Source organism: Triturus cristatus, chromosome 3_1 (genome assembly GCF_964204655.1).
Source record: "Triturus cristatus chromosome 3_1, aTriCri1.1, whole genome shotgun sequence".
NCBI lineage: Eukaryota > Metazoa > Chordata > Amphibia > Caudata > Salamandridae > Triturus > Triturus cristatus.
The window spans coordinates 1,026,454,390-1,026,598,568 of record NC_140583.1 but is presented as its reverse complement, the minus strand read 5'-3'; positions in this window follow the sequence as shown (position 1 = coordinate 1,026,598,568).

Genomic DNA, 144,179 nt, shown 5'->3' with positions numbered 1-144,179 from the left:
CGGCTTCTCCCCCCCAGCGTGTCGCTCCTGTTCCTGCCTCTGCCTCCCAGCTGATTGCCCTCCCCCGACCCCTATTTAATGGTGGCTGCTGTGCGACAAGAAGAGCAAGACCTCTGACTTTCCTGGTCAGTGTCACTGCTCTCCCCATACAGCTCCACCATTAAGGGTGTGCCCTTGAGCCCGAGCTCCTTACCATGTAGGTGTTTGAGGCCCTACTCAACACGCAGGCTCCTGCCTTCGCCTCTTTCCTGGTGGTCTAGTGGAAGAGCACCTGCTATTCGGCTCTGTTCTGCGTTCTCTTTTGCCTCCTTTCTCATTTGCCTCTTTTCTCTTTTGCCTCTTTTTAATTTTCCTTTCCCCTTTCCTCTTTTGCCTCTTTTCTCTTTCTTTTGCCTCTTTTCTTTTTCTTTTGCCTCTTTTCTCTTTCTTTTGCCTCTTTCTCTTTACCCTTTTTTCTTCTGCTTCGCACCCTCTTCCTGCACTCCCCGCCGCTGCTGCTCCCGCGACCCCTCCCCCACAGCATGTCGCTCCTGCTTCTCAGCCGATCAGCTTTCCCCCGACCCATACTTAATGGCGGGCACTGTGCGGCCGCAGCGTTGGTGCACCGAAGGCGCACCAAAGGCAAGCCCGACTGCGCCTGTCCGCGACCTGACCACGACCAGCGCCAGGGACCCTGGACCCCCAGCCCTCTGCCCTTTCAACCCCAGCACCCTCCATACTCTCAACCCCAGACACAGCAACATCTGCCAGCTCTCGACACCGAGCAACACCCAAGGCCCGTTCTCCTGCTGACACTGACTCCGCACCTTCACCAACCATGGGATCCCAGCAGTAACCCCTAGCCCAGCGGACGCTAACGTGCACAAACTACTGAACTGCATTTTTCTCAATGTACGCTCCCTGCACAGACAAGCCATATAAATCTGGGACTTCCTCAACACTCACATGCCCAACATCACCTTCCGAACAGAGACCTGGACCGATACCAGCTCCGCGCCCGACTTCGCAACTGTCAGCCCTGACGAATACAAGATCCGGAGAAACATCATACACAAAAGCTCCCTCCAACTCGGACGATGCCTCACCTCCCATGAAACACATCCACTTCCAGATCCAGACCAAACCCAGAATGACGCTCTGTGGAACACTTGTCTACAGACTGACTGGCCCCCACACTCTGTTCACCAATGTCATCGCCGACCTCATCGCACCCCACCCCCCCAGCTCCACGCTACATACTACTCGGAGACCTAAACTTCCATCTGAACAACCACAACGACCCCAAAACCACCGCCCTCCTAGAGAACCTCACCAACATAGAACTGAAGCAACTTGTCTCTGCCCCCACTCACTCAGCTGGACACACACGTGACCTCGTTTTCACAGGAGGTAACAGCATCCCCACGGAACTGCTTTAGACTGACCACCCCTGCATCCATTTCTCCTTTAGTAAACCCAACACACACAAGCACGCGCGCCACCTCCCATGCAGAATCTGGAACAAAGTCTTCAAAGAACACCTCATCTCCGCCCTCACCTGCACAACCAAGACAGACACCAACACTGCAGCAAGCAACCTCCACCAATGGATCACCAACTGCACCAACACACTCACCCCCCTCCAGAACACTACTAGATGGCACAACAAGAAAGCAAGTTGGTTCACCACGGCACTCCAAGAATCCAAACGCTCCTGCCGACAACTGGAAAAGACGTGAAGAAACAGCAAAACTCCAGAAACAACAAACACAAAGAAGAAGAACTTCCTCCAAGACAGAATCCTCTTCAATGCCCACAACTCAAAGGGACTGTTCTCCATCATACAGGAATTTACCAAACCCAACAGCGAAACAACTGACGTCCCTCCCTCCCAAGACCTCTACAATAAACTTTTCTCCTTCTTTCACCTCAAGATCAAGATGCTCTACGATGGCTTGGACGACCAAGACCTCTGCACCACCCAACCCACAGCGATGCCATCCAACAGCCCCTACTTAACTGGAACCCACTCATTACAGAACACACGCTAAAGACTATGAAGAGCATCCACTCCGGAGCACCTTCAGACCCCTGCCCGCTGCACATTTTCTACAGGGTCGCCACAGCCATCGCATTTGAGCTACATCACACCATCAACTGCTCCCTCGAGATTGCTACATTCCCAGACAACTGGAAGTGCATCGAAGTCAACCCCCTTCTAAAGAAACCTTCTGCAGACCCAATAGACCTCAGGCCCATCTGACTGCTTCCCTTCACTGCCAAGGTCATCAAAAAGGCTGTCAGCAGCCAGCTATCATACTTCATCGAAGCCAACAACATCCTAGACACCTCTCAATCTAGATTCCGCAGCAACCACAGAACCAAGACTGCCCTCCTGGTCGCCACAGACAGCATACGCGTCCTCCTCGACCAAGACTAAATGGCAGACCTCATCCTCCTGGACCTGTCAGCAGCCTTTGACACTGTCTCCCAATGCACACTAGCCACCAGACACCAGGGCGCAGGCATCCAAGGAAGGGCCTTAGACTGGATACACTCATTCCTCAAGGGCAGAACACAGAGAATAAGGCTCCCGCCCTTTCTCTCACAACCGTCAGAGATCGGATGCAGAGTACCCCAAGGGTCCTTCCTCAAACCCACCCTCTTCAACGTATACATGCCCCCCTCGCAACCATCATCAGAAACCACGGGCTCAACATCATCTTCTACTCCTACGCCGATGATACCCAGCTCATCCTCTTCCTCACCAGGGAACCCAACATCACCAGGCACAACTTCCAAGAAGAGATGACAGCTGTTGCAACATGGATGAAGAACAGCTGACTAATACTCAACTCAGAGAAACAGAAGTCCACATCCTCGGCTCCACCCCCTCCACATGGGACGACACCTGGTGGCCCCCTGCCCTTAGAAACCTGCCCACCCCGACAGACCATACACGTCACTATGAATCACCAGATCAACGCCGTCTCCTCCGCATGCTTCAACACCCTCCGCATACTATGCAAAACATTCAAGTGGATACCCTCCAACTCCAGGAAAACTGTCACTCACGCCCTCATCACCAGAAGACTGGACTGTGCCAGAATCAACAAAAAAGTCAACTCCTCCGCAAACTCCCGACTGTCCAGAATGCCGCAGCCAAACTTATCCTCGATATCCCATGGCACAACCGCATCACCCAACACCTCCACGACCTCCACCAGCTCCCCGTTGAAAGAAGAATAACTTTAAAGCTGCTCATGCGCACCTACAAGGCCCTCCACAACATCGGACCTCAATACCTCAACAACCGCCTCTCCTTCCATGCCCCCAAGAGAAACCTCCGCTCAGCTGACCTCTCCCTTGCTACCGTCCCACTCTTCTACAGGACCAGAGCAGGTGGAAGGTCCTTCTCCTACCTCATAGTCAAGACCTGGAACGATCTCCCCCTTCACCTCTAGCGAAGCTTGCCACTGCACCAATTCAGGAAAGACCTGGCTCTCGAATGACCCCCACGGATCTGCTCACACCCACCACCCAGGGCCTCGAGACTTTAACGGGTGAGTAGTGCACCCAACAACCCCTTGATTGATTGATTGATTGACTCTACTCTGAGTTCCTGGGCCCAGCTATGTCCCATCTCTTCAGCCACATTAACAACTGCCTCTGGTGGCGCCACAACTTTTGTCAGAGTTTTGGTATTATTGGAAAACAGAGGATAATGTCTCTTATCAGTGCCCAGGACACTCTAAACGTGCAGTCAATCTTGAGTATGACCAAATGTTTGTGACTGGGGCAGGAAAGCTCTTCCCTCCTTCCCAATGGCCTGTGCTCCTATGTTTGTAACTGTCGTTGAGAGAGGAGAACTAGCTGCTGCCTGCCCCCAATTCAATGCCTTACTCCCTTGATTGTCCTCTGTAGCTACTGTTACATTAGCCAGACAATTGCCATCACTTCCTATCTGCATTGCTAAGCCCATCAGTGATGATGTTGTAGCCATTATCGCTGCCTGGCTATTGCTTATTATCTTACCCTTGCACAGTGCAGGCGGACATGTTAACTTCCTTTTGCCCTTTAACTGTGGGGAGAGTTGGAAGTTACAGTGCTGGAGCCTCTACCATGCAGTTGTGTCATATTCCACCAATTATCACTTGCAGGGGAAGGCATTATTGGAAGATATTTAAATGACCTCTGCCACGCTGGCTGCAATATAGCCAGCTTGTAACTTGAGCAAACTTCAACTCAAGGAGCTCAATAAAATAAGAAGGAGCCCAACCAGCTACCATCAACTGCAAGCAAGAACCCGTGCTATGCTAACATAGCAAATCGCTAACTTACTGCGGTGAGGATCCTGGAGGCCCCTTCATGCACTTGAATCTTTCGGCTGATGATGATGCCTCAATAAAGCATTGTGTTAGTCACATTCACCATTCATTTCTGGAAAAGGCAGCAATGAATGAAGCACTGGGCCATGTAGATGCCACTTTCCTTGCAACCTCTCCTCACCACCTAGCCTGATCCAGAAGCACTCCATGCTAACTCAACACGTCTGGAGGGATAGTTCCTAGAGAGTGCTTACAAGTGGATCATGTGGGATCCGTCTGCCTTCCTGAATGCCAACAATTTGATATCCCCTAGATTTTTATATTTTCAGGCTATCTCCAAGCCTAAAAGGTTCGTTTGAATTAGTTGACAGGTCCAGTTGGCACATAAAGCATTAAATAAGTCCAATAGTTTTTCAAGACATTTGTGAGCTGGCCAACAGGACTGCATCATATGCATAAAGCAGCATGGAGACTGGTCTTTTGCCAACTTGGGGGATGTCATTACCTTGCAATAGCAGGAAGTCCTCTAATTGATTTATATATAATGTGAAGAGTAACGGTGCCAAAACACACCCTTGGAGTACATCCCAATTTATTTTAAATGAATTTATGAGCTTCTCCGTATGACTATAATGCACCCTTGCAGATAAGACCCTCTGCATTTCTCTCAATAGGCTGAGCTGCGGCTCCTTTACTCCTGTTAGAAATAGGGTCTCTAGTTGGCAGAGGTATGCACCCCCTCCAAGTGGGGACACACACTCTGGTCAGGGTAAGTGTAGTACACAACTAAAGTTCACCTTTGCTCACCCTCTGGTAGCTTGACACAGAGCAGTTAGGCTAAACTAAAAATGCAATGTGTAAAGTATTTGTGCACACAGACACACACACAGTAACACGGTTAAAGCACCACAAAAGAACTCAATATCAGTTTAGAAAAATACCCAATATTTATCTGAGTTAAAGAAGAATAAAATGACAAAACTCCAACATACACAAGCCAAAATATGAATTTGTAAAGCTCAAATCAAAAATGCAGTACTTTGAAGTATATAGCTCCAACTGGTGCTATTTGGTCATGCTTCAGTCTCTTGGTGGTGTCGAACAACAAAGATACGGGATCGAAAATCAAAAACATGGCGTCCAAAAAGAAGACGAGTCACACAGTGCAGATGAGGTGTCACGGTTGCAGGTGAGGCATTGGTTCCTTAAGGCGGTGCAGGGTCATAGAAGCTTTTCCCACTCTGGTACACTGCATTGCACAGAGGAGGTGATGCATCGGATGTGGCTGAGAGACCTCAGTTCCAGAAGGCGATGTGAAGTCGCAGCAACGTCGATGTTGGTAGCGCGGAGCATCGGTTCCTTGGCATTGATGTCAAACCGCTAGGCCCAAGGTGATGTGTCAATCGAGAGTCAAGCAGGGCAGGGGATGCGGCGGAGTCAGGACAGGGCGCCATGGACGTCAGTGGTTCAGTGTCAAGGCTCACACTGCTGCGGTTCTTGAGAGGCTGCAGCAAATTTGGGCTGTGTTGAAGTCAAGATCGTGGCATTCCACACTCGGTGAGCAGTGTTCAAGGCTTCAGTGCAGGCAGCGGCCTTGCGCTCATTTCACCAAATGGCACCGGTTCTGATTGATTCTCATCGTTGAGGCATCGATTTTCTTGGTTTACAGCACAAAATTCACCTCCAAAGGCCCAAGCCTGGGTGTGGCACCTCTTTGCAGGTCAGGACTCACAGCAGAGGAGCCCAGGTGCTGATTTCAAGATGCAGGTGAAGTCTTTGATGTTTCTGAGACTTCAGCAACAGGAGGCAAGCTCAGTCAAGCTCTTGGAGAGCCTTTAGAGAGCAGGATGCAGAGTAAAGTCAAATCCTCTCACTCCCAGGCAAGAGGCAGCAGGCCAACACATCAAAGCAAGCAGCAAAGTGGCAGTACCTCCTGGCAGGACATCAGCTCTTCTACCTGGCCGAACCTCCTCAGCCCAGAAGTGTTCTGAGTATATTGAGTCAGATGTCCAGTACTTATACCCATTTTGGCCTTTGAAGTAGGGAGACTTCAAAGAAAGGTCTTTGTAGTGTGCAGGACCCTGCCCTTCCTGGCCCTAGCTCCAGACACACTACAGGGGGTATGCAGCTCTTTGGGTGGGGTCAGAGACAGCCCTATTCTGGGGCATTTGTCAATTGCTCCTACCCCTCTAGCTCAGAAAGACACATGAGCCTAGTATTGGGTCATCAGGATATGCAGGGCACACCTCACCTCCCTTTGTGTGACTGTCTAGAGTGTATTCACAAAGCCCAGCTGTCCCCCAACCCAGACGTGTATTCCAGGGACAGACAGAGGCACAGAATAGTTCAAGTAAGAAAATGCCAACTTTCTAAAAGTAAGGGGTGGGGCATCCTTATTGCCCCTACCAGATGCACAGCTAAATGCACCATCAAGGCGATCATGTGGTTAGTCCATTGTTAAAAATTATGATCACTGTACTCATTTTAAACCAATGTTTTTGACATCCTTTTAAATTGCATTTGTTTTTTCAAGCCACACACGGAATGGTTTGCCATTTCCCAAGTTTCTTGTGTTCCAACCGTGCCCATCCGGACCTCCTGAAAGAACTTGACCAATGCAAAAATTAATCCAAGACAGTGTTTTATTAAATAAAACCCAATGCATTTCGGGCAGTCAAGTGCCCTTTGTCAGGGGTCACTGTAAATGACAAAAAAAACAACAAATATGACCATTACCATTTATGTGAAACACAATAATATATCATGCGTTCAACTAACATTCACAAGTTCATTTTTCAAAATACGCTTTACAAAATGCCGTATTTGCACTTCAACCTCCTCTTAGTGTTAAGCACCCACCATTCGCCTTAGTCAGTCCCTTTCTTAACTAATACATTCCCCACTTTTTTCTGTGATTATTTAAAACCAGCTCAACAATCTTCTTTCCCATGTTTGCCCCGGCTTCCCTTCAACTACCATCCTCAAACTCTCCACACCAACCTACACCCTCCTCCTTGTCCTACTTTTCCTTCCCACATAAGCCTGATCAAGTACTCTCCCCGTCACGACTGGATCCTAGCACTTTGTCTCTCATTATTATGTCAGTTTCCTTTATTCGAAAACAGCTATCCCTTAGGGACTTAGGGACTGACTAAGGTGAACGGTGGGTGCTTAACACAACTGTCTGAGGCAGGTAGAGTCGGGTAATCAGAGGAGGTTGAAGTGCAAATACGGCATTTTGTAAAGCGTATTTTGAAAAATGAACTTGTGAATGTTAGTTGAGCGCATGATATGTTATTGTGTTTCACATAAATGGTAATGGTTATATTTGTTGTTTTTATTGCCATTTACAGTGACCCCGACGAAGGGCACTTGACTGCCCGAAATGCATTTCCTTTTTCTATGTGTGCTGCATTCTGCAACACGCATAGGAAGAGGAAATCACCTGAAATTATTGATTTTGTACAGGAAGGTGTCCCTTCCTGCACGATTTCAATCAGCCCCCCAACACAGACACTCTTGCACCATGGTGCAAGGATGCCTGCATTGGCGCACGCACGGAAGCCCATTGTGCGCCGGAGCTGGGGAAAAGGACAGGAACGCACCATATCATATAGTTACGGGGAATTCCTGCCCTTTTGTTTTGACGTAGGGCAGAACAGCAAGATTCTTTAGGGCGCTACCCTAGGCCAAAACCTCATAACTGAGGCACATAGGACTTGCTCATTTGTGTCCACCTCATTCTAGAATCCATACTGTACATCCAATAGTAGACTACTCTTCTCAGCCCTCGTCTCTAGTGTATCAGCACTCACCCTTGGCGTACGCCAAGATTTTCTCCAAGTTTTTTCCCGTGGAATCAAGGAGAGAGCTCGGTCTATAACAAGTTGAATCACTCCTGAAGCCCTTCTTAAAAATTAAAATTATAGTTACCTTATGCCATCTGTGGATTATTACTATTACAGTGTGGTAAAAGCTGTAGACATTTACTTTCTAACATGGATTCACAGAGATTACCTTAGGAGGCAAGTGTGTTCATTACCCCCATGACAAACCAATTTTTGTGATAAATTTTCTTTACGCCTCGCTTGATGGTTTATTCTATCTTTGAGAGCTTAGCTGATCACCAGAAAGAGAGCTGTGAGAGATAGTGCTAAGAAAGGAGAGGTGGCGCCATTCATATGTTGAACTTCTTTAGAAGCATATCATTGGAAAAAACAGATGTCTTAATCCACGTGAAAAGTTGTTATGTTACTTACATCTGAAGGGGACTTTGTTATTGTAGACCCCAGATCAATTACAGAAGAGGCTTTGTGTGGTGAGAAGGGGGCTTTGTTACCGAGTAACCAACACAGTAGGAAGGGTTTCGCATTCAGAACTCTGACGAATACAGTGGAAATGGGTTTTACATTGTATTTCCCTTATCAAACAGGATAGACATGGGCTTAACATTGTGAACCCTCTTGAAAATGCAATAGGAAGGGGTCTGACGTTCTGAACTCTCTGATGAATGCAACAACAAGGGGTTTTAAAGTGTGAACACTCTTTCAAATACAATACAAGGTGTTTTAAAACGTGAATACCAGAATAAAAACCATATGAAGGAGCTTTACAGTTTGAACTATTTGAAAAATGCCATGGGAATGGGTTTAACATTGTAAACTCTGAGACAAATGGAATAGGAAGAGGTATAATACAGAGATCCTTTTTAAATCTTGTAAAAGTAAATGCTTTGCATCTTTGGAGCAGGACCGATTATTTAAGTCCAGTCATATGTTTTGAGACTCCATGTTCACTGGGTCTATCTAGGCAGAAACCACATGATAATGTTTTTGTGAATAGTCTTGCCAATAGCCTTACATTACTTTTTAAATGTTTTGACAATGGCAGTAGGTCTCTTATTTTAGATTGTGAATGACTTAACAAAGCCTGTAGGCCTAGCCTGGTCGATTGTCAAAAGCTTTATGTGTTGCAATAAGACCATTTAATAGCATTGCTAGTTTTCAGGGTTGCGGCCTATTGGTGTGCAATTTGTCATAAAGATAATGTGAACAGGGGAGTTATTATGGGATAGTTACCCCCCTGTGATTTTTGGGGAACAGGATTTGCACCCAGTTATGTGATTCTACAATGCAATGTCAAGTTTCAAATTCTACTGAAATCTTGTAAATGTTTGTAATTTTCTGTCCGGAATATAGTTGTGTCTTCAATAGAGTATGTTTCTTTTTTAAAGAATCAGTGACCTAAATGTAAACGTACACTTTTGTGTAAGGTTACTACTTTTTAGTATTCACAAACTACGTGCAGAGTTTTATGATTTCGCAATCCCTATACCTTTGAGTGCAGAGTTCTACCCCCCAGAACTGCGGAGTTTCTAGGTGCAGAGAACTCTTCACTAATAAGTATAGGGAATGAAAGTCTTTAAAACCTGCATGTAGTTTGTGAATACCACAAAGTAGTAAACTTACACAGAGGTTTATGCTTACCTTTGAAAATCAGGCCCTCATTTCTGAGTTCCTAGCCTCAACACCTCAATAATTCAGCAGTGAGCTGCACTTCCTTAATACTCTGAGAGTCTGCTTTTACATTGAAACCTCGTTGATACATACATGCACTAGGAAAATGGTTTACATTTTGAACAACCGAAAAATGTTTTTACTTTGAGAACTATCTGACAACTACAATAGTGAGAACTTTCCATGCTGTACCCTTAATGAACCACATAGGTCCGTCTGCACATTGTTTAACACTCATAGACCTACTGACACTAATCTCTAGCTCAGATGGTTCTAGAGAGGTCTCATTTGCTTTGTGTACATTTACGTTTAGTTGTCTGTGAATTTATACACTCGCTCTTATTAAAAGTAAAATCAGGGCACATTGAATTATTAATCATAGTTATGCACTTTTGTGTGAGTTATTTAACATATTTTTATCCCCTTTAGTTGCTATATTTCATTTTTTTGTTTTGCATTTATGTTTTTTTAAACTACCATCATGCAGTTCCTACCAACCCGTCGGAAATGCGCATTGTTTGGACCACATCAATTAAGGGCCTGTTGTCAAGACTGATTCCGGACTTCCCCACAGTATACGTTGGCCTTTAGAACAGCTAGCTCGCTGAGCCAGCGTAAGCCCCCCTAACCTACCGGGGAGCAAATAGTTTCTGGCAACCACTGAACATGACAATTCTGACCCCTAAGGGATCATGGAAACAGTACAGAACCTTCTCGCTCAGTCACTCGTGCTCATTTATTCTCAGAGAAATATACAGAGAATGCACAGTGAGATGTTTTCAATAATATTTATTGAACCAATGTTATTCTTTGCGTAAAATACGTGTGCTGCAATGATTAGTAGATAGAAGCAGATAAACGTGATCACAAGCATCAAAAGTGTAAAGAGTAGATATAGTTCTACCATGGTGCTAAACAATTGTATATATGCAGGCATATAAAGAAGGCAGTAATATGCGAACCCTACTCTATGTGTACATAGAGTGTGTGTAGGTGTAGAGCAAAGAATCCTCCAAAGGGATGATCCAACCCCATAACCTGATGGGATAGACTAAAGAATCCCGTCTTGGTCACAAACTGGACACCCCTCACAAGATGTCAGACTGCTGCGTGGTTATCTCTGAGCATGCAAGGACCCTAAGTGTCAGCGGAAGTACCTCCTCTACTAATCTATCGGGATGTTCATCTTTCATAATAGAAAGCAGCCTTACGATATACGCATAGATTAGTGATGTTGTGGATATGTAGATAGCACTGTCGCCCCGTCAATGAAGAAAGTGTTGACATGTACGTAGTACAAAATGAGACTTTGTACATGATGTTCAAGGCATTGTGCTAATGTGCAAAGCTAGATGTAAAAGAAATTTTGTTTCAGAAAAACGAATTCAACATTGTTATGCGGGCAAATGTGTGCAAAAGGTCACAGCTGGAAATTTTATTTGTGAGGACAATGTAAGAAATAAGCTGCTTCGTTACATGGGAATAACTCTGGAATATAACAGTTAGTTAATTCCCGGAACCAGAATGTAGGAGTAACTGACTTTCTGCTTTAACTTCTGAATGTTTTACTTCAGCCACACGTTTGAGTACCAATATCCTCTGAATTTGTATGCAGATAAAACAGAGGTACTCGTTCTAAGGAATAATACTTTGATCTGGACCTCTGGTTGGTAGTCGCAGGCTCTTGGCTCATGCTCAGCCACTGCTTTCATGACCAAAAATGTTAGAGTTCTTCTGCCCACATGTCTTTAAGTCCACTGGTGCATATAACTTAATTTTGAAGAATTTGAGGAAAATTCTTTCTGGCCTCTGAATTGTAGGGTAATGGTTGGTAAGCCAGGAAGCTATTTTATCCTGTTTGGGTTATAGGACTTAAGTTTTCCTTGCCTTACCTAAATATCTTATCTTATGCCTTCAGATTCAGCAAAATGTAGCTGCCACATGTTACCTAATTTACCTCTGTGAGCTTCTGTTAAATTCCAGGTGGACTTCTTCCACAGGTTACCAGTGAATAAATTGATCTTATTTAAGACGCGTTCCATGGTGCATGAGGCTCTAGCTTGCATTTCTTATGAGTATCTCAGCTCTCAGCTCCAACCCTACATGCCTTCTCATATGATTAGCTCCTCTTCGCATGCACTGTTTGTTATGCCCATGATTCATTGCACCAGAGGAGACAGACGTTCTTTCTTGGTTTTAGCTCCTGTTTCCAGAGGTAAAGGAGTATTCCCTTTTGAGGGCGTGGTTACCAGTCTGCCTGTGAGAGTGCTGGATGCAGGACATTAGAGCCAGATCTATTGGCATTGCTAATGCTTGTTTAAGAAATGGCATGCTAGCAACAAACAATATCATCTGATGTTTTCTGCATTTTGCTCTTTCAAACTGTACATTTTCCCTCCCAGAGTTGTTGTTTCTTTGCACTCTCATCTGTAAATTCCAAGAGCCGAGCCAAACAGTATATTTTTGTTTGTGCTATTAAGTGCCTTAACATGAATTTGGGGGGCACTCAGGGCCTTTACTCCCAACTAGATGTGTACTGTGGACCTGTGAGACCTTGTCAGCGCATTAAGTTCTATATGAACGCAACAATACATAGAATACATGCATGTGTCTCTATGGGGAAAGGAACACTGTTAGATCAGTTATCCTTAGAGTGATCTCCCCCCAAACATTTCGGCTTGCTTTCCCCCACTTTTTGCGTTATCTTTTTGTTGGTGTTAGGACTCTGAGCAATTTAGCACTGCAAACCAGTGCTATAGTGCATGTGCTTCTCCCCTAAATATAGTTACATTAGTGTAAACATCATTGGCATATTTAGTTAACTTATAAGTCCCTTGTAAAGTGGTATACAATATACTCAGGGCCGGAATTCTAAATGCTAATAGTGGCCCTGCAGCACTGGTTTTGCCAACCACAAAAGTAGCCTCTCAAGCCTGCCTCGGGCTTGCCATTGCAGGGCCTGGGAGAGCAGTTTATTGCCACTTCAACTTGGCATTTAAAACTACTTGCCAAGCCTTAACCTCCTCTTTTATTATACATAAGTCACCTCTAAGAAAGGTGTAGGAAGGTAGGATCCTTCTGCATTGTTACCCCCACTTTTTACCTGATGCTATGTTGGTTTTTGACTAGTCCGACTGGGATCCTACTAATCAGGACCCCAGTCTATCTGCTTCCTCCCTAAACTGTTATGTTATGTAATTAGGTACACTCCATATTGGATACCGGGATACCCTTGTCAGTCCCTAGTATATGATACACATGTACCCAGGGCATACGTACCCAAGAGACCTCCCAAAGGCTGAAGCATGTATTATGCCACCCATGAGAGGCCATGCAAAATGAAACTACAGGCCTGCCATTGCAGCCTGTGTAAGTTGGTGCATGCACCACTTACTCACGATATAGGTTGTTGCAAAGTCACCCTTTGCCCTGGGCAGCCCCCAACGTGTTGCTGACTGATACTGGTGGTAACTGACTCTAACTGACCATGGGCTCTGCCTAACCAGGCCCAAGGCTAGTGCTAAGCTGAAAGAAACACATTAGAATACAGTTAAAACACCTATATACACTAGGGTACACAATGGTATGGTGGGGTACCCCTGTAATTGGCATTACCTACCCTATAAGCCCCTAGTATATAATAGGGCAGGGGGATTGAAACTACCTAGAAGTTCCTAGTACCCTAGGGCATGGCAGTTTAGAGGCCAGCAGCTCTTTTTGCACTTGCAGTTGTGCACTGCTGAAGCCTGAAGTGCCAGGACTGCTTTTAAAACGTAAATTGTGCCCAAACTTAAAAATGGATAACCTACAATGTTTTGGCATATTAGGCACCCCCAAAGTCGCCCCTAGGTATCCCAGGGGTGGGGGTCAGATATGTATAAGGTACACCCTTATAAAATTAGTTTTTACATGCCGGGGTAAAGTGAAATTTCACATTTCACTCCCCACATTGTGGTAAATTGCTGCTCAAATTCGACTTTGATGCTAGGAGCACTGTGGAGGGAGGATGTGCAATATTTCTACAGATTCAGAACCCCTAAAGTCTCCCCTAGTTGCACATGGGGTGGGGTTCCTGTAGATATAAGACAAGTACTTATAAAATATGTTTTTGTAAGTCCTGGTGCTGGAAAAATGGCCCAAGTCATTTTTCCCATTGCAAATCCCCTGTTACATAGGTTTACATGGTAGGACGTTATTGATGAATAACTCTTGATAGGAGAGGGCTAGAAGGGCCATTCAAAGACTTCCCAGAATGGTATTAAGGAATCCAACAATATCATATTGTTGAATTTCTCTTAAGGTGTACATACAAGAAGTTATAAGACTTTCTTGTCTGTAAGTCCAAATTCAGCCTTCCAGTGGTCTGCCCTGATTCGTCAGAGGTAAGTGGATTCGCCAGGCTGCCTTGTAGAGGTAATAAAGAGCCCCTGGGGTTAACCAGCTCTGCTGGCAGGGCAGTGTGCTGTTCCATAGGAATGCCAGGCCAGGGGGAGGGGTCTTAAACCATGGCCTTCAAAGAGGAGAGCAGAAACCAGTGTCATTTACAACTCTGAACTTACCACCTCAGGCCGATGGTAGGTTTTTAAATGCTTTACATACCTGTCTTTGAAGTTAAGCCTGTCTGCTCGCAGCCCCGTTACCAAGGGTTGAGCATAGGAATTATTTTCTAAGACCTATGCTGAGTCCTATTATGTGTTAGTGGCTTTATTGCCAGTGGCAGACCTACATTTGCCCCTACCAATAACCCACTTTCCAACATAGGTTTACTATATCTAAGGGTCACTGCACTTAAAACCTATAAGTCACCCCATGGCAGGCCTTTATGATCCTGAAAGCAGGGTGCTTGGTTCTAAGTGAGAGGGTGTCACTGCATGAGCAGAACACCCCTGCAGCCTACGGAGTCCATTCTGCCGGGTTGTCAGTGAAGCAGCCATATAAAGTGGCATTATGCGACCGTGTGATGACCAACTCTAAAATGGCTGAAACGAAACCCTATCGTGATTGGTGTCAAACATGTCGGAATCATACCCCCACACTGGTAACTGGTATGGGAGGTATGATTCCACCCCTCAGAAGTGAGCTTCGGGTGTATCTGGTGTTCACAGTACCAGCCTTCTAGTCCTGGACAGCCCAAATTGGTTGCTTCCGACCAGAGACACATTTCTGCCCTCCTGCTGCCGAGCCAAGCTCGAGCAGGGGAAGGCAGAACAATAGGCATCCTGCCACAGGGAGGTACCTCCCAGACAGGATTTACTGTTTATCAGCGACTGAAAGTCAGCATGAGGGGCACATTTGGTGTCTCTTTGCATAGTCCAGTTCAAACCAGTCCTGAGAGCCGTTGGCTCCCGCTCTGGCGCAAAATTGGACAAAGGACATGGGAGTAACCTGCCCCCTCATCCAGACCCTCCACTGGGAGGGTCCCCTGAATCTTTCCAATCCTCTCTTGTAGGTACATAATGGCTTACCTGGCTGCAGGTCCTTAGATTACACATGGACAATATGCTGAACAAGAAACCACTGCACTTCGACTGTCTGGACACTCTGGAATCCGCTGGACTTCTTTTGGGCCCGACTTTGTCTCCCTCTCAGTCTGTAGCATTGTCTGTGCCCATGTACCATACAGGCTCCATGTAGGACCTGTGGACCATCAAGGTCAACCGATGATAATCTCCCTTGGAGTGAAGAAGTCACTCCCCTACATTCACAGGCACCTCAACACTGTTGACCGGTCTGTTGATCCCGAGCTCCTACAGACTCCAAAGGGTCCAGCAACACAGGAGATGGGTTTCTATGTCCCTCAAGGCCTGAGGTGCCCTCGTACCAAGTTTGAGGGCAGTGTCCCTTGTGGGGGCGGCAATACTTGAACCCCTGTGTGTATTTACTAGTGCATGCGCTTGTTGGCAATTCCTGGACAAGTGCATTGGGTTCTGAGTAGTCCCAAGCTCTGGCAACATTTCCTACCAAGAACTTTGACCTCTTTACTCTGAGTGGTCGGTGGGATGTTGTTTGGTGAAATCACTCGAGGTCCTCTTGCAGCTCCTGTGCCTCCGGCCTGTGGATCCAATTGAGGGTCAACTTTGCTTCTCTTGGGCTCCCCTAGTTGCTCCAGACTCGCCCTGACTCCCCTGTGTGTGGTGAGTCTCCTGGGCCTTGCTGGTCCGAATCGTACACTGCCTTGATCTTCTGTGCGGGTTGCCGTTGCCAAGGCTTGTTGGAGCTTCCGCCAGACACCGACCCCTCAGCACTCGACATCTTTCATGGAACAGCTCGTTTCCGGCTCCTGGTCATCCTTGACGTCTCCTGGTCCCCGCAGCTGCAGAGTCAAGGACTCCATCAACCAGCCTGAAGCACCTGACAACGGTGGGCATTCGTCTACCGGGCCCCTGGTCACTCCCAAGTGACCCAGACTCTGCCCCTCTGCTTTCAGGTACTCCTTGATAAGAATCCACCTTTGGATTCCAGCGAACACTTTTCTCCCTTCCAGCAGTGGCGCCTCTTTGAAGTCCTCCATTGGGTTCGACAATGTTTCCGACGCCACTTCAGACCGATGCACCTGGCTTCCCTGGGATAGGTAACTTGGGTACCTCAGTATCCATTTGTGGGGTGGCTCTCCAACCTTCTTTCTTCCACGGGGTTTCTTCGAAGTACACTGGGAAGGGTCCTTTAATTCTTAAACTTCAACTGTGACCTTCCCACAGACTTATAAGGAGTACGTGGTCGTGTTCCCACACTGCACACACACTTCATGTGGTCCCTATCAACTCACTTTGGGTGGTTCTTTGGGGTTCCAGCTCGACACTGTCTTGACTCGAGTCATGGTTCTTATACCACTAATTTAGTATGTGGTTTGGTCACCCCCCGGGGCCTACTGTGTATTAGTGTTATTTACTGTCATTCCTTAGCTAAAGTATTGTGTGCTTTGTGATTATCTCTGTGTAGGAGATACTGTGTCATACTAGCTAGTGTTATATTATTAAATACATATACTTATAAGTGCTGTGTGGTTCTCTTTTCATTTATCCAATACTATAAGATTGCATTCTGGTCAAACAAGCTGTTTAACACTCCTTCAAGACTAAGCCTGAAGGCTGCTCTCCACAGGTGCCTCTTCGATAGCTTTCTAAGGTTATCTTTGACCTCTTAAATCACCATAAGGGTTGTTTGGACTGGTGAAAGGTGCCACTTTAATTAGTAGACAGCATATACCAGGCCAACTTCTCACAGTAGGCTCAATGCTGCCCTAAGTGCTGAGTAACTAAAACATAGGCCATGTACTTTTATGTTTTACATGTCCTGGTAGTGACAAACAGCTAAATTTGTTTTTCACTACTGTGAGGCTTACTCCTCTCATATGCTAAGATTGGGAATTCTTTAAAACACTTTTAAGATGTAATTACTGGTTAGAAAGGAGTAGATAAATCATGTTTCATAAGCTGCGGTCTGTGCAGGTAACAGCGGTGTGGCTGCGTTGGGGGGGGATTTCGAGGTAAAATGCAGAGGAAAAATTAATCTTTTATTTTCCCTCAGCATCGTCTCTCAAAATCCCCCCCAACCAGCCCCACCGCTGTTACCTGCACGGACCGCAACTGGTTTAATATCTTTGGAATGGTAATGATTATTCCTCTTTTGTGGTAAAATTGGATTTAACGTTACTGTTTTAGGAATCCCACTTTTAGAAAGTGGGACTTTTCCTTCTCTTACTGCTCTGTGTACCTTGCAGCCTGTCTCCAATACACATCTGTCGTGGGTGACAGCTACCCTTTGTACATTCCCTGTAGACAGCCACAAACACAGTAAGGGTGGGTGGGTGTGACAGAGAATTCATCTACATTCATCTACAATCTGATAGCTTTTCCTAGGCAGGAATAGGGAGAAGGAGCTGACACTTACATCTTAATAGGCAGTGTCCTGTGTCCAACACAAACGGCTGATTACCCCCCATAGATTGCCTGGCAGACAGGGCTGAGATGAAAAGGTATGTGTGCACTTCAAGGGCTGGCTTTGAAGTCAGCCCCACTTTAAATGCACATTTAGGTATAAGTACTGTGGCTCTTACCTTACAAGACAGTACACTACTGGACCTGTGAAGAACTCTGCCAGGAGTAAAGACTGCGATGCTACAAGGATTGTCACTTTACTTGACTGACAGTTCTGAAGGAACAGCTTCTCTTCTTTTCTCAGCCGCCTGGCTGCCTGCTGATCTCTGCCCTGCTGAGGACATGGACTTGACCCATCTCACTTGAATTTAGAGTGACTCCAAGGCCTTGCTGGCTTGCCTCCTGTTTCTGAAGTCTCAGGGCCATCAGAGACTTTCTGCAACCATGCTGCTGGACTCTGCCACCTGTGAGTCCTCCCTTGTCTGAGGTGCCAATCCAATCCTGGGCCTCAGATGGGGTTCTGCAGCTGTTTTGCACCAAAATCGAAGCAGTGACGGCTTTGCACCGATCAGAACTGACGCAGTGCCCTTTGATGCCAACGCAGTGCCGATCCCAAGACATCCCTGCACGGCTTGATGACGATGTTGGATCTGACTGCAGGGTTCGATGACAATGCAGCTCCTGCATCATAAAGGGTGTGACACTGACGCGGGACCTAACTGCGAGGCTCGACATCGACGCATCCACATCGATTCTTCGATGCCGACACTTGCTCCATCGAAGGTACTTTCTCTGCTGGACCTGCATAAAAACTGTAGCCATCCTGCTCTCCAAAGCGGACAGCCTGAAATTTGGATTGGTCCAGGTCCAGTAGACCCTCAGCACTATTGACTTCTAAGCACTACATTTTGATTTATTCTTTAAAATTTCATGACTTTGGTTCTACTAATTGGATTTTTGTTCCTTGCTATATCCATAAAATGATTCTTAATATTTCTAAACCTGTGTGGAGTATTTGGTTGGTTTTCATTATGTTAATGTGTGTGTGTGTGCATGTGTGTGTGTTGCACAAAAACTTTACACATTGCCTCTTTAGATAACCTTGACTGCTCTGTGTCAAGCTATCAGATGTTGCGCACAGGTTATCTTTTGCGGTGTATCTAGGTTATCCTGATTTGGATTGTGGTCCCTACTCAGACAGGGGGCATATTTCTGCCAATTAGAGTCCCAAATTTCGAACAAACACACATTCACCATAGTTTACTAATTTCAGTGGAAGTTCAGACTTAAGCAATAAACTTATCTTAAGCCTATTCCTTGCTCACAGATTTACCATTTAGGAACCATAAAGGTTCGGGTATCGCTGTGAGAGGGATACACCCTTGCATCAAGGAGGGCAAACAACCTTTACAACGTGTTCGTCACACTGCGATACATTTATATTGCGGTCATTACAACAGAAGTCGTTACAACGACTTGCGCTGGATGGCGCTCTACACTAAGGAATAGTATGATTTACTATTCTAACACCTTCCCTACTGTTACACGCACTGGAGTTGGAATAGTAAATCATACTTTTCCTAAGTCCAGCGCCTCTAGCGCAAGTTGTTGTAACGACTTGCGTTGTAATAACTGCGATGTAATGTCCCGCGATCTAAATTATCTCGTTGTAACCTCACATATTCATCAAGGAGTGTTGGCTACTTTGCATTAGGTCAATCTGAACAAATAAATATTGCAGTGCAGCCTAAACTGACCTGCATCCTTATTTCTTAGGCAGATAGGGGATTTAAGGTGCAGTGCAGTCGTTTACCCAAGATCACAAATTTTGTTTCAGTTATGAACCCAAGATTCAAGCATGGGTATCCCTGATATATTAAAGCAGCTCTTCTTCCAGGCAAACTCCACGAGATCCCTTACCCCAATCCACACTCTTCCCCAGCCAGTGCTCTGCCGGGGAACCTTTAAAGAGAATTCGGAAAAACAATGGCTGCGAGGACGACCTTTGAATGTAGAGCCTTAAATGTGCTCCAGAGTATGTGTGTGTGGGGGGTGGGTGCATACATATTACTGACGTTTTTACACCTACGTCCTTGGATATTTTACTTCTTGTGTATTATTTTGGAGACACGCATTGTTTCTTTAGCAGGTTGTTTTTTGAAAATCAGGATAATTGCTTTTATTCAGGGAAGCGACATTCCAGGAAGAAGAAGAAGAAAAGACACTTAACTAAATTGTTGTTTAAATCGTTTAAATTGAATGTGAGTGAGCTGGTATTTCTCAGAAAGTGACACATATTGCCTTCATGATGAGAGAAGGACCAACCAAATGAGAGGCTCTTTCAGCTTACATCGAGCTGTTTCAGCAATGCCACTTGACCAACGGAAACAGCGCACAGACATTGCACACGTGCGCTCACGTGCAAGTGCACGCACATATGCGTATATACCAGTCGCGGCCCGTGCAGGTAAGAGGATTGGGGCGATGGGGCCGGGCAGGGACGGGGGAAGTGACAAACAACAGAATAGGGAAAATAAATAAACAAATAAACCCACTTACATTGCTCTCGCTGCATCGCCGAGTCAGCGATTCCGCGAACGCAAGGTAAGTGTTTGTATTCATTTTATTTCCTTATTCTGTCGTTTGTCACTTCCCCCATACCTCCCTGACCCTGCCCAGCCCCACCGTGATCTCCTGCAGGCAGGGCCGGACTGGGAACCACAACCGGCCCTTGCAAAGTGCTCGGCAGGCCCCCCCGCCAGGGCCGGTTTTCAGCCGATTTTGTTACACGGCCGATTTTGCAGCTATGCTACAAAAAGGGCCCTGTAACAAAAATGGCCCCCAAAGGCCCAAAACCGCCCCCCACCTGTGCGGCGCACCGGGGGATTGCCCGGTGCCCGCTATGGCCAGTCAGGCCCTGCCTGCAGGGGCCGTGACTGGTGTATACTTGCTTGTATATGCCCTCGCTCACATGTGCACTCACAGTCAGCTTAGGCTAGGTGACTGGCCATAATATTTAGGGTTGGAATTGTGCTCTGCTTGCAACCCTTTGGAATGACGACAGGCCTACTACCTAACATCTCCCCATCCTTTGCCCACCCCACTTCGTGACGGCTCTCAATTTAAGCAAGCTCCTGCCCTGGGAGAACTTCATGCACCTGACCACATGACTGTGGAACCGCACAATAGGTGATTGCAGCAGTCAGGCAGTCCAATTAGGGACTTATTTATAACCCTTTGCGCCGCGGATGCGTCACTTTGAAAATGGGAAAAAGTGACGTACCGAGGGCTCAAGGGGCTTGTAAATAAGCCTCCTAGGGGCATGTTTAAAAAGAAGTGGCGGAGTGTGTCGTTAGCCTCCTTGGCTTAACGACACGCTCTGCCACTTCTGAAAAGCAGGCCTGCACCATATTTACAAGAATATGGTGCAGCCCTGTGTTTCCACCTGAGCTGGTGCTAAGTTTAGCAGCCTTGCCGAAAACGCAGGCACCCTTGCACCATAGTTCAAGGGTGTCTGCGTTGAGGGTAAGATTGCTTATGTGCTGGAAGGTCTCCCTTCCTGCACATAAACAATCTTTAAATGCCATTTTGTAACTTCTATGTGTGCTGCTTAATGCAGCACACATAGAAGTTGCAAAACAACATTTTTTTTTTTAAATGATTATTTATGTGCAGGAAGGGACACCTCCCTGCACATAAACAATCATTGGCGCTTTGGTGTTTCCATGTGTGCTGCAAACACAGCACACATGAAAACAGCAAAACCGAGGAGAGATTAAACATTTTTCCTCGCTGCGCCAGGGTAAGACCAGTTTTTCCCTGGTATTAATTTTGGCGTTGCCCATATGTACGCCACAATTGTAAAGACGGGACAGTGTCAAAATCAATGGGTGTTGCAGTGGAATGCCCACAGCAACACCCATTGCCCTCCCCTTTCACGCTAAGTACAGCATGAAAGAGGGCCTTATTTACAAGCCAGAGTTAAGCCACTTTAAGTGGCTTAAAGCCACCTAGTGAATATGGCAAAGTCCCTATAGCCATCACAACCTCGAGAAAAGTGATGCTGTGGTGGCTATAGGGGCTTGTAAATAGGCCCCTCAGTCTCTAGAGTCCTAAAGGCACTGCCATCGAAGAAACAGCATGTGACTCTTCAAAACTAGGACCTCAGTGACAAGGTGTCGAGGCTTCTCCTGTGCACCAGGAACCATGAACAATGCTCAGAACCCCACTACCCGACCCCAACTGGTTCCAACATGTAAGGGGGTTTCAGCCCTCCAAGTAAAACAACAGTTCAGCTCTTCAAACTCTGGCATAAAATATTAGGATTCCGACCAAGGTAAGTGATCCCGGTCCTGACACCGAGTATTTTTGTTTTTGTTTTTATCCAATCTGGTTGTAAAAGAAAACAGCGCGGCCTGGGATTAACAGCCTCTCCTTCCACGTCTCATAAAAATGGCCGCGTATTATTTATCTGCGTGGCGCCCGTAAATAAACCGTATTTATAGATGTACAGATAAATGAGTTTCAATCGATTTTCTGATAAACCCTCATATCCTGCCGAGTCGTATCCAATCTGAGCGGCGACATCTGCCGAAATCGGCCATCAGGGCTCGAGTCCTCCTGAATGTAATTAGATCTGAGAGACGATAGAAGAGTCTGTACGGTGGCCCGGGGGGGATAAACGATCTTTGAAAAGAGTTATGTTAATCAGACTAGCCTTCTTCCTGCATCTGTTCTGCTGTTATTCTGCGTAAAATTAATAGGGCCGCGGAAGGCGCCGCTGATAATGACAATCTGGTCGACGCAGCAGGCAACTTCATAAAAGGCCTGCTCTCCAGCTCGCCGCAAACACTTAGAGTAATTAGTTACCGAGGTGGGCACTTACTTGCCTTTTTAATAATAATAATGGCTATTAATGTTTACAAATTAAAGGTCGTCGTCGCGTTGAAATTGACACCGGACGCAGAAATGTGGGCTATCTTCATACTCCACACAAGCCAGAATGTGTGATCCATATGCTGGCCCCCCCTTGAATTGTTACAGGTCTGATTTTCCGTCTTAGATGGGTTTTAGAGCCCAGACAGGATTTGAAGATATTTTAGGGCAGAAATCTGTAGTGGCGTCATAGGCCCTGTAGCGGAAGATGGCTGGCTGGCACAGAGCAAACAGCAGAATGACTAAATTAAGGGACATGAGTTATGGGTGACATGGGTTATTTGTCACATTTTATGGAAGATATCCATTTGGAACACTGTGTGCCAAGGAATAGTTTAATGTATATCAGAGTTATTTAAAAAGGGTACAGCTTGGGCATATCCCATTGTGTAGTAGTACAGTGAGCAAAATAAAAATGAACTAGAATATGACAGAAAGTAATTCCAAGTGCCTGGAATTAATTCTAGTATTCCACCCATCCCGTCTTGTTCTCCAGTCAGATGCCCTAGGTGCCACAGGTAAGCACCAGGTGAGGGTCTTGTAGCTCACGGTGCTGCCCTATGAGGAGCACCTCACTGAGGATGCCCAATAAGTATGAAACGGAGCGGGCGGCTTGTGTTCCTGTTCAGAGGGGGCTTGTTTTCTCAGCTAGGACTGGATTCTTCCTATTGGGCAGGAAACAGGCTGATTTGCATATGGTTGACCCTCACCTGAAATGGAACGGTGCCCCCCAAAAAATCGATGGACTGGGAGGTGGACAAGAATCATTGCTAGCAGCTGAGGGTAATTCAAGCATTCCAGGCATCAGATTTTTGTTTTTGTTGATGTCATGAATGCTCTGTTTTCAGGTCTCGCCTGACCCAGCGCATGCGCTGGTCTGGTGAGACTTTTTGTGAGGGCTTAAAAAAATGCTACCATGGCCGGCCTATAGCTACAGTGCATGTGCGCAGGCGCGCGCCGTGCTTGATCGCGATCGCCATCACTTTCACTTTCGCTGCCGCACGGCCGCTTTGATACTTGTATGATCACGTTTTACTAGATATGCTCTTTTTACCTACCTTCATGCCTAGCAGCTCCCTGTAAAATGTAGTAGTCCGGGTTCTGTCTCCCAATTTGAACACATGGTGCAAAGCCCTTCAGGATGCCATGATACAATATAGATTCTCAAAACGTCCTGACACCAACCACGTGGTATCAATTGCACAGGGTATGCCTTACTAGACTGCGCATATCAGTCCTCCCAGCTGATCGGGCTGTCCTGAGCGGCGGACATGACAGGGACAGGCAGTAAGTTTCTCCACCCTCGCTTCGTTTAAATAAATTATTCCTCTGTGCTTTCATCCTAAATATTCGACATGAGCGCCCTTCAATCGTTTTAAAACGCCACTGTTATTATTAATAAATCCATACGTACAAGGGGTAAACTTTAACATCGATTGCTAACCAACAACAAAATGGCGTTCTGAGAAACCTGGATAAAACCCGATTAACAGGTTAAGGAGCGTAATACAAGCATTTTTGCAGCTGACCTTTTCACTAGTGGGATTGGTTATGGTTAGAAAAAAATGCCCCTTCCAAAATATCTAAACTGCGTAACCGGAAGAGACTTCACCACTGAAGTAAAAAGGTACGGGAACAGTTTGTAGCTTGTAAGTGTTGCTTTATTTAATAGTAGTAAACACCTACAACCAGACGCTCCCGCCGCATACCAGGATCTCCGACAACTGAATAACGTTGTCAGAATCCTGGCATGCAACGTTCAGCACCAGATCATGGAACATTGCTTAAATGAAAACATACCACATAACAAAGGCCCTCGAGCCAAGCTTCCGACACGAGGATGCCGGTCAGCGTACATATTACAACTTCTCCCTCCCCACAAGGAACTAAACACAAAGAACAACTTAACCAAATGCACTAAATCCATTATAGTACAAAAAGGCATGAATTCAATGTAAACAAAAGCTTATAAGAAGCGATAAATCACAACATCATGACAAAACATAGGCCTTTAATTTTGTGGGCAATCTCCTACAACGAACTCCCAATTCTGATGAAGAAGAACATGCATCCGAGTTGGTAACAACAGTGCGAGTACCTGCACAATGTTCCAAACTGGGATGGGTAATGGGAGACTGAGTGGAAGAATTTCCAACATCAGAAGGTAAATCATGTAATAAATGAACCCAATCAGAATCCTCTAATTCTTGACTGGATAATTTAAGTAAGGAATCAGCCTGAGAATTAGAAAGATGAACCAGCGATCTTTTATTCCACCATCCTTTATGACCAAGCAAGGCTGATGCCTTACTGTCACCAGTGACCTGCACAGGAGGAGAAAATCTTGAAGTCCCCTTTGGCACTTTTTTGGGATTTTAATGAGCACCCAACTACCAACTTCCAGGTGTGAGGAATTGAAAACTTTACCATCATCATGAATACTTTTCATGAGACTCTGTCTTTGAGCAACTCTAGAAGCTACCTCACTGGTGCAAGGAACGTTTTTGTCATGTTTGTTAACCAACCACTTTGGAAACAAATGAGTGTGAGCAGCCCTACCTCTTAGAAGAGAAAAAGGTGAAACCCTGGTGGTACAATGAGGAGAGATGTTGTAAGCCCATAATTTTGCTTCAAGAAAGTCTTGAGCATCCTGTTGAGAGGACAGAGCTGTTTGAATGGCATCTTTAACTAATCTATTTGCTCTTTCAACCAAACCGTTGGACGTTGGTGAGTAAAGAGCAACTTTAATGTGTGTAACATCACAATCAGTAAGAAAAGAACTGAATTTCTGAGAAATGAAATGAGTGCCATTATCTGAAACTAAAACAGAAGGTGAACCCTCAAGAGAAAATACCTTCTTCAAACATTTTATGGCATTATGAGAACTGGGTGAGTCAAAAAACATGTCATAAATCCACTTAGAGTGGTAATCAATCAACAAAATGATATACTTTAGATCGTGTTGCAAAAGATCGTAAGGGCCAGAAAAGTCTAAACCAACTTTGTCCCAATGTTTCGTAGGATAAGGAACAAGATGCAGTGGTGTATTCATAACTTTCCATTTCTTATCCGATAATAAACACTCCGGGCATGAGTCAATAAAAAAATTGACTTGTGATTCTAAGGATGGCTACCAATAGTATAAATTAATGAGCTGAGAAGTCTTTGAAATTCCTAAATGACCTTTGTGAGCAAACTTAATAATGTCATTCCTAAGACTGGCAGGAGGAACAAACCAATCATGTCTCATGACTATGTTGTTGACTAAAGATAATTCAGATGTAACCATGGCAAAAGCTTTCAACTCATTTGAAAGTTTCCTATTTTCTGGCCAACCTTTAACAATATACTCAGATACAAGTTTAAGATTGTCATCTTTATGCTGTGCTTCTAACCAAGATTCTTCAGTAATATTTGGACAAGAATATACAGCATCAAGAGTAGCAATGACACATTCCGTATCCTCTGAATTCTCAACCTCTGAGGGATCATGAAAAGCCATGCGAGAAAGGCAATCAGCCCTAAAGTTCCTCCCTCCAGAAACATGTTTAATGGAGAAATGAAATTCTTGCAACTTAGACAGCAGTCTAACTAACCTAGCCGATGCTTTGCCAAGACCATTACCAGTTAATAACTGCGTCAGAGGCTTGTGATCAGTGAAAAGATCAAACTGACGTCCCCAAATGTAATTCCTGAACTTTTCAATGGCCCAAACACAGGCAAGAGCCTCGCGTTCTATAGTACTATAATGAGTTTCAGATGGTTTTAACATTCTAGAGGAGAAACATATGGTGTGCTCTTTACCTGAAACCCATTGACCAAGAACAGCACCTAACCCAGTGAGGCTAGCATCAACCATAATGAAACATTTTGAGGAGTCGTGAAAAGGGTGCAAGGCAAGTGCATCCATAATACGTTTATTAACTTGAAAAAAAGAAGAAGACACTTCTTCAGACCACTCAAATTTTGAACCTTTACGGAGGAGAGAACGCAAAGGTTCCACAGTTTGTGCATACCCTTTAACAAAACGGGCGTAATACTCTGCTAAATCGAAAAAAGACCGAAGTGCGTCTTTGTCTTTGGGAGGAGCATGACTAATGGCTTTGATGAGAGACATTTTGGGCTTGATACCCTCCGGAGAAAGTGTATGACCCAAATATTCCAACTGCTGTGTAGCGAATCTACATTTTTCTGCCCTGATTGTCATGCCTGCCTGGTCCAATTTGCTTAAGACAGAGGATAAATTGTTCAAATGAGTCTCCCAGTCATTAGCATAGACCAGAATATCATCTTGATAGGCTTGTACACCAGTAACGTTTTTAAACAGATTGTCCATGATTTTTTAAATACACTGGCTGCAGAGGCTAAGCCGAAAGGTAACTTAAGGTATTTAAACACACCAAATGCTGTGACAAAAGTTGTGAACTCCTGAGAATCAGCTGTTAAGGGAACCTGATGATAAGCTGAATGCAATTCAATGAGTGAGAAAAACTTGACCCCTCCCAAATTGGCCAGAAGTTCATGAATCTTGGGAAGGGGATGACAGTCAATAAGAATGTTATTACTCAAAGTGCGTAAATCCGCACATAATCTGACCTCACTGGATTTTTTGCGGACAATAACGATGGGAGAAACCCACTCAGAGGAGTCACAAGGAGCAATGACGCCATCATCACATAGTTTTTTAAGAACAGCTCTAAGTTTGTCCTTTGCACTAAGAGGCAACGGACGTACTTTATGGAAAAAAGGTTGGGCATCAGATTTCAACCTAATTTGATGTTGAAAACCTTTAACAGTTCCTAACTTTTCAGAAAATAAATTTGGAAATTTATCCAAGAGCTTTTTAATGTCAGAATTATGGTCTGTAAGACATAAACACTCAGTAATGGGATGCAAATCATTCCTAGAGCCAGCAGGGCTGTAGCCCTGAGGGGGATCACCAAGAGCAATTGGATTATCAGAACCTGGAATAAGACGTAAACCCATTTTTGCCAAATCCTGCCAGCCAATGATATTACGTCATCTAACTGCAACATAAACCTTAGTAAAAATGGATCTTCCTAAGCATTCCAGTCTGTAATTAAAATATCCCAACATGTCTATGTCAAACTCCCCGAAAGCCTTTGGGTTGATGTCAGTTTGACATAGAGTGATTGAACCTTTCCATTTATCATGAAATATAACATCTGATAAAATGGTTATAGGAGAACCAGAGTCTGCCATTATGGGAATTTCCACGTTACCAAAGTATGCAGTTCCTAAAGGGCCTTTCACACAGTGAGGAGTAAAAATGGAATTGCATTCAATAGAAACTACCATATCTTGAAACTGATCTGAACAATCATTAACGGCTCCAGAGTAATCTACACTATTGATGCTGGTGGGTCTTTTTGAGGATCTGCATGAACCTTGAAAATTACCAATCTTTTTACAAAGAACACATCTTTTCCTGATAGCCGGGCACATAGGATAATTGCTTAAGTGCAATTTAGAACCACATCTATAGCAAAACGTATTTCCTTTCTTGAAAAATTGTTTAGTAGGTGTATGCGTTGAAATAGCATTCACAGAGTTGACAATGTCCTGTGTAGGAATCTTAAATGAGTTGGGAGATTGATCTTGTTGAAGGACCTTAGAGGTAACGATGGATCTCTCAATACTCTTGGCGATATCAATTGTCTCTTGGAGAGATGGTTTTCTACAACTAAGAAGGCATTGCTGAATTTTTCTTGAGAAACAAGCAAAAACAAATTGATCGCAAATGTAAATTTCAGGGTCAGCTACAAACTCGCATGTTGACACTAAAACTCGCAATTGTGCAATATACTCTTCCACAGATTCATCTTCACCTTGTTTTCTTCTAAAGAAATTATGTCTCTCAAGCATAATGTTTGACTCCTAATCGTAGTGATTTGCAAGTCGTGATAACGCCTCTTTATACACGTTTCAATGATCAGCATCACCAGCTTCACCAGCAGGAGTTGGGAATTTAAGTAAATTCTCAAAAACGTGTTGTGCAGCAAGACCAAGACAACCATAAAGAATTGCTACTTTACGCTGTGGAGAAAATTTAACGGCATCAATAGCTACTATGTGGTTTTCAAAAGCTTTTACCCATTGACGCCATGGAATGCTGGGTTTCCCAGGTTGCTGCAAGAAAGGAGGCGGTTGTGCAAATTGCTGAGAAGAAGCAATTGTTGTGAGTACAATTGACAATGAAAAATGTAGAGAAGGTGTTGGTGTGAAGACAAAATAATTTACATGATGAAATAAATGCAGTTGCTGAAGTAAAATGATATATAAAATCAACACTATAGGTAAGCAAAAGTAAATAAAATCATGTAAATTAATGTTTTAAGGTGAGCCTATCACTGAATCTGAAGGCTCAAGCGTGTCAATGAATCATAACTTTGAAATAGATAAGGTGTGCCTGTCACCGTAGAAGCGTGCAGACTGGATCCTACCTGGAAACGAAGCAAGGATAAGATCAGTTGAAAGTCACGAAAGAATCAGCTGCTTCTCTGCGGCGTAGCGTTGTCTCTCTGAGGTTACCAAGGTAACGAGGAAACAAACCACAATATGGCTGCCAGCGTTGTTGCGAGTACGCGTCATGCATTAGTGCGCATGCACGAAGACGCGAGTGAAGATTACCAAGCGTTAAAAATAAGCGACGCTGACAACACAAAGATTTTCAAATCGCTAGTGTGCCAAAATCCAGCAAAATCGTCGTATGCACCAGGAGTGACCTCTGACAGCAACTGACAATGGCCTCCGCTTGGAGCAGACGCTGGGAATCAAGAGGTGAACACCAAGTAAATCCGCTTCTGATTGACCAAAAGTCTTGGCTGGTGGGTGCTCGACAAGCAGCTTCGTTTGCTCGTCGCCAAATGAAGTAAAAAGTTCCGGGAACACTTTGTAGCTTGTAAGTGTTGCTTTAATTAATAGTAGTAAATACCCACAACCAGACGCTCCTGGCCGCATACCAGGATCTCCGACGTTTTAAAACGCCACTGTTATTATTAATAAATCCATACGTACAAGGGGTAAACTTTAACATCGATTGCTAACCAACAACAAAATGGCGTACTGAGAAACCAGGATAAAACCCGATTAACAGGTTAAGGAGCGTAATACAAGCATTTTTGCAGCTGACTTTTTCACTAGTGGGATTGGTTATGGTTAGAAAAAATGCCCCTTCCAAAATCTCTAAACTGCGTAACCGGAAGAGACTTCACCACTGAAGTAAAAAGGTATGGGAACACTTTGTAGCTTGTAAGTGTTGCTTTAATTATTAGTAGTAAACACCTACAACCAGACGCTCCCGCCGCATACCAGGATCTCCGACAACTGAATAACGTTGTCAGAATCCTGGCATGCAACGTTCAGCACCAGATCATGGAACATTGCTTAAATGAAAACATACCACCTAACAAAGGCCCTCGAGCCAAGCTTCCGACACGAGGATGCCGGTCAGCGTACAAATTACAACCACTGCTCTGGAAGACATCCACACAGCCGCACGCGAGCCCGGACTTCAAGCCTGTGTGCCATGGTACTTGTCGCAGCACTCAAAAGTCCCGCTCTTCAAACAGTTTGAACCCCCCTCTATTTTCATGCCTCCGTGGAAGCACAGGGCTACAACAAACGGAAGCCAGGGTGGGCAGGGTCTACTTACTGCCAGCGTGATGCCGAGAAGTGTGCATCCCTGGCAGAGCTGACTGGATAAGCAACAAACGCCGAGGTGTGTGATTCCTAAGGAAAACGGAACCTGATTTATTCAGCAGCTCCTGGTAACTGTGTGCACTTTCCTAGTTGTTGTCAGTCCAACACTGGGCCATTTAAAGAAGACAAAAGAGGTGAAGAAGAGTTGCGCTATTTTTATATGATTATAGCTATGTCATTCGTGATGCGAAAGCTGCATGGTTGCAGTTGTCCCAGCCATTTAGTAAGTTTTAAAGAAATGTTTCAATTGCATTTTTTGATGGTGCATTGTAGTTAGTGTTTAGGATACATGCAGTGTTTGAAATAGTTGTAGTCAACTCTTAACGGTTTTAAGTTGTGTGGAATTATTTAGATGCAATTGCTCAGCTCCCTCCAGAGTGCTACAGTAGGGGGAGGGGCGTGTGTCTACCCTCGCAGCAGTCCGATGGGGCTGTCCTTAGAGTGTAAGCGCTCCACAGCAGTTCAGATACAGTAGGGAAATGAAGGTGCAACAGCCTCTCATTTCCTCCAGAAACAGCTTGCGGTGGCATTGTGCATTTGGGGGTGTATGCTTAAGTGCACCAGGACTTCCCCATCACAGCCCGTACCATCCCTGCACACAACAAGCCCCGCCCACCACAAGCCCATACCGTACCTACACACCACTGTTCATTACAAACATGTGGCCGTGCACCCGTCCAGGAAGTGAAAGCACCGCCCTTCTCCCACCAGCAGCCGTGCTTATAGGCACATTTGAGAATGCAGACCCGCTTTATACCCCGCTTTGCAAAGGGATTTTTTAATTCACTCGAGATGCAATTCAGGGAGCACAGAATCCAAAAGAACTGTGAAGTGCTTTGTGGTTTTCATCAGAAATTTATCACAATGAGACCTCGTTCATGGGCTCGGAAGTGCGGTGACGTCACATCGTACTAAAGTGAAACCCACAGCTTGTGAAGCTCAGCGAGGGGGGTTGCTGCATATTTCTGAAGGCTTTCTCTGCATTCCTCCTAACTTTTACCTCAATAGACACTTCGGCCTCAAGATTCTGGAATGGCTTCCCACCCAACCAAATTGTAAGTGCCTTCAAGAATGAGTCAGTAATCTTATGCTACTCTGTTTTTTAATTCATAATTTTTCTTTAATTTAATTTTTTTAGTTTGTGGTTACACAAAAACCTCTAACATTTTATCAAAATGGTACACAATGCTTAATTTCAAAAACTTGCCTATGACGTGCACGGCTCTCCAGGATAAAAAATTGATTTTATATTGCTAAAATATTACACTCCATAACAAAGTGTAAACAAGCATTGGCATAGCCAATAGGTCTCACTTTTGGGACCTTATAAGTATTTAGTTTTGCAGCTCAATATCCTTGGTGCAACAACATCAGCTGTTGCATGGCTAAACCTTGTACCTTATAAGTGTTTAGCCATGCAACAGTTGATGTTGTTGCACCAAGAATAATGTGCTGCATAACTAAATACTTATAAGGTCCCAAAAGCGAGTCCTATTGGCTATGCCAATGCTTGTTGTTGATGTCATGAATGCCCTGAATGCAGTTGAGACATTGTCGTATGTTGCAAATGAATGCCCTGTACGCAATGTTATGGGTCTTTGAGGAATTATTTTATACTGCTTCTTGGAAACAAGGTTGGAATTCCAACAAGACTCTTGCTTGGGTTTCTGTTAATCACGATTTGAAAAGAACTTGGCATATTCACAACAGAATGGCAAAGCGTGGCATTAAGCAAACATTGTTAACACCGTGCTCTGCCATTCGGAAAACGCAGGGATGCACTGTATACACAAAAATGCGGGCACCCCTACGTCTCCACTGGCGCTAAATCTAGCTGCCTATGGCCAATGCAGGCACTCTTGCACCATCGTGCAATGGTGTCTGCATTAGGGAAATGATTGTTTATGTGCAGGAAGGCATCCCATCCTGCACATAAACAATCCAGAATGACAAATTGTTCTTCTATGTGTGCTGCATTGTGCAGCACACTTAGAAGTTGCAAATCGTAATTTTTTAAATTATTGTTTATGTGCTGGAAAGGACACCTTCCATTTTTTAAATGATTGTTTATGTGCTGGAAGGGACAACTTCCTGCACATAAGCAATCATTCATGGTGATTTGCCGTTTTTATGTGTGCTGCACAATGCAGCACACATAAAAACAGCAAAAACGAGGAGATATTAAGCATTCTTCCTCGTTTTGCCATGTTAAGACCAGGTTCTCCCTGGTCCTAATTTTGGCACTGCCCCATATTTATGCCACCCTTGTAAATCGGGGCAGCGTGAAAACCTATGGGTGTTGCAGCGGTACACCCATTGCACGCCCCTTTCACTCTAAGTGTAGCGTAAAAGGGGGCCTTATTTACAAGGCAGTGTTAACCATGTTAAGTTGCCACAGGAACGTCATAAAAAGTGACTTTCCTGTGGCAAAAGGGGCTTGTAAATATGCCCCTTGGTTCCTGGCAAATGGAAGAAATAATTCTGTGAACAGTTGGAACCCGATTTTGAGCTTGGTGGTAACTGTGAATCCTCCAATTTTTGCATGAAACTCGAAACTCAGAAGAGAGTCCACTATTGTTCCGCCATGATTGGTTAGAATGGTGGAGGCGCTTGAGCTGTATGTAGCATTTCCTACAGAAATTGCAGGAATGTCCGTCACTCCCCAACTCCACATCCAACAATGTGGGTCTTCCTTCAGATGCAGGAGTGCCATGAGTGGGTTGAATGCATTGTCCTGCCATTGCTGCTACCACTGTCCGGTTTAAGTTGGACCACATTTACTTCGAGGTGTTAAGGACATTAAAATATTTCAGTAAACTGAACAAACACCAGCACATCTGGTGCACTTGAAATCAGCATGAAGCGTAAATGTGGGCGTTATGGAACCGAGCGAAAAAACACTCCAGCGAATTGAAATAGTTACCATGACAGCTTTAAGGTGGCATCTGTTTTCTCATTGTGTTACCCATGTGTAATAAATCCTGCTGCCGAGTTCCGTCGCACTGCAGCGTCTATCAAATGTCTTTATGTGACGAGTGAGCTGCTTGGCGCAGAGATGCGTGCTCCCTCTGCACACCTGAGGTTCAGAGTGCATTTACTCAACTTTCAACCTCTAGAGGATGATAGGATTATTAGCACTGAATTTAGATAGTAACATATAATAATGATAATACTACTACTACTACTACTAATAATAATAATAATAATAATTATACCACCAACAATAACAATACTAATATAATAATAATAATAATAATAATAATAATAATAATAATAATAATAATAATACCATCAACAATAATATTACAAATATAATAACACAAATAATATTAATGATACCACCATTAATAATACCAATAATAATACTATTAATAATAATCATAACAATACCACCCATAACAATAATACTACTAATGATAATAATAATAAGATTAATAATAATAATAATATCACCAGTAACAACAATAACAATAATAATAACAATAATAATATTAACAATAATTATACTACCAAATTGTAATATTATTAATGCTAATAACGCTAATAATAATAATAATAATAATAATAATAATAATAATAATAATAATAATAATTAGAATGCTACTAATAACAATAATAATAATAATAATGGTGCTACTAATAATAATAATAATAATAATAATAATAATAATAATAGTGATAATAATAATACCTTTAATAATAATAATAATAATAGTAATGGTAATAAATAGTCATTATTATTATTATTATTATTAGCAACATCCTTTCTGTTATTATTATTATTATTTTGGTGTATCTTATATTACTGTTTGTGTTATTGTATTAATAACTTGTATTGGTGTTGCTATTTTGATCCTATTATTTGGCGCCGTTGTTTAACGTTGCTTTTGCTACTCATAAATGGGTAGTATTAATGTTTTAATAAAATAAAATGCAGCCTTTGTTTCATCAGACAAACTGCTTATGTTGTCCTCTCTGCTGCCTATAGTAAACTCTTTCCTTGTTTAGAAAGTTGGAGCCATGCACACAGTACTGACTCGGTGACGGTGGCGTCAACCGCCATGTCTGTGGCATCACTCTGGGATGAATGAATTAAAGACGCATTCTTTCACCTCAGTGACCTTAGGAGTGAGACATATCTCACGAGCTCGAGCGAGCGCGCACAAAATGGCGCATGGAATGCAGACAACAAGCCCTAGCGACGCATTCGGCTGCGGATGAACCGGGGGAGAATTAAATGCTTACCATAAGGATGGCGCCCCTGGATTAGCAAGTGACATTATTACCCCTTTACTGGGAAGAGGTGTGGTGCAGCGGCCAGGGCAGCTGACTCCCGGTTCGAAACCCGGCACCGGTGACGGTTTAGCCTGCCACGTTGTGACTCTGGGCAATCCTTGACTCTCTCAAATTGACAGTGTTATAGAGACCCTGGGATTTGCTGGGCTTAGTGGTGGATATTGTGGGTCATGAAGGCGTGCAACGCCCATTGGGCTGAAAGGGCTTCAGCCCCCCTTCCCCGTCGTGTGTCTCAGCCCGGGCTGCTGCAGCTTAAGCTGCTGGGGGCTCGGCTTGGCAGTGTCTGGAGTCTTATCTCCAGCATGCCTGAATTTTTCCACATGTGTTTAAAGACCATTTGCATATTTGGTTACTGATGCTGTTTGTTTTCTGGTTCCAGTGCCCCCTGCGCCCCCACTCTGCCTCTTCCTTATATTTGGATTTTACTTTTTACTGCCTTAGTGTGAGAATGCATTTCATGAAAAGGAATATAAAGTATGGTTACTAAAAGAAAAATTCCAGCCATTTGTTGTTTAAAGAGCCTGCAAAGGCCTTGCCTTGACACTAAATAGGGTTTTAAATAAAATAGTAGGTATTCATTTGTAATGTGACTTTTCAATCTTTGTTGCCTTTAGTTATCAGTCATGGATCATTCAGGCAGCCCTAGAACACAATTAAAATACATTCTATTTATATTTGCTGCTCCAAGTATGCACAGATAAGTGCTGAAAATAGGCTTTAGGTTGCTGCTCATTTTTATACCGTCTGGGACATCAATATCTTGAGCTGGCAACCCTAATCATGAGACTGGAAGTTTGTTGCAGGATGAGCCAACATTTATTTCCTCCACCCTCGATCCCTGGACCCTGAATAATGCCATAAAAGCAATATTGTAACTTATATCTGAAACCCTATGCCAGCCCTCAATAACATGCTGAGTTACTTCAAGTGTCTGGGAATGCACCCTGCATTCAGACAACTCACTCTTCATTCTCGCCCTTCACTTTCACACTCACCCTGCACTTACAGGGATCACAATGTACTCAGACTGATCACCATGCACTCACACAATCCACTCACCCTGCTCTCACAGTGACCACACCACTGCACTTATGCCACTCACCATGAACTCACATCGTTCTCCCTCCACTTACCCGGCAGTCAAATGAACACTCTGCTCGCTCTGCACTCACAGTGATCACTCTGCACTCACAGTACTCTTGCACTGTTCACCCTGTACCTCACCCTGCAGTCACATAAGCACACTACTCACCCTGCTAATGAGACACTTCACTCACCTGTCCCCCTCACTGCTCACTCTGCAATCTCACTCAAACAAGCCCATCACTAACCATACATCCATTCATCCCACTCTGCACTTACATCTGCACCCAAATTCATATGGCCACCTTACTCACCCAGCAGTCACTCATCTCACCCTACTCTCACACTGTTGTATCGCTCACCATGCACTCACATGGGCACTCCTGTCACCCACACAGCGCAGAGGGCTAATATGTCTGCTACAAAGAGCGTTAACCATGCAGATCACAGAACTCAGTGTGAGTATCTACGGGTAGCCCGTTAAAAAAGTGAAATGTTGGTCAGAAAGGGTCTACAGAGAGATGAGGTGCATCGTTGGTGAGTGGTAGTGAGGGAATTCATGGAGAAAGAGGAAATGGGAGAGGGGGCACCAAAAAAATACTGTTGTACTGTGCACGACAGGTGTTAGAGCAGCCCTGGCTGGGAGTCTTTGCCCCCCCCGAAGTTCGGGTCTAGTTGCACCCCTGGGGTCATGGTACTGCTTAGCATTGCTATGTCAGTTTCTGAATGTAAACTACTGAGGATACAACTAGGGCTTTAAGTGGAATGAAAAAACTGGGAGGGGGGCTCCCAAAAGGGCGTGGTCAATAAAATTTAGGGCGTGGCTTAAAAACACCTACACTAAAAATCTTTGCGGAGCATAGTGTGCCGCTCATCTGGTATTTTGCTGCTTCAGTCATTGCATCCAGACACAATACAACAAGTAACATTACACCTACAATAAGCAAGGATTATTGGCTTTGTCAATGATTATTAGTTGCATAAGATAAATAAGCAACAACTATAGCTTCGTTGTATATCATTTTGAAAATGCTTCTGTTCTGAAATGATGAGACTGTGAAAGTACTATGACGAGCCTCTGAAGTTACATCAAAGGCTGTGAAGGAGGGTACAGCTGCAGAGGTAAGATTTGTTTTTTACCCCGATGGTGAGGGCAAAAACGGAGAGCCCGATAGGGACCCGTCTCAGCACCTGCTTTTTAGAACTGTTGGTGCTGAGCACCGTCAGGACCCACCCCACTTAAAGCCCTGGGTACAACACACTGTGGTGCTCACTGATCGCATGACATTTTTAGAATTAGAACCTACTTTGTGTCACTAAGCGAACACATGGTTGGGCCCTCAGCTGTCCGCATTGGTTGTGTCAGCAATGACTGAGCTGTTGAGTACTGAACGTATTATGGAGCTCACTGCTGGCCAGGGGGCTGAGTGGCCATGTTCCTGCCATCTGCTGAGTATGAGCCAGTGATGTTCACTGCTGATGAGCACACTGCCTCACAAAAACAGTGTCAGCCTAACAGCATGACACCCTCCGAAAGGTGTGGGGACTCCCTCCCCACCCCCACATTGGGGTAGGTGGGGAGTACTAGGCAGCATTAGAGTTTGTTACTCTTGCTTTCCTCACTGTCTCTGACTAGGAATAGGCTAACTAAATCAATCACTCTAAATCGTAAACATTTCCTGCAAGAACTACTTTCTGAAGTGTGCTTGGTGAGGACAGGCACCTGCATGAAAATAGGGACCTTGAAGGTGCTGTATCAAGAGATCTCCATTTTTTATGAACTGTTCATGAATATAAATGGACTCAATTAACTTTGCGCTCATGAATGTCCACAGTCCGCTCAGTTGCGAGACAGATGCATGCAAGATATGCCCTAGCATTCACAAGACTTGCAGGGTACTTGTGCCATGGGAGGGCCAACCAGTTTCTTTAAGTCACTCAGGGATCATTGCCAGCAGGTGCAAAGGGCTGTGGCACAAGTACAGTTCACAGGTGGTGCAGCCTAAAGGGTGAGGATCTACCGGGTTAACCTGACGCTCTCTTGTTAAGGGGATGAGTATGTCTATATCTATCTAAATGGTATTACAGTTTCACAGATGCCACATGGATTTTTCTCATACTCAGTTTTGTGTCAGAGAAAAAAAATGTGGTGACCATAGGGAGAAGGAGAACAGAAAACTATACAAGGTGCCGGTGGACCGATTTCTGGCATCCGCATAGATTTACGCCATGATGAGTAGTTCCATCAGCCAATAATTGTGCATAGGTCTATCTCAGACCCCAAGATATAGTTGGTTGCAAATGTTAGCCTACGCGTAACTTTTATTTACTCTACATTGGGAGCTGTGATCGAGACGCCAAGGTTTCCTCTAGGAGATGGTTACCGTCTGGTCTCAAACACAGCACTCTAGGCAAGGGACCCCTAACTAGGCTGATGATGGAGAACCAAGGACCAATGCACCTAACTAACATAGTCATTTCAGCCCATCACATTTTCCTTTATACAAGCAATTTTATGTGCCTCTCAGGCTTGGATTTAGCGAACAGAGTTTCCAGACGTATTTATTTACATGAACATATTAACATATCATTGCAACTGTAAAAACATCACATTAATACATGTCTTATTATTATTTCCCTGCTACGAGTCGTGGTTGGCTTTCCCTCTGGCCCTGCAGCATCCTTCAATTTTTGTTGGGAGTCCTGCCATCATTGGTAGGCCCACCTACTCTTTCCCCACACTGCAAACTCACTCGTGAGCCCAGGCCAGTTTATAAACTGACCCCCTGGTGAAACCATGCAAGAGCCAACCCTAAAAGGGAACCCCCTGGCACTCTTGGGGAGCTGAGCCTGGACACTCAAGCCTTGAGTTGGTCCCTTGGGATGAAGTACCCGCGAAGGGCCTAAGGCCAGTTGCTGTTTTGCCCTCTCTTAGACCCACCCTGACCCCCGCAGTACCACTGTCCTTGCTTGGTGTAGAATTGAAGCAAAATACACAGTTTGCCTTACTTTAGCTATTTTATGCAAAGCTGTATAGCTGCTTTGTGGCAAAACACAAGTCTACCCCACTGCAGGCTTGGATGTCTAACTGAATATCCGGGATCCACCCCACAGCAAGGTAGCCTAGCCCACTTTCATGCTGTTTCGCTCCCCAAAGGACAATAAAGTCTCAACAAACAACTCATTGCCTTCGATTGACAGGCGATGCGCACCAAATGTTGCCTCGCAAGTGACCATACTGCACAACTCTAGGACTAGAGGTATTAAACAACCTTTTTGGATGATTCTTTCAGCACCTCGCTGACTGCTGGGGACCCCGAGGAGAGCCAAGATCCAAGTCTCCCAGGGTGTAATGTTTGAACATGCTATGAGTGTTCTAGTGGATATTTTATAAATCCCTGAAATATTAGTCATAAGTCAGTTGAAAGATTGCCGCCGGCCTACAATTGTAATGTTGTTACCACCAATGTGTAATATGCTGGTGGCTGCAGACCCATGCTGGATGTTTTCCCCACCAACTGGTGCAGCCTGTTGATACGCTGATCAAGGGCACCAAACCAGTGCTTAATTTGAGCCGGTGATTTCTGGTGCTCAGCACCAACACTTAATTGCCCAAACCTGCACTTATGTCAGCTGCCACATAGTGGCACTGTTTGTGGGATTTAAAGATGAGCAGAAAATCTGTTCTTTGTTAATGCAATATACATTAAAAACAACAAATACCTGCCACCCAAGCAATTCTTAAAGATTTTAAAGCTTAGGTGGCCTCTAACAGTCTGAAATCTCACACTTCAGTGTGATAGTTAGTAGTTGTATAACTACTGTAGATGTGTGGTGAAAACTGCAGTGGCCTCCTGACAAGGGCCCCAGCTCGTACTTGTTTACAAATTAAGCACTGCACCAAACCCTAGTACAATCGAAGACCTAGCTTTCTGGACCCCTCTCAGATAGGCGCCCTGATTAAACGGGGTTCCTGCTCGTAGTATGGTAGAATGACCCAACACCCAGAAGCTGCAATAGCCACTCAACCTATGCAACGAGTACCGAGGAAGGAAAGATGAAAATATGAGTATGTGTGATAAATAATTATTAGTTGCCTCACTCCACCGTCAATGCTGTCAAATCCGATTGAGGCCCATATTACACTTATTGCAGTCTGACTTCCACCTGCCAGTCTTTTTAACCATTTCCCTATCTAGCCCGAAATCTACAGCAGAGGTAGCTGGTCCAGTCCTGAAGGAGTGAGAGCTGAAATTTGCATCATTCATCCAGGTGGGCTTCTGCACCATGGCTAACATTCAGTTGAATTGAAACCTATCGAGGGGTGCCCATTTCTGGAGCAGCAAAATGGATGTAGCATAACATTCTGTAAAAATTGGCAAAAAGGAAGTCATGGCTGACCTACACTGCCCTTTTTAGGCCTGGGCGGAATTTCTAATTCTGCCAGTGGATTTGGAACTATTTGGCAAATCAGCATTACTCTTGTAACAAAGAATTACTGATAAATTCTGCCACTTCACCAGCGGAATTAATCTGCAGTGGTTAGTTTTTTAAATAGGGCAAAAACAGGGAGATGTCCCTCTATTTTTAAAAACCAGTGCAGATTCAACTTTTATCTGCAGTGTGTTTTTTAACAGAGAGACTTCTCCTTTTTCTGGCCCTGTTTAGAAACCACTTGCAAAAGAAACAATTGATGGACAGAATGCTGAATAATGCAAACATCCACCCCCAGTCCCAAGGATCTGGGTTTAATCCATCATGCTATTGGTCACCATGCCACCCCAGTTTGGACCCAGCCATATGCAAATCAGTCTTGACCCTGTTCCTTATGGGAACAGTCCAGCACGAACTGCCAAGCCACGTCCTCCCTGGACCGGAAATAAGCATCCTGGGGCTGGTTTCGGGGCATCACCTCTCATCAGCCAGGCTAGTTTGAATTCAGTGGCATAGTGAGCACAGAACACACGTCCTTGCATACCCTTCCCAATTAGGACAACAAATGCAAAAGAAACAATTGATGGACAGAATGTGATTGCTGCTGAGCATGTAAGGGCGCCGAGGGATATGCACTGCAGAGTGATATGCAGTGTTTTCTAGATTTTAGAAACCTCTGCATACCACTCAGAGGTTGGGCCCTTACATACGCTGAAGTGATTAAATTAGTACCAATTGCTCACTTCGCTTGATGCAGCAATCTGCAGAATCTCACTGAATTTTAATGTAATTCTGTGGCATTCCCAGGAATGAAACTCACCCACTCTCACCCACCCCTAACCCATTTGCCTCTCTGAGAACAATTACCTCCACCTTCCAGTCTGATCAGTTTTAGAAAAAGGGGAAGTTAATGATCTGGTCATTACCTAACCATGACACTTATGCCACATGAAAATGACCATGTAGATCAGTCCGCGGTCTGGCTAACAATTCAGAAACCCGAAAAGCCCTATTGCTAGGAATGGAAAAAGCAGCAGTGAAAAATGTGCCTCTTACGCTTGCTTTCAAATGAATATATGATGCTACAACGCACACAATTTCAACGCATGCCTTTACAACATGGTTTTTATATCGCAACTACCATTACAACGCATGATTTTACAATGCACGCCATTACAACGCGTTTTTAGAAACTACCATTACAACGCATACCATTACAACGCATACCATTACAACGCAAAATACTTTTGAGGCAACAGTGGGGTAAGTGTAGGATAGTGTAGGGGTAAAAATTACTATTCGCACTCCAGTGAGTGCAACAGTAGGGTAGGTTTTGGATAGTGTTTGGGTACAAATACTATCCCCATGTACCCCAAAACCCATACCCACCCTAAAACTAAAAAATCCCCATTAATTACCCTATAATATGTAGTAATGGCATGCGTTGTAATGGCATGCGTTGTAATGGCATGCGTTGTAGTGACATGTGTTGTAATGGCATACGTTGTAATGGCATGCGATGTAAAGGCAGCTACGTTGTAACAGCTGCGTTGTAAAGGTAGTGCAATGTAATGACTGCATTGTAATGGTTGTTTCCCCTTTCAAACAGAGAATTACCTTTGGACTCACTCTAACTTATCATTCGGCTTTGACAAAACAATATTCTTTAAACATATTAAAACAATCTCTTTGAGCAATCTCAATACCATTTTACACTTGGCATGCTAAAGGTTAATGGACTCGACCACTGACAAGCTGTCTGACCAACATACAACTGACTGTTTGTGGAATAGCTTTGTCCATGTATGCAGTGACAGTAGGATGAGAAACATGAATATAAAAGTGACATTCCTGATCAAATCATCTTCTATCCACTGCTGTGGCCATAGCTGAGTGCACTGTTCCAATTCCCAAAATGGCACCGGTACTGTGTTTCACCTCTACCAATAGGCGGGCCCTATGATGTTTCTCCCGTAGTCCAGACATCACCTGAGCAATGGATCTGGAAAATGAGGGGCCCATCAGAATAATCCTCATGTCAAAATTAAGTACCCCACTAGCACCTGAAGTGTGTCAATGTCTCCTTAGTCGCTCCCAGAAAAGACCGTAGGGAGTACTTAAATGCTTGGACACTCTGCTAAGGTAACCTGCACTACCTTCTCCTGAGAACTGATCTCGATCCCTAGAAAAATTAGGCATGTTTTTGGGCTGGATTTTTTCTCTGCTGCTTGTGATGTAATACATTTGCTCAATACTTTTAAGAGTCTAATGTGACTTCAGACGTGTTGGAATCTTTTGGGCCAAAAAACAAAAATCATCTAAGTACTGTATCACCATGTCTGCACCTAAATATTGGCTGCAAACCCACTACAAAAAGGAACTGAATTACTTGAACTAGGGCCAAGATATTGTATACCTATGACCATGCATTTATCAAAGGAAATTCTTTCTTCAAACTGGAAGCCTAGGAGGTGAAAATTCTCAGGGTGCTAAGGCAAGGGCCGGAAAGCCGAATTAATGTCAGCTTTTACCTTAAGACCCCTTGCCCAAAGGATCTCAGCTTTGTTAATGCCTAACCAAGGGGGGCATATTTCATTGAACACAGTGCTAGATCAATACCATCATTGACTAAGTTAGCTTTTGGGGTAGAGAGGTTATACATGAGTCTTATTCCTTGGGATCCTTCTTTGGAACCAAGCCCAATGGTGAACACACAAAACCACTAAAAGGTGGCCCCCTGAAGGAACCTGAGACCCTAGACCCTACTTAAACCTTTTTCTTTCTCAATGTTCTTGCAGCCTACCTCTTTGTCAAATATACAAAAAAGGAGGCCCTCAGCTGCCAGATCAACACATGCTCCAACCAATCCAAGGATCTCTTCATCATCGTCAGGGAGTTCAACTGCCTGTCAGCCACCGAAAACGCTAAGCCTCCTTCACAGGAATTCTGCAAAGCTCTCACTGACCACTTTCACAACAAAATCGCTACCATCTTTATTAATTTCAATCCCTAACCATCAAACCTCCTCAGCCACTGATTGACCACAGCTGACCAGCAGCTCACCGCTTGGAGGCAACTCAGCACATCGAACACAACCACTCTGATGAACACCATCCACTTAGGAGCACCCACAGATCCCTGCCTCCACCAACTCTTCAACCTCAGGACAGGCAAGATCAGCACCCAACTCGTTAGATGCACCCAGAATGTCCGTCTCCCTCTGTTCACATTATAGGCCAAGCGCAACAGAACTTGGACCCGCCCCCACACCAAAGGGCCATGCCCAAAACCTTGGCATCATCCTCGACAGTGAACTATCCTTGAAACGTGCAGTCAACCCTATCTCCTCCGCCTGCCTCCACACACTCCACATGCTTCACAAGATCTTCAAGTGGCTCCCCATCAATTCCAGGAAAATGGTAACGCAAGACCTCATCACCAGCCGACTGGACTACGGCAACACATTCTATGCCAGCACCATCACCAAACTCATGCAAATACTACCGTCAATCTAGAACGCCGCAGCTAGGCTGATCATCAACCTACCCAAGAGAGCCCACACCACCCAACACCTGATGGACCTCCACTGGCTCTCAGTTCAGAAGAGATGCCACTTCAAGTGCCTGACCCACATCTACAAAGCCCTCCATAACCAAGGACCTACCTACATAAACCACTACCTATATTTCCACCAGCCACACAGGAACCTCCGATCAGCACACCTCGCCCTCATGGAGATACACCGCATATGCCGTAGCCGCACCAGAGGACGCTTCTTCTCCCACCTCGCCACACATGCCTGGAACACCATACCCCTCCACTGTTGCACTGCACTGCACTATCGCTGACCAAATTCAAGAAGGGACTCAAGACCTGGCTTTTCGACTAAGGCCATAAGCTAGCACTTGGATACCCTTCTAGGTGACAAGTAGCACTTTGGAACTACAACTTGATTGATCGAGTCTGCTGATTCTTGCAAGCCCTGGAGCCTTGCCCTCCTTCCACTGGTATTTTTAAACCATAGCAGAATCCACAGTATAGTTGTCTGGCGATGTCGCTTTTTGAATATGCATTTAAGCAAGGAGTCAGGAGTGGGTCCAAGTATTGAAATTATGCAGTGATCCCCATTTGTCTACCCTTTTCTTTAGACTACTTAAATCATTCCCACAGAAAGGGCAGTTATGTTTACATTTACAAGTGCCAACTAGCCGTGTACTCATTTCCTTATTAATTGCCCAACATGTGCCTTTTTTATGCTTGCTCGGGGCGTAGCCCAAAAGGGGTGGCTGACACCTTCACGATTCTTTTTTTAATTTTTTTTACTGTTTTTATTTTATTTTTAACCATCAGCCAGATCTCAACAGGTGAGTCATATATACATCAAATATTACATTGTTACAGTTAATTATTACTTTCAAGCATACAGAGATTACATTATGGAATTTCTTCCTCCAGTGTTCTTTCCCCTTCCCACCCGGTAGATTAGGTGTGGCCCACTTAAGTTGCTCCCCCTTAGGTAGTGAAGTTGTCCTTATATAGCTCATGATTTCTGCCTGTTGGGGTGCATAGTATCAAACCCACTCCCCTCCATCTCTAAACTATAGTATCTTAACCACAGCTGCCAGATTTTCTTAAATTTTTTGGGACACCCTCTAGCCTTGTAGGTTGTTTTCTCCACCCCCATATATACGTCCATGTTGGCCCGCCATTCCACAAGAGTGGGCTGGTGTTCTCTTCCCCAGTATCTGCGATATCTCGTTTGGCAACTATGAGCCTTAGGTTACACAGTAGGAGCTGGTATCTAGGAATATCTACATCTGTTGAAATGTCCAGGATAATATGTTTAGGATCCAAAGAGATTTGTGTTTCTAATATTTTGTTTAGCTCCTGTATCCCAACATGTCTATGTCAAACTCCCCGAAAGCCTTTGGGTTGATGTCAGTTTGACATAGAGTCATTGAACCTTTCCATTTATCATGAAATATAACATCTGATAAAATGGTTATAGGAGAACCAGAGTCTGCCATTATGGGAATTTCCACGTTACCAAAGTATGCAGTTCCTAAAGGGCCTTTCACACAGTGAGGAGTAAAAATGGAATTGCATTCAATAGAAACTACCATATCTTGAAACTGATCTGAACAATCATTAACGGCTCCAGAGTAATCTACACTATTGATGCTGGTGGGTCTTTTTGAGGATCTGCATGAACCTTGAAAATGACCAATCTTTTTACAAAGAACACATCTTTTCCCGATAGCCGGGCACAAAGGATAATTGCTTAAGTGCGATTTAGAACCACATCTACAGCAAAACGTATTTCCTTTCTTGAAAAATTGTTTAGTAGGTGTATGCGTAGAAATAGCATTCACAGAGTTGACAATGTCCTGTGTAGGAATCTTAAATGAGTTGGGAGATTGATCTTGTTGAAGGACCTTAGAGGTAACGATGGATCTCTCAATACTCTTGGCGATATCAATTGTCTCTTGGAGAGATGGTTTTCTACAACTAAGAAGGCATTGCTGAATTTTTCTTGAGAAACAAGCAAAAACAAATTGATCGCGAATGTAAATTTCAGGATCAGCTACAAACTCGCATGTTGACACTAAAACTTGCAATTGTGCAATATACTCTTCCACAGATTCATCTTCACCTTGTTTTCTTCTAAAGAAATTATGTCTCTCAAGCATAATGTTTGACTCCTGATCGTAGTGATTTGCAAGTCGTGATAACACCTCTTTATACACGTTCCAATGATCAGCATCACCAGCTTCACCAGCAGGAGTTGGGAATTTAGGTAAATTCTCAAAAACGTGTTGTGCAGCAAGACCAAGACAACCATAAAGAATTGCTACCTTACGCTGTGGAGAAAATTTAACGGCATCAATAGCTACTATGTGGTTTTCAAAAGCTTTTACCCATTGACGCCATGGAATGCTGGGTTTCCCAGGTTGCTGCAAGAAAGGAGGCGGTTGTGCAAATTGCTGAGAAGAAGCAATTGTTGTGAGTACAATTGACAATGAAAAATGTAGAGAAGGTGTTGATGTGAAGACAAAATAATTTACATGATGAAATAAATGCAATTGCTGAAGTAAAATGATATATAAAATCAACACTATAGGTAAGCAAAAGTAAATAAAATCATGTAAATTAATGTTGTAAGGTGAGCCTATCACCGAATCTGAAGGCTCAAGCGTGTCAATGAATCATAACTTTGAAATAGATAAGGTGTGCCTGTCACCGTAGAAGCGTGCAGGCTGGATCCTACCTGGAAACGAAGCAAGGATAAGATCAGTTGAAAGTCACGAAAGAATCAGCTGCTTCTCTGCGGCATAGCGTTGTCTCTCTGAGATTACCAAGGTAACGAGGAAAAAACCACAATATGGCTGCCAGCGTCGTTGCGCGTACGCGTCATGCGTTAGTGCGCATGCGCGAAGACGCGAGTGAAGATTACCAAGTGTTGAAAATAAGCGACGCTGACAACGCAACGATTTTCAAATCGCTAGTGTGCCAAAATCCAGCAAAATCGTCGTATGCACCAGGAGTGACCTCTGACAGGAACTGACAATGGCCTCCGCTTGGAGCAGACGCTGGGAATCAAGAGGTGAACACCAAGTAAATCCGCTTCTGATTGACCAAAAGTCTTGGCTGGTGGGTGCTCGACGCGCAGCTTTGTTTGCTCGTCGCCAAATGAAGTAAAAAGTTCCGGGAACACTTTGTAGCTTGTAAGTGTTGCTTTAATTAATAGTAGTAAATACCCACAACCAGACGCTTCTGGCCGCATACCAGCATCTCCGACAACTGAAAAACGTTGTCAGAATCCTGGCATGCAACGTTCAGCACCAGATCATGGAACATTGCTTAAATGAAAACATACCACATAACAAAGGCCCTTGAGCCAAGCTTCCGACACGAGGATGCCGGTCAGCGTACATATTACAACCACTGCTCTGGAAGACATCCACACAGCCGCACGCGAGCCCGGACTTCAAGCCTGTGTGCCATGGTACTTGTCGCAGCACTCGAAAGTCCCGCTCTTCAAACAGTTTGAACCCCCTCTATTTTCATGCCTCCGCGGAAGCACAGGGCTACAACAAACGGAAGCCAGGGTGGGCAGGGTCTACTTACTGCCAGCATGATGCAGAGAAGTGTGCATCCCTGGCAGAGCTGACTGGATAAGCAACAAACGCCGAGGTGTGTGATTCCTAAGGAAAACGGAACCTGATTTATTCAGCAGCTCCTGGTAACTGCGTGCACTTTCCTAGTTGTTGTCAGTCCAACACTGGGCCATTTAAAAAAGACAAAAGAGGTGAAGAAGAGTTGCGCTATTTTTATATGATTATAGCTATGTCATTCGTGCTGCGAAAGCTGCATGGTTGCAGTTGTCCCAGCCATTTAGTCAGTTTTAAAGAAATGTTTCAATTGTATTTTTTGATGGTGCATTGTAGTTAGTGTTTAGGATACATGCAGTGTTTGAAATAGTTGTAGTCAACTCTTAACGGTTTTAAAGTTGTGTGGAATTATTTAGATGCAATTGCTCAGCGCCCTCCAGAGTGCTACAGTAGGGAAAGGGGCGTGTGTCTACCAAGGCAGCAGTCCGATGGGGCTGCCCTTAGAGTGCAAGCGCTCCACAGCAGTTCAGATACAGTAGGGAAATGAAGGTGCAACAGCCTCTCATTTCCTCCAGAAGCAGCTTGCGGTGGCATTGTGCATTTGGGGGTGTATGCTTAAGTGCACCAGGACTTCCCCATCACAGCCCGTACCATCCCTGCACACAACAAGCCCCGCCCACCACAAGCCCATACCGTGTCTACACACCACTGTTCATTACAAACATGTGGCCGTGCACCCATCCAGGAAGTGAAAGCACCGCCCTTCTCCCACCAGCAGCCGTGCTTATAGGCACATTTGAGAATGCAGACCCGCTTTATACCCCGCTTTGCAAAGGAATTTTTTAATTCACTCGAGATGCAATTCAGGGAGCACAGAATCCAAAAGAACTGTGAAGTGCTTCGTGGTTTTCATCAGAAATTTATCACAATGAGACCTCGTTCATGGGCTCGGAAGTGCTGTGACGTTACATCGTACTACAGTGAAACCCACAGCTTGTGAAGCTCAGCAAGGGGGGTTGCTGCATATTTCTGAAGGCTTTCTCTGCATTCCTCCTAACTTTTTCCTCAATGGACACTTCGGCCTCAAGATTCTGGAATGGCTTCCCACCCAACCAAATTGTAAATGCCTTCAAGAATGAGTCAGTAATCTTATGCTACTCTGTTTTTTAATTCATAATTTTTCTTTAATTTAATTTTTTTAGTTTGTGGTTACACAAAAACCTCTAACATTTTATCAAAATGGTACACAATGCTTAATTTCAAAAACTTGCCTATGACGTGCACGGCTCTCCAGGATAAAAAATTGATTTTATATTGCTAAAATATTACACTCCATAACAAAGTGTAAACAAGCATTGGCATAGCCAATAGGTCTCACTTTTGGGACCTTATAAGTATTTAGTTTTGCAGATCAATATCCTTGGTGCAACAATATCAGCTGTTGCATGGCTAAACCTTGTACCTTATAAGTGTTTAGCCATGCAACAGTTGATGTTGTTGCACCAAGAATAATGTGCTGCATAACTAAATACTTATAAGGTCCCAAAAGCGAGACCTATTGGCTATGCCAATGCTTGTTGTTGATGTCATGAATGCCCTGAATGCAGTTGAGACATTGTTGAATGTTGCAAATGAATGCCCTGTACGCAATGTTATGGGTCTTTGAGGAATTATTTTATCCTGCTTCTTGGAAACAAGGTTGGAATTCCAACAAGACTCTTGCTTGGGTTTCTGTTAATCACGATTTGAAAAGAACTTGGCATATTCACAACAGAATGGCAAAGCGTGGCATTAAGCAAACATTGCTAACACCATGCTCTGCCATTCGGAAAACGCAGGGATGCACTGTATTCACAAAAATGCGGGCACCCATACGTCTCCACTGGCGCTAAATCTAGCTGCCTATGGCCAATGCAGGCACTCTTGCACCATTGTGCAATGGTGTCTGCATTCGGGAAATGATTGTTTATGTGCAGGAAGGCATCCCTTCCTGCACATAAACAATCCAGAATGACAAATTGTTCTTCTATGTGTGCTGCATTGTGCAGCACACTTAGAAGTTGCAAATCGTAATTTTTTTAATTATTGTTTATGTGCTGGAAAGGCCACCTTCCATTTTTTAAATGATTGTTTAGGTGCTGGAAGGGACACCTTCCTGCACATAAGCAATCATTCATGGTGATTTGCAGTTTTTATGTGTGCTGCACACTGCAGCACACATAAAAACAGCAAAAACAAGGAGATATTAAGCATTCTTCCTCGTTTCGCCATGTTAAGACCAGGTTCTCCCTGGTCCTAATTTTGGCACTGCCCCATATTTATGCCACCCTTGTAAATCGGGGCAGCGTCAAAACCAATGGGTGTTGCAGCGAAACACCCATTGCACGCCCCTTTCACGCTAAGTGTAGCGTAAAAGGGGCAATATCCAAACTAACAAAAGGTGACGGACTCAAATGGTAGCACCTCACTTCCAATAAGCTGCTGCCTTATCTGGCTGTTAGTGCACAGACTCTCCAGCACCATTCACCTAGTGATGCCTCAGTGGGAAATTCTGACCAATAATTTACATTAAATGGAGGTGCACTGAACATAGAAACGAAGTCCAAAATTGTTTTCTGCTTTTCTTTGTTTAATTTTTATTTCAAGTAGATAGATACAAAACCACAGCCAACGCGTTTCGTTCCTTTAAAGATATAATTTCTTAACGGAACTTCTTCAGGGCTGTAATAAGGAATAGAAAAAATATATATATAATACAATCATTAAAAACTGACGGACATACACATATATTTACAAACATTAAAAACAAGTTTAGTGTCATTTCGATCATTCCGGTTGTACCGAAATGGGATTTATATTTACAAAATTTATACACATTTTTCTTTTTCTTTCTTATACACGTCCACTTGTAATATATAGACACGGAATTTCCAAAAATTCATGGTTGAATATTGAAAGAGGAAGGAACTCTAATACACCAACAAAGTATTCAAAGACTCCGTATTACATGATTTATATAAAATCTAGACAATCTTTCATTTTCCGTCTATTTAACCAAAGATAAAACTCATAATGCTCTGGCCATCATCTTACCTCAAAGTGACAGCAAATTAAATGCAGGCTTTAGAGTTCAAAAATTGACGAATAAGTAGTTTATTCAACTTTATACTGGAACTTATCCAGAGATCAGAAGAAATTCTAAAAGAGAAAGTGTGACACGGAGACCAAATTAGAACAATCTAAATTAATTATTATGATGTTTGAGAATTGAGCGGAAAAGAGGGGGTGGGTGAAGTCAAGTATCTCACCAGATAGGTCGTGGAGGGTCTGATTAAAGCTAAATGCCATTGGTTGAAGTGTAAAATATTTAGATCCATTTGAATGGTGATTTACCGAGATTCATAATGAGAATCTGAAACAAGATGCAAAGTAAAAACTTACTATATAGAAAAGAAAGCAAATGTTTATTATCTCATTTTTAATTACTTTTGATTTGAGGTGATGGGGGTACATTGCTTCAAGTGCATAACAGGCTCAACGATTTTTGCCAATACTTTTAGTACAAGAGTTTTTTTTATTATAAGAGTTTTTTGCGGGGGTTTCTACTTTGAGAAGACCTCATGGATAGACGAACTGCTTATTATGAAATAGATTTCAAGAGAAGATACTTTTGGATAATAATCACAAAGAACATTATAGACGCCAAAGTGTTCTTATATGTCCCTCGAAATGGTAATTCCAAGTTCAAATGACCCCAAACACAAATAATAACCTTCAGAAGTCTTAAGTAATCAGTTTCCATTAGAATTTGTATGTTAACAGAGTATACACTCAACTTAATGTATCTCCAAGGTCACAGTCTCTACACAGTTATTTAATCCAGACCATTTTCTTCACCTAGAATTGCATGTTGTTTTATTATAAACTTTAATAAAGTTTATAATAAAACAACATGCAATTCTAGGTGAAGAAAATGGTCTGGATTAAATAACTGTGTAGAATTAGGGGGTTTTCTGCGATTTTTTCTAGTCTTGAGAGACTGTGACCTTGGAGATACATTAAGTTGAGTGTATACTCTGTTAACATACAAATTCTAATGGAAACTGATTACTTAAGACTTCTGAAGGTTATTCCATTTAACCTCAATAATATCCAATTTTGGGTTTTATTATTTTCTTTTCTACTTCCCTTTCATCCTTTTAAAAAAAACATAAAGGTTATTTTACCATTTATTAAATGATTTGATATTTTTTATTTGGAGTATTCGTATTTAGAATGATGTTATAGATAACTTCAATCAAATTATAGAATATCAATTGGTTGGTGTTAAGCCATTAATGTGTTTTGTATATTCCCCACTAGGTGTTTATTTAATAAATATACTGACATTAAACTGAGCATCTACTTTAGATGACGTTTGAAAATCTGCTATATGAACAGAATTAAAGGAACAGTACAGGTGAGATCACAACACATCTTAAAAATATAGATCCAAGCACTATTTCTGGATTATTTTATCTTCTAAGAGTTGTAGATTGGCTTTGTGTTTGGGGTCATTTGAACTTGGAATTACCATTTCGAGGGACATATAAGAACACTTTGGCGTCTATAATGTTCTTTGTGATTATTATCCAAAAGTATCTTCTCTTGAAATCTATTTCATAATAAGCAGTTCGTCTATCCATGAGGTCTTCTCAAAGTAGAAACCCCCGCAAAAAACTCTTATATTAAAAAAAACTCTTGTACTAAAAGTATTGGCAAAAATCGTTGAGCCTGTTATGCACTTGAAGCAATGTACCCCCATCACCTCAAATCAAAAGTAATTAAAAATGAGATAATAAACATTTGTTTTCTTTTCTATATAGTAAGTTTTTACTTTGCATCTTGTTTCAGATTCTCATTATGAATCTCGGTAAATCACCATTCAAATGGATCTAAATATTTTACACTTCAACCAATGGCATTTAGCTTTAATCAGACCCTCCACGACCTATCTGGTGAGATACTTGACTTCACCCACCCCCTCTTTTCCGCTCAATTCTCAAACATCATAATAATTAATTTAGATTGTTCTAATTTGGTCTCCGTGTCACACTTTCTCTTTTAGAATTTCTTCTGATCTCTGGATAAGTTCCATTATAAAGTTGAATAAACTACTTATTCGTCAATTTTTGAACTCTAAAGCCTGCATTTAATTTGCTGTCACTTTGAGGTAAGATGATGGCCAGAGCATTATGAGTTTTATCTTTGGTTAAATAGACGGAAAATGAAAGATTGTCTAGATTTTATATAAATCATGTAATACGGAGTCTTTGAATACTTTGTTGGTGTATTAGAGTTCCTTCCTCTTTCAATATTCAACCATGAATTTTTGGAAATTCCGTGTCTATATATTACAAGTGGACGTGTATAAGAAAGAAAAAGAAAAATGTGTATAAATTTTGTAAATATAAATCCCATTTCGGTACAACCGGAATGATCGAAATGACACTAAACTTGTTTTTAATGTTTTTAAATATATGTGTATGTCCGTCAGTTTTTAATGATTGTATTATATATATATTTTTTCTATTCCTTATTACAGCCCTGAAGAAGTTCAGTTAAGAAATTATATCTTTAAAGGAACGAAACGCGTTGGCTGTGGTTTTGTATCTATCTACTTGAAATAAAAATTAAACAAAGAAAAGCAGAAAACAATTTTGGACTTCGTTTCTATGTTCAGTGCACCTCCATTTAATGTAAAAAATGTAGCGTAAAAGGGGGCCTTATTTACAAGGCAGTGTTAACCATCTTAAGTCGCCACAGGAACGTCATAAAAAGTGACTTTCCTGTGGCAAAAGGGGCTTGTAAATATGCCCCTTGGTTCCTGGCAAATGGAAGAGATAATTCTGTGAACAGTTGGAACCCGATTTTGAGCTTGGTGGTAACTGCGAATCCTCCAATTTTTGCATGAAACTCGAAACTCAGAAGAGAGTCCACTATCGTTCCGCCATGATTGGTTAGAATGGTGGAGGCGCTTGAGCTGTATGTAGCATTTCCTACAGAAATTGCAGGAATGTCCGTCACTCCCCAACTCCACATCCAACAATGTGGGTCTTCCTTCAGATGCAGGAGTGCCATGAGTGGGTTGAATGCATTGTCCTGCCATTGCTGCTACCACTGTCCGGTTTAAGTTGGACCACATTCACTTCGAGGTGTTATGGACATTAAAATATTTCAGTAAACTGAACAAACACCAGCACATCTGGTGCACTTGAAATCAGCATGAAGCGTAAATGTGGGCGTTATGGAACCGAGCGAAAAAACACTCCAGCGAATTGAAATAGTTACCATGACAGCTTTAAAGTAGCATCTGTTTTCTCATTGTGTTACCCATGTGTAATAAATCCTGCTGACGAGTTCAGTCGCACTGCAGCGTCTATCAAATGTCTTTATGTGACGAGTGAGCTGCTTGGCGCAGAGATGCGTGCTCCCTCTGCACACCTGAGGTTCAGAGTGCATTTACTCAACTTTCAACCTCTAGAGGATGATAGGATTATTAGCACTGAATTTAGATAGTAACATATAATAATGATAATACTACTACTACTACTACTACTACTACTAATAATAATAATAATACCACCAACAATAACAATACTAATATAATAATAATAATAATAATAATAATAATACCATCAACATTAATAATACAAATATAATAATACAAATAATATTAATGATACCACCATTAATAATACCAATAATAATACTATTAATAATAATCATAACAATACCACCCATAACAATAATACTAATACTACTAATGATAATAATAATAATATTAATAATAATAATATCACCAGTAACAACAATAACAATAATAATAACAATAATAATGTTAACAATAATTATACTACCAAATTGTAATATTATTATTGCTAATAACGCTAATAATAATAATAATAATAATAATAATAATTAGAATGCTACTAATAACAATAATAATAATAATAATAATGGTGATACTAATAATAATAATAATAATAATAATAGTGATAATAATAATAATAATACCTTTAATAATAATAATAATAATAATAATAATAGTAATGGTAATAAATAGTCATTATTATTATTATTAGCAACATCCTTTCTGTTATTATTATTATTATTTTGGTGTATCTTATATTACTGTTTGTGTTATTGTATTAATAACTTGTATTGGTGTTGCTATTTTGATCCTATTATTTGGCGCCGTTGTTTAACGTTGCTTTTGCTACTCATAAATGGGTAGTATTAATGTTTTAATAAAATAACATGCAGCCTTTGTTTCATCAGACAAACTGCTTATGTTGTCCTCTCTGCTGCCTATAGTAAACTCTTTCCTTGTTTAGAAAGTTGGAGCCATGCACACAGTACTGACTCGGTGACGGTGGCGTCAACCGCCATGTCTGTGGCATCACTCTGGGATGAATGAATTAAAGACGCATTCTTTCACCTTCACCTCAGTGACCTTAGGAGTGAGACATATCTCACGAGCTCGAGCGCGCGCGCACAAAATGGCGCATGGAATGCAGACAACAAGCCCTAGCGACGCATTCGGCTGCGGATGAACCGGGGGAGAATTAAATGCTTACCATAAGGATGGCGCCCCTGGATTAGCAAGTGACATTATTACCCCTTTACTGGGAAGAGGTGTGGTGCAGCGGCCAGGGCAGCTGACTCCCGGTTCGAAACCCGGCACCGGTGACAGTTTAGCCTGCCACGTTGTGACTCTGGGCAATCCTTGACTCTCTCAAATTGACAGTGTTATAGAGACCCTGGGATTTGCTGGGCTTAGTGGTGGATATTGTGGGTCATGCAGGCGTGCAACGCCCATTGGGCTGAAAGGGCTTCAGCCCCCCTTCCCCGTCGTGTGTCTCAGCCCGGGCTGCTGCAGCTTGAGCTGCTGGGGGCTCGGCTGGGCAGTGTCTGGAGTCTTATCTCCAGCATGCCTGAATTTTTCCACATGTGTTTAAAGACCATTTGCATATTTGGTTACTGATGCTGTTTGTTTTCTGGTTCCAGTGCCCCCTGGGCCCCCACTCTGCCTCTTCCTTATATTTGGATTTTACTTTTTACTGCCTTAGTGTGAGAATGCATTTCATGAAAAGGAATATAAAGTATGGTTACCAAAAGAAAAATTCCAGCCATTTGTTGTTTAAAGAGCCTGCAAAGGCCTTGCCTTGACACTAAATAGGGTTTTAAATAAAATAGTAGGTATTCATTTGTAATGTGACTTTTCAATCTTTGTTGCCTTTAATTATCAGTCATGGATCATTCAGGCAACCCTAGAACACAATTAAAATACATTCTATTTATATTTGCTGTTCCAAGTATGCACAGATAAGTGCTGAAAATAGGCTTTAGGTTGCTGCTCATTTTTATACCGTCTGGGACATCAATATCTTGAGCTGGCAACCCTAATCATGAGACTGGAAGTTTGTTGCAGGATGAGCCAACATTTATTTCCTCCACCCTCGATCCCTGGACCCTGAATAATGCCATAAAAGCAATATTGTAACTTATATCTGAAACCCTATGCCAGCGCTCAATAACATGCTGAGTTACTTCAAATGTCTGGGAATGCACCCTGCATTCAGACAACTCACTCTTCATTCTCGCCCTTCACTTTCACACTCACCCTGCACTTACAGGGATCACAATGTACTCAGACTGATCACCATGCACTCACACAATCCACTCACCCTGCTCTCACAGTGACCACACCACTGCACTTATGCCACTCACCATGAACTCACATCGTTCTCCCTCCACTTACCCGGCAGTCAAATGAACACTCTGCTCGCTCTGCACTCACAGTGATCACTCTGCACTCACAGTACTCTTGCACTGTTCACCCTGTACCTCACCCTGCAGTCACATAAGCACACTACTCACCCTGCTAATGAGACACTTCACTCACCTGTCCCCCTCACTGCTCACTCTGCAATCTCACTCAAACAAGCCCATCACTAACCATACATCCATTCATCCCACTCTGCACTTACATCTGCACCCAAATTCATATGGCCACCTTACTCACCCAGCAGTCACTCATCTCACCCTACTCTCACACTGTTGCATCGCTCATCATGCACTCACATGGGCACTCCTGTCACCCACACAGCGCAGAGGGCTAATATGTCTGCTACAAAGAGCGTGAACCATGCAGATCACAGAACTCAGTGTGAGTATCTACGGGTAGCCCGTTAAAAACGTGAAATGTTGGTCAGAAAGGGTCTACAGAGAGATGAGGTGCATCGTTGGTGAGTGGTAGTGAGGGAATTCATGGAGAAAGAGGAAATGGGAGAGGGGGCACCAAAAAAAGACTGTTGTACTGTGCACGACAGGTGTTAGAGCAGCCCTGGCTGGGAGTCTTAGCCCCCCCCCCCCGAAGTTCGGGTCTAGTTGCACCCCTGGGGTCATGGAACTGCTTAGCATTGCTATGTCAGTTTCTGAATGTAAACTACTGAGGATACAACTAGGGCTTTAAGTGGAATGAAAAAGCTGGGAGGGGGGCTCCCAAAAGGGCGTGGTCAATAAAATTTAGGGCGTGGCTTAAAAACACCTACACTAAAAATCTTTGCGGAGCATAGTGTGCCGCTCATCTGGTATTTTGCTGCTTCAGTCATTGCATCCAGACACAATACAACAAGTAACATTACACCTACAATAAGCAAGGATTATTGGCTTTGTCAATGATTATTAGTTGCATAAGATAAATAAGCAACAACTATAGCTTCGTTGTATATCATTTTGAAAATGCTTCTGTTCTGAAATGATGAGACTGTGAAAGTACTATGACGAGCCTCTGAAGTTACATCAAAGGCTGTGAAGGATGGTAAAGCTGCAGAGGTAAGATTTGTTTTTTACCCCGATGGTGAGGGCAAAAACTGAGAGCCCGATAGGGACCCGTCTCAGCACCTGCTTTTTAGAACTGTTGGTGCTGAGCACCGTCAGGACCCACCCCACTTAAAGCCCTGGGTACAACACACTGTGGTGCTCACTGATCGCATGACATTTTTAGAATTAGAACCTACTTTGTGTCACTAAGCGAACACATGGTTGGGCCCTCAGCTGTCCGCATTGGTTGTGTCAGCAATGACTGAGCTGTTGAGTACTGAACGCATTATGGAGCTCACTGCTGGCCAGGGGGCTGAGTGGCCATGTTCCTGCCATCTGCTGAGTATGAGCCAGTGGTGTTCACTGCTGATGAGCACACTGCCTCACAAAAACAGTGTCAGCCTAACAGCATGACACCCTCCGAAAGGTGTGGGGACTCCCTCCCCACCCCCACATTGGGGTAGGTGGGGAGTACTAGGCAGCATTAGAGTTTGTTACTCTTGCTTTCCTCACTGTCTCTGACTAGGAATAGGCTAACTAAATCAATCACTCTAAATCGTAAACATTTCCTGCAAGAACTACTTTCTGAAGTGTGCTTGGTGAGGACAGGCACCTGCATGAAAATAGGGACCTTGAAGGTGCTGTATCAAGAGATCTCCATTTTTTATGAACTGTTCATGAATATAAATGGACTCAATTAACTTTGCGTTCATAAATGTCCACAGTCCGCTCAGTTGCGAGACAGATGCATGCAAGATATGCCCTAGCATTCACAAGACTTGCAGGTTACTTGTGCCATGGGAGGGCCAACCAGTTTCTATAAGACCCTCAGGGATCATTGCCTGCAGGTGCAAAGGGCTGTGGCACAAGTACAGTTCACAGGTGGTGCAGCCTAAAGGGTGAGGATCTACCGGGTTAACCTGACGCTCTCTTGTTAAGGGGATGAGTATGTCTATATCTATCTAAATGGTATTACAGTTTCACAGATGCCACATGGATTTTTCTCATACTCAGTTTTGTGTCAGAGAAAAAAAATGTGGTGACCATAGGGAGAAGGAGCACAGAAAACTATACAAGGTGCCGGGGGACCAATTTCTGGCATCCGCACAGATTTACGCCACAATGAGTAGTTCCATCAGCCAATATTTGTGCACAGGTCTATCTCAGACCCCAAGATATAGTTGGTTGTAAATGTTAGCCTACGCGTAACATTTATTTACTCTACATTGGGAGCTGTGATCGAGACGCCAAGGTTTCCTCTAGGAGATGGTTACCGTCTGGTCTCAAACACAACACTCTAGGCAAGGGACCCCTAACTAGGCTGATGATGGAGAACCAAGGACCAATGAACCTAACTAACATAGTCATTTCAGCCCATCACATTTTCCTTTATACAAGCAATTTTATGTGCCTCTCAGGCTTGGATTTAGCGAACAGAGTTTCCAGACGTATTTATTTACATGAACATATTAACATATCATTGCAACTGTAAAAACATCACATTAATACATGTCTTATTATAATTTCCCTGCTACGAGTCGTGGTTGGCTTCCCCGCTGGCCCTGCAGCATCCTTCAATTTTTGTTGGGAGTCCTGCCATCATTGGTAGGCCCACCTACTCTTTCCCCACACTGCAAACTCACTCGTGAGCCCAGGCCAGTTTATAAACTGACCCCCTGGTGAAACCATGCAAGAGCCAACCCTAAAAGGGAACCCCCTGGCACTCTTGGGGAGCTGAGCCTGGACACTCAAGCCTTGAGTTGGTCCCTTGGGATGAAGTACCCGCGAAGGGCCTAAGGCCAGTTGCTGTTTTGCCCTCTCTTAGACCCACCCTGACCACCGCAGTACCACTGTCCTTGCTTGGTGTAGAATTGAAGCCAAATACACAGTTTGTCTTACTTTAGCTATTTTATGCAAAGCTGTATAGCTGCTTTGTGGCAAAACACAAGTCTACCCCACTGCAGGCTTGGATGTCTAACTGAATATCCGGGATCCACCCCACAGCAAGGTAGCCTAGCCCACTTTCATGCTGTTTCGCTCCCCAAAGGACAATAAAGTCTCAACAAACAACTCATTGCCTTCGATTGACAGGCGATGCGCACCAAATGTTGCCTCGCAAGTGACCATACTGCACAACTCTAGGACTAGAGGTATTAAACAACCTTTTTGGATGATTCTTTCAGCACCTCGCTGACTGCTGGGGACCCCGAGGAGAGCCAAGATCCAAGTCTCCCAGGGTGTAATGTTTGAACATGCTATGAGTGTTCTAGTGGATATTTTATAAATCCCTGAAATATTAGTCATAAGTCAGTTGAAAGATTGCCGCCGGCCTACAATTGTAATGTTGTTACCACCAATGTGTAATATGCTGGTGGCTGCAGACCCATGCTGGATGTTTTCCCCACCAACTGGTGCAGCCTGTTGATACGCTGATCAAGGGCACCAAACCAGTGCTTAATTTGAGCCGGTGATTTCTGGTGCTCAGCACCAACACTTAATTGCCCAAACCTGCACTTATGTCAGCTGCCACATAGTGGCACTGTTTGTGGGATTTAAAGATGAGCAGAAAATCTGTTCTTTGTTAATGCAATATACATTAAAAACAACAAATACCTGCCACCCAAGCAATTCTTAAAGATTTTAAAGCTTAGGTGGCCTCTAACAGTCTGAAATCTCACACTTCAGTGTGATAGTTAGTAGTTGTATAACTACTGTAGATGTGTGGTGAAAACTGCAGTGGCCTCCTGACAAGGGCCCCAGCTCGTACTTGTTTACAAATTAAGCACTGCACCAAACCCTAGTACAATCGAAGACCTAGCTTTCTGGACCCCTCTCAGATAGGCGCCCTGATTAAACGGGGTTCCTGCTCGTAGTATGGTAGAATGACCCAACACCCAGAAGCTGCAATAGCCACTCAACCTATGCAACGAGTACCGAGGAAGGAAAGATGAAAATATGAGTATGTGTGATAAATAATTATCAGTTGCCTCACTCCACCGTCAATGCTGTCAAATCCGATTGAGGCCCATATTACACTTATTGCAGTCTGACTTCCACCTGCCAGTCTTTTTAACCATTTCCCTATCTAGCCCGAAATCTACAGCAGAGGTAGCTGGTCCAGTCCTGAAGGAGTGAGAGCTGAAATTTGCATCATTCATCCAGGTGGGCTTCTGCACCATGGCTAACATTCAGTTGAATTGAAACCTATCGAGGGGTGCCCATTTCTGGAGCAGCAAAATGGATGTAGCATAACATTCTGTAAAAATTGGCAAAAAGGAAGTCATGGCTGACCTACACTGCCCTTTTTAGGCCTGGGCGGAATTTCTAATTCTGCCAGTGGATTTGGAACTATTTGGCAAATCAGCATTACTCTTGTAACAAAGAATTACTGATAAATTCTGCCACTTCACCAGCGGAATTAATCTGCAGTGGTTAGTTTTTTAAATAGGGCAAAAACAGGGAGATGTCCCTCTATTTTTAAAAACCAGTGCAGATTCAACTTTTATCTGCAGTGTGTTTTTTAACAGAGAGACTTCTCCTTTTTCTGGCCCTGTTTAGAAACCACTTGCAAAAGAAACAATTGATGGACAGAATGCTGAATAATGCAAACATCCACCCCCAGTCCCAAGGATCTGGGTTTAATCCATCATGCTATTGGTCACCATGCCACCCCAGTTTGGACCCAGCCATATGCAAATCAGTCTTGACCCTGTTCCTTATGGGAACATTCCAGCACGAACTGCCAAGCCACGTCCTCCCTGGACCGGAAATAAGCATCCTGGGGCTGGTTTCGGGGCATCACCTCTCATCAGCCAGGCTAGTTTGAATTCAGTGGCATAGTGAGCACGGAACACACGTCCTTGCATACCCTTCCCAATTAGGGCAACAAATGCAAAAGAAACAATTGATGGACAGAATGTGATTGCTGCTGAGCATGTAAGGGCGCCGAGGGATATGCACTGCAGAGTGATATGCAGTGTTTTCTAGATTTTAGAAACCTCTGCATACCACTCAGAGGTTGGGCCCTTACATACGCTGAAGTGATTAAATTAGTACCAATTGCTCACTTCGCTTGATGCAGCAATCTGCAGAATCTCACTGAATTTTAATGTAATTCTGTGGCATTCCCAGGAATGAAACTCACCCACTCTCACCCACCCCTAACCCATTTGCCTCTCTGAGAACAATTACCTCCACCTTCCAGTCTGATCAGTTTTAGAAAAAGGGGAAGTTAATGATCTGGTCATTACCTAACCATGACACTTATGCCACATGAAAATGACCATGTAGATCAGTCCGCGGTCTGGCTAACAATTCAGAAACCCGAAAAGCCCTATTGCTAGGAATGGAAAAAGCAGCAGTGAAAAATGTGCCTCTTACGCTTGCTTTCAAATGAATATATGATGCTACAACGCACACAATTTCAACGCATGCCTTTACAACATGGTTTTTATATCGCAACTACCATTACAACGCATGATTTTACAATGCACGCCATTACAACGCGTTTTTAGAAACTACCATTACAACGCATACCATTACAACGCATACCATTACAACGCAAAATACTTTTGAGGCAACAGTGGGGTAAGTGTAGGATAGTGTAGGGGTAAAAATTACTATTCGCACTCCAGTGAGTGCAACAGTAGGGTAGGTTTTGGATAGTGTTTGGGTACAAATACTATCCCCATGTACCCCAAAACCCATACCCACCCTAAAACTAAAAAATCCCCATTAATTACCCTATAATATGTAGTAATGGCATGCGTTGTAATGGCATGCGTTGTAATGGCATGCGTTGTAGTGACATGTGTTGTAATGGCATACGTTGTAATGGCATGCGATGTAAAGGCAGCTACGTTGTAACAGCTGCGTTGTAAAGGTAGTGCAATGTAATGACTGCATTGTAATGGTTGTTTCCCCTTTCAAACAGAGAATTACCTTTGGAGTCACTCTAACTTATCATTCGGCTTTGACAAAACAATATTCTTTAAACATATTAAAACAATCTCTTTGAGCAATCTCAATACCATTTTACACTTGGCATGCTAAAGGTTAATGGACTCGACCACTGACAAGCTGTCTGACCAACATACAACTGACTGTTTGTGGAATAGCTTTGTCCATGTATGCAGTGACAGTAGGATGAGAAACATGAATATAAAAGTGACATTCCTGATCAAATCATCTTCTATCCACTGCTGTGGCCATAGCTGAGTGCACTGTTCCAATTCCCAAAATGGCACCGGTACTGTGTTTCACCTCTACCAATAGGCGGGCCCTATGATGTTTCTCCCGTAGTCCAGACATCACCTGAGCAATGGATCTGGAAAATGAGGGGCCCATCAGAATAATCCTCATGTCAAAATTAAGTACCCCACTAGCACCTGAAGTGTGTCAATGTCTCCTTAGTCGCTCCCAGAAAAGACCGTAGGGAGTACTTAAATGCTCGGACACTCTGCTAAGGTAACCTGCACTACCTTCTCCTGAGAACTGATCTCGATCCCTAGAAAAATTAGGCATGTTTTTGGGCTGGATTTTTTCTCTGCTGCTTGTGATGTAATACATTTGCTCAATACTTTTAAGAGTCTAATGTGACTTCAGACGTGTTGGAATCTTTTGGGCCAAAAAACAAAAATCATCTAAGTACTGTATCACCATGTCTGCACCTAAATATTGGCTGCAAACCCACTACAAAAAGGAACTGAATTACTTGAACTAGGGCCAAGATATTGTATACCTATGACCATGCATTTATCAAAGGAAATTCTTTCTTCAAACTGGAAGCCTAGGAGGTGAAAATTCTCAGGGTGCTAAGGCAAGGGCCGGAAAGCCGAATTAATGTCAGCTTTTACCTTAAGACCCCTTGCCCAAAGGATCTCAGCTTTGTTAATGCCTAACCAAGGGGGGCATATTTCATTGAACACAGTGCTAGATCAATACCATCATTGACTAAGTTAGCTTTTGGGGTAGAGAGGTTATACATGAGTCTTATTCCTTGGGATCCTTCTTTGGAACCAAGCCCAATGGTGAACACACAAAACCACTAAAAGGTGGCCCCCTGAAGGAACCTGAGACCCTAGACCCTACTTAAACCTTTTTCTTTCTCAATGTTCTTGCAGCCTACCTCTTTGTCAAATATACAAAAAAGGAGGCCCTCAGCTGCCAGATCAACACATGCTCCAACCAATCCAAGGATCTCTTCATCATCGTCAGGGAGTTCAACTGCCTGTCAGCCACCGAAAACGCTAAGCCTCCTTCACAGGAATTCTGCAAAGCTCTCACTGACCACTTTCACAACAAAATCGCTACCATCTTTATTAATTTCAATCCCTAACCCTCCAACCTCCTCAGCCACTGATTGACCACAGCTGACCAGCAGCTCACCGCTTGGAGGCAACTCAGCACATCGAACACAACCACTCTGATGAACACCATCCACTTAGGAGCACCCACAGATCCCTGCCTCCACCAACTCTTCAACCTCAGGACAGGCAAGATCAGCACCCAACTCGTTAGATGCACCCAGAATGTCCGTCTCCCTCTGTTCACATTATAGGCCAAGCGCAACAGAACTTGGACCCGCCCCCACACCAAAGGACCATGCCCAAAACCTTGGCATCATCCTCGACAGTGAACTATCCTTGAAACGTGCAGTCAACCCTATCTCCTCCGCCTGCCTCCACACACTCCACATGCTTCGCAAGATCTTCAAGTGGCTCCCCATCAATTCCAGGAAAATGGTAACGCAAGACCTCATCACCAGCCGACTGGACTACGGCAACACATTCTATGCCAGCACCATCACCAAACTCATGCAAATACTACCGTCAATCTAGAACGCCGCAGCTAGGCTGATCATCAACCTACCCAAGAGAGCCCACACCACCCAACACCTGATGGACCTCCACTGGCTCTCAGTTCAGAAGAGATGCCACTTCAAGTGCCTGACCCACATCTACAAAGCCCTCCATAACCAAGGACCTACCTACATAAACCACTACCTATATTTCCACCAGCCACACAGGAACCTCCGATCAGCACACCTCGCCCTCATGGAGATACACCGCATATGCCGTAGCCGCACCAGAGGACGCTTCTTCTCCCACCTCGCCACACATGCCTGGAACACCATACCCCTCCACTGTTGCACTGCACTGCACTATCGCTGACCAAATTCAAGAAGGGACTCAAGACCTGGCTTTTCGACTAAGGCCATAAGCTAGCACTTGGATACCCTTCTAGGTGACAAGTAGCACTTTGGAACTACAACTTGATTGATCGAGTCTGCTGATTCTTGCAAGCCCTGGAGCCTTGCCCTCCTTCCACTGGTATTTTTAAACCATAGCAGAATCCACAGTATAGTTGTCTGGCGATGTCACTTTTTGAATATGCATTTAAGCAAGGAGTCAGGAGTGGGTCCAAGTATTGAAATTATGCAGTGATCCCCATTTGTCTACCCTTTTCTTTAGACTACTTAAATCATTCCCACAGAAAGGGCAGTTATGTTTACATTTACAAGTGCCAACTAGCCGTGTACTCATTTCCTTATTAATTGCCCAACATGTGCCTTTTTTATGCTTGCTCGGGGGCGTAGCCCAAAAGGGGTGGCTGACACCTTCACGATTCTTTTTTTAATTTTTTTTACTGTTTTTATTTTATTTTTAACCATCAGCCAGATCTCAACAGGTGAGTCATATATACATCAAATATTACATTGTTACAGTTAATTATTACTTTCAAGCATACAGAGATTACATTATGGAATTTCTTCCTCCAGTGTTCTTTCCCCTTCCCACCCGGTAGATTAGGTGTGGCCCACTTAAGTTGCTCCCCCTTAGGTAGTGAAGTTGTCCTTATATAGCTCATGATTTCTGCCTGTTGGGGTGCATAGTATCAAACCCACTCCCCTCCATCTCTAAACTATAGTATCTTAACCACAGCTGCCAGATTTTCTTAAATTTTTTGGGACACCCTCTAGCCTTGTAGGTTGTTTTCTCCACCCCCATACATAGGTCCATGTTGGCCCGCCATTCCACAAGAGTGGGCTGGTGTTCTCTTCCCCAGTATCTGCGATATCTCGTTTGGCAACTATGAGCCTTAGGTTACACAGTAGGAGCTGGTATCTAGGAATATCTACATCTGTTGAAATGTCCAGGATAATATGTTTAGGATCCAAAGAGATTTGTGTTTCTAATATTTTGTTTAGCTCCTGTACTATTTGCGACCAGTATCTTTGTATTTGCTGGCATTCCCACAGTGTGAGGATATAGGTGCCTTGGTTGGTTTTGCAGTGCAGACAATTAGGCGTCTCCGCCCTGCCCATCGCGTGGAGTCGCGCTCTGTCATAATATACCCTGTGTAAAACTTTTAATTGTATTCCCTGTAGACGGATCTTAATTGCGACCTCTCTGAGGTGCACCAGTGCTACCTCCAAGTTTATTTCTTCTAGGGGGGCGGTGGTTTCCTCCCATTTACTTCTGGTCTATCAGGAATATTATTTATAAGGGTTTTGTAGGTCCAGGAAACTGCCTTGGAGCGTATCTCTTCCTGCAGTAGTCTCCTTTCCAGCAGTGCATATTCAGGAATATCTGTGATATCAGGCTTTTGTGCCCCCAGGGCCTTTTGTGCCCTCCAGAGCCAGTTGATATTCAGCTTGGAGGTCTGTGAAAGACATTATGCCCCCCCCCCTCCCCCTTGATTATGTTGCCTAGCATTGTGAACCCGACTGCATTCCACCCCCAAAGCCCTGTAGTTTCACCAGTTCAGGTAGCGGCCTTGCCCTCCCACAATGGTGTGGCTTTAGTTAGTCTTTTTCCCCATTTCATCTGTTGTTCTGCCCCTTTCTCTGCCTCGACCGCCTGCCGTGTAGCAGGTAATAAATCTTGTTTCCCCGAGCCCCCATGGAGGTATTGGAGGAAAGTATGTTTCTGAAATTGAAGCCTCTCTAATGTGTATGTGGGGTGCTCTCCCGGTGTATGGCACCATTCATGAATTTGTTTTCTCACACAAAGAGGGTCAAAGGAAGAACTAGGCTACTAAATAGATGCTTCTATCTTATATGTCTTCCAAAATATATGGTACTCACACTTAATATAAGGTAGCACTCTTTAAGAGACTAGTAAAAAAGGCAATGGGAAACGGGCACAACAAAGTTATGGACGAAAACCCTCACTCACCCGAGGGTGACATGCTTCATCATTGGGTTCCTCCAACACACGGGGACCGCAAGGTACCCCGTGTGGGCTACGACTTCACCCAAGAGGGAAGGAGCAGGAGTGAAAAGCACGGGTTGGATCTACCAACTCAATATGGTAAGGAGGGGCAGAGTGCAAAAAGAAAAGAAAAACCGTATTGGTGTGATTAAAAAACTATCCACATAGGGACAACACCTTTATTCTTCCTGCCTATGTAGTAGTCAGTTAAAATGCAAGTGATTATAGGGTTGAAGGAATACCCTATCTTAGGATCAACAGGTTTCTGCCCCAGTGACAAAAAAGTTTGAGGCATTCATCAGGATCTTAAGGTAGTCACTCTGCTAAAAAGTGCATAAATAATAATGTGATACTTAAGCCACAGTCTCTTGACCATCAGACGCAATGTCGATCTGAATGATGGATCAGAAGGCTCTATAGCATGTTGTATATGTGTTTTACTCAATCATCAGCAGAGTCTCACACTAGTCCGTCATGCTGCAGCTAGTGTGGCATTTCTTCTGGGACCCTGAAGGAGTCCCATTGGAGGAACCCAATGATGAAGCATGTCACCCTCGGGTGAGTCAGGGTTTTCGTCCATAACTATGTTGTGCCCATTTCCCATTGCCTTTTTTACTAGTCTCTTAAAGAGTGCTACCCTATATTAAGTGTGAGTACCACCATTCATTAATTACCACCAAATGACTAGCCAGATATTAGGCTTGAATGTCCGGTAGGGAGATTCCCCAGTTATATTGGTTTTGCTATAGTGTTTGTAACGCCACTCTGGGGTGGCCCCCCCTCTCATAGAAATTCCCAAAGTTCATCTTTGATTATCTTAAAAATAATGTCAGAAATCGCGTGGGATGTGTTTTGGAGTGTATAGAATAACTTGGGGAGAGTTATCATTTTATACATTACCGCCCTTCCTAACAGCGTCAAGGGGATACAGCACCATCTAGTCACGTTGCCTCAGAATTCTGTCAGGATGCGCTTAATGTTATAGGTGAGGCAATCAGCCTCTTTTGTTGAGATATACATGCCAGGTATTTGAAACCCTTATTGGTAATCTAAAGTTGCTCTGGTAATTGTATATTGATGGATCTCCCTACAGGGTAAAGCCTCAACTTACCCCAATTGATGTTGTACCCTGCATGTTTGCCATATTCATTCACTAGTTGCAGAATCATAGGGAGTGTATCGTTGGGTTGGCGATGTAAATTAAAATATCATCCGCGTATAAAGAGATATCCGTTCGGCAGCGAGATGACCACCGTCATTTTAGAAGCCTCCAAGACCTGGGTGGGCCCTAATCTGGCAGGCCAGTGACTCCAAAGCTAACGCAAAGAGTAAAGGGGATAGGGGGCAACCCTGTCTGGTTCCTCTTGGAGTAGGGAAGTCGGCTGACTTTTCTCCATTAACCCTGACAATGGCTCTAGGTGTACAATAGCTCCACCCAAGTCATAAATTCTCGTCCAAATCCGAATTTCACAAGGGGTTAAATCATGAAAGGCCAGTGGACAGTATCAAAGGCCTTCTCCACATCCAAGAAAAGGAGCATCTGTGAAGAAGGTCTGTCTTTCACCTTGTCAAGCCAATTAGCGAGGCGGAGCAGATTATAACACATGGCGCGACCCGGAATAAAGCCAGACTGGTCCCGGTGGATCAGCGATGTGATCACCGTTAGAAGCCGCGCTGCTAAAATAGAGGCCAGGATTTTGGTTTCGATATTTAATAATGATATTGGACGGTAGGATTTGCAGTTTTCTTTGGTATGACTACCACTGTAGCTCTACGGAGATCTAGCAGCAGCGACCCCACCTCTCTCTGCTTGAAACATGCTGAGGAGGTGTGGGGCTCACAAACTTGCAGTCTGTTTAAAAAATTCAGCAGGCAGCCCATTTGTTCAAGCCGTTTTCCCTGACTTTTGTCTGGTTATGGCATCTTGTACTTCAGTTAGGTTAATTTCTTCTTCTAGGGCTTCCCTGCTCTCTCGCTGCAGAATGGGAGTGTCAATATTACTATTTATTCTGTTATCTACGTGTCATTCACTAGGGGCCAAATATCATATAGTTCAGTGTAGTGTTCAGGGAGTGTCCTAGCTCTGGGACACTCCCGCGCCGCACGGCCACCAGCTGCTGCGTGTGCCTCCCCTTCCTCTGTGCCTCGCTGCCCGACTGCCGCCTCGTGACCACGCCCCCTCCTTCGAGCGGCGTGGTCCGTGATCGGCGCTCCTCTCCCTGTGCCCCTGGTCTTTTTTCTGTGCGTAATTGTATAATTGGATTTCTCTGTGTTTAATTGTTTAATTTGTACTGGTATTTGTTTTCATTGCTGTTTCCCCCGCTGTATTGCCTGTCTCTCCCTGCCTGTCGCCGCCCTCCGTCTTCCCTCCCCGCTCACCGCTTCCCGCCACCACCGCCGACCCCGCCCCTTTTTTCCTTCTGTTCCCTCCCCGCTCCCGCCTCCCAGCTGCTCCGCCCACCCGCGCACTTGGCCATATATGGCGACCGTGCGACGCAGGTGAGTGTGTCCTAGCTCTGGGACACTCCCGCGCCGCACGGCCACCAGCTGCTGCGTGTGCCTCCCCTTCCTCTGTGCCTCGCTGCCCGACTGCCGCCTCGTGACCACGCCCCCTCCTTCGAGCGGCGTGGTCCGTGATCGGCGCTCCTCTCCCTGTGCCCCTGATCTTTTTTCTGTGCGTAATTGTATAATTGGATTTCTCTGTGTTTAATTGTTTAATTTGTACTGGTATTTGTTTTCATTGCTGTTTCCCCCGCTGTATTGCCTGTCTCTCCCTGCCTGTCGCCGCCCTCCGTCTTCCCTCCCCGCTCCCCGCTTCCCGCCACCACCGCCGACCCCGCCCCTTTTTTCCTTCTGTTCCCTCCCCGCTCCCGCTTCCCAGCTGCTCCGCCCACCCGCGCACTTGGCCATATATGGCGATCGTGCGACGCAGGTGAGTGTGTCCTAGCTCTGGGACACTCCCGCGCCGCACGGCCACCAGCTGCTGCGTGTGCCTCCCCTTCCTCTGTGCCTCGCTGCCCGACTGCCGCCTCGTGACCACGCCCCCTCCTTCGAGCGGCGTGGTCCGTGATCGGCGCTCCTCTCCCTGTGCCCCTGGTCTTTTTTCTGTGCGTAATTGTATAATTGGATTTCTCTGTGTTTAATTGTTTAATTTGTACTGGTATTTGTTTTCATTGCTGTTTCCCCCGCTGTATTGCCTGTCTCTCCCTGCCTGTCGCCGCCCTCCGTCTTCCCTCCCCGCTCCCCGCTTCCCGCCACCACCGCCGACCCCGCCCCTTTTTTCCTTCTGTTCCCTCCCCGCTCCCGCCTCCCAGCTGCTCCGCCCACCCGCGCACTTGGCCATATATGGCGACCGTGCGACGCAGGTGAGTGTGTCCTAGCTCTGGGACACTCCCGCGCCGCACGGCCACCAGCTGCTGCGTGTGCCTCCCCTTCCTCTGTGCCTCGCTGCCCGACTGCCGCCTCGTGACCACGCCCCCTCCTTCGAGCGGCGTGGTCCGTGATCGGCGCTCCTCTCCCTGTACCCCTGGTCTTTTTTCTGTGCGTAATTGTATAATTGGATTTCTCTGTGTTTAATTGTTTAATTTGTACTGGTATTTGTTTTCATTGCTGTTTCCCCCGCTGTATTGCCTGTCTCTCCCTGCCTGTCGCCGCCCTCCGTCTTCCCTCCCCGCTCCCCGCTTCCCGCCACCACCGCCGACCCCGCCCCTTTTTTCCTTCTGTTCCCTCCCCGCTCCCGCCTCCCAGCTGCTCCGCCCACCCGCGCACTTCGCCATATATGGCGACCGTGCGAACGCGCAGCGGTCACGCGCAGCGGGCACGCCGATTGTGCGCCGAAGGCGCGCCAAAGGCAAGCCCGTCTATGCCCGTCCGCGCCTGGACCGCGCCCAATGCCAGGACCCCTGGCCCTCGAGGACCCCGACCGACCCGCCTGACGCACACCGCCGCCACCCTCATCGCACTCAACACCGGCCGAGTCCCGGGATGCTACAGAGCCACCCCACGACGCGTCCACGGACCCTTCAGCTGCAACACCTGCAAGTTCACCTGCATCCGGACCCGCCCGACACCAGCACCTGCCCAGCCGAACACCAGCAGCAACCACCTCAAGTGCATCCTGCTCAACACCCGCTCCGTCCACAGACACGCCATCGAACTCTGGAACCTCCTAGACGCCACAGCCCCTGACGTTGCCTTCATCACGGAGACCTGGATGAACGCCTCCTCAGCGCCCGACATCGCCATCGCCATCCCAGAAGGCTACAAGATCACCCGGAGGGACCGCAACGCCAACCAGGTGGGAGGAGGCATCGCCATCATCCACAAGAACACCATCCGCATCACGACCAGCACCGACAACACCCCACCCTCCGCCGAACACCTGCATTTCCAGATTCACACCAACCCGAAGACCACCCTCAGAGGCACCCTGATCTACCGACCTCCGGGACCATGCACTCAATTCAGCGAGGACATCGCCGACTTCGTCAGCCCGCACGCCCTCCCCTCCGCTGACTACATCCTCCTGGGGGACTTCAACTTCCACCTGGAGAACAACAACGACTGCAACACCAGCACCCTGCTCAACAACCTCGCCAACCTTGGACTCAAGCAGCTGGTGTCCACCCCCACCCACCTCGCCGGACACACACTCGACACCGACAACCTCTCGAAGTGGATCAGCAAATGCGCAGACGAACTCGCCCCTCTGAGGACCCCGCCCAGCAGACCCGGCAATAAGAGAGCCCCATGGTTCACCGACGAACTCAAGAGCTCCAAGAAGAACTGCCGAGCCCTCGAGAAAGTCTGGAGAAAGGAACCCACGCCGGACAACAGGACCACCCTCAAGCTCGCCACCCGGAAACACCACCAATTGATCCGCACCGCCAAGAAAACTGCATTCAAGAACCGACTGGACAACAACGCACACAACTGCAAGGAACTCTTCAACATCGTGAAAGAGCTCTCCAACCCCAACGCCGGAAACAACGACATCACCCCATCGCAAGACCTCTGCAACTCCCTCGCCTCCTACTTCCACAACAAGATCGCGGACATACACAACAGCTTCAGCACTCAACCGACGCACGCCACGACCGCAGCAACGCCACCCACCACCACCCTCCGCGCCTGGACCCCGGTCAACACGGAAGACACCGTCCACTCCGGATCTCCGACCGACCCCTGCCCTCACCACGTCTTCAACAAAGCCGACGCTGTCATCGCACCCCACCTGCGGGACATCATCAACACCTCATTCGACACCGCCACCTTCCCCGAGAGCTGGAAGCACGCCGAACTCAGCGCTCTACTCAAGAAACCTACAGCAGACCCCACCGAACTCAAGAATTACCGCCCCATCTCTCTACTCCCGTTTCCAGCCAAAGTCATCGAAAAGACCGCCAACAAACAGCTGGCCGCCTTCCTCGAGACGAACGGATCCCTCGACCCATCGCAGTCCGGATTCCGTGCCAACCACAGCACCGAGACCGCCCTCATCGCCGCCACTGACAACATCCGAGCCCTGATGGACAACGGAGAAACAGCGGCCCTCATCCTCCTAGACCTCTCCGCGGCTTTCGACGCGGTCTGCCACCGCACCCTAGTGCAGCGCCTCAGCAACGTCGGAATCCAGGAGAAGGCACTAGAATGGATCGTCTCCTTCCTCGACGGAAGAACACAAAGAGTCCGCCTACCACCGTACAAGTCAGAGGCCACCGAAGTCATCTGCGGCGTCCCTCAAGGATCCTCGCTGAGCCCTACTCTCTTCAACGTCTACATGAGCCCCCTCACGGCCATCGCACGCCAACACAACCTCAACATAATCTCCTACGCCGACGACACCCAGCTGATCCTCTCCCTGACCAACGACCCCGCCGCCGCCAGAGCCAACCTGCACGAAGGGATGAAAGAGGTAGCCGAGTGGATGACGACGAGCCGCCTGAAACTGAACTCAGATAAGACGGAGGTCCTCATCCTGGGCTCCTTGCCCTCCGCCTGGGACGACTCCTGGTGGACCCCCGCCCTGGGCACCGCACCCAAACCGACGGACCACGCACGCAACCTGGGTTTCATCCTAGACTCCTCCCTCTCCATGACCAGGCAAGTCAACGCCGTCTCCTCGTCGTGCTTCAACATCCTGCGCATGCTTTGGAAGATCTTCTGGTGGATCCCCACAGAGACCAGGAAGACCGTCACCCAGGCCCTCGTCACCAGACGACTGGACTACGGCAACGCACTCTACGCCGGAACCACCGCCAAGATCCAGAAGAGACTCCAGCGCATCCAGAACGCCTCAGCCAGACTCATCCTCGACATCCCACGACACAGCCACATCTCCGGACACCTAAGAGACCTGCACTGGCTCCCGGTCAACAAGAGAATCACCTTCCGCCTCCTTACCCACGCACACAAAGCTCTCCACGATCAAGGCCCAAGCTACCTCAACAACCGCATCAACTTCTACGCTCCCAAACGCCACCTCCGATCTGCCAGCCACGCCCTCGCCGCCGTCCCACGCATCCGCAGAGCCACTACAGGAGGAAGGTCCTTCTCCTACCTGGCCGCCAAGACCCGGAACTCCCTCCCGGCCGACCTGCGCCTGACCCAAGACCACCCCTCCTTCAGGAAGAAGCTCAAGACCTGGCTGTTCGAGCAGTAGCGGCACCCCCCCCCCAGCGCCTTGAGACCCTACGGGTAGGTAGTGTGCTCTATAAATGTCTTGATTGATTGATTGATTGATTGATTGATAGTATCGTGCAAAAGCACCCGCTATGTTGTGTGCGGTCATGTGTCGTTTCTCTAAGTCCTGGATCTGGGGGACCCAGCTCGCTTCTCTCTCCCTTCTGCCCAACCAAGCTAGGAGTCTCCCTGCTCTGTCTCCCGCCTCATAAAGCCTGTGATGTGTGGCTTGAATTTCAGTCTGGACTTCTTGTTCTGTCAGGGCACGAAGCTCTCTACATGTAACAGCCAGCTGTCGTAATAAAGCGGCTTTATTGTCTGGGGTAATTTTTCTCTCTATTTCTAAAAGTTTATTCGCTAAGGTTTCAGTTTCAGGAGTCTCTTCCCTGTGCTTTTGCGCTATTGCATCTTGCACTCTGCCTCGAATTACCGCCACATAGGCCTCCCAAAGGGTGGCACATGACGCTACTGAGCCCTCATTCTCTTGGAAGAATAACTTGGTCTCTGCGCGAATTACTTCCGTTATTGCTTTGTCACGGAGTTCCCAGGCATTTAGTCTCCAGTCTGACCGTTGTCAGTTCCCTTCACCTCCCACCATCAACCACAGTGGTGAATGGTCTGAGACATCTCCTGCAAGGTATTCCACCCTCTCCACCATCCGTATTTCTCCTGCTGGTGCAAGGAAATAGTCACGTCTAGAGAAAACTCAATAGGGCATATGTACAAGCCCCTATCGCCATGGGAACGTCATTTTTTGTGCCTTATGTACGAGTAAAGCCACTTAACGTGGCTTAACGCTGCCTTGTACAGAATGCACCCTTTCATGCTATGTTTAGCGTGAAGGGGGCATGCAGTGGGTGTTGCAGTGGGCGTTCCACCGCAACACCCATTGGATTTGACTCTGCCCCCTATGTACAAGCGTGGCATACATCGGAGGCCGCGCCAAAATTAAGACCAGGAAAATCCTGGTCTTAAGTTGGCGAAACGAGTAGAAATGCATTATTTCTCCCCGCTTTTGCTTTTTCCGTGTGTGCTGACTTGTGCAGCACACATGGAATAAGCAAAATGCCATTGTTTGTTTATGTACAGGAAGGGGTCCCTTCCTGTACATAAACAGACCTTTTTAAAAAATGCCATTTTGTAACTTTCATGTGTGCTGCATGAAGTAGCACACATGAAAGTTACAAAATGGCATTTTAGGATTGTGTATGTGCAGGAAAGGACACCTTCCTACACATAACCAATCCTCCCCTGCATGCAGACACCCTTGCACTCTGGTGCAAGGGTGCCTGCATTGGCGTTAAGTTGTTAAACATAGGCACCATCGCAGGGGGAAACACAAGGCTGCACCACATTCTTGTAAATATGGTGCAGCCTTTCGTTTCTGAAGTGGCGGAGCATGTCGTTAAGCCCAGGAGGCTAACGACACGCTCCTCCACTCCATTGTACATATCCCCCTATGCTCTGTAGGTTTGTCTGGGCAAGATTTGTAATTCTTATTCGTGATGGAAAAATTCCAATTCAATACAAGTTAGTCCAAAAGTGAATAGTCCTTTATTTGCACTCTCAATATAGGAGTGGGTATGAAAGATGATGAAAAGAAGTGGCACAGCCAACACGTGTTTCACCCCCTAAATGGCCTTTCGGCCTGGGGCTTCTTCAGGGCTGTACATTTTAGAATAAAGTAAAGCAATTGAATAATACATATGTGGTGAGAGATATGAGTATGTAGCAAAAGAGTGAGGAAAGGCAGTGCATAGGGGTTTAGGTCGCGTCGGGAGGAGAGAGTAAAGGGGACGGGAGCAGAAAAGAAAAAGGAGGGAAAGAAGAAAAAATGATAGGTATTACCGGACAGGTGGTAAGTGGTTTAGGATCATAAATCGGTGAGCACATAAGCGATGTGTAGAAGAGGAGAAAGGTTATACAGTGGTCATCAAGATATATATGAGTTTAAATGAATAAGGCACATATCATTTGTACGATGTAAATAGAGTCATTATTTCATATGTACAAATAGAGCATGAGAATGCATAATACAGTATTAAAGCCGACCAGTCAGGTGGTGGTCATTTATGAATTTAAGGAGAAAGACATAGTTTTTACCATAATACATTTCAAAAGAGGGTCATTGAAGGAGATTATGCGCGTGGTAATTACAATTATGAATCACGTATGCAACCAAAAAAAGTACGAAATTTAAGCGAATAATGGAGTACACGAAAGAGGTGATGTTAATGACTGCGAATAAAATGGCATAGTAAGTACAAATAAAAGTCACATATGCAGCCGGAGAGGGTACGAAATAAGAGCAAATGACGAAGTACACGAACAAGGTAATGATAATGACAGTGCATACAAGATAGCAATAGAATTTAAGCATTTGTCAAAAAGAAAAGGTGTATATTTACAGAGATTTTACGTAACAGGGGCAGTCGGGTGATAGGTTTGGATTGGTTTCCACGAGAGAAAGAGTCACAGTTAGTAACATTTACAGAACTGGATTTTAAATCAAGCAATGTATTTACAAGGTGGTCGAAGGTTACGTGACTAGCTCGTGTGGCATGTGGAAAGGTCTATGGTCGTGTAGGGATGACTATCGTAATAGAAGAGCGGTAACATGCGTGATATCAATAGTGAAGGTGGTTTCTTGCTACGGTATATCAGATGACCGGCGTGATCTCTGATTAGGCATTTAAGGAGGTGTTGTCCGGGTTGGTGTAAAACGAAATGGATAATCGGTGGTGAAGTGCTTATGAGCGTTTCAGGCGTGAAGATATTAGGAGTGGTGGTAGTTACAGCTGAGGTCGGCATGAAACAAACTCGATCGTAAACTAGAATAGTATATTGCTATACGTGTGATACGATAATGAAGAGAAACGAGCGTGCTCATAACGATGAGTGCGTAGTTAAGAGGAAGTGTTCGAACGAGCGGTGCTTTTTATAAAATAAATGTGAATGAGTGTGCTCATAACGAAAGGACGCAATAACGAGGAAGTGTTGGAGCAAGTAGTGCTCGTTACGGAATTGGTAGGTCATTTTAGCAGTTGTCGCAAAAAGAGGTTAGAAAGGGCTTACCGGGTGTCTCAGTAATGAAAGATTTCAACCGTAGTAACTGGTATAATACCGAAGGATTCTAAGGGGAGGGGATCAAAAAGAAAGAAGGTCTAACTTAGTACAAGGGTGGGCGGAGATCCGGGAGGTGGTTTGGGGTTAGTAGCAGCGCTTACCTCAGGTCGTGGCTAAATGCTTGTTGCGACTGTTCTGGTCTATTTAGAATTCTGTGTGCGTCCTGAGCAGCTAGCGTCTAAGTAGAGGGCTCGGGGGTGTAGACATCCGGGTTATGACCCGGAAGACACTGAATTAGCGCGAAGGCGCCATTTTGGAATGGGAAAGAGACCTGGAGTATCCCTATATCCAGGGGAGGCTCAGGTATGGAATATAGGGATGAATTAGAAGGTTGGACAAAGGGGTTTTGTCTCTAATAGGAACGTGATATGTGGTGAAGGGATAATCAGTGGAGGGCAATTGGTATGACTTGGATGGGTTTGGAACTTGTAATGGAAGGTCAGGCAGGTAGCGAGGATCTCATAGTATAGTATGAGCCCGGATTATGATTCTGTCATTCAATAAATAATTGAAGGTTTTTAAGGGGGGCAATAATAGCCCGTTCCTAGGTGAAGTAGAGGGTTTGGGATGGATTGGTGGATGCATTCCTAGAAACGAGAAGAATGCTTATGAATTCAGGAAGGGACTATTGTGATGGGATTAGTCTTCTCCCAGCCATACATGCATTTCTGCATCTTTGTTGAGTCCCAGTTCAGTTGTTTTAAATTTCAAGATCAGCTCACTTTCGCGTCTTCGCAGTCTTAGTTCCCTGTTGCCCCCTCTTTTGGTTAGATGTACAATCTCTAGACCAAAGAAGAGGAAATCCTTTTTGTGTTGATGTTTGTCCTCAAAGTGTTCTGTCAAGGGGTGGCCAGAGGTGTGTTTGTTGATATTGCGGTAGTGTTCCTGAATCCGGATACGCAAAGGTCGGATCGTGCTGCCAATGTATGGTAGATTGCATGGGCAGAGGATTACATAAATACAGAATTTACTGTTGCAATCAATCCATTCTTTTATGGTGAATTCTTTCCCTTGTGTTATTAGTACATTCTTTGTTTTGTTGCGACTCAGTTTGCAAATACTGCAATTTTTACATGTGTGGTATCCAGGCGGTCTGTCCAAAAAGGTAGTTTGTTGGTTGCGTTTGTCTTCAAATTCGGATTTGCACAGGATGTTTTTTAGATTGGGGGCACGTCTGAAGGTTATCTCAGGGTATGTTTTGATGTCTTCTGCTAGATTCGGCGTTTGTTGTAACAGGTGCCAGTGTCTTTTTAGACTCTGTCTTATTTGGTGATGGCCATTGCTGTAGTCTGTGATGAATCGCATCGCTGAGTTGTTCCTTCTTTCATCCCTTCCACTATGTTGGAACATCTGCTTGCGTTCTATTTTAGCCACTGTAGTCATGGTGTTTTTTAGGGTAGATTGCTCATATCCTCTTTGGGATAGTCTTGAAATGATCTCGTTTCCTTTTGCTTCAAATACTTCATCTTCGCTGCAGTTCCTGCGAGTTCTCAGGAATTCCCCTTTTGGGATGTTCCTAATATTGTGACGTGGGTGGAAGCTGTCAGCGCGCAAAATGGAATTGGCTGCTGTATCTTTCCTGTATAGTTTGCTTTGTAGGGTATTATCCTTGACATAAAGGGTAACGTCAAGGAAATTGACTTCCTTCTTGGAGAAGGTATGGGTTGTTTTAATGCCCCATGGGTTTTTGTCGAGTTTGTCCAGGAATATTTTTAGGAGTGTTTCATCACCTTGCCAGATGCACAAAATATCATCAATATATCGTCGCCATAGTATTATGTGGGAGGTGAAATCAGCAAAGTCATGGTCCCATAGCCAGAATTTTTCTACGTGGCTCAGGAAGATGCATGCGTACGGCGGCGCTAATTTGGCTCCCATAGCGGTACCGCGTCTTTCTGTATATCTTCCCATTGAAGCTAAAGACAATATTTTCCAAACAGAAATTCAGCATTTCAAGAGTCATTTTATTGCATTCCAATAGGTTGGCTGATTGTGTCCATAATGAGAGTTGTGCTGCCGTTAGTCCGTCGCGGTGTTCAATAGATGTATACAGGCTGACGATGTCAATGCAGACTAATATAAAATCTGATTCCCAGGTAATATCTTGGAGTTTCTCAAGGACGTCTTTAGTATCTCGGATGAAAGACGGTATTTCTTTCATAAGTCCTTGTAGTTTTCTGCCCACGTATTTCCCTATCCGTGAGCAAGGTGAGTTGATACCTGCTATGATGGGTCTTCCAGGTGGAGGGTAGATGCCTTTATGTATTTTGGGAAGGAGGTAGAGGGTGGGCATGGTGGGGTATGGAATATATAGAAATGATTTCTCTGATTGGGATATGAGTCCCAGGGTGTACCACTTGTCAAGTCTGGTTTTAATGGATTTGAGGATATCTTTGGTGGGGTCGCTGGTGAGGACTTCATAGCAGGTGGCATCCCCTAGTTGTCGATTTGCCTCCAGTATGTAATCATCTATGTGCATTGTCGCTGGGTTTCCTCCCTTGTCTGCCTCTTTTACAATCAGATCTTTTCTGTTTTTAAGTTGTTTTATTGCCTTCCTTCCTTCTGTTGTTGTGTTATGTGGAAGATACTTGGATTTGCGTTGGTATTTGGTGTATTCATGTTCCAGATCACGTATGACTGCTAGGTGAAAGGCGTCTATACTATTACCTGCAGGTAATTGTGGTAAGAAAGTAGACTTTTTGGTTAGTGTGCTGTCTATGGAGATGTTGGTTTCTATTCCTAGTTCAAGTGCTGTTGTAGTTAGAGTGTCTGCGTTGTTTTCTTCCTCGCTTAGGTTGGTTAGTAAATCCAAATATTCAAGTTCCTGGATGGATAGTTCAGAGGTTGTGGCCATGAGTGGTGGTTCCTGTCTCATATCCTTGTCTGCAAAGAACACCTTAAGTTTTAATTTGCGAATGAATTTAAACAGGTCTATTTGTGTTTTGATCAAGTTCCATGGGGCAGTTGGACAGAACGAGAGCCCCTTGTTGAGTATGCTGGTTTCCTGTTTTGATAGTTGGATGTGGGATAGATTCTTTATTAGGTTGATGGGCATTACATCCTTCTTTCCATCTCCTTTTTCCTTGATCTCGTAGTGACGCCGATTGTTGGGGTCTGTTGGCGTCCAAAATGCTGGGAACCTCCCGTGGTTGAAGTATTTGTGGTGTTTGAGGTTTTCATACCGAGTCGATACCGCAGTACCTCCTCTAAAAAATTGACCTTGCATCTTGGATTTTCGCCTTCTGGTGCAGGTGCAGGTGGGTCAATGTCAGAGCTGGTAGTGGTTCCTGGGTGTTGTTCCGAACTATTTGTGTTATGAGCACGCTCGTTTCTCTTCATTATCGTATCACACGTATAGCAATATACTATTCTAGTTTACGATCGAGTTTGTTTCATGCCGACCTCAGCTGTAACTACCACCACTCCTAATATCTTCACGCCTGAAACGCTCATAAGCACTTCACCACCGATTATCCATTTCGTTTTACACCAACCCGGACAACACCTCCTTAAATGCCTAATCAGAGATCACGCCGGTCATCTGATATACCGTAGCAAGAAACCACCTTCACTATTGATATCACGCATGTTACCGCTCTTCTATTACGATAGTCATCCCTACACGACCATAGACCTTTCCACATGCCACACGAGCTAGTCACGTAACCTTCGACCACTTTGTAAATACATTGCTTGATTTAAAATCCAGTTCTGTAAATGTTACTAACTGTGACTCTTTCTCTCGTGGAAACCAATCCAAACCTATCACCCGACTGCCCCTGTTACGGAAAATCTCTGTAAATATACACCTTTTCTTTTTGACAAATGCTTAAATTCTATTGCTATCTTGTATGCACTGTCATTATCATTACCTTGTTCGTGTACTTCGTCATTTGCTCTTATTTCGTACCCTCTCCGGCTGCATATGTGACTTTTATTTGTACTTACTATGCCATTTTATACGCACTGTCATTAACATCACCTCTTTCGTGTACTCCATTATTCGCTTAAATTTCGTACTTTTTTCGGTTGCATACGTGATTCATAATTGTAATTACCACGCGCATAATCTCCTTCAATGACCCTCTTTTGAAATGTATTATGGTAAAAACTATGTCTTTCTCCTTAAATTCATAAATGACCACCACCTGACTGGTCGGCTTTAATACTGTATTATGCATTCTCATGCTCTATTTGTACATATGAAATAATGACTCTATTTACATCGTACAAATGATATGTGCCTTATACATTTAAACTCATATATATCTTGATGACCACTGTATAACCTTTCTCCTCTTCTACACATCGCTTATGTGCTCACCGATTTATGATCCTAAACCACTTACCACCTGTCCGGTAATACCTATCATTTTTTCTTCTTTCCCTCCTTTTTCTTTTCTGCTCCCGTCCCCTTTACTCTCTCCTCCCGACGCAACCTAAACCCCTATGCACTGCCTTTCCTCACTCTTTTGCTACATACTCATATCTCTCACCACATATGTATTATTCAATTGCTTTACTTTATTCTAAAATGTACAGTCCTGAAGAAGCCCCAGGCCGAAAGGCCATTTAGGGGGTGAAACACGTGTTGGCTGTGCCACTTCTTTTCGTCATCTTTCATACCCACTCCTATATTGAGAGTGCAAATAAAGGACTATTCACTTTTGGACTTACTTGTATTGAATTGGAATTTTTCCATCACGAATAAGAATTACAAATCTTGCCCAGACAAACCTACAGAACCTTTGCTTCAATTAGGGGGATAGGGGTCTCCCCCTGTCATCGGGAAAGAACCAGCACCAATATGACATATACGCTTAATATCTGGCGAGTAAGGGATCTGGGACCTTTCTCCCCTTTTTCTTAAGAAAATTTGCCACAAGGTCATATCCCTGAAAAACCAACAAGCTTTACTAACAGTGATAAGTAAAAAGTGTAACACTACCTATAAGAAAACCCCAGAAGATTCAAATTTACAGTAGATTCTGATCTCATGGCATCATGCCAAGATAGACGAGCACAACGGTCAACAAGAGTTGAGGAAACGTTTTCAACTGAACCGGTAACCAACAGAAGCACAACGTCGAAACCAAACCCTACATCGGCACGTAATACATTTCAAAACTTGAAACGCGCTGTCAAGAGAGAAACTACCAAATGGTGGGAAGCAGAATCTTTAAAAAAATACCTTGAAGCTGACCGAATCCCACGGGGATTGAGAATACTAATCTTTCCGCCATCAGATACTACCAACCCCCAATACATCAGCAAATGGGAAGCAAACCTTAAAGAATGTTCAAATAACATGATAAGACAACTTATTGATCATGCAGAAGATGAATATAACATTGCTAAAACCGAAGTCGACTCACTAAGCAAGCACATAGAGGATTCTAATTGGGGGGAACTCATAAAGAAAAACTATGAGATCCTTAACCAAATAATCGATGAATTTGAGGAAGACATTATTAAAAGGAAGAATCGCAAATTCAGAAGAGACCAACTTGACTATCAGTTCGGAAGAGTTTATACTTTTGCTAAAAAGTACGACACAAAACCACAAGACACATCAAACACAAATAGTTCGGAACAACACCCAGGAACCACCACCAGCTCTGACATTGACTCACCTGCACCTGCACCAGAAGGCGAAAATCCAAGATGCAAGGTCAATTTTTTAGAGGAGGTACTGCGGTATCGACTCGGTATGAAAACCTCAAACACCACAAATACTTCAACCACGGGAGGTTCCCAGCAATTTGGACGCCAACAGACCCCAACAATCGGCGTCACTACGAGATCAAGGAAAAAGGAGATGGAAAGAAGGATGTAATGCCCATCAACCTAATAAAGAATCTATCCCACATCCAACTATCAAAACAGGAAACCAGCATACTCAACAAGGGACTCTCGTTCTGTCCAACTGCCCCATGGAACTTGATCAAAACACAAATAGACCTGTTTAAATTCATTCGCAAATTAAAACTTAAGGTGGTCTTTGCAGACAAGGATATGAGACAGGAACCACCACTCATGGCCACAACCTCTGAACTATCCATCCAGGAACTTGAATATGTGGATTTACTAACCAACCTAAGCGAGGAAGAAAACAACGCAGACACTCTAACTACAACAGCACTTGAACTAGGAATAGAAACTAACATCTCCATAGACAGCAAACTAACCAAAAAGTCTACTTTCTTACCACAATTACCTGCAGGTAATAGTATAGACGCCTTTCACCTAGCAGTCATACGTGATCTGGAACATGAATACACCAAATACCAACGCAAATCCAAGTATCTTCCACATAACACAACAACAGAAGAAAGGAAGGCAATAAAACAACTTAAAAACAGAAAAGATCTGATTGTAAAAGAGGCAGACAAGGGAGGAAACCCAGTGACAATGCACATAGATGATTACATACTGGAGGCAAATCGACAACTAGGGGATGCCACCTGCTATGAAGTCCTCACCAGCGACCCCACCAAAGATATCCTCAAATCCATTAAAACCAGACTTGACAAGTGGTACACCCTGGGACTCATATCCCAATCAGAGAAATCATTTCTATATATTCCATACCCCACCATGCCCACCCTCTACCTCCATCCCAAAATACATAAAGGCATCTACCCTCCACCTGGAAGACCCATCATAGCAGGTATCAACTCACCTTGCTCACGGATAGGGGAATACGTGGACAGAAAACTACAAGGACTTATGATAGAAATACCGTCTTTCATCCGAGATACTAAAGACGTCCTTAAGAAACTCCAAGATATTACCTGGGAATCAGATTTTATATTAGTCTGCATTGACATCGTCAGCCTGTATACATCTATTGAACACCGCGACGGACTAACGGCAGCACCACTCTCATTATGGACACAATCAGCCAACCTATTGGAATGCAATAAAATGACTCTTGAAATGCCGAATTTCTGTTTGGAAAATAATGTCTTTAGCTTCAATGGGAAGATATACAGACAGAGACGCGGTACCGCTATGGGAGACAAATTTGCGCCGCCGTACGCATGCATCTTCATGAGCCACGTAGAAAAATTCTGGCTATGGGACCATGACTTTGCTGATTTCACCTCCCACATAATACTATGGCGACGATATATTGATGATATTTTGTGCATCTGGCAAGGTGATGAAACACTCCTAAAAAGATTCCTGGACAAACTCGACAAAAACCCATGGGGCATTAAAACAACCCATACCTTCTCCAAGAAGGAAGTCAATTTCCTTGACGTTACCCTTTATGTCAAGGATAATACCCTACAAAGCAAACTATACAGGAAAGATACAGCAGCCAATTCCATTTTGCGCGCTGACAGCTTCCACCCACGTCACAATATTAGGAACATCCCAAAAGGGGAATTCCTGAGAACTCGCAGGAACTGCAGCGAAGATGAAGTATTTGAAGCAAAAGGAAACGAGATCATTTCAAGACTATCCCAAAGAGGATATGAGCAATCTACCCTAAAAAACACCATGACTACAGTGGCTAAAATAGAACGCAAGCAGATGTTCCAACATAGTGGAAGGGATGAAATAAGGAACAACTCAGCGATGCGATTCATCACAGACTACAGCAATGGCCATCACCAAATAAGACAGAGTCTAAAAAGACACTGGCACCTGTTACAACAAACGCCAAATCTAGCAGAAGACATCAAAACATACCCTGAGATAACCTTCAGACGTGCCCCCAATCTAAAAAACATCCTGTGCAAATCCGAATTTGAAGACAAACGCAACCAACCAACTACCTTTTTGGACAGACCGCCTGGATACCACACATGTAAAAATTGCAGTATTTGCAAACTGAGTCGCAATAAAACGAAGAATGTACTAATAACACAAGGGAAAGAATTCACCATAAAAGAATGGATTGATTGCAACAGTAAATTCTGTATTTATGTAATCCTCTGCCCATGCAATCTACCATACATTGGCAGCACGATCCGACCTTTGCGTATCCGGATTCAAGAACACTACCGCAATATCAACAAACACACCTCTGGCCACCCCTTGACAGAACACTTTGAGGACAAACATCAACACAAAAAGGATTTCCTCTTCTTTGGTCTAGAGATTGTACATCTAACCAAAAGAGGGGGCAACAGGGAACTAAGACTGCGAAGACGCGAAAGTGAGCTGATCTTGAAATTTAAAACAACTGAACTGGGACTCAACAAAGATGCAGAAATGCATGTATGGCTGGGAGAAGACTAATCCCATCACAATAGTCCCTTCCTGAATTCATAAGCATTCTTCTCGTTTCTAGGAATGCATCCACCAATCCATCCCAAACCCTCTACTTCACCTAGGAACGGGCTATTATTGCCCCCCCTTAAAAACCTTCAATTATTTATTGAATGACAGAATCATAATCCGGGCTCATACTATACTATGAGATCCTCGCTACCTGCCTGACCTTCCATTACAAGTTCCAAACCCATCCAAGTCATACCAATTGCCCTCCACTGATTATCCCTTCACCACATATCACGTTCCTATTAGAGACAAAACCCCTTTGTCCAACCTTCTAATTCATCCCTATATTCCATACCTGAGCCTCCCCTGGATATAGGGATACTCCAGGTCTCTTTCCCATTCCAAAATGGCGCCTTCGCGCTAATTCAGTGTCTTCCGGGTCATAACCCGGATGTCTACACCCCCGAGCCCTCTACTTAGACGCTAGCTGCTCAGGACGCACACAGAATTCTAAATAGACCAGAACAGTCGCAACAAGCATTTAGCCACGACCTGAGGTAAGCGCTGCTACTAACCCCAAACCACCTCCCGGATCTCCGCCCACCCTTGTACTAAGTTAGACCTTCTTTCTTTTTGATCCCCTCCCCTTAGAATCCTTCGGTATTATACCAGTTACTACGGTTGAAATCTTTCATTACTGAGACACCCGGTAAGCCCTTTCTAACCTCTTTTTGCGACAACTGCTAAAATGACCTACCAATTCCGTAACGAGCACTACTTGCTCCAACACTTCCTCGTTATTGCGTCCTTTCGTTATGAGCACGTTCATTCACATTTATTTTATAAAAAGCACCGCTCGTTCGAACACTTCCTCTTAATTACGCACTCATCGTTATGAGCACGCTCGTTTCTCTTCATTATCGTATCACACGTATAGCAATATACTATTCTAGTTTACGATCGAGTTTCTTTCATGCCGACCTCAGCTGTAACTACCACCACTCCTAATATCTTCACGCCTGAAACGCTCATAAGCACTTCACCACCGATTATCCATTTCGTTTTACACCAACCCGGACAACACCTCCTTAAATGCCTAATCAGAGATCACGCCGGTCATCTGATATACCGTAGCAAGAAACCACCTTCACTATTGATATCACGCATGTTACTGCTCTTCTATTACGATAGTCATCCCTACACGACCATAGACCTTTCCACATGCCACACGAGCTAGTCACGTAACCTTCGACCACCTTGTAAATACATTGCTTGATTTAAAATCCAGTTCTGTAAATGTTACTAACTGTGACTCTTTCTCTCGTGGAAACCAATCCAAACCTATCACCGACTGCCCCTGTTACGGAAAATCTCTGTAAATATACACCTTTTCTTTTTGACAAATGCTTAAATTCTATGCTATCTTGTATGCACTGTCATTATCATTACCTTGTTCGTGTACTTCGTCATTTGCTCTTATTTCGTACCCTCTCCGGCTGCAAATGTGACTTTTATTTGTACTTACTATGCCACTTTATACGCACTGTCATTAACATCACCTCTTTCGTGTACTCCATTATTCGCTTAAATTTCGTACTTTTTTCGGTTGCATACGTGATTCATAATTGTAATTACCACGCGCATAATCTCCTTCAATGACCCTCTTTTGAAATGTATTATGGTAAAAACTATGTCTTTCTCCTTAAATTCATAAATGACCACCACCTGACTGGTCGGCTTTAATACTGTATTATGCATTCTCATGCTCTATTTGTACATATGAAATAATGACTCTATTTACATCGTACAAATGATATGTACCTTATACATTTAAACTCATATATATCTTGATGACCACTGTATAACCTTTCTCCTCTTCTACACATCGCTTATGTGCTCACCGATTTATGATCCTAAACCACTTACCACCTGTCCGGTAATACCTATCATTTTTTCTTCTTTCCCTCCTTTTTCTTTTCTGCTCCCGTCCCCTTTACTCTCTCCTCCCGACGCGACCTAAACCCCTATGCACTGCCTTTCCTCACTCTTTTGCTACATACTCATATCTCTCACCACATATGTATTATTCAATTGCTTTACTTTATTCTAAAATGTACAGCCCTGAAGAAGCCCCAGGCCGAAAGGCCATTTAGGGGGTGAAACACGTGTTGGCTGTGCCACTTCTTTTCGTCATCTTTCATACCCACTCCTATATTGAGAGTGCAAATAAAGGACTATTCACTTTTGGACTTACTTGTATTGAATTGGAATTTTTCCATCACGAATAAGAATTACAAATCTTGCCCAGACAAACCTACAGAACCTTTGCTTCAATTAGGGGGATAGGGGTCTCCCCCTGTCATCGGGCAAGAACCAGCACCAATATGACATACGCTTAATATCTGGCGAGTAAGGGATCTGGGACCTTTCTCCCCTTTTTCTTAAGAAAATATCCCCCTATGCTCCCTGGAGAAATAGGAAACGGTGCGGCCCATTGGATATTGTCACCACCAAAGGTTGATCAGTCCTAGTGATTTTGCAAAGTCTGCTAGTGGCGTGGGAGCCCAAGTTCCCGCAGTCATGTGTTTACGGTCAAGGCGTGGGTCCATCACATCACTGAAGTCACCTCCAATAATGTGTGTGGATGGGCCTGATTCCAGCAAAATCCTAGCAAGTGAATCTAGGGTTGCAGTCATGGCGGGGCATAAATGCTAATTAGTGTGAGCTTTCATCGACCCCAGTTCCCTGGAACTGAGACAAAGGTCCCATTGGGATCTGTCCAGATTTTTGATGTGTGGAATGGGGGTATTCCTAAAGAGTACGCCAACTCCACGCTCCCCTTGGTAAAATCCCACGTGGGCTAGCGTTGTGTATGTCCCTCAATCTATTAAGGCACAGTGTGTACCTCTCAAATGGGGTTGCTGTGGGAAAACAATGTCTGGCTTCAGCCTCTTAATGTACTTGCAATTAATCCCCTCTTAATCTTGCTTCCCAGCCCATAGACATTCCACGTCAGTGCTGTGTATGCAGTGCCTCTAGTTGCGTGCATGCCTTCTCTCTGTCTTTGTACACATGGGCAAGCCTACCTGCTGGTCTCCTTCCCTTTGTCTCTCTCTGTTAATATCAACTCTCCTGTGCCTAGCTGTATAGGAAACGCGTTTAACAACTAAACTGGCCTCCTACCCCCTCCTTTCCACCACACACTCTCCCACTTCCTACGACTGTCCCCCAAACTGTCGACATGACAACTCGGCCTAAGTGGAACTTGAGAGGTCTCAATCCCACCCCTCCCCTAAACCCTCCCATCAACAAAGGATACAGTCTTAGAGTGAGCTGTTCCACTCAGCGGTGCTGAGCCCGGTACTTTCTGTGTGGAGCAGCTACGCAGCAGTTCTGCAGTTCGATTGCCATCGGTTTAGCCCGCATTTCGGCCTTCCTCGCCATTCTCATCCTGCTGTTGGGGCATGTTCTCTAGATATCTTGTCTCGGTTTTACATATTATTAATTTTCTTAAGGAGTGAGTGGTCACTGTCTGTGTCCGTTTGATACTCTTTGTCCGAGGGCTCCTTGTGGGCCTCCTCCCGTTCAGGGCCGGACTGGCTACCAGGCGCTTTGGTGTGCTGCCAAGCTGGGGGCTCATTTCGTTGACGGGGACCTGCATGTGCTTAAAACCATTTGTTTTGCTTTGTTTATTCAGGAGCACACGCAGGTCCCCATCAACGAAATCAGCCCCCACCGCAGTGAAATCAACCCCCAGCTCGGCAGCGCACCAAAACACCCGGTAGCCAGTCCGGCCCTGCTCCCGTTTCTTGAGAGGTGTTTTCCTGGTTTGGGTCAAATCTTCATCAGAGTCTGACTCTATCTGCTGCTTCGACACCGTTGAGGTTCTTCTCAGTGGGGTCCCTGTCCGCGTTTTGCACCCTCTTGAATGCAGATGCCTCTTTTTTACTCTATGTCGTTTGGTTCTGGCCTTGATGGTGCATCTCCGAGTTGCGATCTGCTGGTCTTCATTATTTGTCGTGGCATGGGGCGTTCCTCTATCCAAGCCCATGCTTCTTCTGGGGTTTGAAAGAACTGGGAAGTACCCTGGAAGATGATTTTCAGCTTGGCGGGAAAAAGGAGCATATACTGGACCTGCATGGCTCTCAGTTTGACCTTCACTGAATCAAATGTTCGCCTCATTCTCTGGACCTCTCTTGAAAAATGGGGGAAGATCATTATCTTGCTGTTTGCTTGTTTAAGTTCCCCAATTTGTCGCGATTCCATGAGGATTATATCCGGGTCTTGGTAGTTTAGGAAGCTTGCGATCAGTGGTCGTGGAGGTGCACCGGGGGTGTTCTTGCATTGGGCATCCTGTGAGCCCCTTCAATGATGAAGAAGGGTGAAAACTTTGCCTTTGGAAGGGAGTCATACATCCACGACATCAGAAAGGTCACCGGATTTGAGCCTTCTGCGCATTCCAGAAATCCTATAAAGCGCAGGTTGTTCCTATGTGCCCTGTTTTCCGCATCATCCACTTTCCAAGCCACTTCTCACATAGCTGCCTCTGGGGCGCAAACATCGGACTGTAATTTATGTGTTGTGTCTTCTACTTCAGAGATGCGAGTCTCTGCCTGAGTCACCCTCTGGGCCATATTGCGCATGTCTTGGCGGAGCAGGGACACCTCCGACCCTATTTCTGCCATTTTGCCCACAATTGCCTCCCTAGAGTCGTGGATCGCTTGGAGGATGGTCGTGTTGTTTAGTGGCCCCGAGGGTCCTCCCTCTGTTTCTGCTGGTTGGAGGAGCACCGTCGTGTATTTGTCCATCTTGCCCTGCTTTTGGGTTTTCGGCTCTTTATCCCTTGCCATTGTCCCAGTGGACGGTGGGTAGATCTTCTTATTGAGTGTGGGGCCTCATCTATATGGACTGCGTGGGTCGCGGGAAGCAGGCACCCTGAGGTCGACCTTAGTACTGTTTGAATGGTTAGTCTCTAGTGCCTGGGGAATAGATCTTTGTATCGCGTTAGCTGAAAGCGGTTTTGGGCTCACTGTACTCTGTGCATCCACTTCTGGCTGTTGTTTATCTATATTCTCCACTGCTGCTGTTGTTGGCAGTGTCTGTATGCGTCCAGCCCGCCTCAGCACATAGTAGATCTTTCAATGAAAAACGTGGGCCCCCCTAGATCTGAGGCGTCTCCTTATGGTCCCGGTGTGTTGCTACGTATCACTAGCACCAGGAGATTTTGCAGCCTCTCTTGGCATCTGGAAGACCTAATCTCTCCGTCGTTATATCTATGCTCCTTATTTTTAGTTTAAAATAACTGTCATTGATCTCCCTATGGTCTCTCTTTGTCCAGGTTTCTTCTCAGGGCCTGTGGCGCACGCCGATGCCTGAGTCAGTAGGCGTCTGCTTCCCCGGTGATCATTTCACTGTCTCTCAGATCTTGTGTATCCTCCCTGCGCGCAGATCAGAAAGCTACTTACCCTCTCTCAGCGCTGCCAGGGTCCAATTTTATCTCGTATGGTAGGCTGCTAGGCCGTGAAGGTCTCCAAGTGTTAGCCTCCTCTCAGTCCACATCTGCTGCCAGCTCACACACTCCCCAGGCCCAGAGGTCGTATCAGAGTCTGAAGGTGGGGGCTCAGTTTTGCACACAGCAACACACCAGGCCAGGCCGCATATGTTGGGCAACAGGGCTTACACGCTTCTTTCGTCAACCCTGTATAGCGTTAGACTCTCAAGCGGAGCCCACTTACACTGCCTTTTCATTGGCTTCTTCAGGCATGTGTCCGACCCTGGGGCCTTTCCTTGTAGCTATCGCTGTGTCCTCCGGGGCATGCAGTGCCACTGGGTCATGTCTCAGGCGAGGGTCTCGCGCTCCTCGTCGGTCCTTGGGCTGGGGTATGTGTGCAGCTCACAAAGCCCGACCCAGCCTATATGTTGCTTTTCTCTCCCGTGCCTCAGGCCAAGTCTGGATTTTCACTCGGCATCGGGGATGGCGCTGCCACTCTGCCTCGTCTGTGTGCTTGTCTACAGGATTCTGCCCTGGCCCTAATGTAGCCCACACCTCAGGAGGGGGAGGGGCGAGGGTCAGAATACACGGCCTCACCAGTTCCCGCACACCCATGCAGTCCCTATGGCCTGCACATGGGTCCGGGGTCCTGCTTCTCGTCCTCCCTCAAATGTGGCGCGGATTCACGATCGCTCCCTCCGGTCATTTTCCGATCAGATCGGGGGCATAGGAAGCGTAGCAGGAGTTTTGATTGTCGCTCTTCCCCTCCGTCGCAGGACGGCACTCCTTGTTTAGCGCGCCTGTCTGCTATTTTGGCTGATCACCCCACGACTCTGTATCTTCACGTTTCTTCACTGCTGTACGTCTCACGGCCCGGTGGGGATCGCGCTCATGACTCACGCCCGTTGCCGGTGTTAGCTGACATCTCTAATTTGTAGCGGATGGCGTCTGGAAGGGCAGGATTTCTATCAGGATAATCGTTGGGTTGCCAGAGCTCCGGAAGACGCAGCTAGCCGGCCATGTTCCTGGCCATGCCCCCTCGACACCTTCACCTTTCTTAAGCATCATACAAAGTAACCAAGAATTAACGTCAGTTTGATCCCAGTACATGCCAGGGTTAGCTGCCATTTTAAACCAGAAGGTATTATCATTATGTCTCTAGCAGTTCCCACAATTATCCTCAAATGCAGAAGTGATCTTATTCTGGTAATAAGTCGTCTGGGGCCCCATTGTGGGCCACTTTTCTGACATATTTGACTGATAAATTGGGAAACACTTTATCTAGTTTGTGAACGTTTCCTCCACCTTAGGTTTATTCTGCTTGTGAGAGCATTCCTTCACCTCCTTAGGGTCTTTGACTTGTGGCTTTTCCACAGTCAATTCAAAGATATTAATATAACTTCATTTTTTATTCTCTCTTTCACCTCTTCACTTTAATGTAGACCCATTTGGCCCCTGTGGGAAAGCACTTGGTCATGAGCCCTCTCACTCACCCTTACCACCCTCTGCTTCTTTGGCCTTTGTCCCTGTGTTGGGTGGTGGCACCGCATGTACTGGAAGTGGTATAGATATGGTGGCCTGGGGTGAGGCTGTATTTTGAGTTGCTCCCGGTACCATCTGTCATGGAACTATGGTATCAGTTATACTGGTACTGCGGCCTCGCTATGGTATTTCCTGGCAGAATTTTAGCTCAATGGCAGCTTACCTATATTTTATAGTCTATAGTGGTTTTTCTTTGACCTCTAGATCCAGGTCTTCGAAATGGCTTGTCCTTCAATAATGCAGCCTCGATGCATCATCTCTCAAGCAGAGCACCAGTTAATTTTGGACTGGTCGGGGGTCGGCCTGGCCTGCAATTAGCTTTTCAGACTTTCTTCCTGAAAACATGAGCATGAATTCTGTAGGCTACAGCTGTGGCCAGAAAGATTTTAGGTACTGGAAACAAGCTTAAATGCAAGCTTTGGAAACTAATCAGATATTGCAAGAGCTAAACAGGGGTTCTGCTCCAATCGATGCAGATTGTTTCTTTAAAATATTGGCAGCTAGCCTTTTAGGAGTGTTGGGACAGAAAAGACCTCTGCATGGTGATGAATGTGTACCCCTGCCCCGAGTGACCAACTGTACTGTTATCTGGATCTCTAACACTGATTTTGTTGTCATAGGCAAACACGGATCATGGATGTGTGCCATGACATAGACCTGTCTTATGGATTGTGGTCTTGTTGGACCAGGAGGGGCACCCTACCAGACCAACATATAAATCAAAATAATGTTTATAACAACCCCACAAAATCAAAAAGTCACATAGTAACCACACTCATAACCCATTCATACCAACACATGGACAAAACACATAACAACACAGGTCAACTCCATATAAGCCCAAAACAACAACACATAAATAATCACAAAGAAAACATTTAATATAATAACATTAACCTGGTACAGAGCAATGGAAATATCAGTACATGCAATATCTTAATTTTGTACAATTATTATATACACATTTTTATAAAGAACTTTATATCCCAAAAAGTATACTGATTTCATAGGGAAGTAGCACCAGTCATATGCAGAAAATGCGCCAACGTGCGTTTCGGTGTGGAGACCCTGATATGGGGGTCATGCCTTCATCAGGGCGCTATACTGATAGCAAGTGAAGCATCATAATCCTGGAGAGTCTGAATTTTTGATTTTGTGGGGTTGTTATAAACATTTTTTTGATTTATATGTTGGTCTGGGAGTTGTTTCTGTAGCAATACTAACTGTTTTGGATACCTTTTTTTATTCAATATTTATTATCCATGGACACACCTTGCTAAGATTGTTGCATTAGTGATTTGCACTATAAATCATTGCTGTATGTTTCCAATAAAATTATAAATCATTTAGTACTTAGGTGGTTATCTTTGCACTTTTTTCTACACTTTGTGCTGGCTCAAAAGTGAGGTGGCTGCCTAGGTATCAGATCAGGGGCCCCCTTCTGTGTGATTGTTACATTCCCTGGTTGCGGCCACCAGGGAATGTGCAATAACCAGGGCTACTGGAATTATTAGATTGTGCCGCTTTCAGCTTTTTTTGCATAATTAGAAATGTGCCACATTTGCTACATATTCTATTATCTGCTGCATAATCCACAGATTTTACCTAAAAAAAATTCTAGCTCAGACGAGTCATATGTTACTCAAAATGCAGCAACACATGTTGATGCACTTTAGAAGACCCTTTGCAAAGCTGAACTGGCCAACTTTACATTGTATATTGCTATATTTGGGTGTTAAACTCGTACTAATGAGGTACAACCAATACCCAGACAGTGTGAACAAGTGTAAAATGACAAAATAATGAAGCAATATTATCGCAAAATGTGCTGTATTGTGCCACATAATTTGGATTTTCTTGCTGCCTAATTTACTTAATTTATTTAATTCTACTACATAATTTGGCCCTCCTGTGCTGCATAATTTCAGTTGTCCTGAGAATAACCGCGATCACATTATGAGAAGCAGGTGATAATGGGATTTGAAAGTTGAACACTGGAAACCTGACCTCTAGGAGATTGTTTTATTGGTTATGAGCGTATTAATACTCGTTTGAATGCATAGCATTAGAAATAAAATACTTCTTATAAATATCAAAATATGTATAGGACTGGACACTGATTTATTGATATTGCTGTGTGCTCTTTGAGTTCTGAGTAGTGTTCACTAACCTGTATCTATACTTTCCCCCAAGGGAACCTTTGACTTCTTGATCATGGGAAACGTCCATTAGGAAGAAGCCGGAATCAAGCTGTGCCTTCATTCCGCCGGTAAAAGATCAAACCCTTCTTTAGCACGCATTCGTTCAGCGCGCAAGTAGTTCCAACAACTTGCTTTAGGGGGCGCATTGGTTGAATGGTTTTGGATTTAAAGTCCAACACCTTCCCTACTGTTATGCAGACTGGATTTGGAATATTAAATTAAACTATTCCAAAATCCAGCGCCCCTGTACGGCAAGCCTTTATAATTGACTTGTGTGCTGAACGAATGTGTGCTAAAGATGCATTCGTTCAACTGACGGCCTTCGGAAGGCATGCGTACTAAACGCATGTGGAATACCGTCATACATTCTTTGACCATAGCTACCACTGAGTGAAGTGAAGAAGGGGTGCTTGGGCCAGTTGTTCAGGATCCATAGTAGCTCGGGACCCCGGAGGTCAGGAGAATAACCTGCTCAAAGCCCACAGTTGGAACCAGTATCCCCAGGCATGTCATGTGCCCCTCTGAAAGGGGCTCTGACAAGGAGGGAGGACTGGTTAATAGGCATTTGTTCAGTTAACACACACAAACTAGGTTTAGTTGGAGCTGGATGCAGGTCGAAGTTAAATAATGTTTCCTGCATGCTGGATTTAGGGACTATGACAGTAAAACAAATGAGTGTTTCATGAGTAAATGAGGTCACCTAAATCATTTATATCTTAGAGCTGAAACAAGGTACCCCAGCAATAAAATATAGGGACACATACTTATTAATGAGATGTAACTTTGGATAAGGAACTCTATCATAGGTGTTTATCACAGCTTAAAGGCATGTCATGCATGCAATCTAGTGTTTCCTTTTCAACACATGATCATCCCAGCACTTCAACCGACACACACACCTACACAAAGTAAAAATAACAATAGCACACTACGTGTGACCAGACACACAAAATGTGAAAGGAGGAATGATTGCAATTTTTCTAACCACTGGCAATCGCAAGGGGTTACATTGCAACCCCTTGTTCTTTTACGACCAGGTCACCACAGGTTGGACCAGGCGATATGCAAATTAGCCTTGACTCTTCTCAAATAGGAACAATCCAGCCCGAACGGCCAGCCCAGGTCCTCCCTGAACCTGAACACAGGCAACCCAAGTCTGGTTTTGCCCTGATTGGTGCTCTTCATTTGGGTGTTGCTTGGTCTATCATTTTTTTGTACATTTAATTGTAACTCCATGTTTGGCAGGTTTGCCCTGACATGGATCCTGTGTATGCTGTGCCACTGAAATCAAGCTAAACATGACTGAGGAGCTCTAATCAGGCAGAAAGTGGTCTCAGGACCAGGCCTAGCAGATCAGGCTGGACTGTTCTTGTTGAAACAGGGTTGTTAGACCTAACATCTTTTGGATAGTTTACCCTCTCTTTTTGCTTTCTGGCCTCCTGTTTTTGAAGGTATGCTGGACTTAATTTCCCTGGTTTAGTGTCTCTGTGCACTTTTTTACTGCTATGCTGGGCTTAATTTTCCTGGTTTAGTGTCTCTGTGCACTTTTTTTACTGCTATCCAGTGCTAAAGTGCAAGTGCTCCTACTGTAAATTGTGTTATGATTGATTTCCCATGGTTGGTATATTTGATTTACTGGAAAGCTCCTAGTAAAGTGCACTGTGTATACCTAGGGCCTGTACATCAACTAGTGGACCTGAAGCACTGGTTGTGCCACCTTCACAAGTAGCCTTTCAAATGTGCCTCAGACCTGCCACTGAAGGGCCTGCGCACGCATTATTCAACTGCCACGTCGACATGGCAAGTGCACTTACTTGTCAGGCCCTAACTTTCCCTTTTCTTACTTGTAAGTCACACCTAAGGTAGGCCCAAGATAGCCCCATGGGCATGTAAAAGGTAGGGCATGTGGTAGTGTGTTTTACATGTCCTGATACTGAAATACTGCCAATTTCATTTTTCACGATTGAAAGGTTGTCTCTCAAATAGGTTATCATTGGAGCTGCCTTGTAACATTTTATAAGCATAACTTTAAATTGGGAAGAGACAGAAATTTGGAGTTTAGGTTCCCTGAACTCAGGATTCAAAAATACATCTGTTGGTGAAGATGGTTTTTAAATTGTGTGTTTGAAAATACCACATTTAGAAGGTGGCCATTTTCTTGCTTTACCATTCTGTGTGCCTCTACCTGCTTGTGGAATCAACATCTGGGTTTAGATTGACAGGGGCTGTTTGTGCATTCACTCCAGACACTCACACAAAGGGAGCAGAGATTCCCTCTGCATATTTTGATGGGTCTTCGTGGGTTAGAGTGGTAGAACGAGTTGTCAATTAACACCTTTGCACAATGCTGTCTTTGCCCCCTAGAGTGTGGCTGGAACACAGTGGACAGAACTGACTTTTACTGAGCAAGATGGACTTTATTACAAATACTTCGAAGGGATAAAGAGGTATAAGTATTAGGCCTTAAGCCCACAAACTTTAGATTACTTCTGGAATCAAGAGGAACCTCTGCCAAGGAAGAACAGATGAAGAGCTGTGAGGAGGAGTTCTGCCCCTTTGCTGTGTGTTGCTTTGCTGGGTTGGCCTGCAGTTGCTACTTCTGCCAAGGAGAGGACAATGTCTGGACTTTGCTGAGAAAACTGCTTGAGAAGAATCTCCAACGGCTTGTGTGTGCTTGCCTCCTGCTCTACAGTCTCAGGGATGCAAAGACTTGACCAACAGCTTCCTTGAATACCACTGCTGGGTGTTCTGATCTGCTAGGTGGTGCCAAGTTCAGTTATGGGCCCCTGGAGGATGTTCTTGCTACAGAAAGCTGTGAAGAACTGACGAAATCATCAAAACCAATGCTTTGACCTTTCTTACAGCTGTTTTAGTCTTCCCTGCACCGCCGAGTGGGAGAAAATACTGGCAATCAACGCATCGCTCTCAGTGACCGGAAAAACCACTGGAGCTGAGTTCCTTGCACTGATATCTAAAGTCCAAGATCACTGCACCGACTCCGAGGCAGGCCCTGCTGTGCGGCTAAAACAATCCATGTGTCATTGGACTGCAGCTGAAGAAATCGATCCAGCGCCTGTGTGACTGCCGCCACATCGACCTACAGCGCGTCCGTATTTCCATGCATCACACCTGTGCGCCAAATCTACATCAACTCTGGGGCTGCAGTAAGAAACCATTGCATCACCTCCCCGCACAGTAAGAAACTGATGCATCCCCTCCTCTCCAGTAAGGAACAGATGCATCAACTCCTCTACATGGTAGTAAGGTACCAAAGCATCACCTTCCCTGAAACAAGGAAAGCGACGCATCACCTTCCCTGCGCATAAGGAACTGACCCATCACCTTCGCTGCACCTGGTTGGCTTGTGATTTTGTACACATCCCAGGTACTTTGCTACAAAAGTGACGCATTCATAGTTTGTTAAGGACAGGACTGCTTTTAAGTCATATTTTGATATATGTATGTTGAATTTTTGTTGTTTTGGTCTTGCTTGGATTAGATAAAGATACTCTGTGTTTTTTAAACCGGACTGGTGTCCATTCATAGTGTTTTCACTGTGTTACTGTGTGTTATGTGCAAATGCTTTACACATTGCCTCTGAGGTAAGCCCAACTGCTCGTGACAAGCTACCAAGGGGATGATCAAGGATTATTTTAGAAGTGTAACTCCTTTATCCTGACGAGAAGGAAGGGACCCCACTTGGACAGGGTGCATACCACTGCCAACTAGAGACCCCAATTTCTAACAAGGGTCAAGACTCATTTGCACATGGCTGAATCCAAACTGAGGTGGCATGGTGGGTGAAAGAAATATGAGTTGGAATGCTACCCCGAGTGACTGCCCGTGGTTAGTCAAATTGCAAGCATTCCTCCTAACACCTTCTGTGTGTTTGATATACTAGGTGTGACAATCCATGGATTGTATAAAAAAAGGAAATAGGGTGCATGCAGGGTGATATGGGCAGTCTGTGAGATCTTAAATTTAAAATATCTTTTTTATCTGTTACACATTGGAGGTCACTTACCCTCTGTGTCTCTAACGTTGCCAACGGCAGCCAGATATATCTAGAAATTCATAAATACATTTGTTATTGTGAGGATAAGCTTCTTTTCATTATCTGATTCTAATCACTTCCCTCTTGCTTGTTAAGCCCCTTGGATATAATTTCAAGCTTCTGCGTGCCTGGTGTCAAGACGGTTTGTAAGATACCAGCAGAGCCAGACTGGAAACCAGAAGCAACCCTGGCTAAAATGTTCACAACCAGCTCCACTCCCTTCATCTACTTGCTCTATTTCTTTCTTTCCATCCATCCATTCTCTCCTTCTCTCCTCTCTCCTTTCTCCTTCTCTGATCTCTCTCCTCTCTCTCTCCTAAAGCCCTTGCTGTGCCTGCTACAATTAATATGAGGGTGCCTTATTTACAAAACAATTGGTGTATGGTGATGCCGCAAATCTTTTTTTTCTGCTCTGCCCTATGCCAATTTGAATTTGAAAGGACAGGGATGCACCATATTTATGAGATATGGTGAATTCCTTTCCTTTCGGCCAGTGCACAAGTTGGTGCATAGCACCGTTGCAGGCACCCTTGCACCATGGTGTAAGGGTGTCTGCATTGTGGGCAGGATTTTTTTGGGTGCAGAAAAGGCCACCTTCCTGCGCAAAAACATTCCTGAGAGGCGTTTTCCCTCATTCTATGTGTGCACACATGGAAAGAGGAAAATCGAGGAGAAAGGAAACATTTCTCCTTGGTACAACTGCTCTGGGGATGTGTAAGGATTTGGTGCTGCCCCAGGTTTACTTGAATTTGTAAATCTGGGGCAGCGTCAAAATCCATGGGTGTTGCATGAGAATACCCACTACAATGCTCAAGAAATGCCTCATTGAAGCAGAGTAAGGCACTGGAGCACCATGCACTGCCTCGACTTACTCCATATCTATGAGGCCATGCAAAGCCATGCAGGGTGATTGTGTGTCGCCTCATAGATATGATTGAGAGCGCTGCACCATCAGGGCATCAAAGAAAGTGATGATCCAGCGGTGCAGACCTCTTGTAAATAAGCCCCAGGCTGCTGAGGAGAGTGACAGAGGTGACCAAGGCTTTCAAAAATGGCCTCAAATGGCTCCAGGCCCACTTGCAATAAATGGCCAGTTTGTCACTGGAACCCAGTAAATCCTTCAAGAGATGCCACTCTCGACAAAATCAACACAAAAAACAACCAACAAAAACAGATAGCAGACCATTAGTTGCCGTGCCCTATGTGCGAGCTGAACAGAAAGGGTGAAGCACTAGCCACAGTATCCTGGAGCCCAAAGTGCTGCATGGAGCACTTATCGCTATGGTGACCTACCAGTTCTACTGAGTCACCCGGGCACTACAATATGTCTGATGTCAACACTCACCACCTGTTAAAAATGGGGGTCTCTAGTTGGCAAGGGTTTGCACCTTGTCCAAGTAGGGACCCTTCATTTTTGTCAGGATAAGGGAGTTTCACTCCTAAACTAACCGATTCTCACCGCCTTGGTAGCTTGGCATGAGCAGTTAGGCTTATCTTAGAGGAAGTGTGTAAAGCATTCGCACATAACAAACAGTAACACAGTGAAAGCACTACAAAAGGACACCACACCAGTTTAGAAAAATACCCAATACTTTTATATACTCAAAACAAGACCAACAAGCATTTGTAATGCAATAGGTCTCGCATTTACACGAGTTTAAGCTGTTAGCATTGTAAATGACAATACCTTTTATTTAGGTTTTAAAAACCAAAACATAAATAAAAGGCATTGTTATTTACAATGCTAATTGCTCAAACTCGCATAAATGCGAGACCTATTCCATTGCAGTTCCTGTCAGGCAGAAGAATTGGGTGCAAAGGCATCACGTTTCCTGGAGACTGAGGCTTGAGAGGAGAGGTCTGTTGTGCCTGTAAGAGCTTGCAGACTGCACTGTAAAAGCTGAACATTTTGATTCTCTTCTGACTGTAGCCAGGTTCTTTGCCACCTCTTGCAACCTGCATTAGAATATAGATGGCCCGAGGAGTGTTTCGTCCTCGGATGGCTTCAAATTTTTTTGGGCAGGTTTACATAGGACAAACTTGATATTGGAGGCTTTGCATGAGCACCTGCCACAGGCTGCAGTTCGGTGTGTCTCGCAGGCTCCCCTGTTCACACTCACTATCTCGGGGCTGCGGGCGTGAAATACAGTCAAATGTGGCACACTGTTAAAGATTGCACTATGCACTTGCCCAAACAACGATGTTCACATCATCGTATTCTGTAACAGTGAAATCCAATAATGTGCATGGGCACACTGCTTACCCGCCGACGCATAGCTGCCAAGGTTTCAGATTGCTTATGTGTGATATTTTCATAATTTCAGTGTAATTATGATGAGTGACATTCAACGACTATGAGTGACACTTTCTCAGGAGCAAACTCTAGCTAGGGAGATGATGGAAACTTGTAAATAACATAAATAACCATTTGAGAAACGAGAGACTCCAAGAACATCTTAAAAACTGCTGCAAAGCACCAGAAATAGAATGGCACTGGGATGTGAGTGATGGGCCCATCATGCAGCCTGAACCAGTCTTACTGGTGCTGACCTCAACTTTGAGCAGACTGCAGACAATGACTGCAAAGCAGAGCCCAGCTCAGGTGCTGTAACTTTACTTACTGTGTTGGCAGGCTATTGGCTCAGGAAGTTCGATCAAATATCTCTGTGACATTCACTCCCCCCACGATTACCTGCTTTCTCTCCTGTGCAGTCACCACAGACTCCTTCAAAGGCAGCTTGTTCTATTCCGGCCCCAGCTCCTCCCCTCAGATAGCAGGGCAGTGGAGAAATACCCAGTGGAATAAAAGGCCTGACCAGCCCTGAAAACTACCAGATATATTTAGTATGTATCCAATACCATCCTGTTTGGTGGGGTCCTGTCTTGTGGGGAGGGGTGTTGCAACAGTACGCACCACAGAATTAAAACATTATAAATACACAAAAGCAGTCAGTCAGTCAAATAAACTTTATTTCGGAGAATATCTCCATAAAAGATGCATAGAATTATACTATTATAAAAATATTTAAAAACATACATAGAATTAGTTAAAAAGTGGTTTAAAATATTTAAAACATTTAGAACACCAGGACATCTATATGGCCGCTCGTTACAACAGTCATATACAGTTTAAACCAGTACAAATTGAATCAGGTGAGCGTTTTCAGGTACCGTCTCCTTGTATGCCAGAAAGCCCCCAGAAATTTGGCCACAGCAAACACAATATGGGCAGCCATTTCACTCTTGAGGATTCTAAAGGCTTCATGACACCTAGTAAAACCCAAGTTCCTGCAAATGGGGATGATCCATTTTCTCCGCGCCTCACTATAGCCCGGACAAAAGAATATTATATGCAGTTCAGTTTCATCACTTACTCTGCATGCCGGGCAAGTGCTAGGTGCGGACTCAATCCAGTGACTAGTGAGTGCACGGATTGGCAGGGACCCATGCCTCCATTGCAGATACAGCTTCCTTATTAGTACTGGGTGTATATTGTCCAGGGCTGGTTCCAGGCTATAAGCATTTTTAATACAAATAAATTGCTCCGTGAGGGTCCCAGGGGTTGTGCAGGGGTGCAATGTGGGAGCCTTGGAGTCATAGTACATTTTAGTGAGGGCCTTTTTTGGAAGCCTGGGTCAAGCATCTAGAGGATCATTCCATAGGGTGTCAAGGCCTAGACTCACCAGACTACTCCTTACAAATTTGAGCCAACCAATGTTCCCCGAAATCGTAAGGCTAAGGACTTCCTGCAAGCCCTGCCTATAATGGATCAATTCGGGCACCGCCCACAATCTATGCCAGTAGATCAGAGGGCGGAGCGCCAGATCTTCTTCCAGGGGTCTAATACCTAAGTCAAGTCTTAGTGGCACTAAAGGTGTACTTGGAGGGAGGGCTACTAAGCACCTGAGAAACCTGTTCTCCTCCTTTGCCAAGCAAGACGAGACTTTGTGGCCCCATAATTCACTGCCATAAATAACGGCTCCTCTGGCTTGTGCCCTATAAATGTGGAGCAGAGGGCCTATGGGTTTAAGAGTTGACCTATTCTTCCCCAACAGCCTTAATATCCCACCCACATGTTGTACTAGTTTTAGCTTTGCTTTCTCCTGATGCGGACCCCACCCCATTTTCTCATTGAGGGTTACACCAAGATATTCAAAGGTGTTAACCCGTTCTAGCGTATTGTTCCCTATACGGGGAACGCAGTGGAACCTAGGCGGGGGATTGAAGGCCATAAATTTGGTCTTCGTGGTATTAATCTCCAGTCCGTGCTCTCTACAGAAGTCCACAAAGCCATCCAGAACACGCTGGATTCCCATCGGCGACTTGGAGAGGAGGAGGGTATCATCCGCAAACATAATTGCCGGGACCCTCCTTCCTGCCAGCTTTGGGACGTCAGAATTAGGGACCCCGTTGAGGTGGTCGATGACCCCATTGACAAAGAGGCAGAACAGGGTCTGTGCAAGTACGCACCCCTGTCTTACCCCTCTGCCAACGGGAAACTTGTTGGATAGGGCGCCCTGCTTACCACACCTCACTTGAGCATAGGTGTTGGTGTGAAGTCGGATAATCATCGACAATAGATCACTTGGTACCCCCACTCTAGCCAGCACTTCCCATAGCTTACCACGTGGAACCAGGTCAAAGGCCGCCCTCAGGTCCACAAATACAGTATAGAGGCTGCCACCCTCCAATTGTATTGTTTTCCAATATATGAGGGACAGCCTGAAGACCTGGTCTATGGTAGAGACCTTTTGTCGAAACCCAGCCTGGAGGGGGCTCAAGATTTCTCTATCTTCGATCCAGTCCGAAAGTCGATCCAACAGAAGCCTCGCGAAAAGCTTCTGGGGGACGTCTATCAGACTGATCGGTCTGTAGTTGGCTGGAAGCAGAGGTGAACCCCTTTTAAATATAGGGACAATCTCTGCCCCCAGCCAAGTAGAGGGAACCGCCATACCGTGGACAATGGCATTAAAAAGTACGAGGAAGTAGGGGGCCCAGATTCTAACCTCATGTTTTAAGAGGTCACCTGGGAGCTTGTCAAGCCCTGGCGCTTTTCCCGAGGAAAGGCGAGCAATCGCCATTTCCAAATCCTCCAAGTTAAAATCTTCCATCATGGAAGAATTACCAGTGGTTAGGGACACTATCTCTCCAGCCTCGGTTCCCAGGTGATCCAGCCCAGCTACACTATAGAGGGATGAAAAATGTTCCTCCCACGCTTCGGGCACAATATTTGCCTCTAAAGCCAGAGCAGGCTCAGCAGAACCATGTTTCACTATTTGCCAGAACTTCCTGGGATCTCTGACTTTGAGAGCAGATGTCATTTCTGACCAGTTCTCCCAGTCCCTGTCTATTTTGGCATTTTCAAGGAGGAGCTTATAAGCGGCCCGCTTTTCCCTAATAACCAGATGGGCCTCCCTGTTTTTGAGTGTCTGGAGAAGGTCTGCCTTGGCTTTCCTGCAGCTGGCATTGAACAAGGAGGCTCTTTCTCTCCTCGCTTCCCTCTCCCGAACCACCGGGTTCAATACCTCAGCAAGGTTATTACACAGGGTCAGATGAATATCCCCCAAAGAACGGCATCCATCTCTACACAAAAGCAAAAAGACATTGCAATAAAAAAAAATATTCTGCAATAAAAATACGAGTGAAACTAAAAAGGCAGCACCGCTATGTAAGGGTGTAAAGGGTAGCATTAAGGTCCAATAAGAAATAAAATACAATCACCCCTCTTGGCTGTTAATAAACAGCCCTGCCCACTGTGCCCAGGATAGTATTCTACAAGTGTGGATTTCACCAACTTTCTAATAACAAAACAAAGTGCCTGACTTGACCACCACCACTTTTCTATATACGCCCCTCAAGTATGAAACAAGCTAAGAGTGACAGGAGCAGGCCTGTGATTTACTGTGTGTCTGGCTGCCTTTTTTTCCTCGTAACAAGCAATCACTTCCCATAATATGCCATGATACAAACCATGGTGTCACAATAATCTCAAATCACTTGAGGAGCCAATTTTTTTGGGGAAGCTGATATGTATATTCACGTTTCTTTAGAGTGGAATGCCCTAGAGAGTTGGTGCTTTATATATGTATGTTTGTATAAAACAGCTTCCTAGTAGATTAGCAGAGTAGCCTAAATAAATGCGATATAGATGAGATTCAAAGTGTGTCCCGAACTCACCTGGCATTGTGTTCAGAGGTGCGGCGCTTCTGCACTGGGTGCCACATAGCTGACCTGCCTTGAGACTGCAAGGGTGTCAGCACAGAAGTATCCTTCTCCGTCCGCTCAGGAATGGGGAAGTACTGTCTGAGCTGTCAGCTGGCTGTGGTGGGTAGGCTCAAGCTCGGCGTGTGTCAGACAGATCAGGAGGGCTGGGACAGGAAAGGTGCATTCTGGGAATTGTAGTCAGGCTATAAGTCCTTCAAATAGCGAAGGGACTAAGTATCACGGGCAGTTGTAACCAGCGTGTGGATAACACACACAAGGGACATTTGGGTATTACATCTTGTAACACACAAATGAAATGGGTCCAACATATCTGTACCTAACACAAATGAAACTCGTTTCCTGCATATGCAGATAATACGCCCGTGACCACCCTTCAAAGACCATCTTTAGCAAGCAGCACAAGGGATATTTCCTCTTAGATTCGCTCAGCTCAGATAGGAACGGTGTGGTGAAAATGTGATGGCCGCAGGCTAGTGGGCCAACAGAGAGGAGCAAAGTGATTTTATTTGACAGCACCGGTAATGCCCATAGTGCCAATATCGGCAACTGTAGTCACATAACACACATAATATATTAATAAACCACACGACACTTTTGTAAGTGGAGAAATATTGCTGTAGGTTTATTAGCATAACCAATATGCAAACATGGTGGGTTATCTTACGGGTGATCCCAGGGCAGGCCAACCCCTATGCCGCCTGCCCGTCTGATAAGACTAAATTACACGTGGCAGTCGCCAATTGGTGCATACCAAATCTTGGGAGGGGCCACCCCTCCCATCCGTGGACCACCAGTCCACTTGCTTACTCACGCCCCCCCCCGAAAGAGGTGGGCGGAGCTTCTTCTAGAAGCCCCCGGTGGCTCAGACCCACAACCGCCCGTAGGACTAACGGGGCGCCGTAGTTCTTCCAGGGGACAACGCTAAGACATCCCTGGGTATCCTGGCTTAGCACCAAGCTGTGCTGCTGCATGAATTACCCCTTGGTATCTGCAGACTCTGGATCACCCTGGAACTCCTCCACAGCTCTGGGGGTGGCCACCGTCACAACCAGGGCCCCCCACCAAGGTAGGCCTTATCACTTACAACATGATGAATACCGGGCCTCTCCCAGGTCCCGCCAAAACAAGTCTTGTCCCAAACAGGACCGAGGGCCAGCATGCCCCTTCTGGACAGGTGCCCCCATCCTTTCTACCTCCCCGTGGATTTTTGACTGATCTGCCTGAAACCAATGCTTAGGTGTTGATTCAGTGTTAATATAGCCTGGCAGCAGAGCAAACCTATGACAAGCCACTCCTGCCAGGAAATGCCAATGCGGGTGGAGGCAAGAGATGACAAGCCCGCCTTGCTTCCTCTTTCACTCAGTTCTCTGAGTCTCGCACTAGTCGGAGTGTGTCCGTCGCATTCCGTTAGTCACCTCCCTGAGTGAAGCCTTGCCCTCCCCAAACTTCCACTAGTTTACCAGAGAGCAGACAGGACAGAGTGAACCAGAGAGGAACCAAAGTATTAATACCTATCTTATTAGAATACTGGGAATGCCAAGTGTTCTTCCAACACATTGTAGCCCCCTTGAGTTTAACCCAGGCGTTTCCCCAGGCTTTAGACCTTGCCAGCTCCCATCCCCGGCGAAATAAAGGAAGCTTTCCTGCTACCCTCTGAGCCGCTGCAGGTGTTGAAGATGGACAACTAGCCCCGCTAAACTAGACAGGGAGTGGTCCTGTAGAAGATGTTGGACCACCACCACCCCCATACCCCGCCTGTGAATCGGTAAGGTTTACTCTGCCAAATCAGCCCCCAAGCTCAGCAGAAACAACGAATAAGCAGGAGGCAGGATACGACGAAAGGAGAGGGGTCATTGGTTGTACTTGAAATTACATACTGGCCAACCAGATGTACCCCTTGGACAGGTACCAAAGTTGCTTTGGATTTGCGCCTCAGTCAGCACAACCTTTCATCCTGGCCCTATCTCCAACATGGCGTGTAGTTGAGCGCGCTGTAACCTTAGGGGTCTGCTGACTCTGGCGGAGAAGTGACAAGAAGATGCCTGCTAACCTGCCCCCAACTCCCAGCACATCCATGTGTGCGAGCTAACCACCGATGTCTGCAACGTTTGCCAATCCATATAATGCTTACTTTCCCTTGATCGAGATGGGGCAGTCCTGTCCAAGGAGTATGACTTGACCAATGCATACTGCAAGTCTCTACGAATTGAGTACCTGAAAGTTCATAGGCCATGGTGATTTTAAACTAAAGCAGATCTAACAGCATCAACAGGCATCCTCAGTTTACAATAGGAGTGTTGGAGTAAGGGGATCCCGAGAAAATAAAGATAAGACAGCATCCCATCTGACCAACCGTGGTGGGAACCACTCCTGTTATTCTAGTACAAGTGGTCCCAGTTAACCTGGCACTGCCTGACCTCGGTACATGTTCCCTTTGCATGGCGGCCTGCCAGTGAGACAAACATCCAATCCCCAATACGTACCATTACCTGCCTACTCTACAATCTTGCCTGGCATTCCTGCATGCCCAGATCTACCAGGCGATAATGCTCTCCTCCGTCGCTTGACCCGACCACACTTCAAAAACCCACACAGCGAGAAGATGCGGCCCGTGCCCTGCGCCAAAACTCTACGGAATCATCGTATGAGCCGGAAGATGTGCGAACTCGCCACCAACCTCTGTCAAGCCTGCCCACCCCACAAGTATTTAGTCTCCTTTTGCACCCTATGGGGTGGGGGGGGCAGGGAGGGGCAGTCGTGTCTGGAGATGTGTGTATAGGTGGGCATGTGTCCTAGAGTACCTGTAGTTTGTGTACAAATGTCAGTACCTCAAGTACCTAGTGTGTTTAATACTGATAACAGGTCTAACAACTCAATCCGAAACTGCATGCCGTCCATTTGCCCCACAGCACAGGGCTAGTTCACACCCCCGTCTAAAAAGCATGTGTGACAAACAGGGAGATTAACGTCAGGCTAACCCCAATCTGACAAAGAAAGATCCACCACGCTGCTGTGCCCAAAAACCACCCTCCTGTATCAAACAGACCCGATGGAAAGACAAAAAGAGCCTAACACTCTACACCCGCGGATAACCCCGCAAATAACCAATCGTTTAATGATCGAATAAATAACAACGGACATCCAGTCAGCATCTGAAGCCATAGCCATTTCAGAAGTGACCTGGGACCCCAAGGGCAAGGCCTCGGTGCAGGCCTCGGCACCTGTGGTGTGTGTGATCTTTGCCCACTTTAGTGTGAGCCAGGGCCCGCGATGCCTACTTTCTTCATGACCCGCAACACCTCACCAGGAACAAACCATACACTAATGCACACGTCGCTCTCCCCCACCCCCTGCCACGAGAGGCTAGAGTCTCGCTTAGACAATCTACACTGGGGCACATCCTGCAATCAGGCCAATAACCCCACAACCCGACGGCCGTGAATCCACAGCAGTGCAACCAGCCCGCAACCGCACAGACAACACTGAGGCCATTCCTGTTCTCTTGCCCTGAGTGCATGCCTGCGCGCGCAGTCTGCTCTTTTTTTAAGCACTTTACTCATGCTTGTGGCGCGCCCCCTGCTCGCTCCCGCAAGCTGGATGCCACCACAAGCACGAGTGTGTGCTTCCAAAAAGAGCAGAACGACGGTTAAAGGTCCTCCTAATCAGCGCATGCGTGCTGCGTAGGCAAGACTTATAAACGATAAAGCATCCGCAATACAGTACTTGAAAAATAGATACTTTGCAAAATGTTTTCTAAACTGCAGAAATACCTCAAAAACAAAGTTTGTACGAGTCGGTAGCTCCGTCCGGGGCTACCGCGATGCTGAAAACAACAGAGTCTAACAGTTCAGCGGACCGCGTGGATACGGGCAAGCAAAAGTGTGAACAGACTCAGTAACAGTACCTTTCTCGTTGCAGCTTACATGGAGGTGTGAGCCGGCTGTGACAACCGTCGCAGTTGCGTTGCAAAAATGGAAGCAGTGCAGGGCGCAGTGTCCTATCGATGCCGTGCAGGCAGCGGCTTGGTGACGATTGTCCAGACGGCGTAGGTGAGACCAAGGCTTATGGTGCAGGGCGAGACGGTGCTCAATGCGGTGCTGGCAGGTTGCGGTGCAGGTGACAGAGCCGGTTTGCGGGAGCTGGAATCGGTCAGCCCAGACAGCTATGTGGGATGAGGTAGTGCGTAATGAAACTTTATGAACGGTGCCCCCCACCATGATGCGGTCATGAGTGCCGAGTCAAGAGCAGCGACAGCGTGGGTGAGACCAGGATGGTGAAGTGAAGTGAGGCGGTGCAGACTGCAGTGCCCCCAGGTCACGGTGCAAGCAGCGGCTCGGTGGCAACGGCGTTGGTCGTCGACATCAGTGAGACCAGTGTTCTGGTGCGAGATGCGGACGGTGTGGTCTGTGGTGCCGTCAGGACACAGAGCCAGCAACGGAGTCGGTGACGGAGTCGGTTGAGATTCCCTTCTTTGTGGCAACTGAAACAGCGGTTCCAGAAGCGGTACCCAGAGGTTGGTGAAGTCTTTGCAGTCCCTGATACTTCAGAACAGGAGGCCAGCTCGATTTCAGGCCCTTGGAGATACTCAGCACAAGTAAAGAAAGTTCAGTCCAGTCCTTTCACTGCCCAAGGCAGAAGCAGCAACTGCAGGCCAGCCCAACAAAGCAACACAGCAAAGGGGCAGTACTCCTCCTGGCAGCTCTTCCAGCTCTACTTCTTGGCGGGTTCCTTGATTCCAGCGAGTTCTGAAGTTTAGGGGTTTGGGCCCCACTTTTTATAGCTCAAAATCCTTTGTCCTCTCAGGCCAGCCAGAACCAGTTCTGTCCTCTCTGGTGCAGCTTCCTGGCAGGAGATGTAGACAGCATTGTCAGAGGCAGACCAAGCCCATTCAGGTGAAAGGAAATCTCCTCCCCCTACTCGAAATGCAGTCCAGGTCTATTCAGCCCTTCCCTGACTCATCTAGACTCTCTGGAGCCACTGCTGCTCTCCAGCCCCTGTCATCCAAAACCCAGATAGTCAATCCACAAACCCACTGGATGGCTGTGCAAGAAAATACCTACTTTCTAAAAGTAGTATTTTCAAACACAGAATGTAAAAATCACCTTCACTGCATCTTTAGAGTCTGAGTTCAGGTATACTAAACTTCATTTCTCTACCTAGTTCCCAGGGCCAGTTATGTTTATAAGATGTTACAAACAAACTCCCCATTCTGTCCTATGGGAACAGGTAGCCTTGCAATAGTGAAAAACGAATTTGTCAGTAATTCACAATCAGGACATACCATACACACCAGGGCATGTCCTACCTTTTACTTACACTGCACCCTGGCCACGGGGGTACCTTGGGCCTACCTTAGGGGTGACTGATATGTAAGAAAAGGGAAGGTTGGGCCTGGCAAGTGTGTGCACTTGCCAAGTCGACATGGCAGTACCAGACTGTACACAGGCTCTGCAATGGCAGGCCAGAGTTGCATTTACAGGCTGTTCGTGTGGGTGGCACAATCCAGTGCTGCAGCCCACTAACAGCATTTGATTTACAGGCCCTGTCACACTCTGTGCACTTTACTAGGGACTGACACATGGATCATATATGCCAATCATGGAAACACCAATCCATAACACAATTTACAACAGAAGCACTTTCACTTTAACACTGGTCAGCAGTAAGAAAGTGCGCAGAGACACTAAGCCAGCAAAAACAGTGTCAAAACCTGGAGGTTAGAACGCAAAAACTCAGGGTAAACATGCCAAAAGATGCCAAGTTTGACACATGTCCCCTCCAGCTGAAAGTAGGGAGAACTACCCAACATCCTGGGACTTCTTTTCACTAAGGCGGAAGAACCAGGACAGACCATCTGCGTTTGTATGTTCTGTGCCAGGACGGTGTTCCACCGTAAAGTCCATTACCTGTAGGGAGATGGACCACCTCAAAAGTTTTGGATTCTCACCCCTCATTTGCATCAACCATCTGAGGGCCCTGTGGCCTGTCTGAACCTGAAAGTGAGTCCCAAACAGGTAGGGCCTCCGCTTCTTCAGTGCCCAGACCACAACACAGCTTCCCTTTATATGGTACTCCACATCTGTTCCCTGGGGAGTAGTCTCCTGCTAAGGAAGACTACAGGCTGGTCCGGGCCCTCTTCATTCAGTTGTAAGAGCATCGCTCCCACACTATGCTCTGAAGCATCGGTCTGCACGACAAATTCCTTGGAGAAGTCGGGTGCCTTGAGCACGGGCGCCATGCAAATGGCAGCCTTCAGGGCATCAAAAGCCTTCTGCAGGACTCAGTCCAGCTCTCCTTCTTGGGCTGCTTCCTGGAAGTCAGCTCTGTTAAGGGGGCAACAATGGTGCCATAACCCTTAACAAACCTCCTGCAGTAACTAGTGAGACCTAAAAAGGCTCTCACCTCTGTCTGGGTCAGGGGGTTTCCCAAGCCAGAATGGTGTCAATCTTGGGCTGTAGGGGCGCACCCTGGCCGAGTCCTACCTAGTGTCCCAAGTACAGCAAAGAATCCTGCCCGTTGTGGCACCTACTGGCCTTGATTGTGAGGCCTGCCCTCTGCAGAGCCCTCAACACTTCACCGAGGTGCTGCAAGTGTTCTTCTCAGCTGGAACTGAACACTGCAATGTCATCCAGGTATGCAGCACTGAAATCCTCCAGTGCAGCCAACACCTGGTTGACCAACCTCTGAAAGGTGGCAGGAGCATTCTTCAACCCAAAGAGCATCACCCAGAACTAGTAATGTCCTTCCGGTGTTGAGAATGCTGACCTTTCCTTGGCCCCATTGGTTAAGGCAATCTGCCAATACCAAGACGTGAAATCAAACGTGCTGAGGAACTTGGCAGCTCCCAACCGATCAATGAGCTCATCAGCTCTGGGGATGGGATGCGCGTCAGTCCTGGTGACGGCATTGAGCCCACGGTAGTTCACACAAAATCATAGTTCTGGAGTGGCACCATGTGCAGCAGCCTCGGGGCCAAGACCACTGGGCTGGCCCAAGGACTGTTGTAGGGCTCGATCACCCCTAACGCCAACATCTTAGAGACCTCCTCTTTGATGCTAGCCCTGACCCGGTCAGTTAACCAGTAAATCTTGTGTTTTACAGGAGGGCTGTCACCAGTGTCATTGTCATGGGTACACCAGTGAGTAACACCTGGGGTCAGAGAGAACAGCGGGGCAAACTGTCCCAACAACTGGTGACAGTCGCTCTGCTGCTCTGGGGTCAGTATAGGGGAGAGGATCACACCATCCACTGACCCATTGTGCTCCTTGGTGTACAGGAGGTCAGGTAGAGGTTTACTCTCCTTTTCCACCCCATCATCTGTCAGCAAGAGCATGCTCACTTCGGACCTCTCAAAGTGGGACTTGAGGCGGTTCACGTGGGGACCCTCAAAGGGTTCCTTGGGGTCTGCACATTCACCAGGTAGGTGACATCACTTTTGCGCTCCACTACCTCAAAAGGCCCAGTCCACTTGTCCTGCATGGCACAAGGTTGCACTGGGGCCATAACCCACACTTTTTACCCAGGTTGAAATTCGACAAGAGTGGCATTCTGGTCATACCACTTCTTCATTTCTTCCTGGCTTGGTTCCAGGTTTGCCTGAGTGAGTTTCCTGGAGCGGGCAGTTTGGGTTCTGAAGGCCAGCATGTAACTAAACACATCCTGGGGAGTTTTCCTGAGAGCTGCCTCCTAGCCTTCCTTCACCAAACGTAGAGGTCCTCTCACAAGGTAACCATACAGAAGCTCAAAGGGACTGAACCCAAGAGACTTCTGTGGCACCTCCCTGTATGCAAAGATAAGGCATGGCAAGAGTACATTGCACTTACACCTCATAGGTTCTGTTAGACCCTTAATCATACCCTTGAAGGTCTTGTTGAATCTCTCCACCAGACCGTTACCTTGTGGGTGGTAAGGTGTGGTGAACTTCTAGATTACACCACACTCCTTCCACAGGGATGTCATATACTTGGATATGAAATTGGTCCCCCTGTCAGAAACCACCTCTCTGGGGTAACCCACGTGGGAAAAGATCCCCATTAACACCCGGCCCACCACTGGTGCCTTCGTTGTCCTGAGAAGGATTGCCTCTGGGTACCGGGTGGCATGGTCCACCAAGACCAGGATATTCTTGTTAACCATGGCTGTCTTGGGATCCAGTGACCCCACAATGTCCATCCCTACCCTTTCAAAGGGTGTTCTAACCACTGGAAAAGGTTTGAAGAGGAGCTTTGACCTTGCTCCCACACTTACCACTTGCCTGACAAGTTTGGCAAGACCTGCAGTGTCCATCCGACTGCCTTACATTTGGGGTCAGAAGAAGTGGGTGACAAGCCTGTCAAAGGTCTTGTCCTGCCTCAAATGTCCTTCCAAAGGCACGTCGTGAGCCAGACTCAGTAGGAAGGTCCTGAAGCGCTGGGGTCCCACCAGCACAAGGGCTGACCCAGGCTCAGCGACCTTAGGCTCACTATACAGGAGACCATTCTCTGAGTATATCCAATCCAGACTGATCACCAGCTGCCTGGTCTGAAGCCTGCCGCCACAGACCCTCCAGAGAAGGGCCCTCCTTCTGCTCCCTGCAGAAGTCCTCCCTGGTGGGACTCCCTCTTGCTGCCAATGGGTCAGCTCAGAGATGTCCCCCAGTTCAGCTACCTGTTCCCCTGTAGGCACCGGGGCATTCCCCCCAAGGTCCGCCTCCTCCCAGTTCATGGGAACTTCAGGGGCTGGTTTCCCACGCCCCCTGCCCTTTCTCTCGGCAGGGACCTGTGCCACTGTTTCAGGTTCCAGGTCCTTCCGATCACCCTTTCTGACCGCAATTGACCGAGTAGACACGCATACCCACTGTGGCAACCCAGGCGTCTCCAAGTGAGACCTGAGCTCAACATCCTTCCACAAGGACTGCTCCAGGTCGCTACCTAGCAGACAATCTACTGGCATGGTAGGGCTCACAACCACCCTCAAGGTACCTGAGACCCCCCATTCAAAGGGAACCTACGCCACCATACACTGGTGCTCTGAGTTGTCCACAGCAACTACTTCAGAGACCAGATGACACTGGACTGAGGTCACACTGGCTCCAGTATCTCTGAGAGCCTCTACCCTCTTTCCATTGATCGTCACCCAGGTGCTATATTTCTTTGTGTTAGGGGGCACGTGGTTTCCTGGGACCATCTCACTGTTCCCTAGTAATGACCAGGGTAATTTCTGAGGGATCCCCACTCTCATGTGAACACCCCTCCTCCCCAAGCGCTACACTAGCCAACACCTTGGACTGCCCACTGGTGGGTGGCTGCGCACTCTTGGGACACTTGGGGTCCCCTTTCAAGTGACCCACCTGGTCACATGCAAAACACTTGCGGGGGCCGGACTCAGCAGGCTTTCCTGAAGAGACCCCTTGTTCCTACCTTGAAGTACTGGGTTTTTCAGAACCAACCCAGCGGTGCCAGGGGACACACCCGAAGACTTCGAGTTCATCCTGTTTCGGACCACAGAAACACAGAGTCTTCTAGGTGAAGTCAAAGATCGTATTTATTGGCTGCAGACCAATCACAGGTATCCGAGAAGTACAACAAGATGTATGTTCTCAGGAGACTGCCCCTAACCAAAAAACAGTATTTTCTTATATACAGAATATTATGCTCTGGGCAACACCGCCCCTATTTTACAAGTGGTCGTTCACATATTTTCGCTTCAAAGAAAGAGCACAGTCATGATGATAATCCCACATTTCAGCTCGTCGGCACATAATTATTTACCCAGCGAGGCTCAGAACCCTCATCAGATATCAGCAGACCCCAATAAAACAGACACCTCCCACTCGTAAAACAAGCCATAAAGTAGGAAACAGAGTCAGGTGTGAAAGGGATGAGTCATGAGTCGCCGCAGTAAAGGGAACCGGCCGGGCAGGACTGACCCCGGGCAGCGGAGTCAGTTTGCATAGGTCACACAGAAGTCAAGGAAAGATTGCGTGTCCTTTAGGCCTAGGCATGGCCTCAATGCGCAGCCTATGTGAGGGCAACCACAAAATGGTTACCCTTTTAAAATGGAACCCGAGGTCCGACGTGTAGTATCGTGTACGCGGTGAATTCATCGGTGAAACATGATGAAAACACTCATACACACCGCATTAGTCATTTGCGGTTCGCTGATACAAAAATCGGCAGGGTAGGTCCATGCTACCAACATGGTTCCGAAATTTACAGTACCACAGACCCTCCTTTTGCCCTTACATAGGCAATGACTATACTCATAATAATCTGAGTCCAGGTCTATATTCATAAAGTCATGAAGATGCTGCTGTAGCATCATCCTGTTGCTTAGTTCATCCCTTGATACAGGTTTCCTTACACATGATGTAACACAGAGGCTACATATTACAGGAGCACACTGTATACATAGACAGAACAGGAAAAGAATGGCTAAGATCGTCCCTGTGACTATTAGAATCTTCCATCCCCAAGCTGATATCAGTCCCCAGAACCACCCCGTCATCGACCAGTCTCCTTTATCCACATGAATGGATTCGGAAATCTTATGTAGTTTGGAGATGGCTTGATAGACTGTCGGAGCGCTATCTGGTATGAAAATACAACAGCTTGATTGGATAACCTTGCATACCCCATCACGGTCTGCAAGTATGACATCTAGAACCATACGGTTCTGCAACGTCATGAGGCGATCCGCTTGGAGCTCAGCTGTCAAGTTACCAAGGGCACCAGCCGTTACATTAACAGTGGTTTCAACTACACAAGTCAGTTGTCTCAGGTTCCTACTATTGCCCATTGGTCCCCAAAACGTCAGGAAACCCAGGAAAAAGTCTCCCGCTTCCTGACCGGCAGTATCCTCCTTTCTAACAACGCCTCTCACAACTCTGGTCTTGTGATAATCAGAGGCGGCAGTAAATGTCGGCGGTAGCAAATTTGCAACATAACACGTGCCCGAGAAATCAGGGGGCAACCATGTATATGCTCGATCATTACAAACGAAGTATGTACCCTTGGCAGCCAAAAACGCTGGGGAAAACTGTGCTGGGAAAGTGTACGTCTCAGCACAGTCACTCTTCCCTAATTGAGCTCTTGGATTCTAACCATTACCTTGTAAACAGAACCGACCTATGTGGGGTGCGACCCAAATCGAGGATGAACTTTTACGCTGTTTCTCGCCCAGACTAATGCTATACCCCGTCGCGTTCCAACCCACATAAGCTCGCAACTCATCCTTGGGAATAGATGAATATGCATCGATATCTCTGCTCATATCAGCAACTCCTTTCATCAAGGCCTTATTGTTCGTGCTAGGCCTAGTGGAACGCGGTGGTCGCGGGGAGTAGGTTTCAAGCGCAAAAAGGAACATCGTCTGGAATGCCCATGATGACCCATTATAGCTAAACAGCAGCACTGGATATGGGATACCCTTATTAATGGTATGTGGCATCAAACCACACACCCAGCAATTTGTCGTATTCATAACTAGTTGGTGCTGGTGCAGGAGTTGAATAAACGAATTGTTTACAAACTCAGCACGTCTAGCTTGTTCGTGTTCAGGCAGAGGGTGGAAAGAGTGTGAGGAAACAGTAGGAGGAGGTATGGGCTGTGTAGTGGGTGTAAACGGTACTTGAAAAGACAATAATACATAACCTACAGAAAACATCATCATGCTAAATAGGACAAACAGACATAATATTACAAAACGTTTGCTATTCATTACTTTACATATTCTGTTCTTAAAATTTATTTCCTCAGCGGGTCTCTTCATCTGGAAAAACTCCATCCTCTAATCGTGCTGTCCGCGGCGAATGAGTGTCTTCTGCTAAGGAGTACACCTGTCAGTCCAGGGAACGCCCTAAACCAACCAGACCGTTGACCTAACGTCTCTGGCTTGTACTCCAAAGTCTTGGCACCGCGACCCTACAGCTGAACCCGGATGGCGGTTCGAAAAAGCAAAAATAAGAAAGTTTCTCAGATGGAAGAGAGAGTTGCAGTACTCAAAAATATCAAAGAAAAAGAATTTTTATTTGTCCATAGTTCTCGGCCTCAAATTGTACCGACTTCTTGTAGGTACTGTTTGGTCTTGAAACAAGAGTTCAGGCTCTGTAGTGTCCAATTGAATTGACGGTGGGACAGTTTCTTGCAAGATGTCATCACTTTCCTTCTCAGAAAGCGTTCCTTTTACTCGTGCATCACTAAACGGCAGAAAACGGGGCACATTCTCAGTCTCTGAGTCAGCGATCCCTTCCTGGACACACTGGTCGTAAGGCAAAGGCAAAGGGACCCTCTTGCAGTGGATGCCGTGTATCCAGTTCTTTTTCCCCTTCACTCGAACAGCTGATCTCGTCGAGAGAAGGACGAGATGGGGGCCGGTCCAGCGGGGCTCATCATTTGTTGTCCGCTAAAATTTTTGACCAGCACCCATGATCCAGGATTGATGGGGTGTCCCGGAGCTTCAGAGACCTGAGGCAGGGTATCATGCACCTGTTGGTGTAAAACACGCAATTTAGCCGTCAATTCATACAAATAATCAAGCAGTACTGGATGTTCGATCTCACTGAATTTTGTCGGCCTTGGCACTCCCCATATATTGGCCGGGCGGCCAAACACGATTTCGTAGAGGCCAAGTCCCACTCGTGAATGCACAGTCATTCTTGTTGATAGGAGTGCTAAGGGCAGAGCGTCAGGCCATTTAAGATCAGAACTCGCTTGGATCTTGGCTAATTTGAGCTTCAATGTGCCATTATAGCATTCTACTAGTCCAGCTGATTGGGGGTGACTTGCAGCGTGGAATTTCTGCCTTTTACCTAGTCCCTCACCTACATTCTTCATCACTCGTCCCACAAATTCACTCCCATTATCACTCCATACCATTCTTGGCATTCCAAACCTAGGGAAAAATTCCTTGACAAGGGCTTTAGCTGTCGATAAGGCAGTATTGTCTTTTAGGGGATATGCTTCTATCCACCTTGAAAAAGCGCAGACAACAACAAGTACATATTTCAAATTATTGCACCTTTCCATGTGGATGAAATCTAGCTGCAAAACCTCAAAAGGATACGTTGGAGGCGCAAAATGACCAGCTGGAGTTGGGGTTCCCCTACCAGGATTGTATTTCAAACATACCATGCAATTTTTGACCACATTCTCTGCACACTTGGGAATTCCAGCATTCTGCCATACTGGAGCCAACAACTTACAAATCCCTTTCACACTGATATGCGCCATTCCATGTGCCATCATGACCACTGGAAGCACATATGCATCAGGTAACAACCATCGCCGGTGCTCTGACAAATCAATCCAACAACCATTTTCATCCAATTTTCCCTTACTTTCTCTCCACATGCTCATTCTTTCTCTGTGGCTTCAGCTTGAAGGGACTTCACGCTCTCTATCGTGTCTTCACACATTCCAACATCACCAACCTGGGCCTGTAACATACATTCGATTCGTCACATCTTTTGCTGTTTCTTTTGCGATTTCGTCAGCAAACGCATTACCACGACCAATATCATCAACAATCTTCTTGTGTGCACTGCATTTCACAATCGCGACTTGTAACGGTAAGGTCAGTGATTCAAGGAGATCATTCACCAACTGACCATTCTGAATCTTAGTTCCATGTGAAGTCAGGAACCCACGTTCTTTCCACAAGCACCCAAAACTATGGGCCACGCCAAAGGCATACTGACTGTCAGTATATATGTTCACTTTCATTCCTTTCGACAACACGCATGCTCTTGTAAGTGCAATTAATTCTGCTGCTTGAGCCGAATTATGTGGTATACGTGCAGTTTGAACAATCGTGTGCAAAGTCGTGACAGCATATGCAGCAGTCGTATCACCATTCGGAAGCTTGAAGCACGAACCATCCACCCATAAAGTACCATCGCACTCAACCAGGGGAGTATCTTTAAGATCCACTCTCCCTTTTGTTTCTTCTTCTGTTCTGAACAGACAATCATGCTGTTCAATCTCATCTATGTCTGCCGAAATCGGTAATAATGTAGCTGGATTCAACGTGTTGCACCTCTTTATGTGCACATGACTCGCTAACAGTGTTAATTCATAACCTGACAATCGAGCACTAGTTAAGTGCTGTGTCTTGGTCCTGTTTAATAACGTGTCCACTGCATGTGGAACCATTACAATCAACGTGTTATTCATTACTAACCCAGCAGACTTTCGAATAGACACAGCTGCTGCCGCTGTGGTTCTCAAGCAACTTGGCAATGCCTTAGCTACCGGATCCAAAATCGACGAAAAATACACGCATGGACGCTGTTTGTCTCCAAAAGACTGTGTCAGCACCAACAACGCACAACCTTCTTTCTCGTGAACATACAATGTAAAAGGTTTTCTGTAGTCGGGGGTACCCAACACAGGAGCTGAACATAATGCATTACGCAATTCTGAAAAACTTTCCTGCCACTCTTCAGACCATGGGACGGGATTCGGTGTATCTTTGCATGTTAATGCTATCAAAGGTTTTGCCAGCAAAGAAAAACTCGGGATCCACTGCCTACAGTAGGAAGTAATACCCAAGAAAGCACGCACTTCGCTCTGTGTTCTTGGCACGCTCAATTGTGCAATGGCCTGAATTCTTTCTGGGGTCAGTTTCCTTCCCTCTTTCGACAAGAGATGACCTAAGTAGGTTACTTCTTGTCGACAATATTGTAGTTTTGAGAGAGACACTTTGTGATGACAGGCAAACAAATGACGCAACAATGACAATGTAGCTTCTTTACAAATGTCCTCAGTATCCGCGGCGATTAGTAAATCGTCCACATACTGAATAAGGGTAGCACCACTAGGTAAGACAATTGTATCAAGCTGCGCCTTTAAAGCCTGACTGTATATTGATGGACTTTCACAGTAGCCCTGCAGAGCGCGTTTAAAGCGGAAGCTGCGACCTCCTAAACTAAAACCAAAAATATCCCTGCTTTCCTCTGCAATCGGAATGCTAAAGAAAGCATTCTTTAAATCAATCACTGAGAACCAGACAGCGGAAGCTGGGATCATAGTTAACAAGGCAGTTATATCAGGGACAACTGGAAACTGTGGCACAACTATCTTCTTGACCTCTCTAAGATCGATCACAAATCTGTAAACAGGTGGCTGAGAAGGGTCAGTACGTTTTAAAACAGGCAGACGTTGCCTCTTGTCTCTTCGATTACATCCTTTTCAATCAAGTCGTAGATGATCGCTAACAACGCTTTCTCACCTTCATTAGAGATCTTGTATAGGGGAATGCGTGGCAATTTAACATTGGCTTTCAGAGGGACCACATATGGCGGTATTTCCAAGAGACCCACATCGTTAGGACCAGTAGCCCAAAAGACATCCGGAAGAGACGACAATTCAGCTGGCAGTTTATTCTTCGACAAATACATTGGAGAAGTCACTTCCCTACCCAGTGTAAGTTGTACTCCCGAGGGGGAACAATATAATGTCGCATGTAATCTCTTTAACAAATCCAATCCTAACAGATTTTCGCCACATCCTGTTGTTAGGATAAGGGGTGCTTTCAGCTCACAAGGTCCAACAGAAAGGGGGATAGGACTAGAGATCGGGTTCCTAACCGGGGCGCCAGAAAAACCTACTGAAACATTCATTTCGCCAGACAAAGGCGCGCCAGGGAGTTTTGAGTGCATAATTGAACTCTTTGCAGCACCAGTATCCAACAGAAAAGGCTCTGACACACCCGCTGTAGTCACCTTAACATACGGTCCACTCTGATCCACTGGCACTGAAACAACTCCCTCTCTTTGTCTACGGCTGTCCTAGTAATCATTACCTTCCGCATTTCCATCTTCTGCATAATAGTCGTTATTATAGTACTGAGCTGTCCCACCAGTTACATTGGCCTGCTGATCAAAACTGTTCATCGTATTTTGAGGCGGAAGAGGACGCGCGTTCTGGGAAACATTCCCACGCCCTCTACCCCTAGGAGCTTGCTGACCACCTCTACCTCTCGCGCCATAAGCATTATTCGTGCGCTGCAACAATATAGAACAACTATACTTAAAATGACCTTCTTGTTTGCAATACGAACACTGATTGGGACCCACAGGAACACGCGGTTGGGAATACCCAAACCTTTGCATGTTACTCTGAAACTGTTGGGGTTGTTGATAGTTACTCTGATTTTGCTTATAGTTATTCTGATCTCCACGTGGCGGGTAAGCCTGCTGTAAAAGAACGTTCGTCTTTAATTCTTTTGTTTTCTTGTCTGCTCTATCCTTCTCATCTTTATCCCTATTTTCGTAATACTGTGCAGTAGCCAGTATTTGCTCTGATGAAGAAATAGCCCAAGAACACTCTGAATCTTTTAATTTCTTACACAACTCGGGGAGCAAATTATGCACAAATTTATCAACAAATAACCGTTGACCACCTTCCGTACTCATGTCTTGACCACTGTGGTCGATAAATGTTTCTTCAAACCTGGTAAAGAAATCAGACACTGTTTCGTCTTTCTTTTGTTTGCATGCGGATAATTTATCCCAATTCACACGCATCACCGGCATTAAAGTCTTCATGTAGGTAATAATTCTACCAGGGAGCTCTGCTATTAGGGGCTCAGGTTTCGCACCACCAACTTGTCTAGTGTCTGTAGAAATGATATTAGCCCATGTGCCCCCTAGTTCTGCAGCATGATCTGTATTACGAATCAATCCCCACAAAGGCTGCGGAACAACATTCCCGAACAACATATCAATGTCAGCTAAATTCATGACACACGATTCTGTGGTTTGTGATAACTCCTTATAATATCCTGCAGGGTTTTTACGGGGGTCAGGCAATGTCTGCTTAAGCGCTATCACTTCACCTCGCTTCCATGGCACGTGTACCCAAACACGCTAAAAATGTGGCAGAACAGGTGGATTAGCATTTGCATCACCAGGTCTCCAAACTGGAGGAACCTCACGCATCGGATATTGACGCGCTTTTACCTTTTTCCCTACAGGGAACTCCTGTTCGAACAACGACTGATGACAATCCCCATTCCTGAAGGACAACAATGTCGCAACTGCTCTATCAACATCGCGTCCCACAATTGTGCCTTTCTCAAAATCGAACCGTACATGACACAACTCCTGCGGGCTTGAATCTAGACCATGATCTTCCAATTCCTCACAGAGGAATTCACACATTTTCTCGAAAACGTATCTCTGTTTTGGTGCTTCCAACTGATGAAAAACATTTACAACAGATTCCACATCATATCTTGAAGGAAAAACAACCCATCTATGTGCCATGCGGTCTAATACTTCTTTCTCTTCAGAACCTGGCAGCTGACTACGCAACTGCGTACGTTGTGAACCAGGGGTCGTACTAGATGACCCGAAGAGAGGTGACATAACACTAGTGACCGCACTAGCTATTCGTTGTCGTGTAGAAGGAGAAGTTGGGGCAAGAACAGGGGGAAAGACATAGGGAAGAGAAACGGGTGCAGATACAGGTACAGGGGTCGTATCGGGAAGAGCGCCGAGGGAGGCAGCTGATGTACTAGGTAAAGTCGCAGGGAGCGCAGAAGAGATCGGCAGTGAAACCGACGGCCCTTGAGAGGGCTGAGTCGTAGGAATAGGAGCCGGCTGAGGGGGAGCTGGCGGCTGCGGGAAGGCTTGTGGCAAATTAACTAGAGGCTGTACATTTAAAGGCTGCGGAGGTGCTGTAGCACTCTGCACATACGGGGGTGGTGAACTCAGCAAATGTGACATTAGGTGATCTTTCTCCTTTTCTTTTGACGCATCTTGCTGAAGGGGCGGCAAAGCTGGGTAGCATTTATCAATCACTAGTTTACGTTCCCTGTGCAGATGCTCATTCATTTGTTCTTCTTCATTATCTTTAAACTGTAAGGCTGCTTGCATTATCGACATACCTTTCTCTCTTTTATTTTTCTTCGCTAGTTTAATTTCTTTCTGTTTGGCTTCCTTTCGCCATAGGCGGAAAGAATCAAACATCGCCGGCCGGGCTTTCTTTTTAAATAATTTAACTTCTAGGTTATCCAGGATTTCTGTGTCGAAACTACCATTTTGGGGCCATTTTAAAACACCATCCTTCCTGGTGTATCGGATCCATACTTCATTATACGCAATGGGGCCCACGCCATGTTTCACATAAAGCTCATACGTTGGAGTTCCAATTGGAGGAACCGGACATGAATCCTCTAATCGGGAGTCCCTATTACAACCCAAACAAAACAAATTTCCAAATATACTAGAACCAGGCATCTTCGCTCACTAGTCTAGTTTCAAACTTCAAAGGATTATCGAATACGATAGTCTCATAAATACACGAGTCCTTCGGCTTTGGCACTTGCAAGTTCCAAATCAAAGCGATCCCGAAGGGATACCAAACCAAACTAAGGACTGGGAGACGCTCCACTCATACTTAACTGAGGTATCGATGACGTCACCAGAAGACTCGTTAATTCGTTTCGCTCTACCAAATCATCAAGGGTCCAAAACAGGGCGATAGTCAGGGCAGCAGTCCTTTGTAGCCGTCGGGACGCGGAGATCCTCGCAGTAAAGACTTTCGGACCACGTCGACATGCAGGGGTCGATGAGGTGGCGGCCTTCCTCCAGAATTTTCACACAAAGCTCCTCACGAACCTCTGGCTTGGACCGATACCGCTGAAATCGCCCCGAGTTGGGCGCCAACTGAAGTACTGGGTTTTTCAGAACCAACCCAGCGGTGCCAGGGGACACACCCGAAGACTTCGAGTTCTTCCTGTTTCGGACCACAGAAACACAGAGTCTTCTAGGTGAAGTCAAAGATCGTATTTATTGGCTGCAGACCAATCACAGGTATCCGAGAAGTACAACACGATGTATGTTCTCAGGAGACTGCCCCTAACCAAAAAACAGTCTTTTCTTATAAACAGAATATTATGCTCTGGGCAACACCGCCCCTATTTTACAAGTGGTCGTTCACATATTTTCGCTTCAAAGAAAGAGCACAGTCATGATGATAATCCCACATTTCAGCTCGGTCGGCACATAATTATTTACCCAGCGAGGCTCAGAACCCTCATCAGATATCAGCAGACCCCAATAAAACGGACACCTCCCACTCGTAAAACAAGCCATAAAGTAGGAAACAGAGTCAGGTGTGAAAGGGATTAGTCATGAGTCGCGTGGGATACATGACTTTATGATGTGCTGGGCCCTGATGCTAATCGCATAAGGCCGCAGTAAAGGGAACCGGCCGGGCAGGACTGACCCCGGGCAGCGGAGTCAGTTTGCATAGGTCACACAGAAGTCAAGGAAAGATTGCGTGTCCTTTAGGCCTAGGCATGGCCTCAATGCGCAGCCTATGTGAGGGCAACCACAAAATGGTTGCCCTTTTAAAATGGAACCCGAGGGTCCGACGTGTAGTATCGTGTACGCGGTGAATTCATCGGTGAAACATGATGAAAACACTCATACATACCGCATTAGTCATCTGCGGTTCGCTGATACCAAAATCGGCAGGGTAGGTCCATGCTACCAACATGGTTCCGAAATTTACAGTACCACAACCTCCTTGGGGTTGTGAACCTTTACCCTGGGTGTTAGTTTGGGGCCCTTTAGAGAACTTTTGTGCTTTACCCTTGCCCCCCCCACTTTTCTGCTGGGGACCCTGCCCACCTTTGGCTGAGTCTCGCCCAAACGCTTTATTGTGGTCCCTGGTACTCACCCCGCAGTCCACCTCCATAGCAAGCTTCCTGGGGTCAGTCAGCTTACTATCAACCAAGTGCTGGCACAGCTCTGCAAAACATAGACCAGACAAGTGCTCCCATGCAATCCAATTGTAGAGCTCCTGAAAATCGGTTGCATTACTGCCCTTCATCCAACCATCCAGAGACCTGCAGAAACAATCTACACATCTCAACCAAGTGTTGGCATCAGTTTTCTTGCTAGACCTAAACTGATCCTTATACTTCTCAGGAGTGAGACCATACCTGGTGAGGAGACCGTCCTTCTCATCAGCATATGTGAGGTTCTGCCCTTTACCCAAAGCTATCAGAGTATCCCTAGCTTCTTCTGGGAAGAGTAGCCACAACCCTGCCCCCTAATTTTTCTCAGGGACCCCATTTATATGAATAGATGCCTCATACCCCTGGAACCACCTTTGTATGGCATCCCCCTTCTTGAATGCCTTGCCTACATTCTTAGGGATGTGAACAATTCCGTCTGACTGTCCTGATAACTTGCTGCCACCATCTGAGCTGGTTCTGCGCCTTTATCCTGATCTCATGGTCTAGCATCATCCTTTTCTCCTCCATTGGGTAACTTAAGCGTCTCCAGTTCCATAGCAACTCTCCTTGCTTCCCACCTTTCCTCCAGCTCCTCTGGGGACAAGCCACTGCTGCCTGGTTTAGAAGGTGCCCTCCCTCCCAAAAGCACATCCCTCCTTGGAATAGGCTCCTCAGCCTACATGCAAAGATCCCCAGACAGCTCACTAGCATGTCTGGCTGCTACCGAGGCCCTCAGCGGTTTTTGTTGCTCCTCTTTTCTGGTGAGGCCCCTGATTTGGACTTTGAGATTTTTACAGATCGCCTTGAATTCCTTAACATTGTAGGTTTCTAACCTCCCCTCCTCAAAGGCCACTTCCAAGGATGCAGCAGATGATGCAATTGATTCAGGCATGTTGTACTAGAAAGTTCAAGTTCAAGACCAATGGAAAGGCAAATATAGACCAAAAAAACAGTATGTGTTATTTAATGGTCTGCGATATGGCAGTAGTGCACACCAATTACTGTAAGTCAAGTGCAAATGTAAGTCCTAGCCTCACGGCTTACAACCAATGTTAGAAATGGGGGTCTCTAGTTAGCAAGGGTTTGCACCTTGTACCAGTAGGGACCCTTCCTTCAAGAAAATAACCCCTGCTCACCCCCTTGGTAGCTTGGCTCGAGCAGTCAGGCTTATCTTAGAGGTAGTGTGTAAAGCATTTGCACATAACCAACAGTAACACAGTGAAAGCACTACAAAAGGACACCACACCAGTTTAGAAAACTATCCAATATTTTTATATACTCAAAACAAGACCAAAAATGATAAAGTATTTACAACACAGTACTTGAAAAATAGATACTTTGAAAGATGTCTTCTAAACTGCAGAAATATCTCAAAAACACAGTTTGTACGAGTCGGTAGCTCTGTCCGGGGTTACCACAAATCTGAAAACAACAGAGTCTAACAGTTCCAGCTGACCGCGTAAATACAGCAAAAGCATGAACAGACTCGATAATAGTGCCTTTCTCATTGCGGCTCACACGCAGGTGCAACCCAGCCGTGGCAACCGTTGCGTTTGGGTTGCAAAAATGGAAGTGGTGCAGGGCGCGGTGTCCTCTTGATGTCATGCAGGCAGCGGCTCAGTGACGATCGTCCAGACGACATCGGTGAGACTAGGGCTTACGGTGCAGGGCGAGACGGTGCTCAATGCGGTGCTGGCAGGTTGCGGTGCAGGCGACAGAGCCGGTTTGCAGGGGCTGGGGTCGGTCGGCCCAGGCGGCTGTGTGGGACGAAGCGGTGCATCGTGAAACTTTACAAGCGGTGCCCCCCACCCCGATGCGGTCACGGGTGTCGAGTCAGCAACAGCATCAGTGAGACCAGGATGGCGAAGTGAAGCGAGGTGGTGCGGACTATGGTGCCCCCAGGTCACTGTGCAAGCAGCGGCTCGGTGACGGTGGCGGTGGTCATCGTCATCGGTGAGACCAGGGTTGCGGTGCGAGATGCGGATGGTGCGGTCTGCTGTGCTGTCAGGACACAGAGCTAGCGACGGAGTCGGTGACGGAGTCGGTTGCGGTTCCCTTCTCTATGGCAATTGAAACAGCGGTTCCAGAAACAGTACCCAGAGGTTGGTGAAGACTTTGCAGTTCCTGAGACTTCAGAACAGGAGGCCAACTAGATTTCAGGCCCTTGGAGATACTCAGCACAAGTAAAGAAAGTTCAGTCCAGTCCTATCACTGCCCAAGGCAGAAGCAGCAACTGCAGGCCAACTCAACAAAGCAACAACACAGCAAAGGGGCAGTACTCCTCCTGGCAGCTCTTCTTCTTGGCAGGTTCCTTGATCCCAGCGAGTTCTGAAGTTTAGGGATTTGGTCCAACTTTTTATAGCCCAAAATCCTTTGTCCTCTCAGGCAGAGAATGTCTGTGCCCAGCCAGAACCAGTTGTGTCCTCTCTGGTGAAGCTTCCTGGCAGGAGGTGGAAACAGCATTCTGGGAGGCAGACCAGGCCTGTTCAGGTGAAAGGAAATCTCCCCCCCTACTCTAAATGCAGCCCAGGTCTATTCAGACGTTCCCTGACCAATCTAGACTCTCTGGAGCCAGTGCTCCTCTCCAGCCCCTGTCATCCAAAACCCAGACAGTCAATCCACAAACCCAGCAGATGCCCACTGGATGGCTGAGCGAGAAAATACCTACTGTCTAAAAGAAGTATTTTCTAACACAGAATGCAAAAATCACCTTCAATAAAAGATGCATCTTTAGATTCTGAGTTCAGGCGTACTAAACTTCATTTCTCTACCTAGTTCCCAAGGCCAGTTATGTTTATAAGATGTTACAAACAAACTCCCTATTCTGTCCTATAAGAACAGGTAGACTTGCAATAGTAAAAAACACATTTGGCAGTAATTAACTATCAGGACATGCCATACACACCAGGGCATGTCCTACCTTTCACATACACTGCACCCTGCCCACAGGGGTACCTGGCCTACCTTTGGGTTGACTGATATGTAAGAAAAGGGAAGGTTAGGGCCTGGCAAGTGGGTGCACTTGCCAAGTCGACATGACAGTACCAGACTGCACTCAGTCTCTTCAATGGCAGGCCAGAGTTACATTTAGAGATTGTTTGTGTGACTAACAGCATTTGATTTACAGGCCTTGGCACACTCAGTGCACTTTATTAGGGACTGACACATACATCAAATATGCCAATCATGGAAACACCAATCCATAACACAATTTACAACAGGAGTACTTGCACTTTAACACTGATCAGGAGTGAGAAAGTGTGCAGAGCCACTAAGCCAGCAAAAACAGAGTCAAAACCTGTAGGTTGGGAAGTAAAAACTCGAGGGAAGCATGCCAAAAGATGCAAATTCTAACACCGCCATAGCCAGGTGCCGACGAGCTGTTAAATAAACAGGGGCTGACCGCTCAGGGTCAGTTCAAAGTAGTAATTGCAATGTGTGTGTGCTTCCTTCGCACACGGCAAGCGAGTGGTTTGGCCTGCGCTGCTCACCTGCCTGGCTGGAGTTGCACCCTAGCACACTGGCGAAAAGGGTAGTCTGAAACCCTGGGCCTGCGGCCTCCAATTCTGCATGTAGAGTTCCACAGCTCCCCCCGCAGTAGGCTGTACCGTTCCCTGAAACTCTGCCACAGGGGGGGCTTCTGAAATGACTGGTGAGCACATGGCGGATGGTGCATATGCTGCTCCTGCACCGCACTCAAAAAGAAAAACAGCACCACCTGGTGAGCCTCCGATGCATTGCACTCCTCAGCAAGGCGCCCTCAGATGGGGTAAAGCTGCCCCCACACTACAAGGTACAGCATCGCCTGGTGGTGGAAGACTCTCAAATCACTGCTGCTCCCTGTGTATCTTGGAGAATGGTAGGGCCTTGCTGGTCCAAATGTCAGTGACACGACTGCCTGCTCACACTGCGCCCACAGAAGCAGCCTGTAAACATGTGTCTAAGGTCTGCCATTGCAGAGCCTGCGTGCAGTCTGGTACTGTCATGCTGACTGGGCAAGTGCCCCCACTTGCCAGTCCCTAAACATTCCCTTTTCTTCATATCAGACACCCCTATGGTAGGCCCAAGGGCAGGGTGCATTGTAAGGATAAGGTAGGACAGTGCCCTGGTGTGTGTGTGGCATGTTCTAATAGTGAATTTCAGCCATTTTCGTTTTTCACTATCGCAAGGTTACCTGTTTTCCATAGGCCAGAATGGGCAGTTTGGTTATTACATCTTATAATCCTAACTGACTCAGAGAACATGGTAGAAATTCGAATTTAGTATGCCTGAACTCAGGATGATAAAATACATCTTTTAGTGAAGTTGGTTTTAACATTCGGTGTTTGAAAATGCCACTTTTGAAAGTAGGCATTTTCTTGTCTAACCATTCAAAACCTGCCTCTGCTAGGCTGAGAGTATTCCTTTGTCTAGAGTTTGAGTGCCAGGGCTGGGGAATTCCAGGAGACAGGGTGAGGTGCCCCAGTGGTGAATAGAGAGATCTGCATCCAGATGGGTGGGAGGAGTTGCACCTGGGACCTGAATAGGGCTGTGCCTGACTTCCACAATGCTGGCTCCACCTCCTGTGGAGCGGCTGATGTCTCTGCCCTGCACAGTGAATGAAGAGGAGGAATCCTGTCAGCAAAGTGCTCCAGGGCTGTACTTGCCTTCCACAATGCTGGCTCCACCTCCTGTGGGGCGTCTAATGTTTCTGCCCTGCACTGTGAAAGGAAAGGAGAAGTCTGGTAAACAAAGTGCTCAGGAACTGGTTTGGACTGGGCAAAGGTCCCTCTGCCTCCAGAGGACAAAGGATTTCTGGGTATAAATATTGGGACCAGAAGAACCTGAGGCGGAAACTATCCCTGAACCTGGGGGATTGGCCTGCAGTGGTTGCCTTACTGCCAAAGAGAGGAGAAAGGAACTTTGTGTGTACTTTTGCTCAACTTGGAAAAGAGCTTGCCTCCTGCTGAAGTCTCAGGAACAACAGACTTCACCCCCAGCTGCCCAGAGTTCTTTGGAAGTGCCTGCTGCTGTTGTTGGGCCTTCCGAGGGACTGTGTGTCGCAAGGAGCTGGAAGTGCGACTCAAGAAGGAGAAGCGTGCTGCCGTCGGAGCTGTTGTCGTCGCATCTCGTAAAGTGTGTCGCCGCTGCAGCCTCGCATTGAGCGGAAGAGTCTCGCATCATCCAGGAAGTGTCTCGCAACGCCGAAGAAGCGTGTTGCCATCACAGCCATCATAGCTGTCGCATTGCACCACATCAAGAGAAGAGTCTTGCATCGAGGAAGAAGTGTGTCGCCATCGCAGCCATCGTAGTTGTCGCATTGCACCGCATCAAGAAAAGCGCCTCGCATCCACTGAGAAGCGTGCCGCCATCGGAGCTGCTGTCGTCGCATTGCGTAAACGGGTGTCGCCGCTGCAACATCGCATCGAGCGGAAGCGTCTCGCAAACGTCGGAGAAGAGTGTCGCTGCCAGGCCGCTGTCGTCGCATCGCATGAAGTGTGTCGCCGCTGCAGCTGAAGCATCGAGTCGAGTCTTCTCGCAACATCGGAGAAGCGTAACGCATCTGGAAGATCTTCACGTGTTTATTTCTTTGCACCAAAACTTCATCGCATCAACATCGTTGCAACACTTTCGTTGCCCTGCATGTCGCATCTAAAAGGTACATTGACTTACAGTGTCGCATTTAAGAACTTAAGAGTACTAAGCAAAATCCTACCGTCTAAAAAGTAACAGTATTGTGTGTTTTTGTCGTTTAATGGTCTTGTGGTAAATCTATATAAAGAATGCTTATTTTTTATATAAAACCTGTGTGGTGTCCATTTGTAGTGTTGTCACTTGGTTACTGTATGTCGTCACAATGCTTTACACACTGCCTCTGAGATAAGCCTCTCTGCTCGTTCCAAGCTACCAAGGGGGTGAGCAGGGGTTATTTTAGGAGTGTACCCCCTTACCCTGAGTGGAGGAGGAGGTCCCTATTTGTCACAAGTGCATACCTGTGCCAACTAGAGACCCCCAAGTCTAACATTGGTGGTCAGCGGTGAGGATTCTGGACTTGCATTTGTGACTCATGTACAGTGATTGGTGAACACTACTTAGTGAGTGCAGACCTTAACGCAACCAAAACTTGTTGGTAGATTCTTTTTGGGACTTTCTGTTTTTGAGTACTGCTGAGTTTAACCACCATGGAGAAAGCAGCATCCATAGTCTCTGTTGATAATGAATGGGAATGGGAAGAAGAGAAACTGGAAAGCTACAAAGTACATCAGCTGAAATTCTTTTGCAAAAAATGTTATGTTTGCACTACTGGATGCAAAAACAAGGCAGAGTTCTACAAGGCGCTGAGGGCCTGGGTAGAAGCAAGGAATGCCACTGATGATGATAATGCAGAGGAGCAGCTGGATGGGCCAATGGGTCCAAGAGGAAGGAGAACCCCTTCCCCTGCCGGTAGCAGTGTTTCTAGTAAAAGTCTATCTCCAGAGGAGTGGGCAGATAGAAAAGAGTGTAGGATGCATGAATTGGAGCTGACCAAGCTCAAGTTAAGTGGGCAGTTAGAATTTAAAATGCAAAGTAGAAAGTTAGCCCTAGAAGAAAAGAAGCTACAGTTTGAACATGAACAGATTTTGAGGGAGTTGGGGTTGAAAGCCCAGAATTTAGGGAGTACTCCCTCTGGTGGCAGCACACCGTCAATGCCTGTGGAATCTAAAGTATATATCCCTAAAGATGTAGTGAAGGAATTTTTTTTAAATGATGATATTGGGCAGTGGTTCAAGGCCTATGAGATAGCCATGTCTTCCCACCGGGTCCCTGAGAAGGATTGGGGAGCGGGGTTGTGGCAATGGTTCCTTAGTGAGGGGTGGGACACACTGCTAGACTTGCCTTCTGATGTCTATAATTCCTATCCCCACATGAAAGATGCATTGATGTCTAAATATGGTTTGACCCCTGAGATGTACAGACAGAGGTTCAGGGGTTGCACAAAGATAGCAAACAATACCTATGTTGAATATGTCACGTTTTTCTGCAGAGCATTGGATGGTTGGGTGAAGGGTAGCAAAGTCAATGATTTTCAGGGACTGCTTGATTTGATTGCATTGGAGCACTTGTCAAGTAACTGTTTTCCTGAGCAACGCCAGCACCTGATTGATAGTAGGCTGACTAATCCTAGGAAGCTTGCTGAGGAGGCGGACCGCCAGGTCAGTACCAGGGTCCACAAGGGTCACGTGGGATACTCAGCCAAGAGTGGGCAGGGTCCCCAGCAGAAGAGTGGGGGGGGCAAGGGTAAACAGAGTGAGTTCCATAAGAGGCTCCAAAGTAATCCCCAAGGGAACCAAGGGAATGGTTCTCAGCCTCTCCCCCAGAAACCGTCAGGGTCCCCGACAGGTCCACATGTTCCAAGAGGGCTCCCGAGATGCTACAAATGTGGAGAACTGGGTCATTTTGCCAATGATACCAAGTGTCACCTGTTTGGAAACCCAGCACCCACTGGTGCAGCCCCCCGGCAGATGGCTAGTGTAGCCCTGGGTGAGGAGGTGGGTGGGGTCCCGCAGAGATGTCCCTTATCTCATTAGTAGACTGTGAGGTGGTCCCTAGGACCCAGCTGCCTGATAACACTAACAAATACAGGCAGTGGGTGACAATCAATGGCCATAGAGTGGAGGCCCTGAGAGACACAGGGCCAGTGCAACAGCTGTCAAGTGTCACCTAGTGTCTTAAGAGCAGGTTGTCCCTGGAGCATTCTACCCAGTTGTTGCCGCTGACAACACAGAGAGTCACTGAAAGGTGGCTCGGGTTCCATTTGAGTGGGGGGGGGGTGTCTCTGGTACTCTTCAGGTAGCTGTGAGGCCCGCCATGCCTGTTGACTGTTTGTTAGGGAACGACTTGGAGAGCTCACCTTGGGCGAAGGTGGAGAGGAATGCACATTTAGAAATGTTGGGTATGCCTGACTGGGCGTGTGTGACCACCCGGTCAATGGCAGCAAGTAAAGGTGCTCAAGAGGACCTGGAGCTTGAGAGGGAGGCTCAGGTATCTGCCAGCAAGAGGAGAGGCAGGGGGCACGGGAAACCGGCCCCCGAAGTTCCCATGGTCCAGGAGGGAGCAGACCCTGAGGGGGATGCCCTGGAGCCTACAGGGGAACAGGTAGCCGAGCTGGGGGACCTGCCTGAGCTGACCCATTGGCAGCAAGAAGGAGGACCCTCCAGGGAGGAATTCTGCAAGGAGCAGAAAGAATGCCCTTCTCTTGTGGGTCTGTGGCAACAGGCTGCACCTCCTGTATACAGAGCCTAAGGTTGCTGAGCCTGGGTCAGCCCGTGTGCTGGTTGTACCCCAGTGCTTCAGAGCCTTCCTACTGGGACTGGCTCATGATGTTCCATTGGCAGGACATTTGGGGCAGGACAAGACCTTTGAAAGGCTTGTCACCCATTTTTATTGGCCCCAAATGCGCAGGAGTTCAGACACTCACTGCAGGACATGCCACACTTGCCAGGCAAGTGGTAGGAGTGAGAGGAAGCACAAGACTCCTCTCCAGCCCTTCCCTGTAGTCAGCACCCCTTTTGAACGGGTGGGTATTGACATTGTGGGGCCACTGGACCCCAAGACAGCCATGGGCAACAGGTTCATCCTGGTCTTGGTGGACCATGCCACCCGGTACCCAGAAGCCATACCTCTGAGGTCAGTGACGGCCCCCGTGGTGGGACGAGCACTGATGGGAATTTTCTCCCGAGTGGGATTCCCTCGCGAGGTAGTGTCTACCTGGATGACATCGCAGTGTTCATCGCCAGTTGGGAAGAACACCTGCGCCACCTCTGGGAAGTGTTGATGGTGCTGCGGAGGGCAGGCCTCACGATCAAGGCGAGTAAGTGCCAGATCGGGCAGGGTTCCGTGGTGTACTTGGGACACCAGGTAGGGAGCGGCCAGGTGGTGTCCCTACAGCCCAAGATTGAAACCATCCTGGCTTGGGAGCCGCCCAAAACCCAGTCCGAGGTGAGAGCCTTCTTAGGACTCACAGGTTACTACAGGAGGTTTGTCAAGGGGTATGGCAACATTGTTTGACCCTTGACAGCGCTGACTTCCAGGAAGCAGCCCAAGAAAGTGATTTGGACTGACACCTGTCAGGAAGCTTTTGAGGCCTTAAAAACTGCTATGTGCACAGCACCCGTGCTCTTGGCACCCAACTTCTCCAAGGAGTTCATCGTGCAAACAGATGTTTCAGAGCATGGTGTGGGGGCTGTCCTATCACAGATGAATGAGGAGGGCCTAGATCAACCTGTAGCCTTCATCAGTAGGAGGTTACTTCCACGGGAACAGAGGTGGAGTGCTATTGAGCGTGAGGCTTTTGCTGTGGTCTGGGCACTGAAGAAGCTGAGACCCTACCTGTTTGGGAATCACTTCAGGGTTCAGACAGACCACAGACCCCTCAGATGGTTGATGCAGATGAGGGGTGAGAATCCAAAGCTGTTAAGGTGGTCCATTTCACTACAGGGGATGGATTTCACGGTGGAACATCGACCGGTACAGAACACGCCAATGCTGATGGTCTGTCCAGATTTTTCCGCCTTAGTGATGAGAACTCCCAGGAGGTAGGGTAGTTCTCCCCACATTTCAGCTGGAGGGGACACGTGTTAGACCTGGCACATTGGCGTGAGTCTCCCTTCCATTTTTCGCTGTGCCTCATGTATTTTTGTTGCTGGTGTTAGTTGCTCAGGGCACTGTGCCACTGCTGTCCAGTGCCACAGTGCAAGTGCTCCATATTGTAAATTGATGTATAATTTGCGATTCCATGATTGGTTGGTTTGGTTTACCTGTCAGACCCTAGTACAGTGCACCAGGAGTGCCCAGGGCTTGTAATCCAAATACTGCTGGTCGGCTTGCAGCACTGGTTGTGCCACCCACAGAAGCAGCCTGTAAACATGTGTCTAAGGTCTGCCATTGCAGAGCCTGCGTGCAGTCTGGTACTGTCATGCTGACTGGGCAAGTGCACCCACTTGCCAGTCCCTAAACCTTCCCTTTTCTTCATATCAGACACCCCTATGGTAGGCCCAAGGGCAGGGTGCATTGTAAGGATAAGGTATGACAGTGCCCTGGTGTGTGTGTGGCATGCTCTAATAGTGAATTACAGCCATTTTCTTTTTTTCACTATTGCAAGGCTCTGTTCTCCATAGGCCAGAATGGGCAGTTTGGTTATTACATCTTATAATCCTAACTGACTCAGAGAACATGGTAGAAATTCGAATTTAGTATGCCTGAACTCAGGATGATAAAATACATCTTTTAGTGAAGTTGGTTTTAACATTCTGTGTTTGAAAATGCCACTTTTAGAAAGTAGGCATTTTCTTGTCTAACCATTCAAACCTGCCTCTGCTAGGCTGTGTGTATTCCTTTGTCTGGAGTTTGAGTGACAGCGCTGGGGAATTCCAGGAGACAGGGTGAGGTGCCCCGGTGGTGAATAGAGAGATCTGCATCCATATGGGTAGGAGGAGTTGCACCTGGGACCTGAATAGGGCTGTGCCTGCCTTCCACAATGCTGGCTCCACCTCCAGTGGAGCGGCTGATGTCTCTGCCCTGCACAGTGAATGAAGAGGAGGAATCCTGTCAACAAAGTGCTCCAGGGCTGTACTTGCCTTCCACAATGCTGGTTCCACCTCCTGTGGGGCGTCTAATGTTTCTGCCCTGCACTGTGAAAGGAAAGGAGAAGTCTGGTAAACAAAGTGCTCAGGAACTGGTTTGGACTGGGCAAAGGCCCCTCTGCCTCCAGAGGACAAAGGATTTCTGGGTATAAATATTGGGACCCTGATCCCAAGAATTTAGATCACTTTGGGAAAACAAGAAGAACCTCTGCTAAGGGAGGAACCAGAAGAAGCTGAGGAGGAAACTATCCCTGAACCTGGGGGATTGGCCTGCAGTGGTTGCCTTACTGCCAAAGAGAGGAGAAAGGAACTTTGTGTGTACTTTTGCTCAACTTGTGAAGGATCTCCAAGGGCTTTGAAAAGAGCTTGCCTCCTGCTGAAGTCTCAGGAACAACAGACTTCACCCCGCAGCTCCTCGTAGTTCTTTGGAAGTGCCTGCTGCTGTTGTTGGGCCTTCTGAGGGACTGCGTTTCGCAAGGAGCTGGAAGCGCGACTCAAGAAGGAGAAGCGTGCCGCCGTCGGAGCTGTTGTCGTCGCATCTCGTAAAGTGTGTCACCGCTGCAGCCTCGCATTGAGCGGAAGCGACTCGCATCATCCAGGAAGTGTCTCGCAACGCCGAAGAAGCGTGTCGCCATCGCAGCCATTGTAGCTGACGCATTGCAAGACATCAAGAGAAGAGTCTCGCATCGAGGAAGAAGCATGTCGCCATCGCAGCCATCGTAGTTGTCGCATTGCACCGCATCAAGAAAAGCGCCTCGCATCCACGGAGAAGCGTGCCGCCATCAGAAGCGTCTCGCAAACATCGGAGAAGAGTGTCGCTGCCAAGGCCGCTGTTGTCGCATCGCGTGAAGTGTGTCGCCACTGCAGCTGAAGCATTGAGTCGAGTCTTCTCGCAACATCGGAGAAGTGTAACGCATCTGGAAGATCTTCACGTATTTATTTCTTTGCACCAAAAACTTCCTCGCATCAACATCGTTGCGACACTTTCGTTGTCCTGCGTGTCGCTTCTAAAAGGTACATTGACATAAAGTGTTGCGTGTTAGAACTTAAGAGAACTAAGCAAAATCCTACCATCTGAAGTAACAGTATTGTGTGTTTTTGTCGTTTAATGGTCTTGTGGTAAATCTATATAAAGAATACTTATTTTTTATATAAAACCTGTGTGGTGTCCATCTGTAGTGTTGTCACTTGGTTACTGTATGTGTTCACAAATGCTTTACACACTGCCTCTGAGATAAGCCTGTCTGCTCGTGCCAAGCTACCAAGGGGGTGAGAAGAGGTTATTTTAGGAGTGTACCCCCTTACCCTGACTAGAGAGAGGGTCCCGATTTGTCACAAGTGCATACCTGTGCCAACTAGAGACCCCCAAATCTAACAAACTCAAACTGATAACAAGGGGGACTCTCATTCAGAACTGACACCCTCCCCCATTAAACTGGTTCTTATGCCTTGGGCTGGCAGTTGATGCACAGTCTGCACGAAAATGCCAGCCATCAAAAAAGAACCAGTGGATGCCATCTGCATCAAACCCCCCACAGAGGCAAAAGCTGAACTGACTTGGAAACATCATGCAGGAACTGTGGGATGGAACCACACCCCGCAGACAAATGGTCAGCAGCAGCATGCTCATCCTCAGCATGTAGGAAGCCCAACCAGTTTGTGAGCTTCTGCAGAAGCAGCAACCAGGGCCACCAATCCTGCGCCAAGAGGCTACCGACAAAGGCTATTCATAACCTGTGATAGGTGGTGACTCATATCTCATTGGTAAAAGTGGAGAGTGGTGGACAGAAGGGGACTTTGAAGAGGAGGACTTTGAAGAAGAGGAGAAGTTCTTTATCTCAAATTCAGCCCCAATGACACGAGGGTGACGCCCATACCTGGTTTACAATGTCACAATCACCGGCACAATGATGCAAGCCCTCTTCATTATAGATATCTCGTCAATGTGATGAACCATTACCAATATCAGCAACTGTACCCAAAGCCACCTCAATGGCCTTCTTACACCAAAATGTGTGCCTATGGAGGCACATGAACCAATCCTGCTAGTGGGAGCGATGGATGCCATTGTTAAACATGGAGACAGGGAAGTCACAACATTGTTCTACGTGAGGAAAGGTGGAGAAGGGACCCTGATTGGCTGCAGCATGGCTGAAGACCTGGGGTTGGTCTTCTTTGCCAGGCCAATCAATGAACTGCAAGTGGATCACCTCTTCAACCAATTCCTGGAGATAATCCAAGGGCTAGAGTGCTGAAAACGAGCACCGGTCAATCTCAATATTAATCAGACAATACAAGCAGTGGTGCCCCAACACCAAAGAGTATGTTCCACCTGCGAGCCCAGATGGAAACAGATCTTGACAAACTAGAGTACATGGATGTTTTTAAAAGGGTCTCAAGGCCTACACCGTGGGTGTCACCCCTAGTCATAAATGAGAAACCCAAGCAACCGAGGGCAATACGGCTCTGCAGAGACATGAAGCTCGATCTAAATGCCGGATGCCACCAACTGGTACTACACCCAGACAGTCGTTACATGGCGACATTCTCAAGGCACCTCCAACTTAGAAGATGCAAGAGACTGAAATTTGGGATATCCATGATCGCCAAAGTATTTCAGAATGCAATCCGGGAAACACTGTTAGGCCGGAAGGGATCCTTAATATAAGCAATTACATTCTCAACTAATTTACCACCCTGTCAGACCATCACAGGTGCATCATGACAACTTCCAGAGGTCACAGGACAGCGGGCTAACCCTGAACAAGGACAAACGCTCATGTTTCGGGCCCAAGATCAAGTTCTTTAGATTCATGTTCTCCAGGGAAGGCCTGAAAGTAGATCTCCGCAAGTTAGCAGCAATCAAGAAGGCCCCTGCATCCAAGAACGTGACTGAGATACGCAGATTTCTCGGCATGGCATCATAAGGTGGCCAGCTCCTACCAAACCTGGCCCCCTGTTTGGGCCTCTCCAAGCTATCATGAAGGATGGAACACAGTGGAACGGGGGCCCAGAGGAGTAAGAGGCATTCAACAAGATTAAAAACGCTCTCCTGGCCGATTTGACAATGGTGTACTACAACCATGACGTGGCCACAAAAATTGCCTACGTCCCATGGGTTTGGAAACCATCCTGACACAGGAGCAGGAGACGGATGTGTGGGCCCCTGGCGTTCGCAAGCAGAGCACTCATGGCAACAGATGCACAGAATGTGCAGACCAAAAGAGAGGCCCTGGCTATCAAATGGGATGTCACCACTTTCACCTGTAAATCTATGGGTGGGAGGTCAAGGCGATTACAGATCACAAATCACTAGTGAGTGTTTGGGCGACGGCCCTTCACCCGCCTCATGCATAGATCGGTGCATGATGCAGCTACTACCTTACCATTTCTGTGTAGTGTATTGGCCGGGACCAGGCAACCTGGCGGATTTCCTATCCCGGTCACCCACTTGAACAAGCTGATGGAGTAGCCACGGACAGTGAAGGTGCAGAGGAATTTGCCTGCATGGTGGTAACAGTAGCATGCCTGCGAGTGCTGACAGTTGAGGACATCCTGCGAGCCACTGGCACCGATGATGGCCTCAGGACAATAGCGGAGGTCATTGACAACAATGCATGGAAGTTGTTCCTTCAAGAAGCTAACCAATGGGACCCAGCAGAGAAACCCCAACTGTCGCACCTGTGTAGAATATGGGATGAGCTGCGCTCCTTGGCGGGAGGCATCCTAATACAAGACCACCATATCATTGTTCCTAAGTCACTGGAGGACCAAATGATTGACTTGGCCGAGCGAGGGACATCAAGGGACTAAGAATACTAAGGCCTGAATGAGGGGAAAGGTGTGGTTCCCTGACCCCGGCATAGACACCAGAGGGGAACAGGCAGTGAGGAAGTGTCTAACCTGTCAGATCATGGTGAGCCCTGTTGCGCGGGCACCCGTTGCCACGAAAGACACTCCAACGACTACCTGGGTGAAGGTCAGTCTGGACTTTGCAAGATTCACCGATGGCAGGTTAACCACAGTCATGGTCGACAACAGGTCCAAGTACCAGGTCGTAGAGTTGGAACCATGATGGCATTTTCCGATGTAAAGCCGTTGCAGGAAAAGACCTTTGCAGCATATGATCTACCAGAGACGATCCGGATGAATAATGGGCCCTCTTTTCAAGCCATGGAGTTTCGAGAGTACCTGAAGGAATCAACCCTTCCTCAAAATTGAATCCTAACTAGCCTCAAATGGCGTCATGGAGGGTATGAAGTCACCACATGAAACATATCATGGCTTCGACCAACTGATGAACGTGAGAGGGAGGAAGAAGAGGACAAGGACATATCGGGGTCCAACAACAACCCCATATAGGAGGGTACAGAGGCAACGGATGAATCTGGCGGCCTGGGGTTCCGCCAACAAGGGACTCAGAGAAGGAATGTGACCCACAGGGGTGGAGTCAGGTCAGACCCCACATCAGTAATGCCAATGGCTCCACCGGGCGGGAGAAGCCACTCGTATGGACTGAGACCCAATTCGACTCCCAATCAGAGACTATGTGGTTTTGTGTGTGCTCAAGCCGTTATGATTCCTGACATCTAAGGTTGGATGGAATGTACTGAACCACCTGAGATATACGATGCGACCTGATATCAGCACGCACCACATTGGCAGTGTGCGGCAGAGGTGTTATATAAATGGGGTCTGACCGCTCGGGTCAGTTCCGCAGGGGCAATTGCCGTGTGCTTCCTTCGTGCACGCCGAGTGAGGGGTTTGGCCTGCGCTGAATGTCTGTCCGGCTGGTGACGCACCCTAGCGCACCAGTCTCTGATAAAGGACCCAGTCTCTGATGAAGGGCCCAGATATGTGTCTATCTAGACGTAGGTTTCCCTAAAACCTTGTACTGTCACGTGACAATTGCTTCTCGTCAGGCCCGATGTTTGGGAGGGCAGTGCACGGGGTTATCTCATTTTACCAGGAGCTTTCCCTCCCCTATCAGACTTTACCACTTCCATAGCAACGCCGACAGCGGTGATGCCTACCTCGCCTCTCCTGACCTCATTGTTAACATCGCGCGCGCTATCCGGGGCTCATGCAAGCCGAGAACCGAATACAATGAGCCAGATCAAAGGTGTTCTCAGCCTGTGAGACAAGCACCGCTGTCCGTGGGATCAGTCCCACGAGTGCTTCATTAGCCGCTGTCTCCATGACGGAGGTAAATGCAGTCAGTCAGTGGCACCGCTCTGCGTGCTCCAGACACCAGCCGGTGTGTTGTTGTGAATTTTTTTGTGATCTATTTGTTATCATCGTGATGAATAGGGGTCTGTGAATATCGCCGTGGTGGCAGGCTCTCTTGTCTCGGAGGTTGCCACATGCCTTCATCTTGTTCCCAGCGACAGAAATGTGGGGCTATCACAGCAAGGTGACCCGTGGGAACAGTGGGAGCCCATCACTGAAAAGGGGAACATTTGTGACATTTCTGGCTATTAGCACGGCTTCTTTGAGAGATTTAAAGAAGCTGGATAGTCCAAAAACCTTCAAAAAGGAAATGCCTCCTAGCAGAGCCTGTCTCTGTTCATTCGATGGCTATTCTTTGTAGAGGCTGCATTGGCAACTCCATGCAGAGACTGCACCAGCCGGCTTATTGTATTGCTTGTCGCCATCTTGTCACTTGCAGACATTTATTTTATGGATCCGTTATGTCACCTTCATCCGCTGCCCTTCGCATTTACACTGTTTTCTTTTCGGCCCCTCCCCCTCTCCCCCTCCCCTCCCGCCCACCATCCCGCTCTGCATTTAATGCACTGGTCATTGTCCTGGCTTACATCCAGGGCACAAGTCCTAAAAAAAGAAGTGGGGGGACCAACCTAGTTAGGCAGTATGAAAGTGACATCACAGCGCGTGACATCACAGCGTGCAACATCACGGTGCGCAACCTCACGGCGCACGACATCATGGCGCATCACATCTCACATGGCATCACAGGAATTGACATAGAAAGTGGCATCACAAGAAACGACTTTACAGGAAGTGGCATCACAAGAAGTGACATCAGATCTAAAGCCCTCACATATATGTTTTCCTGGTCTATCATGTGTACGTTTGCACACATTGCGAGGATAATAGCACAGTGAGCTATGGAAGATGATATGTGACTTCTACACCTTGCAAGCCCCCAGTTTTATGTAACACATCCTGTACATTCATTTACAAACGTATATAGTTTATTGTACATGTAATATGCACATGTTGATGTAAAGCGCTCTGACACCCTGCATTGGAGTGAGTAGGGCTATACAAGAACAAATAGTGGTACTTAAATTATTTCAACGCCTCCTCAGGGTAAGTAAGCTCTATATAAATGGAATTTGCTTTGTGTAAATACAGGGAAAGACCAACACATCTGATATTCTTATAGTGCATGCATATCTCCTAAACAGGGACTAAACAAAGTGAAAAGCTGCTTCTCTTAAGTATGTGTGCAGTGCATCAGGTGTGAGGCTCCTGACTGCTCTCAGCCAAGAGACTCGAACAAAAGGAGGCCTGATGACCCCTCAAATGGCCCAGAACTTTGTTATGGGCCCAGCAGGAGTCTTAAATAAGAAAGGACCGTCCCTGCCTGCACGTTGTTGCTTGTTGCAGATGGAAAGCAGACATTGTGCAGGCGCTGCTGAAAGTGTCCCGGTGTTTGGAAATTACACCGGGAGGAGTTTATCACATCATTCAGTGGGGCCCAAATTCTTGGCAGGGTGGACGGCGTTTACCCTGTGAAAAACGTGGGTGGACACCGTCCACCCGTGTGTACCCCCGACTCATGCCCTGCCTACATCCGTGCTCTTTCACTGAAAAGTGGTGCCAACCTCCTTTCTCCTGTGCACAACCCAACAAGACTCTGTGCTTTAATTTGTCTTTCCTTCAGAGACAGCATAGCGCTGTTCTCCTTCACAATCATGTTTACCAAACTCCTCTCCTTTCTTGTTTCTTCTTTTGCTTCTGTCTCACTCTTTGCTTTTACTCCCCACAAAATCTTCCTCCGCTGTTCCTGATACACATCCCATAGTATCACCATTGGCAACCTTTCCCACCCCTCCAACATTACATATATGCAAATAAACAAATACACAACACATTTTTTGTTTGGGTAAAGTTGCTGCAGGTTTATTACATACACCATTATGTAATAATGCAAGCAGAGAATCGGCCAGGGACCAGGGTTCAATTCCCGACGCGGCAGGGTCGTGGACCAAGGTCAAAACGGACTAGATAATTCTCGCCTCGGTACCTACTCTAACCAGGAACCCACTCGGCAACTCTGGGCATTAAGCTTGCCTCATCTCTACAACGGCCCCCCACAGACGCCGGGGATGCCTGGTTTCACCTTGGAGATACCCAGAAAGGGACCATCTCACAGGGATAGCCAGGACGGGTTCCCCAGCGGTCTACAGCGCCGGGACGCCCCGTTGCTGGGGTAGCTGTGCGCTTTACAAGTCTACAACATTTAACATTTAATAGGTGGGTTATCTTACGAGCGATCCAAGGGCAGGCAACCAACCGGGCCTCCTGCCCTTCTGATGAGCCAGGCAGCACTGGGGCGAACCCCACCTGTGCTGCCCTTACTGGTGATCCTCTTCCCGAATCACGTGACACTTGGTCCCATATTACTCACGTCCCTTTCAAGACGGAGCGTAGCATAGCAAACCCCCAGTTGTTCAGGCCCACAACCACCCGAAGGACTAACGGGGCACCGACATGGTTTTCCAGGAATCTCACATGAGGCTCCTAGGATTTGGCTCTGGCACTCCCTATGATGCTGCGCAGAGGTACCTTTCTGTAATGCCCTGCTTCTAGATCGCGCTGTAACTCCGCCACAGCTCTGGAGGTGGCCACCGTCACCACCAGAGCCCCGACCACAGCTATGGTCTTACCTGCAACCCCTCATCTCTAGCATCTCGCTTAAGTCTAAGAGAAAAAGGTCCATGCCTACTGGCGATAAGTGAACGCCATCAGCCTCAAAGTATCCTGTCATTTTCTCTTGAATCATCTCATGTCTGATGAATCCCAGACCCCTCTGGTCAGTAAACTTGCGCATTGCCCTGTTTACTCCCTTCTGGGAATGCTCAACAGCTTCACCAGATTTTGCCCCTTGCCATAATCAGCGTGGGATCATCTCTGGTCAGCAAACCTCACATTGCCCCATGCGCTTGCTGATTTCACCTAAATCGCTTTTCATGGCCTGTAAGAGTAATCTTCTCCCCATGGCAATGAGGTCCTTGCCCCACAAGTGTATCACTAGAATATTGGGGGAGCCCCCTGTGCCACCAGTCTCTGATCCAATCTGTTCCTGAGGTTGCTCCATCTCATTCCAGGGAAACCCATCAACTCAAACTGTGTCTGTGGAAATCCCTGCATCCAGTTCCGGTGCGCCGCCCACTGAGCCACCCTGGAGATGAATGAATGCCCGATCACCCATACCTGGAGCCCAAGTAAAGTAAGAGACACGATATTCACACACTACTCTTTTAATGGTCATTTATAACACGCATAATATGGCATGACGTACACTGCAATTCACTGCACACTACTAATACAACAAAGTACATCAAGGGCGGATGTAGCGTTTGTAGCATCCGGACTCCCACCGTCCAACCTTTTTTACTCCCCCTGGCTCCATGCCTGCCTTAAAAGCAGCCGTGGCCAACCCTATTCTGAAGGAGTGGCTGGAGTATTTCTTGTCTGGCTGTGCAAGGCCTGCCCTTGATAAGCTTGCCCTCATCAATCGTTCCATCTGGTACCTAGTCAGGGGGCCATGGTCAGCATGTATCAATAGGTAGCCGGGAGCGTTGGGACGACACGCAAGGTACTCCTTGACCTTGGTGACTGGATACTATCTGTGATCCCCAAACGGCCTTAGCACCACATCAACACCCCGTCCTGCCTGATCTGTTTTGGATTTCCTGAGGTGAATGGACAGGGTGTCTGCAAGGGCAGCATCTTGGATGATTAAGGCATCCCCTGACCTGTCAGCCTTGGATCTTGCCACCGGTTCACTAATGCGAAAAGCGCCAAAGAACGCCAAGCAGAATGCTGCCGCAAAACGTTTCGCCTCAAATTGTGAATAGGTGACACTCTCTAACATGTCCAGCATACCCTTGAGAATGTCAAACTCAATGGGGGCCCTGTTGTCTGGGGCCCTGGGCTCCTCTCTGGCCCAACCCTTGAGGGCGGCCCTAATGATGAATGATTTCGTTGGATCGTGCCCCCCCCCCATTAGCTTGGCGTCGTGGCTCACCGCCGCCAGGTGACCACATACCCAGGAGTGGCTCCTCCCCTGTTTCTTGGCCCATACCACTTATGCCTGCACTCTGCCCTCAATTGGTAGAGAAGAAATTCCCAGGGATTGTGACACTCTCATGAAGGTGGCCAGGTGTGCCCTATAACGTTTCCTAGTACCTGGGGTCAGCAAGCGTTCTCCCATTGCTCTCAGTTGTTACTCCACTGAAAGATCCTCCAGAGGTGTGCTGGGAAGGGGGTCATCTCTACTCTTGCTCGTGGCCAGGCCTCCCGGAATCGGAGCCACTAAAAACGAGAAAGAGCATCAGCCGCCACATTCTTGACCCCCCTCAATATGCCTTGCCCTGAATTCAACATTACAACGCAGGCAAACCCTGACCAACTCTCTGAGTAGGCAGAGAAACAACGGGCATTTGGCTGTCTGCCCATTGATGGCCTGCACTACCGCCATGTTGTCAGACCAGAATAGGACCTTTCTGTCTGAAAGTGTCGTTGGCCATAGATGTAATGCAATGACAATTGGGAACAACTCCAGGACAGTGATGTTTGCCGTGATGTTGTGCCTGCGCCATGCGTTGTGCCACTCCTGGGCACACCATTCGGCACCCAGAATTGCCCCAAAGCCCTTTCTTCCTGATGCATCCATGAA